The sequence below is a fragment of the Malania oleifera genome, chromosome 5 (assembly GCF_029873635.1).
Source record: "Malania oleifera isolate guangnan ecotype guangnan chromosome 5, ASM2987363v1, whole genome shotgun sequence".
In the NCBI taxonomy this organism is placed as follows: domain Eukaryota; kingdom Viridiplantae; phylum Streptophyta; class Magnoliopsida; order Santalales; family Ximeniaceae; genus Malania; species Malania oleifera.
This window is the reverse complement of record NC_080421.1, coordinates 24,699,381-24,801,497: the sequence shown is the minus strand read 5'-3', so window position 1 is coordinate 24,801,497 and position 102,117 is coordinate 24,699,381. Positions and strand designations below refer to the sequence as shown.

General features: G+C 36.5%; 3 protein-coding genes across 5 annotated transcripts; 2 read left to right on the top strand and 1 right to left on the bottom strand.

Annotated features, from left to right (window-relative positions):
• Nucleotides 1–12,442: 12,442 nt before the first annotated feature.
• On the top strand, nt 12,443–43,640 carry LOC131154947 (uncharacterized). 2 transcript variants are annotated; one of them, XM_058107790.1, is made up of 4 exons: nt 12,443–12,636; nt 19,878–20,163; nt 35,526–35,586; nt 42,745–43,640. In XM_058107790.1, exons 1-4 carry the CDS (start codon nt 12,569–12,571, stop codon nt 43,368–43,370), a joined length of 1,041 nt encoding a protein of 346 aa, XP_057963773.1. In that variant the 5' UTR covers nt 12,443–12,568; the 3' UTR covers nt 43,371–43,640. The 2 variants fall into 2 exon arrangements, with proteins under 2 accessions (XP_057963773.1, XP_057963772.1); XM_058107789.1 differs by having other exon boundaries at nt 35,523–35,586.
• LOC131154946 (uncharacterized) lies at nt 20,409–26,559 on the top strand. The gene is made up of 4 exons (XM_058107788.1): nt 20,409–24,420; nt 24,510–25,319; nt 25,411–25,529; nt 25,632–26,559. The coding sequence occupies exons 1-4, from the start codon at nt 23,448–23,450 to the stop codon at nt 26,133–26,135; spliced, it is 2,406 nt and encodes an 801-aa protein (XP_057963771.1). The 5' UTR covers nt 20,409–23,447; the 3' UTR covers nt 26,136–26,559.
• A 1,602-nt stretch (nt 43,641–45,242) lies between the features above and the next one.
• LOC131154945 (uncharacterized) lies at nt 45,243–83,567 on the bottom strand. 2 transcript variants are annotated; one of them, XM_058107786.1, is made up of 8 exons: nt 83,389–83,567; nt 83,127–83,289; nt 78,453–78,563; nt 77,314–77,448; nt 68,067–68,171; nt 47,317–47,486; nt 46,548–46,647; nt 45,243–45,854 (listed from the first exon to the last, which is right to left on the bottom strand). In XM_058107786.1, exons 1-8 carry the CDS (start codon nt 83,478–83,480, stop codon nt 45,612–45,614), a joined length of 1,119 nt encoding a protein of 372 aa, XP_057963769.1. In that variant the 5' UTR covers nt 83,481–83,567; the 3' UTR covers nt 45,243–45,611. The 2 variants fall into 2 exon arrangements, with proteins under 2 accessions (XP_057963769.1, XP_057963770.1); XM_058107787.1 differs by lacking the exon at nt 78,453–78,563.
• Nucleotides 83,568–102,117: the final 18,550 nt, after the last annotated feature.

The following is a 102,117-nucleotide window of genomic DNA, read 5'->3' as shown; positions in this document are numbered from 1 at the left end:
TTGAATAAGATACACGCGTATGTATGAACCAATAGCTTAATCATTTTACATACACGCGTTTAATATTGAATGGGATATGATACGTGGTGAATCGGCGAATTGTTTAAATTAGCCAAAAAGGTTTTAAAACCCAATTCACCCCCCCTCTTGGGATCACACAAATTCCAACAAATAGGCCGAAATTTATCAAAGCTAGAAGGATTATCCACCTTCGAAATTAAAACAATAAATGAAGAGAAAAAAAACTTGGAAAGAGTAGTGCCTTGAAAAAAATTCATTACCGCATCCAAGAGATCTTTTTTTATAATGTCCCAGCAAGATTTATAAAATTCATATCCAAATCCATCCGGTCTCGAACTGCTTTCTTTGGAAATAGAGAACGCTGCTCTTTTAACTTCTTCTTCTTCTGTCAGATCAGCGCAGAGTCAATTATTATCAACATCTAAAATTTGCTTTTGAATTAACTCGGAGAGATCGCATGGTTCAACCGCTGAAGACTCTAAAATAAAATTCTGAAAAAAAACAGTTGCCTCATTATGAATTGCTTCCGCTCCCTCCAATATCCTCCCATCGTTTAGAACCATACGATCTATACGACTCTTATTCCGCTTTTGATTGATAACTGAATGAAAGAATTTAGAGTTTTGATCCCCCTCAGTCAACCATTTTTTTTTCGCAATTTTTCCTAAGTGAGATACTTCCCTCCTCTCCCACACCTGAATCTCCACCTTAGTAGTCAAGTAATCAGCTTCGACGTCCTCAGAAAAACCTGCTTGTAGTTGATTTTCTAGATTCCATCCTTTTTTCTAGAGCTTTTAAATTTTTTTCCACTCTCCCAAAGACATTTTTATTCCATGCACGTAATGCAACTTTAATTCTCTTAAGGCGAATAGAAAGTTTTAGAAGACCCGAGGCTAAGTCATTCCTGATCCAGACATCTTTAACGTACAAAAAAAACATATCATGCGAGCTCCACATATTTAAGAACCGAAATAGGGTAGGGTCATACCATGAGAAAGACGTATTTGTATACACCACCATAGGGCTATAATCTGATGATTTCCGACTTAGATATTTGAATTGAGCGGAACCATATAGGTTGGAAAAACCATTATTAATAAGAACATGATCAAGCTTAGCCCAAGTACGAGCCACCCTTTCATGGCCATTGCACCACGACATTTATGAGCCTGTGTTTGATAAATCAAAGAGACCATAATGATGTAAGCAGTCATTAAACTCCATCATAGGTAATAGTGGCCTTGGATTTCCACCAATTGTTACAGTATCCATTCGAATCACATTAAAATCACCCATGACTAACCAAGGAAAATCTGATTGGCACTCCTCCAATTGCCGCCATAACTCTCTTCTTTCAACATAAGAACATTTGGCATAGACAAAACTCACCAAAATTCTTTATCCATCCTTAAAAAACCACCCAAAAATCTTCTGAATCATGATTGAAATCACCTCAAAGGCATCTATATCCTTCCAAAATAGCCACAATTTACCGCCCTGATTTTCATTAGATATAAAATGGTGGTAATTCAAAAAATTACCCAGCATTACCATCCGCTCCTCAGCCGCAAACTGTTCTGAAATAGCAAACAACCCAACATTAAACTTTTTAGTTAGCATCTTTAACCTGCCTCTAGACCTGCCCAACCCCCTAATATTCCAAAAAAGAATCGTATTCCTCATAAATTTAATTTATGTGGTCGGATGAGAACCCTCTGAGATTTTCTCACCGAATTTTTTACGAAAATCCATCCTTGCCCTGTATCAGACTCATACATTTTTTCTTTACCCTTTAAAACTGATATTTCACCTTCCTCCCTCTCAGACGAATAACCCCGAGCCAATTCCTCCTGTTGCAAACTTTGATCTCGACCTTCAGTCAATTTAGAACTATCCACGTGATCCATTTCCTCTTGAGATAGATGTTCATCGTTTGAAACTCGAGGATCATCATCACATCTGACTTCTTCACACTCTCCTTCATTCCTCTCTATTGAATCTTCATTCCCATTATTTTCTAATGCTCTATGCGGTATATTAGAGTTTTGCCTTACATGATCCCCATTTTCTTGAACTATAGGAGTTTCCATTATTTCAGGGCCCCTATCATTAATCTGCTTCGTCATATGCACATTACTAGGTCCTACTTCTTGCACAACCTTCTTTGCTCCATTATCCACGTCGGAATTGGTTTCTATTACACCATCATTGGTCTTTGGTTTCCATATTTTTTTTCTTTATATTTTTCCTCCTCCCTTCGCTTCTCTCCCACCCTGCAAACAATTGAGGCATGTCCTTACTTGCAACATTTAGAGCAGAAAAAACTCATCTTTTCATATTTGGCCTCTTACTAAATACATTATTTCGAAGATAAAACAAGAGGAAATCTCTTTATTAGCTCCATTGTTAGGTCAACTTCCACGCAAATATGTGCCCCCGATGCTCTCGTATGATTAATTGTTGCATTATCAGTTCCAAGATAACGACCAAAACGAGTCGCTATTATTTGGAGAAAATCCGTTCGGTAAAGATGCATTGGTAACCTCGGTAATAAAATCCATTGAGGAGCCAATGCAAATTCTTTTTTGGTATCAAAATCCTTCATCCACTTGAACATCCGAAAAGAATTGTCTTCCATAATTCTACCTTCCCTTGCCCAACCATGCAAAAAGTCACGTTCATTTTTCATGTGAATTAACACGTGATAATCATCCATAACACTGATCTTGGAATTTCCGTCAAACCCCACGTTTTCACAATCAAAGGCCGAATTTTATCAATAGATGGTTGATTCCTCAAAAATTTCATTACTAATGCAAAACAAAATTCTTCCTCAGCCTTAACCATCTCTGCTTCTAAAAAAATAAATCCCAATTCCCCATTGATATTAATGGGCAATCTCATTGGAATTTTGAACGCAGGCATCTCCACTTTTTTACTCACAATTTGCGCATATGACTGCACCTTGGGACTAGTCTGGACGGCATTCCCCGCCGACGGTGCGGCCATCGGCGAGGGACGACAATGTATTGCAAAATATTGAGATTATAGCTAAACTTTTCTAAATGGAAAAGAGACTAACCTGCATTGTTTGGTGACTCCCTGAACAACGACGGTGTGCAGTTTTCGTGATCCGTCCTCGATGGCGACGGCTCGCTGTTTTGTCACAAATCGTTGTTCTGTGCTACCCCTCATCGGTTCCAAGTTCCTGCAAATCTTAAAAGATCTAATCAAAGAAGCAAGCTCCTCCAATGGCGGAAAATCGGTGATCCTCCTCTTCCACAGCTTGGGAGGCCTTTTTGCCCTCCACCTCCTCAACCGAAACCCCCTTCCTGGCGCCGAAAAAATTTGTCAAACCCTTTGTCGCGCTCTTAGTGCCGTGGGTCGACACCATCACCGAAATGCTCACCTTCACTTCTGGCAACTCCCTCAGCGTTCCCATGGTGAATTGGTTTCTGGTCAGAGAATAACAGAAGAGCTCCAAGAGCAATATCTAGCTCTTTCCTTCTCCGGCCCTATTTGGACCCAAAAAACGCTCCTAAACCTATGAATCTTATATTTTTGCCTTTGGTGGAGCGATTGGGGGAGCTGGGCATGCCTGTGTCCTGCGTGATGGGTTCAAGACACCAGCAACTCTATTCTACGTGACAAGATGGTTCGACGATTAGCCAGAGGTTGTGTAAGGGGACAGACCCGAGGATGGATGAATGAGAAACCCTAACAGTCGTGTGAGTGTGCAAACTAAAGAAAAACAAGGATCTTCCTCCTCCTCTAGTCGTTGTCGCCCCGGTGAAGCAGGGGAAAACCTGGGATCTGTGAGGTCTAGCAGTGCAAGGCAGCGGCTGGCGCTACTTCTTTAAAGACATTTGGTATTGTTTTTCTCATTTGTACTTTACAGCTGCTGTCCATAATGTAAGATTTATTCAATTTCTAAACATAGTTTGATAGTTTCTTTACTATATATATCAAGATTTGATCAAATTGTATAGGTTTATATTGTATATATGGGAGAGAAGACCGATGAGAGTGCCCAACTTGTCCAAGACATGCACCATGAGATGCTCACATATCTTCTTGTAAGGTTTCTTCTTTGAATTCCTTATGTGTGCATGTTTATATAGCTTTAGATATGTACATAAATTTTACACACGCATCTTTTTTTTATCAGGCAAAAGTAAAGTTCAAAATATTGAAGGAACCGAATCAAACTAAACTTTATCATGTTTAAGCTTGTTCGTTAATTTTTTTAATCGATCTTAAATTCAAGTAAAGTTCAAATCAAATTTGGATATGCTTGCTCAAATTATTCATTTAACATGAAGGATCTAAGTGAGGTTCGATAAAGCCGAGCTAACAAGTTGCTCATCAACTATTTGACATTTTTGGAACCTCTCACTATAGAGGCAAGAGGATCTTCTGATCTCATTAGGAAAAAAAATTTAAAAATGGGGTGGGGGTGGAATATGCCTTAGTGTTTCATCCTGGAGCTCTTATAATACTACCCGTTGGAGTGTCAAGCCTGTTGAAGAATCCAGGCAGTCCATTTCTAAGGAAATCTAACAGCTACTGTTTCACTCATTATTAGCTAGGGGCATAAACCCAACTACCCCCTCGTGTGTGCATAGGGGGAGGGTATGGTGTGTGCGCAAGGGGAGGTGGTTCGGTCAATCTCACACCTACCCCCTCCTCCTCCTTTCTTTCCCCCCATTGTCTCTTTCATTCATTTTTATTTATTTTAATATCGAGGAGAGAGAGAGAGAGAGAGAGAGAGAGAGAGAGAGAGAGAGAGAGAGAGAGAGAGAGAGAGAGGGAGGGTATTTTGGGCATGAGGAATGATCTTGTGGACTCTATCCCATGGTAGCCGAATATCCTCTAGAAGTGAAAGACTTGTTCATGTGTGTGAATGGGTTTGCTTGATTTAGTCTTGCTGCTGTAAGTTTTTTACTCAAGTTTAATAAAAAAAAAAAATGAAGTTGCACCAAAAATCAAATCAAATCAAATCAAGATATTATGGTTTAATTCATTTTGGTTTGTTGTTTTGGTAGAAACATTCATTATATATTTTACATATAATAAAAATATACAATCTACTTTATATAAACATCAATTTTTAATAAGATGTGATTAGTTAGAATGATGAAATTGAACTAAATCAAATTGGTGCCTCAACTTTAACAAGTCAAAACTTTAAGTATTGTTTGAATTGGTTTTTGGTTGAATCATAATAACTCGATCATAACCTTTATTTGCATTATATTTCTACTTTGACAAGTTAGCACCTAAGCTTCACTTACAAAAAAGAGACAAGGTATTTGTAAATGTATATGAAAAAAAAAAAAAAACTATACACATGAGCACACACGAAAGATCAACACAAAGATTTACATGGTTCAACAAAGCCTACATCCACGGAAGCAATGACACACAAATTTCACTACGAAAATCAAAATGTATACAATACACTTCTCTATTGATCACTCACACTCTCAAAATATGTCCAGATGACATATATAGAGGTTTCTCGGAGGTTTCCCACCGTTTGTCCAACCACTCAATGTTCAAAAATTTAAAATTCAAAAAAACTGCTACAGCCCAAACGCCTCTCGCCGACGAACATAAGGCTTCATCGACAAGTTCAAAAACAAATTTCGTCAACGAATACAGGGCTCTCATCGACAATACCAGAAGTTTGAAATTTCCTACTCTCGGTAATTATTCGTCAATGAGTTTCAAAGCCTTTGTCAATGAACCTCTACTATTACATCGTCGAAAAAAATAGGGCTCCCGTTGACGAGTCCTGCTATGCTGCCCCTTCATGTTTTTCCTCCTTCCTTCTTTGCTTATCAAAACAAAAGTATAAGAGCCACAAATAACAAACTATATCCGTTACAATCTAAAGTGCGCAAGGAAATTATATTCTTTCTTAGATCCGGTACATGCCTTACATCACACAAGGTTCTCACAACACCATCATACATTTTGATTTTGACATTTTTTTATACCAATTATTTTGCATTAAATATCATTTCTCGTCAAAACACAACTAGTATTAATTGGACTGAAGGTGTTGAACCATTTTATATTTGTTGTCATGTGATTAGAGCATTAGGTATCTAGGATCCAAGAATTCGTGAGGCACTCCAAACTCGATGAAACACATAACATATCACCATCATTGCTCCTTGAGTCTCCTTCCACTATATTTGCAGATTTTGATGGACCCTACTGATTTTCAGCATTCCCTTTCTTTCGCTCCTAACATTCCGATCTTGTATGCCCAATTTTATCGTACCTAAAATACTTTATGTCCTTCCTCTTCCTGGACTACAATCGAGATCTGCTCCGGGACTTACGTCCTCCACGTTCTTGATTACTCTTCACCACAAGCCCTTTACCAAGTGAAACTTCATTGCTGGTCATTTTTCTTTGATGAATATTGAGCAATGCCCTTGTCACCTCTTCCAAATTCAGGCTTTCTTTGCCCCATGTCAAAGTTGTAACCAAGTTCTCATATTTGTGAGATACGGGTAGGGAATTTAATAACATCAGAGTCTTGTCTTCCTCCTCAAACTTTACATCAACATGCATCAAATCACTCACAATCTAATTGAATGCGTTGATATGTTGGTTCAAATTCGAACCCTCCACTATCTTAAGCCAATATAGCCTTTGCTTAGGAAATAATTTGTTCAATAAAGACTTAGACATATACTAGCTTTCCAGTTTACTCCAAACTACTGTCAGAGAATCCTCATTCATGACGTGATACAACACGTCATCAACTAAACACAGTTCGATAGTCGATACTGCCTTTGCCTCCAATTCATTCCAACTTGCTTCATCCATGCTTTCCGGTTAAATTCTGTATAAGGCCTTCACCATATCTTGCTGCACTAAAAGATCATTCACTCTTCTCTGCCACAAACCAAAATTCCCGATTCCATTAAACTTGACAACGTCAAACTTCACAAATGAAGATTTAGAGGCCATTACAGCAATGTTTTGATACCAATTTGTTGTGAAAAACGAATTGCACAGTGAAATATTTATATGTAAAAGATCAAACACACAATGTAGCACTTCGTGATGAATATACAAAACAATTCACAACCACAACAAATATATGAAAGCAATAACAACAAATAACACAAGGAATTATGTGGTTCTGCAATGCCTACATTTATAGGAGGCAAACGACAAAATTCACTATCTTCTTGTCCAAAGGACACGAACAATATACAATTTACAACCATCTCTTTACAAATACATCTAAGATGACATATAAATAGAGTTCCTATAGGTTTTTCCTCCAAACCCCAACCATATTAACGTCATCCTTTCAAAATTCAAAAATTTGCGCTGGATTGTTGAGCCAAACCATTGATGGTTTAAGACAAAATGCATATTGTTTGAAATTGGTTGCCAAATCGTCGACGATTATAGCCAATCCATCGACGGTTTCCCTGCTGCTCCACCAACACTTTGATTTTCTACTATGTTCTCTCCTTGTACATGCATCCCATCCAGTATATGAGCCACATATCACAACATATATGTACCCATTTGGTGGATTCTATTGAGCGGTGAACAAAGCTACTAGTTTTGTATTTGTGTTATTTATTAGTTCCTCATTTCCATCGACTTGATGATAGAGTTTAAGGAAAAACAAATTAAAAGAGTTAAGAGTGTGGGCGGGGACTAATGGTTAAGTGAACATTCTTGTCTCTCGATCACATTAGGAATTTTAATAAAATAGAAAGTAATTAATACAATTATTATAGATATTTTGTAACATTAAAGGATGCAAAAGAAATTTAAATTAAAATAAAAAAGTAATCAAAAGAGGAGTTTTTCCCCAATTTATCCTTTTTTAAAAAAAATATATTAAATAATACATTTTTTGGAAAAATAATTCTTGGAATGACCCTGTCATAATCTTGTTACTTGAAGTAGCAAGATTTGCTACGTGTTATTGCGGGAATTATTTTCCTAAAAAAATATTATTTAATATATCTATTTTTTAAAAGATAAATCGGGAAATAAATTATTCTGCGTAATAAATAGGGAAATAAATTCTTTAATGGTACCAAGATTTGCCACGTGTCATTTTGGAAATTATTTCCCAAAAAAGATATTATTTTATATATATTTTTAAAAATAATAAATTGGGAAATAAATTCTTCTACGTAATAAATCATGAAATAAATTCTTTTATGACAGCGATGAATCTGACAAGAGTAATAAATAGATAATAAATTCTTTTGCGCAATATTTTTTTTTATTTATTCGTTTGCTTTTGTTTTCAACATTAAAAAGTTATTTATTAGATCATGTAATGAAGAACAAACTTTTATTTAAAGCCTAGATCAAATCATACAAATACAAATTTGTTAATCATAATCAAATTATAATTAATTTATACATTAAATGATTTAGAATATATATATATATATATATATATATATATATATATATATATATTCTGCGTAATAAATGGAGCGGACTTCGGTTTTGTCTTTCAGCAAGTAAACCCAACAAAGTAGCAAGATTTGGTTCGTTACATTTATTGATGACCATACTCTCCTTTGTTGGGTTTACTTGCTGAAAGACAAAATTGAAGTCCGTTCCATTTTCATCAATTTTCATTCCATAATTCATGCACAGTTCCAGACTACTATCCAAATTTTTCGTACTGATAATGGTACGGAATACTTTAATACTATTCTAGGAACCTATCTTCAAGAAAATGGGATTGTTCATCAGAGTTCTTGTGTGGATACCCCTTAACAAAATGGGGTGGCTAAACGGAAAAATAGACATATAGTTGAAGTAGCCCGGGCGTTAATGTTCACTACCAACATGAAAAACTATTTTTGGGGTGATGCCATCTTAATAGCCACACATCTCATTAATCGAATGCCAAGTGAGTACTTTCCTTTGTCACTCCTCTTCAGAAATTCTAGGAACACTTTCCTGCCTCTCGTCTTCCATCCAGTCTTCCGCTAAAAATCTTTGGTTGTACTACGTTTGTTCATGTTCATGCACACAACCGGGACAAATTGGATCCACATGCTGTTAAATGTGTCTTCCTTGGTTATTCCCCTACTCAGAAAGGCTACAAATGCTATGATCCAGTCTCCAAAAGGCTGTTTGTTAGTCTTGACGTTACTTTCTTTGAAACCACTCATTATTTCCCAAAGCCCTCTCTTTAGGGGGAGACATGAAGTGAAGATCGGTTCTTTTATTTCTATACTATTGATTATGTGTCATCTGAACCCGTACCATCTATTGAGCCTTCTGTTGCTTCATTCCTTGACCTATTTATCGAGTCTTCCATTGCATCAATTCTTGACCTGCCAAACACAACAGAACACTTAACCTCAGGGGGAGATACAGGAAAGCAAAACAACGCAGACTTACTTGTTTACTCAAAAAAGCCGAACACAAAGAACAGGGAGCATCTCATACATGAGGCACCAAGAACGTCGGAACCGGTGATGGCTCCAAATAACCATGAGTCAATGTCCAATCGTGATCTGGTAATTGAGCTTTCTTCTGATAATCCAGTACTTGATGATATCAACCTACCTATTGCAATAAGAAAACAAACCAGGTCGTGTACTCAATACCCCTAATCTAAATACATGTCTTATAACAGCTTGTCTACAGGATATCGTGCTTTTGTCTCTAACCTTGATAGGGTGAAAGTACCAAAGAACATTCAGGAAGCTCATTCAAGAAGCTCTAGAAATACCTAAATAGAGAGAGGCAGTCATGGAGGAAATGCGAGCTCTAGAAAAAAATGGAACTTGGGAGTTGATAAATTTGTCGAAAGGGAAGAAGCTAGTGGGCTATAAATGGGTCTTCACAGTGAAATATAAATCTGATGTGACAGTTGAAAGATATAAAGTCAGGCTTGTTGCAAAAGGATTCACACAGACTTACGGCATTAACTATACAGAGACATTTGCACCAGTGGCAAACTTAAATACAATACGGGCTCTCTTATCCTTGGTAGCCAATTTAGATTGGCCATTACAACAACTTGGTATTAAAAATGTTTTTTTGAATGGTGAGTTAGAAGAAGAAGTATACATGACCACACCACCTGGATTCAGTGGGAACGGTGAAGAAAACAGAGTGTGTAAACTCAAGAAGTCCTTGTATGGGCTCAAACAATCTCCTAGAGCATGGTTTGACAGATTTGCAAAAGTAATAAAGAATCAAGGTTATCAACAAGGGCAATCAGATCATACCTTATTCTTCCAGCAGACTGAAAGAGGTAAGAAAACAATTCTAATAGTGTATGTTGATGACATAATCCTTACTGGTGATGATACAGTAGAGATGGAGAGATTGAAGAAAGTTCTGGTTGCTGAATTTGAAGTTAAAGACTTAGGACAAATGCGGTATTTTTTGGGCATGGAAGTGGCAAGAACGAGAAAGGGAATTAGTGTCTCTCAACGAAAGTATGTTATTGATCTCCTAATTAAAATTGGTATGCTTGGATGCAAACCTAGAGAAACACCGATTGAAGTGGTAAGGAGGGTTGAAGACTGTGGAATACTAGTTGAAAAGGAAAGGTATCAAAGGTTGGTTGGCAAGCTAATCTACCTATCATATACTAGACCAGATATTGCATTTGCAGTCAGTGTTGTAAGCCAACACATGCATTCACCAAAAGAGGCCCACTTAGATGTCGTATACAAGATCCTTCGATATCTCAAGGGATCCCCGGGAAGAGGACTTTTCTTTAAGAAATGTGAAAGTAAGGAAGTAGAGATCTTTACAGATGTAGATTGGGCAGGATCAGTGGAAGATAGAAGATCCACCACAGGTTATTGCACATTCGTCTGGGGAAATCTGGTAACTTGGAAAAGCAAAAAACAGAATGTGGTGGCTCATAGTAGTGTTGAAGTGGAATTCAGGGCAGTTGCTCAAGGGATATGTGAAGGACTGTGGTTACGAAAACTCTTGGAAGAATTACAGGTCCCGGTGAAATTTCCTATCAAACTCTATTGTGACAATAAGGCAGTTATTAACCTCTCTCTCAATTCTGTTCAACATGACAGAACTAAACATGTGGAAGTAGACAGACACTTTATCCAAGACAAAATCGAAGAAGGAATTATCTGTATGATTTATGTACCTATCAAGGAACAAACTGCAGATGTTTTCACTAAAGGGTTGGGACGACAGAGTTTTGATCATCTCATTAGCAAGTTGGAGATGATTAATATTTATGATCCAACTTGAGGGGGAGTGTTAAAATCCCAAGTATTATTGTAAATAATTAATTAGGAAAGTGGGTAAATGTGGGGGATTTGATATTATTCGGGAAGAAGATTATTTCCTTGTTTAGAATAGGGAATTGTATTATATAAAGATTGTGATGTACATATGAAGAATTAATTTCAATAGAATTCATGAACTTCCGCTTACAAAAAGTAATTCCATTGTATAACTGTTTGCACGCTTCATTGCAGCACACAAAAAGCAACGACCTTAAGATTACAGGAGAGTCTCTCTTTAGTCACTGCTTCCATGCATAAAGATAGGAGCAATGGAGATTCACCAATTGTGGAAAATTGCGATGTTGTTGGAGAACAGATATGCAAATCAAAATGGTAGGAAAAAAAATATAAAGCGAAATTGGAAGGTGCGGATCAGATCGAAACAGGAGTCATTTCAAAAATTTTAAAAAAATTAATATTATTCAAAACTATTAACTATTACTCATTAGTCATTACTATAATTAATTTTGTTCCTTAGGAGTAGTCAGGTTGTAGGATGGCCGCCTATAAGGGTGTCGCCGTCTTCAGCGTCGAGTCCATTGATGACTTCTGACTGCATAGGCCATTGGAACAAGACAAAGAAAATAAAAGCAAACGAATAAATAAAAAAAATTGCGCAGAAGAATTTATTATCTATTTATTACTTTTGTCAGATCATCGCTGCCATAAATAATTTATTTTTCGATTTATTATGCAGAAAAATTTATTACGCAGAAGAATTTATTTTCCGATTTATCATTTTTTTAAAAAAATATTAAAAAATATTTTTTTTGGGAAAATAATTCTTAGAATGACATGTGGCAAATCTTAATATCATAAAAGAATTTATTTCCTAATTTATTATGCAAAAGAATTTATTTTCCCGATTTTTTATTTTTTTTAAAAATATATTAAACAATATTTTTTTTGAAAAAATAATTCTCGGAATGACACGTGGCAAATCTCAAGTAGCGAAATTACGTTAGAATTATTTCGAGAATTATTTTCCTAAAAAAATAAATATTATTTAATATATTTTAAAGAAAAAAGATAAATTGGGAAAAAACTCATCAAAGGAGGGTTTGAAAATTTTAAAAGACATCTAAAAATCTTTGTTTTTAAAGGTAGTATGATAGAGGCATGGATATAAATATAAACTATTTTATTTGCTCTAATCACAATTTAACTAAAGCCGCCCAAGCTGCAGCCCTAGACTCAACAGGCATTTTGTTCTTCAGGCCAAGGAGTAGAAGAAGACGAAGAAGAAAGAGCTAATGTCTCGACGAGAGGGTCGTGAATCCGACTCAAAACGCCATCGTTCCAGGTTCGACAGAGAACCGAGGTATCCCTCTCTCTCCCTCTCTCTCTCTGGGCGTCCTCTTTTCCTTTCAAGATTATCGATAGCTCATGTTATAAAAGGGTGTATCATGCATCAAGATTAGTGGTAACTGGTTTTGTATGGGTGATTTATGTAATAGGTTTCTAATCTATGTGTACGGAAAGTAAGACTAGGACATGTGAATGTTCTGTTAAATGTCAGCGTGCAATTGCATGGATGATGAACGAATATGTATGTTAAGTTTTCGGATCAAAATGAGTTCTCCTGTTGGTTGTATTTTTGGGGTTTGATTATGAGAGACGACGTCTCCTAGCTAGTCTGCATGCAGTAAAATTGATTACTTTTGTGATTGAAGAAATTTTTGGAAAAGATAGTATTTGTTTGGATTATAATTTAAGGGTGCTTGACAGAGAGTTGTGAACGATGAAGCACTTGAAGCTAGGGAGCTTAGATTATACACTCCTTTTAAGGGTTGTTTATTACTGTTTAAATAATTTTTTCTTCACCAGTAAGTTGGAATGGGCGGAGACTTGTTTTTTCATGTGATCATATGTTGCACTGGCGTGGGACACACAGCTTCTGGGGAAAAGATATGTAAATGCCAAGAGGAGCGTCCTGTTAAGACTTGATTTGCATATTTTTGAAGTTCATACTATGAAACACACACATTCGGCTACTTGTTTGCTGCTGCTATATTTCAATGCAGACAAACAATCAATAAACATTTCTGATCCGGACACACAACTGAGCATGGTAACTTCTGAAAATTGCAGATGCATAGATGCAGCCATATAATTATTGTTGAGTTTATCATACTAATCTTATATTTTATGCATTTGCGTTTGTAACTGTGTGAGGAAGAACCATAAAACGTAGAATAATGTAGAATGAAATAAATTTTCATATGGCAAAAAGGCATAATAAAATTATTTAACAAATATATTTTAAAGTGAGGAAAGGTGGACTGCAAGGTTCTGTGAGGCACTAGAGGATGCTGTGTCACTTTAACAAACTTCCATGCCCTTCATTGATAGAGAAATGTCCTATTCAGTGTAACTAAAAGTATGTGTCCCTGCCATCCAGTCAAGTCTTGCAGAAGTTATGTCTGAAAGATTTTTTAAAGTTCCTTTCCTTGTTCTCTTCTTCTTTTACAAAATTTTTAAGAAGTTGTGTTTGATGACTATGTGTCTTGTAAGTCTTGCCTAGTTATTTTAGATTCATTAACACAGAAATCAGTTGAAGATATTGTGAGATTCAAACTTGCTATTTGATTTTGTTGGAAGCAAATTTTATACTCTTATTTTCACTATGCATGTATGGTTCATGAATGGATGAATGTTTCAGATGCTTGGAGCAATATCCTTGTATGTATGTATTAATCCCTTTCTTTAATTTTTTTTTTTATCAAGAAAGAAACATTATAAGAAAGAATGTAAAGAGCAGGAGAATAAGGAATGCTCCTAAGAAAAATAGGAAAAAAAAAAAAAAAAACCAAAAAAGGAAAAAACAGAATACAAAACAGAGAACCAACATTGCTGAACATCCTTAAATAACGCAGTCACTTGAAACAACATGCTGCAACAACCCATAAAAAGCAAAATATTGAAATCTCAAACCAAAAACCAAGAAACCTTTCTTTCCTTTAAAAATGTAAGTGTTCCTTTCCATCCAAATAACCGAAAGCACAGCATATAATCCATATCTCCTTAAGGCTTACCAGTCTTTGCTCCTGCTGAAACATGAAAATGAAATGGCCAACGTATCCTCCACCAACTTTGGACAAACCCAATTTTCTCCAATAATGCCAAAAAACTTGTTCCATATCCTCCAAGAGAAAGGACAATGCACAAACAAATGAGTGGCAAGCTCAAAACTATTGAAGAATCCTTTCTTTAATTTTTAAAAGTGATTTTCTTTACAATCTCACTTAATAGAGAGATGAGGCACAGTTAGGTTTAGTTCTCACCATGGTTTTAAATCGTAGTAGCGGGTAGCGTAACGTAACGGTAACGGGTGTAACGGGAAGCGGGAGTAGCGGATGTTACATAACGAGAAGCGGGTGTAACGGCCATGAATTTTTTTGAAGCACGGACAACCTTGTGCATATTAGCGTACTTGCATGTTTTAAAATTTTAGCCTTTCTTAGAAAGAGTTTTAGTGTATTTTGGATACTTTAGTTCGAGTAACTAAGTTATTTGGTAAGGGCAACAAGTTTACATTTGTTTTAAACCACCATTGATAGAAAATTATATGTGTATGCGTATTTGTACTTCTCATTGTTCTTATCTATGATAAATTCTTATGTTGTTAATCTATTAGACACATAAGACATACGAATAATATAAATATAAAATAGCTAGAAAATAAAGAAGGTTGAAGTTGAAAAATATAGAACATTAATATCACATTATTAATATTATAAAAAAAAAAAAAATTATCTTGACAAGTTAGCAGTTTGAAATTGTTAATTAATGCATCTATTGTGAGGATTTAAAAAAATAGTAAATTTTGTATCATTGTCATCCTCATTATAATCTTTCCCCCCTTGCCACTTGGTATATTGAGAATGATATATAAAAGAGAGAGAAAAAGTGAGAAGAAAAAGTAAAAAATAAAATATTTTTTTAGTGTAACAGTCCTGTAGCGGTTATGTAACGGCCGCAGTCCATGAGGGCTGCTATGGCCATGTTTTTTTTTCCCACTGATTTCGCGGTGTGTAACTGTAACGCTATTACGTAATGGTTGCAGCCTTTATTTAAAACCATGGTTCTCACTCATCAAGGTTCCCTTGTGTTGTTTGTGGTGTGGCTCTTATACTTTATGGAAGTTTATAAACAAAGAGAGAAAAACATATGGATGTGTTCTGCACTCGTCGACGAGGAGATACCAAGAGCCAGAAAATCTCAGAGTTCACAGACTCATCAACGAGTGTATTTACTAGTCGATGAGTGGCCTTCTCTGGCTCGTCAACGAGTGCCATGTTCTTGTTGACGAGTGGTCACTGGGTTGTGAGAAAATATTTGAATTTTGAATGTAAATAGTGTGACGGTTGGGGATTCGGAGGGAAGTCATCGAGGGCTTGTTATATATATTCTTTTGGGCATATTTTGACATTTAAGAGAGTAAGAGAAGGGTGAGAGAAGGAGAGAAGATCATTGAGCGTGTATCTTTGATTTTCATAGTGAAATCTCTTGCCGATTGCTCCCGTGGATTTAGGCTTTGCTGAACCACGTAATTCCTGGTGTCATTACCTTTATTATATTGCTATGGTTGTGGATATATTCTATATTCACCATTTACATTGTTGCAAGTATGTATGTGTGATTCCTTTTATAATGTTTGTTCCACTATGCATTGTTGGAAGATGCGCTTATTTTCACAACAATTGGTATCAGAGCGTGTTGTATGACTTCTGAATTGAAGGATCTCTTAATGTAACAAGGTTTGGTGAAAAATTTATACTGAATTTCAATCGGATAGCATGGATGCAACGACTTGGAATGAATTGGGAGCAATCATTTGTTTTTGTTTGGCTAAGGACGTGTTGTATCATGTCATGGATGAGAATTCTTTGGCATTAGTTTGGTGAAAAACAGGAATGCCGATACATGTCTAAGGGTTTGTCAAAATATGCAAGTGTATTGGAGGAAGATGTAGTGTTAGAGATATGCTACATGTTTCATCAGGTTCAGAGTGCCTCATGGGTGATTCTTGGATCTTAGATACTGGATGCTTTTATTCTAAAATTGTTTGACATCTACAGGTCATTTTATACTGGTTGTATTTTGATGAAAAATGATATTTCATGCAAATTATTTGTTATTGGAAATGTCAAAATCAAAATGTATGGTGATGTTGTAAGAACCATATGTGATGTAAAGCTCGAATCGGGTCTAAGGAAGAATGGTATTTCATTAGGAACTTTAGACTGTAATGGATATTGTTACGAGTTTGAATGTGGAGAAATGAAAGTGTGTGAAGGTAACTTGATAGTGATGAAAAGGATAAAAGTAGCGGAAAATATTTATGCACTGTAGGGTGTTACGGTTGTAGGTGGAGTTGCAACTGTTGAATCTGAGTCAGGTATCCTGTGGCATATGCGGTTAAAGCATATGGGTGACTACATGTATTCAAATGTTTGGAAATCAATGATGATAGCATGAGGGGATAGACATATGTATTTTGTGTGTTTATCACGAAGGGTCTTGGTGTACTTCATGCAGTGACTGAGGTGGAGAACCAGATTGGGAGAGAGATTCTCAAGTCAAACATTGGGGCTGAGTATGCTAGTTTCGTTCAAGAAGTTTGTGAGCAGGGCAGATCATATGCAGGGCTTGCAGGGTACTTCTTGGTGAAGTTAGTGAGTATGATGTGTTTCTCGTGTGACCGATCGCCAAAGGTATCGCTAGATGCAAAAGTTGCAGGTGAATTGTGGGCAGGTTTTGCGGTAGATTACTCGGTTGCGAGTGGATGTCCATTGGTGCAATATTCTAGTGATGGAGGATCTAGGCTTGGTGTTATGTCTAGACAATACACTTTTCTGGGGTATAAAAAAGGTGGGTGCAAGTTGGGTGATCCTATGACAAACAAAGGGGTGATCGAGGACATGACTTTTGGTGATAGAGTCATGGGGCAGCGTACTCAGGTAAAGGGAGAGAAACAAATGCCAGAAAACTGCAGTAGTAGCAATATTCGGGTGGAGTTAGGGACTTAGGGTAGAAATGCAGGGAGTTCTATCAGTATCACGGTATGAATGGGCATGTGATGCAGGTGGGGCAATAGACTCGGGGCAGAAATGACATAGTTCATATTGCAGGGAGTTTTTCAGTTCAAGAGACCAGCAGGATCACAATGGACTCATGTGTACTATCAGACCACTACTTAGGTGTGTGAGTTGGTGAGGCTTCTATTTTGGAAGAGGGTGATAGGATGCCGTGGAATGATGTATCTGTTGTGTGTGAATAACATATTATTGGCTGGAAAGACTTTTATTGAGGCTAATCAGTTGGAAACTCTATTGAAAGGTTTTGACATGAATGTGTTCGGTACGACTAAGATGGGTCTTGGTTTGCTGATTCATATGGACAAAACTGCAAGGAGATTGGTATTATCTTAGGGTGGTTTTGTGGATAGGGCTATAGGGAGATTGGTGTTATCTCAGGGTGGCTTTATGGATGGAACCACAGGGAGACTTTGTTTGTTATCTCAAGGGGGTTCTGTGAAGAATCAATATGGAATGTCTACTGCTCGGTACCCAAGGACGGATTGTGATGTCTGAGATATGTCAAAGGTCCTCCATGATTGTGCAATGGGGTGTTTCAGCAGGCAATAGAGTGAATCGTCAGTTGTTAGTTTTGTTAAAGATTATGCAGTGGGCTTTGGTGATAGAAGGTTTGCAGCAGTGTTTGTGTTTACCATTGTGGAAAGGCCTTGTTGGAAGTCTAGGGCGAAGTCTTCGAGTGTTACATTTACAACTATAACGAGATTGATGGTAGAAGTTGAAGCTGCCATCGGCAAGTTCAAGTGGCATTGCTTGGATTTGGTGCATGTCTCGAAGTGCTAGAAGAGAGACGGTCCCAACCGAGCGTTCTAAGTTTAAGGTGGAGCAGTCAGATATATTTTTCGGGTTCTCTAAGGGGCGTATAATCGTCAAGGTGGAGATTGTTGTTTATGGTGTGGTACTTATACTTTGTGAGAGTTTATAAACAAAGAGAGGAAAACATATGGATGTGTTCTTGGTGTAGGGCAGTAGCAAAGACTCGTTGACGAGTGCGGACCGAGAGCCAGAAAATCTCATAGTTCATAGACTCGTTGACGAGTGGCCTTAGTGGTCGCTGGGCTGCGAGAAAATATTTGAATTTTGAATGTTAACTGCGTGACGGTTGGGTATTCGGAGGGAAGCCTCCGAGGGCTTGTCATATATGTTCTTATGGGCATATTTTGACATGTTAGAGAGTAAGAGAAGGGTGAGAGAAGGAGAAAAGATCATTGAGTATGTATTTTTGATATACATAGTGAAATCTCTTGCCGATTGCTCTCGTGGATGTAGACTTTGCTGAACCACGTAATTCCTGGTATCGTTGCCTTTACTATTACTCTCTTTATATTGCTATGGTTGTGGATATATTCTGTATTCACCATGTACATTGTTGCAAGTGCATGTGTGATCCTTTACAACAATATTGTCATTCCGCTGCACATTGTTGGAAGAGGCCCTATTTTCACAACACCCTGCAGTTGATCCCATGGCTTTGGTTGAATGGCCTTGTTTCCCAAGAATACACCAGCAAAGGGAAGGCTCTACTCTAAAATGTGCCTTGGGCTGGTCGTGTGGTTAAAGTTGACTGGTTTTGACTTTCCCTATTTTGATGCAAAGCATGGCTAAGTTATTTGAGAGTGTTGACATAGCGTGCATACATTTCATACTGTGAACAGAGATCTTCTGTTGATGACATTGAGCTGCATATGCATTTTTTGTGGAGAACATTTGCATGGTATTATTTATTGTTGGAGTGGGTGGGTGCTGCTGGTGTGTTTGACCATAAAAATGAAAAAGAGGGAGAAGTGAATGCTATGGATCATTTTGTTTCAAAACCCAAATTTTATGGGGTGAGAACTGTCATTTAGTTCATAAAAAGTGAATGTGTGATTCATCAATCTGTCAGCAACAAAATTTTTATTTATTTACGAATTTTTCTAGCAGAAGTTCTTATTTTCTGTTTGTAATTCCAGAAATTCAGTTGCTGTGAGAATTCATCTATAGTATTTTTTATATGAAAAAAGGACTATTACTACAGTCTGAATTTCCAAGTAGTTGTTTGTAATGAGCTTGAAATCTGGTCTTCAGTTATCAATGTTAAATTGTTAGTAACTGAAGGCTATACAAAGCTCAAATAGCATTTGCCTGCTCTTGTTAATCCTGTTAGTGCCATCGTGGTTTTCCTGGGATTACTTCCATCACACCTTTCCCTGAAAAAACCCCATCTCTTTTGGAGGACATTGATTTTCAAAAGAAAAGAAATAAAATGACTAAATGAGTATGTGACTTTTCTTGGCAAACAAATCATTGCTTGATGGATGCTGTATTAGTTTCTTGAACCTTACAAAACCTAATTTTTAATGACATCCTTTTAGTATGCTCTTTTTTTCCACGCAATGATTGTTTCCAAATTTCTCAATCGAAGTATAAATATGGTATTTAATAAGTTATAACACGGCTATTTTTTATTTTTGGCTTGTTTTAGTCCTAAGAGATCTAGGAGGGATGGAAAACCAGAAACAGAGAGAAAACCTAGCAACTTTGACATGGATGTTGGAGGCCATACAGATCGAGACCAAAAGCACCGTCGTCGTTTGCAAGATGCACTACCTCTTGAGGCCGCATTGGCACCTGGTTCTAAAGAAGAAAATGGGGCTGTGAACAAAGTGTCTGACAAGAAAACTGAAGATAAGAAAACTGAAGGACGCAGTGAAGGAACCAAACATTCATCAGATCCAACTGAAGTACCCCGATCTCGATCATATTTTCAGGTTTTGTGTCAATTTATGAAAATGTGTTACTCTTGATTTCTCTTAACATAATTCTTCCAGTTGACTATTTCAACTTGTTGGCACACTACCATACCAACCATACCAATATCTGGGTTTCGTATTTTTATTTATATCTTGTGTATGCATTTAGATGTTCTTTTTCTCCTGCAATAATGTGACACTTAACATATTTTCCATATGAGTGTTACAAAATTGTGTTGCAACATTGTTGTTAGAAGAGAATATGTTAGGTGTTGTGAGTGGGGGTATTTTTGTCTTTATGTACGCAAAACTGCTGACTGGGCTTTCTTTTCTTCTTCTCCTCCCCATCTCTAACCCCAATTGCTGTATTTTCTTCATCTTCATTTTTATTTCAGGTTACAACATGGTGTCAGAGCAGTTTGTCTGAACCTGATTAATCTGACAGCTATAGTCCTTCTCTTCTTCCCATTTTCTGCCTCTTGACAACTCTTAAAGTAGCAATTTTCCTCCCCGGTTTTAGAGTTGTTATTTATTTATTTATTTTTAAATTTTATCCTTATCTCAGCTGTGAACCACCTTTGTGGGTGTTGGTGGCTTGTGGTAGTTTGCTAATGTAAACTCATGAATAGACAGTACCCTAATGAGTCTCGCAGATTGCTGCTGTTGTTCTGATGTTTCCTATGAGTGACGATTCTGTTATGATTTTGTGACTGATGTTGTCATGGCTGTCTATGCTGCCGCCAGGCTAGTTATTGAGTGCCTGCTATAATGTTTAAGTGTTTTTGGTGCATTGTTATGGTCCGCCCTGTTCTGTGTGGTCAAAGTGTGGTTTTCTCTTATTTGTGTGGCCATAGCCAACTTTGACCAGATGAATGAGATACTATTTATACCTTTGATCCTCCTAGGATACTGTAACTTTGATTCCATGATTGTAGCTTCTTGTTGAAGTTCTGGACCTTTGAAGATCTTGAGTGCTATTGTGTGCTGCTTGATTCGGCTTTGTTGTCATATGATGTTCATTCCTGAAACTGGTGTGTGCTGATTGTAGTGTCTTGAGGATGGTTTTTCGTTTGCAAAATGAGTTTCACTTGATACTATTAAGGTAGCCTATAGCCATCAAATTGATTGGATCTTCCAACTACTTCCTCATTAGTGCATGTCTATATTAACAAAAAAGAGAAGTCCAAGTATATGTTGCATTCTCTGCATCTCAAGAGTTTAAGGATTATGAAAATTGGATCTAAGAGTGACATATTGCTTGCGTGGCTGTATAATAAAATGGAGCCACGAACTGCTGCAAACAAATTTCAACCATGTTTAGCTTCCTGAAATCTGTGATAGAAGTGTTGGGGGGGGGACAAGGATGGATTTGCAATGGCAGTCGTGTGACAAGGAGCTCGTCATGGAAATTCTCACATTTGCACACATTATGGCAAGGAGCCAAGGACAATCATATTGATCACTGTTGGGATCTCCACGGAAACCTGTCTTTAAGAGGGTGATTCTACACTTGACACTTCAAGTGCACCTAGCCACTCCATTCGGAGTTGAGTATCGCTTGCAATGCTTGGCTAGACGAGAAGTATAAGTGTATGACAATCTTGTTCACTCAACAACTCTAAATTCAGTCTTCTACATCTAGTACCACTGTGGCCTTCTTACGAACAGCTAGTCTTCTTTCTTCTTCATCCTCCTTATTAGTTTCGGTGCCTCCTCCCATATGAGGTACTCCTATTTTATTTCAGCCTTTGAAATCCACTGCTTTACACCCTTAAGGTTACTCTTAATGATGGTTAGATTGCACTAGTTTCTAGTTGCAGCAACATTCTTTCGTTTCCTTCTATTCCTCTTTCTTTTGTGTTATATTTGCCTATAATTCCCTTGAATTTGTTATCGGCTAGTCATTTAATTAATATCATAACTGTCAATATCTTTCTTTCCTTCTCATTGTCTTAGAAGAAGAGGATTGGTGCAGGGCTTGAGAAAGGATGGCCTTTCCTATTTTGATGGTGGTGGTGGTAGATCCTGTTTTTGCCAAACGACTTCATCAATTTCTACTAATAATGTTTCTTAGTGGCATATTGGTTTAGTGTCATCCATCCCTTCAAAAATTGCAATAAGTTATAAGCATAGTAGTTAAAAGCGCACCTCCTAGGCGCAAGGCGCAGTGAGGCGATGAGTCCGCCGCCTCATACCAGGTGGGGCGAGGCGACCTGCAAGAGGTGACCCCAGGCGAGACGAGGCGCAGTGAAGCGCGAGGCGCAGTGAGGCGCGCCTTGTGTATTTTTAAGCCATTTAAAGGAGACAAATAGCCCAAGCCAGACTCGTATCCCTTATTTGACTCAAACGAACAGAGCCGTAGCCCCTTTCGACCCTTCGAAGCCCTTCGTGAGTTCGTTTGCGAGCCTTTGAACCAGCCGGAAGCCTTCGCGACTTCGTCTTCGAGCTTCGACCAGGATCGTGAGTTCATCTTCGACATTTTGAAGAAGCACGACCTGCGCAACTTCGTTTCGAACCAGCCGGAGCCCTCGCGAGTTCATCTGACTGCCTTCGAGCACGACGTGAGTTCGTCACGTTGCCTTCAACACTTCGAACCTTTGTAAGTCTTCTTCTTCTTCTTCTTCTGCTGCTGCTGCTGCTGCTTGCGTCCCGCTGCCTGCTGCTTCTCTTCTCTTCTTCTTCTTCTGCTGCTGCTTCTTCTTCTTCTTCTTCTTCTTCTTCTTCTTCTTCTTCCTGCTGCATGCTTGCTGCGTGCTGCTGACTGCTGACTGCTGCCTGCTTTTTTTCTTCTTCTTCTTCTTCTTTATATGTAAGCTTACTGTTTTTTAATTTATAATATTTAGTTTAATTAATGTAAGCTTATAAATTATAACTAATAACATAATATTTATTTTTTTCACAGAAATTTAGCTACTGTTTTTTAATTTATAATATTAAGTTCAATTAATGTAAGCTTACAATTTATAACTAATACATAATATGTATATTTTTTTACAGAAATTTAGCTACTGTTTTTTAATTTATAATATTAAGTTTAATTAATGTAAGCTTACAAATTATAACTAATACATAATATTTATTTTTTTTACAGAAATTTAGCTACTGTTTTTTAATTTATAATATTTAGTTTAATTAATGTAAGTTTATAAATTATAACTAATACATAATATTTATTCTTTTTATTGAAATTTAGGTACTGTTTTTTAATTTGTTTGGAAATGCATTATGTAAGTCTTAAATTATAAATATATGATGCATTGTTTTTTCAGTTAGGATACGGGATACCAAGTTTAAAATCTTAAATGAATTCTAGTTCTGGATGTGAGGCCTCGTCAAAGAAAGATCCTGCATGGAAGTATGCACATTTGGAGGATAAAAAAAATAGAAATAATTTGACTTGCAATTTTTGTGCTAAAGTCACAAGGGGAGGAATATTTCGAGCAAAACAACACATTGTCGGAGGATTTCGAAATGTGAAAGAATGCTCTAAGTGCCCTACTCATATACGTGAGGAGATTAAAGAGTATATGTTGAAGAAAGATATGGAAAAGGAGGAAAATGAGTTATTGCCCGACTTTGATGATATAGATCATTACGGTGAAGATGAAGAAGATGAAGTTCAAGAAATTGACATTCGTGGCAAGAGAGTGTTTACTAGTGATGGAAGTAAAAGATCATACCAATCCAACTTGAAGAAACCAAAACAGAAGGGGCCTATAGACTTGTTTTTTACTCCCGATCCAAAGAAAGCGATTCAAGCTAGGAAAGAAGGGAAGATGAAGCAAACATCAATAAATGAAGCGTGCAAAAAAGAACTTAGAAAAAAGGCAATGGGAGATTTTGCTAGGTGGATGTATGATGCTGGGATACCATTTAATGCTGTACGTTTGAGCAGCTTTGCAGTGGCACTTGAATCGATTGGACAATATGGTCCTGGAATAAAGCCACTTAGCTATCATGAAGTGAGAGTTCCTTACCTAAAGGAGGAAGTCAGTCGAATGAAAGAGTTGTTGAAGGTCCATAAGGAGGAATGGACAAAATATGGCTGCTCAATTATGTCTGATGGTTGGAGAGATTTAGTTGCTAATAAGGACATAATCAACTTTTTAGTAAACTCTCCAAGGGGATCAGTATTCATCAAGTCTATTGATGCTTCTAATATTGTCAAGAATGCAGATAGAATGTATAGATTACTTGATGAGATGGTCGAAGAAATTGGAGAATCAAATGTGATTCAAGTGGTAACTGACAATGCGTCAAACTATGTTGCAGCAGGTAAGAACTTATTTTTAGAACTACTTTCTATAGTGTATATATTGTTTATTTTAATATTTTAATGGCTTCATTCCTTGATTTTTCAACAGGGAGATTGTTGGAAGCAAAGAGGCCACATTTATATTGGACACCGTGTGCTGCTCATTGCATTGATTTAATTTTGGAGGATATTGGGAAGATGCCTTCAATTCATGCAACTTTGAAAAGGGCAATTTTTTTGAATGGCAATATCTATAATCGTGTTGGCGTTGTCAACTTGATGAGACAATTCACTGGAGGAAAGGAGTTGCTAAGACCTGCAGTTACAAGATTTGCAACTGCCTTCATCACTCTTCGTTCAATCCATCTTCAAAAGAATAACTTGAGGAAGATGTTTACTTCTGAAGATTGGAATACTACTAAATGGGCAAAGGAGGCGGCTGGCAAAAGAGCAGCTACTATTGTTTTGATGCCTACTTTTTGGAGTACCATCGTCTATGCTCTTAAGTTAACAGGTCCACTTGTTCGTGTACTCCATTTGGTTGATAGGGAAAAGAAGCCTGCAATGGGATATATTTATGAAGCAATGGATAGGGCTAAGGAAGCCATAGCTAAGGCTTTTGGTGAGAGAGAGGATAAATTCAAGGAGGCATTTGAAATTATTGATACGAGGTGGGGATGCCAACTCCATCAACCGTTGCATGCAGCTGCACACTACTTGAATCCAGAATTTTTCTATTCAAACCCCAACATTTTGCAAGATGAAGAAATTATGACGGGTTTGTACAAATGTGTTGGAAGGTTAGTGCCAACTATTGAAATGCAAGATAAAGTTTCAAATGAGTTGGAAAAATACAATGCCGCTAGTGGCGTCTTTGGAATTAGTTTGGCAGTGAGACAAAGGAAGACAAAAGCACCAGGTAAAGTGGCATTTGTACTACCTCTTCATTTTTGAAAATTATTTTTGCTATTTACCTAGTAGTTATTCATTTAAAATTTATTTTATAACAGCGCAATGGTGGATGGCATATGGATCAACAACTCCAAACTTGCAAAAGTTTGCTGTGAAAATTCTTAGCCTCACGTGTAGTGCTACCGGCTGCGAAAGAAATTGGAGCATATTCCAACATGTAAGTCATTAGTATATCATGGATTAATTATTAAAGAACAAGAACTACCAATCTATTGCTTTTTAGAATCATTATTAACCATATTACTTAAACTTTTTGCAGCTTCATAGCAAAAGGAGAAATAGGCTATCCCAGCAACGCTTGAATGATTTGGTATTTGTGAAATATAATCGAACTTTGAGGCGTCGATACGACAAACGTGACACCATTGATCCCATCCTCCTGAAGGACATTGATGATAGTAATGAGTGGTTGATTGGTAGGATGGATGGTGATTCTGATGAGGATGATGAACTTGTGTTTGAAGATGATAATTTGACTTGGGATTCTGTTGCTAGAGCCGCTGGACTAAATAACCCCCCGCATCACACTAGATCAAGAATAAGTACAAATATGCCATCATCGTCTAAAGGAAGAGAAAGGGCTTCATCTAGTAGTGCAACCACTGCTAGGGGTCGGACCACAATGTTGGAACTTGTAGATGAGGATGAAATCCAAGTGGATAGTGTAGAGGAGACGGAAGAGGAAAAAGATGTTGGAGAAAACAGTTCTAATGATGAAGAGGAAGATGATGATATCTTCACCGACCTAGTTGATGATGAGTGATGAGTGATGATTGAGGAGGATTTTTAGATTTTATATTTTGAAATCTTTTATTGTACTCTTTTCTTTTGATGTTGAACTATGTTGAATTGTTGAGGCTTTTGGGCTTTGTCTTGGCAATTTTATTAAATTTCCAATTTTTTTATTGAATGTTTTGACATTTTAAATTCTAATATGACTAGATATTCATATGTTCATATATAAATTACCCCAAATAGATATTTTACACCATTTTAATAATTGTGCGCCTCACCTTCGTGAGGCGCGCGCCTTCGCCTCGCGCCTCGCGCCTCGGCTTCAAAGACCCTTTGCGCCTCGGCTCGCCTCGCGCCTCTGACTACTATGGTTATAAGTTCTTCCCATGTTCAAGTCTATTTCCTGTTTTGTTATTTTACATGTCTATTAATAAAGCATATTGAGACTTCTTTTTCTAGAGTCGAGTCGAGTCGAGTAATAAAACATTGTTTTCTCGTATTCATTCAAATATTTGGAGTCTGCATAGAATCAGGAGGTCATCAATATTTTGTGTCTGTTTTGGATGATTTTTTGTGTATTGCCTGCACCCATTTGTTAAAAAACAACTTTGACTTCTTAATGTATTTACTCAATTTTATTAGGAAATAGAAACTCATTTTAGCATTGATATTCAAATTTTTTGATTTGATAATGCACTTATAATTGTTCAAAAGGAGTTTCAGTCTTTTTGCTTGGCCAAAGGGATTATTCATCAAACATCGTGTGTACATACCCGTAATGGACTAGTTGAAACTTGAGAGAAAGAATAGACACTTACTTGTCATAGCATGGTTTGTTTTTTTCCTCGTTCCGCATATTGATTTGGGCAAGTTCTCTTTTTGTGTTGTTCAGGTACTGGTAAACTTAGAAAGGATATAGATATTATGATCCCACACTTTTGGGAAATAGTTAGTGCCAATCTCTCCTTTTTTGAGGGGACATCTTATTTCTCTACTCTTGAATCACCCTTGATGAATTTATTTTGAGTCTATCAATGATTTATGCTCCCTCCCCCTGTGTTTTTCCTTCTTCCTACCCTTATCGTTGTTGAGAAAATTTCCCCTCTTCCAAACCCATCGGTTACTTATGAACGACGCAATGTAGGAACAAGCATCGCTACCATCTTGTAGTCCCCTCTTTGCCAGTCACTATTTCAACTTCTGGTTCTAGAGATTCAATGGTGACTTGGATTTGCCCATTGCTCACTAGAAAGGTTCTTAAACATGTGCCCAATATTCTTTAATTGTTTTATCTTATTGCTCAATATTTTTAATTATCTACCTTCCTAGTCCTGTGCATTCTTTTTCCTTGTCTATTTCCTTTGTTTCTATATCTTCTTCACGTGTTGACCACTTGAGGGACATGGGCTTGGTGGATCTTCCTCCTATTAAGCAGTTGGTTAGGTGTCATTGGGTCTACACCATCAAATATTCTATTGAACGACTTATTATGGTACACATACTCTAACTGTACCATAATAACTTCGGAATGTTCAAAAATCAATCTAACAATGACTTTGGTTCTTTATTTTTTAGTTTCGGTTACCTTAAATATTTGTCCACCCTATGACCATCTGGTAACCCAGCCAAGTGTATAGGGCTTGCCTCACCTCTAGAATCCTGAGAGGTCATTATCACGTCACTTTCGGTTTTTGTCTTCGAATTGATTGAGTTAGGGTTTCTTCAGAGTTCATAAAGTTCGTTAATGTAAATATGAATTCAAAGAAAACCTCAAGTGATATTATGTGTCAAGATAGAACTCAAAGCTCACTCAACCAACATATCAGTCCATAATGTCAATATAAACTAGATGAGCATGCTTGCAAAGATGGTGGCGGAATATAACATAGACAAGGATAGGTTTTAAAAGAACATATTCGGTTTGGCTTATGGAGGATTGAGCTAGTGCACATGTAAGCAAACCAACCTCTAGGAACAAAGCATACTCAAGCACAAGCCAAACATTCACTTAATTGATCAATAAATTGGTAAAGTGGTCCTAAATTTTCTGAAATTAGAAAGCAAAGTGAGGTCAAGATTTTATGTAAATTGGAAACTCATTCCCTCATTTCTATTTTAGATTTTTGAGTTTTTTGGGACTTTTTATAGTGTTGTTGATGTAAACAAAGTAGGGGATAAAATTATAAAAATCAAGATGGTATTAGGCCAAGAGGTAATAAATATCATTAGTGCTTATGCTCCTCAAGTAGGCTTAGAAGAAAATCTTAAGAGACAATTTTGGAAAGATATGGATAGTATTGTACAAGGCATATCAGGGACTGAGATAATATTTATAGGAGGAGATCTGAATGGACACGGATAATAAAAGTTATGAGAGGATACATAAAGGATATGGATATGGAGACAAAAATGAGCGCAGGGAGATAATCGTAGACTTCGCTATTTCATGTGATTTTAGTATAATGAATACTTGTTTTAAGAAGAGAGAAGAACACTTAATAACCTTTAAAAGTGGACAAAATAGAAGTCAAATAGACTTTTTTTTTTTTAACTAGGAGGGTAGATTGTTTAACATGCAAAGATTGTAAAGTTATTCCAGGTGAAAGCCTAACCACATAATATAGAGTCTTAGTGTTAGATATATGTATTAAAAAATGGAAGAAAAAGGATAAAATAAATTAGTGTAAGAGAACTAGGGGGTGGAACCTAAAGGGAGAAAATATAATAAAATTTATAGATAAAATGATCAAATATAGGGATTGGACTATAGAAGATGGGATAGATACAAATACTCTTTGGAGTAGATTAGCTAGCTCTATTAAAAAGATAGCAAAATAGATTTTAGGTGAATCAAAGGGAAGATTCTCGAATAGCAAAGAAAGTTGATGGTGGGATAAAGATGTCCAAAAGACCGTAAAGACGAAGAATTTGGTATAAAACGTGACAAAAATGTAGAAACATGGATAACTTTGAAAAGTATAAGGAGGCGAGAAAAGATGCAAAAAAGGCCGTTAGTGAAGCTAAACACTGATCATTTAATAGTTTGTATGATAGATTAGATACAAAAGAAGAGGAAAAAGATATATTTAAACCTGTTAAAGCTAGAGAAAGGAAGAGTAAGGACTTTGGAAATATAAAATGTATAAAAAAGTGAGGATGATATTGTCTTGGTTAAGGACGAAGACGTTAAAGAAAGATGGCAAAGTTACTTTAGAAGTTGTTTAATGAAAACCAAATAGAAGGCTTAAACTTAGATTTGACAAATGAGGAAAAGTCTAAAAATATGAGATTTATTCGCAAAATTAGAGTTAACAAAGTTAAATTTGCACTAAAAAGGATAAGAAATGGGAAAGCTATAGGATCAGATAACATCCCAATTAAAGTTTGGAAATGCTTAGGTGATAACGGAATTATATGGTTAGCTAATTTATTTGATATAATTATAAAAACTAAGAAAATGTCAGATGAATGGAGGAAAAGTACTTTAATACCTATATACAAAAATAAAGGAGATATTTAAAATTGTAATAACTTTTATGGAATTAAACTTATGAGTCATATGATGAAATTATGGGAAAAGGGTAGTTGAACAAAGATTAATGTTAGAAACGAAGGTCTCAGAAAATCAATTTGGTTTTATGCCCGGGAGATCTACCACATAAGCTATATATATTTTAAGAAAATTAATGGAAAACTTTAGGGAAAAGAAGAGAAACTTGCATATGATATTTATTGACCTAGAGAAAGCATATGATAGAATACCTAGGGAAGTTCTATGGTGGGTTTTAGGAAAGAAAGGGTCTATGTAGTAGGTATACTGATGTCGTTAAGAATATGCACGATGGAGTAATGACTAGTGTAAGGACTATAGATGGAGAAATTAGAGAATTTTCAATCACCATAGGTGTACATCAAGGATATGCTTTGAGCCCTTATCTTTTTGCTTTAGTAATGGACCAACTGACTAAAAGTATTCAAAATGAGGTTTCATGGTCTATGTTGTTTGCAGATGATATTGTATTAATTGATGAAACTAGGGGCGGGGTAGAGGCTGAGTTAGAATTATGGAAAGAAACTTTGGAATCTAGAGGCTTTAGGATGAGTAGAAATAAGACAAAATATATGAAATGTAATTTTAGTAATAGTAGGAGGAATATTGGAGACAAAGTTAAATTTGATGATGAAGAAATAAATAGCACTTGTAGATTTCGATACCTTGGATCTATTATGCAAGATAAAGGAGAAATTGAAGATGATGTAATACATAGAGTTAAAGCAGGTTGGGTAAAATGGAGAAATGTTTCAAGTGTACTTTGTAATTGTAGAATATCCTTAAAATTAAAAGGGAAGTTTTATATGGCAGCTATAAGACCGGCTATGCTATAAGGATCAAAATGTTGGGCGACAAAGAAACAGAATATCCAAAAGGTAAAAGTTGTCGAGATGAGAATGCTTAGATAGATGAGTGGTATAACACTGAAAGATAAATTAAAAAATGAACATATTTGCGGCAAGTTAGGTGTAGCTCCTATAGAAGATAAGGGAGGGACGACTCAGATGGTATGGACACTTGCAACGTAGGTCACATAGTGCGTCAATGAGGAAGATTGAGTTAGTTAGTGTGGGGGGCAGTAGAAGGGGTAGGGATAAACCTAAAATAACTTGAAAGGAGATAGTGAGGATTTAATAGCCTTGAATCTGTTAAAAGAAATGGTCAATGATTGCATAAATTAGCGGAAAAGGATTCATATAGCCGACCCCACCTAGTGGGACTTAAGGCTTGGTTTTGTTGTTGTAGTTTTTTGGGACTTTTTGACATACCAAGATCTTAATTTTTTAAGAAAACACCTCAAAAGAGAAATCTAATGACCCTAAAGACCTTAAAAAGAACCCTGAAATTTCAGAAATATTTTTACTTTTTTTTAATTTCAATAATTTTTTGCCAAAAAATTAAAAATAATAAAATGAAAGAAAGCCCCACAACTAATAATTCTTAATTAAGATTCCAAATGAATTAAAGTGAGTTAAAAGCTCCTGTCTTTTTCATTTTATTTAGAGAAAAATATCCATAATGATAATAGTAATATTAATAATATGACAACTACCCAAAAGAATTGTCAAAACAAAGCTAGAAATTTTTTTCCTGTTTTTTGTATAATTTTTTGAGATTTTTATGCATTTAAAATTATTTTTAACTTTTTTAAAAAATAAAAAATAAAAAAATGAAAGAAAAACAAAAGATAACTGAGCCAGCCCAGGTGAACCTGGTGGCCGCTCCTAATCAGAAGAAGCATTTGGCGGGCATGTGCACTCCCCCTGAATGTCATTGTCTTCCTTGCGAAACCCTAGGTCACGCTAGAGTTGCACAGCTGCAGGCCGCTGCCTGCTGCTCTACCCTGATGCCAGCAGCTCTTCCTGCTCTGTTTGGCGACCACCAACGCTATCCCTGCCTCTGCTGATTGCCAGAAAAGGCCCTGCTGTGACTGCCTTCATGTCTATATACAAGAGAACTGTCAGCTATGGTTGTCGGCCTCCCTGCTGCACTGCTCGCTGATGGAGGCAGCCCTTTACATCATTGGAAACCACTAGGATTGACTCTCTCTTTCTCTCCTCGATGACTTATCCTTTCTTTCTCTAGTTCCTTTCTCTCACTGCAGACCATGGCAATCATGGTGCCTCTCTTCATTGCCCCAGCAGCAGGCTCTCTTTCATCCGGATATTTGTGCTCGCTCTTTGCCATCCTGTGCAAACTCCGACCATTTCCCACATCTCCTCTTTTCTTCTCTTTTTTCTCATCTTACTCTTCAGTCAGAATTTTGACCTCGAACATAGCAGCATAGAACAGAAAGAAAAGGAACAGATAGGAAAAAGAAACAGAAGAAAAGGCTGAAACTCAATACATAGAATTTAATCATGCTGAACTTTAAGCAGATTTATGGAATGATCATCGAACAACCAAACGCCCAAGGACACGTATTTAAAATCGAAGTTCATACTAACTATTCATGCTACCATGCAAGAAGACCTAAAAACATCAAATAAAGATTAAAAAAACATACCTTGCCTTCTTCCTCCAAGAACAAGAAGACCAAGAAAAACCCAATAAAGCTAAGAAAAAGCCAGAAATAATATGCTAGATCTCACCCCCCTTACTCCTCTCAACGAGTGCTTCTAGTCTTCTACCCCTTTTTCCAATGTCTGTCTCCTCCAATGTATCTCAACCTTTCTGTCTTGGAAGCCCTAACTTCCTTTTTATGGAATTTTGGGGCTAGGGTGTTGCCCTGATAACTACTTTCCAGCAATGCCCTTAAAGTCTAAAGGATTTCCTTTCTTTGCCCTTCTCATCCCATTTTTAATGAAGGAGGTATCTTGATAATAAGTGTACAAGGGCTTCAAAATGCAAAATTGAAGCTTGAATCTCTCCCAAACTCCCAAATATTCTTCTTAAACCCAATAAGAGACAAGGATCCTTCATTTAAGTGCTCTAGGGTCAAGTTTCGTTCTTCAATTGCTGAATTACACAAGAATTAGCCAAAATTTGCAATCAAATTGACATTGGACAAAATAGGGTGTCAACGCATATCCATCATTCTGCGAAATCTGTAAGCACTCACTGATCCCTGAACTGAGATTTCTCGTCCAAAACAACATAACTCTTTCCATCTGCAGAGATCAGAGGAGACTCTCACCCACATCTGACTATTGAAAATTTTAAAACCTGAGGAAAGGTGGAACTGAAAGAGAGGATGAAGTCTAGAATGAGAGTAGAGAGCATTACAGAGCTAAACCAGAGAGCTAGAGAGTAAAATTCTGTGAGTTAACTGAGTGATCAGTTAGCTAAATATCAATACTACCAGGAGCAGGAGGAGAGAAATTGAAAGGGTAGAGAGGAAGCTGGGAATAGAATCAGATGCAATTGTGAAATAATAGTACAACTATTGTTAAAGCAAGCAAGGCATAGTGGTTGGGTATATTGCTTTTTGAACAAGTTGGTAGGTTTTCGAGCCGTTGTAGATTCAATTTGTAATTCTGATACAATAAATTGACAAGTTGTCAACTGGTGGCATAATTGTCTGTTGATGAGCAAAATGGAGAACTTGTCTACCTTTAAATGTTATATTTATGTATTATATTGGGCATTAGGTTAGATTGGATATTAAATAGATTTATTTTTGATAGAAAAAGAGAATATTTCAATAATGGGTTGAATTGATATTGATATATATATTTTAGGAAAAAAAGAAAAGGAATATCAGTAAAGAGAAAAGAATGTACATAAAAAAGGAATGTAAGAAATCTTTCTAGGAAAAAGAATAAAAAAGAAAAAAATTACAATTAAAATAATGCAGCTTTCCAATCACACTGTAAATCTGAAAAACACACCCCCTTAAAATGCTCATCTGCAGACGCCTAAAGCAAAACCAAATACTAAATCCTATCCCAAAGCAGATGAAGGCATATCCCCCCCCCCCCCACCCCCTGGGTAAAGATTTGAGCATTCCTCGCCAGATTTCCCACCAAAACAGAAAAATCTCACCCTTCCACAACTCCAAACCACCTCCATTCCTACCAAACTCCATAAAGGAAGTAGCCAACACCAAATTAGGACACACCCAACTGTCTCCAAACATACCAAAAAGCTTATTCCAACCAACCCCCCCCCCCCCCACCCCCCCCAAAAAAAAACAAAAAAAAGAAGAAACAAAACGGTGCAAAAAGATACGAGAAACTAAGTTTAAACTATCAAATCAAAGATAGTGCACATCAAGAGATATAGCCTTAGAAGGCCTCGTACTCTAGCAAATTATTGGTGTTAATTTTACTAAAAACAAATTGGTTTTGTCAACTTTAACCTTTGTAAGAACTTTGACCTTCTAAATACAACCATAAAGCTCAAATGACATATTTGCGTGAATTAAATGATCAAAAAAAGATTTACCAGAAAACAATGCACACAACAAGGCCGAGAGTTCATCCACCTCTCCATCATTAAAATACCTACTAAAATGGAAATTCTAAGAAAGGTTATCCCCTAATAATCTAAAAAGATGAGATAACCTCATTGTGCAATGAGGATAGGCGATAGAGACGAGGAAAAGAAATGAACAGAGCAGAATCACCCACCCAAATGTCTTCTGAAAACGAATATGAGATCCACTACCAAGAAAAAATTTAGTAAACAGGATAAAAATACAGTAAAGTCATGAAATACACCTCCAAGGACATATTTGCATCCCACCGATTCCTGTGCATGCCAAATTTGCTTTTAATAATTTTGTGTCAAAGGCAGTTCTCCTATAAGGGGAACTTCCATAACCATTTTCCCAAAAAGGGGTGTTTTAGACACCAAATTATAAAGACCCAAACTATCTTCCTCCTTTGACCTGCACACCATCTTCCAACTTGCCAAATGATCCTGCTTCTCCCAACCCCAGGCCAAAGGATATCTCATGACAATTGCCACTAACTTGGATTGAATTTGAAAAAAAAAATAAAAATAGTCAAGCATTCCTGGTGTGGCCGCAGATATTTAACAGTTCCAGTCAACTTTAAGGGAAAAAAAGGAAAAAAAGGAGGAAAAGGAGAAGAAGTAGTTGATATACACCCTGACTTGTCAAAAATTTGGTGGGATATCAGCAGTAGAGATGAACCCTGTTGCATGAATAAATTTTAATTTTTATGAGCTTTTCTGGGCACAAACGACTGGGTTTCATAAAGTTATCAAAGATACATTTGGTGATTCACCATAATGTGGTTCTTAAAATTCTTGCATGGAAAGGTATGCTACTTATTATACTTTCTATATTGTTTTGTAATCGATTGATGTTTTGAATTTATCTCACACTACTATGTTTTTAAAAGAAGTATGTAGCAGCTATAAAAAATTTGATTGTTTGTATGATAGAAATGGGGTTACTTTGTTTATCATGTGGTTTGGTGACTTACGCCGTGATAAGACCTGGTGAAGAAGAAAAAGTAATTTTGAAGAACTTGTGAGATCCTATAATCAGCAGTATTGAATTCTTATAAAATCAATTTTACTAGACAAATTGAGAGCTAATCCATGCTGCATGAACTTTGCTAAATGATTGAAGCATCTGACTGGCAAGTCTTCTTGACATTACAAAAGAGGACAGTGCAGACATGAGACTGTAAATGTCCTTGTGCGTCTCTATTCATATAGAATTTTTTTGAGTCTATTCCGGAATTACATTGACAATCTATTGTCACATTTCCACATTGATCATTTGCTAGACTACCAACCAGGATTTTTTGTTGAGTTCAATTACCTGGTTGTTACTCAGCATATGCAAACATTTTATCTACTCTAATGCAGTGATTGTTGTTCAGCCCTGTGCCTTCAAGTGCCACCATGTATATAACAATCTTAGGCTTGCCTGTGCATGTCTTTTAGCAGCACGATGAACGTGGTAGTTCTGGGCAAGGTGGTCGAAGTTTTGGTCGCAGAGCAACTGTTGGTAAGTGCCTCATTTTACTCTAATTAATTATATTTCTCTTCTTTGTAAATCTGGGTTTGTTGGTTGTCTTTTTGGTATTTTTTCCCCCAAGCCTAATTTAATTGCAATTTATTTTGATTCTGCATGCAATAGGCCTATGTATTGAATACAAATCCTTACATCTGATAATGTGTGGTGGAGCTTTTTTTTTTTTTTTAGGGAAAAAGAGAGGGGGGGGGGGGGGAAGGGATGGAGCCAACTTATTATTTTATTTTTTATGAGATTTTATTATCTAGTAGTGTTAAAATATGTTACAAGGGTGTTTCTGTGTTGCATGCATTTTGGTTAGTTGATTTTAGCCATTAACCTGTTTTACATGTTTCACAAAGTTTTACAATAAAGTGCGCACACATAATATATTATGTACATTCATAGACATAACTTATTATTAATTTAGGAGTATTTTCTTCAGTTATGAATTATCCTCTGTAAAATTCGAAATAAGTTTACTTATGCTGAAACACCGACACCACCCCTCCCCTGGTGGTTTTTTTCATCATTTCTTTCTTTTCTTTTCTTATGCAGAAGTTATGTCTTCGAATAGATAATCTCATTACGTCTTCCTAGTCTGGTCTATTCCTCCAATTTTTTCATATTTCAGTTATTTTAGTGAAGGGCACCTGGGGGATGTGAGCCTATACAAAGGAGCTAAAAGCAAGAGCCGAACACCATATATCAGGGGAAAAAAAATTAGTCAACTAAAGAGATCTGGTGAAGAAAATTCTACAACTCTCTAAGAAAAGTGTGTGGGGCAGCTGTTCTTGATATTCTGTTCAGAAGATTGATTACTCTGATTACTCTCAAAAGCTCTGACATGTATTCCCCTCTAATTGCATCAAATCATACACTGAAGTGCTGAGCTCCAGACCGATCTTCAGCAGTTGTTGCAATAATGATCTTTGTAGCAGAAAAGCAAGGAAGCTTGATTATTCAACATAAGCCGAGAAACATTTAAACCGTTTCCAAATTAGGCTCCACAGCTTTCTGGTTCCAGCACAGTGAAGCAACTTATGGTTCAGGCTCTTCCTTGACTCTCGCACATATTGCACTTATGAACTAGGATCAAAACCATTCTCCTTAAATTATCTCCTGTAAGAATTACCTCATGTGATGCCTCCCAGGCAAAGAATGCAATCTTTTTGGGAACTTTAGGACCCATTAGTTGTGCAAAACATTTTCTATTTTTTAATTTTCCAAAGAATTATAAAATTTCCAGCTTATTATTTAGTTTTCCAAAATTCATATTAGAAGAAAATAGAGAGTTTGTTAAGTTGTTCAGAGCAATTTTTAATATTTATTTCTAGATTTTAAAATAATTACAAAAGCAACATCTTGTTTTCAATTTTCCAAAAATTATATAATGTAAAGCTAGGATCATAGATTATGGACTTGGATTTGGATTTATGTGGATTTGGAAGAAATTCAATTATTTTATATTGTATATTGTCATAATCCACACGAATTTGAATCCAAAATCCAAATTCCATGTTCCCAAACACATAATAAGGAATAAAAATTCTAGAAAACAATGAAAAGATGCTTTCCAACTTTATTATATAAATTTAGAAAAAAAATGGAAAATAGAAAGAATTTTTTGTGTAATTATTTGAAAATTTTGAAATGGAAAATAAAACTATTTCCACAAAGCAAATAGTGCAAAACTGTTTATTATTTTTAAAATTTTTGTACAAATGTTTTAAAACTGAAAAGTTAGCTAGTTTTTTTTTTTTTTTTTGCAATTCTTTGGAAAACTAAAATTCAAAACTGTTCTCCACAAGTAAACTGGCCTTTAACTTTCCCCATAGCCTTCTGATGAAAATTAATGTTTCTTGTTCCACTAATTTGGATGAAATTTTTTTTAACGATAAAAATGGATTTTCTATCCCTGCACCATCTGACAGTGTTCTCCATATTTGGATTGAGTCTGATTGTATATAATTATTTTATCAGTGCCTTAATATCTAATTCCCAATCTTTATTGTTTCTTTTAAAAGTCAGCTCTAAATGTACCCATTCTCTCCAACTGAAAACAAATTAGCCACCCATTCTTCCCTATCCCTGGCCAGAACAGCTTCTTTCAAAGCTGTGCACCTAGCCTCTGGTTCAATCGGTGAGCAATGGTATTCTAGGTGACTAGGTGAGATCCTTTCTTCTCCTAAGAACTGCCTCAAAAGAAAATCCCTTTGCAATGTTGTAAGTCTCCTAGTCGCACTAGATGAAATGGTGAGAAGGGGCACGAAATAAGTTGGTAGACTGGACAGCATACTCTTAGTCAGGGTGTGCCTTCCACCTTTTGATAGATTTTGCTTGATCCATGACGTGAACCTCTCAAATTAATCAACTAAGCTTCCCAAATTGCACTATCTGTAAAAGATGCCTCGAGGGGGACCCAAACACAGAATAGAGAGTTTACCCACTTTGTGCTCAGGGCATGTTGATAAGCTTTCCTAACTTCACTGGGTTCACCCCTAGGACTAACTGCACTATTTATAACATTAGTTCTATAGACAGCTGCCAGCCTAAGAAAACAGACCTTGAGTGACAAAGCTGGATCTCATCTGGCCCATAAAAAACAATAGTGCCATCCACAAAAGCTAGAGACTACATACCAATGTTGTTGGATAACCACTATAGACCCCCTTGGATAACCTCCTTTGGCTGCCTTCTTCAACAATGAAAAGGATCCTGCATGACAATTAATTTACAACAGTGTCTCCACATTGGATTATGTCTGATTGTATGTAATTTTTTTTATCAGGGCCTTGATCTCTGGTTCCCAATCTTTGGGTGCCTTGTCTTAAATCCCTGGGGTTTGAAAAGAAACATTTTGGGGTTCTATTGATTATACTGGAAAAATCAGCTAACACACTAAATCTTATCCACATGTTGCTGAAACCCCATTCTATTCGGAATATAAGTTAGAAGATTCTGGAAAGCGTGGTTGTAAGCCTTCTACGCATCCATTTTGTGAAGCAGGCCAGCCCTTGTAACTTGAGATGACCCACTCATTGCCACAAGAGCCACGTCCAAGATTCATCTTCCTGCAATGAAATCATGTTGAGAGTTAGAGATGATCTTGCCAACAACCTTTCTCAGTTGCATATCTAGCACCTTGGCAATTGATTATTACAACTCCATCCACTAGATAGGTCATATCTCTTCCAAATCTTCTTTTCTTTCACCTCTTACAAAACCCTTCCCCCAATTTTTTTCCCCTTTGGGCCACTTCATTTGAAAGGTGAAGGCACCTTTTAAGATTTTAACTTTCATGTGGACTGTGACTCTCAATAGGTTTGACACACTCTGTATCTTACAGATTAGAAGGCCCTGTAAGTCTAGATGTCTACCTGATGGGCCGTGACTCCAATGAAACGAACACTCCTCTTCCTTCATCATTGATTGGAGAACCCATGCTTCTCCGGAATGCTCTTTTCTCTTGTTTTGGTGAAAAAAGGCACCTTGGGTTGTGGGAGATTTCTTGCTATTGAGGTTTTGGGAGAGTTTTATTGCGTTGCATGCTTTTATCTGTATTTGGATCAGTAGAATGTAATAATTTGAGGATTGTTGAACCTCTCCTAGCTTGTTATGGGATAGAGTAGTGTTCTTGGCTTCTTTATGGGCCCTTTCCTTTGGATTCTTTTGGGTTTTGCCATGGTCCAACCTTCAAAGGGATTGGAGGGCAGCTATAGTGTATAATACTGACTGCCAAATATAGTTCAACATAACTACGCGAGAATACAAAGAAAATGGAAGCTGTGAAGCATAGCTGAGTATCAAAAGAAGACAAACACATTAAACTACAAGGGTTCAGTAGAAGATTCTAAATTCTAAATCTTATAGTTCTCATATCAAGTAAAAGTATCATTTTATGCTCTCCCTTCATCAAATTTTGGCCTCTTGTATGGCAGTATCTTCTTCCCCATCTCCAATCTCATCTGCAGTAGTATCATGAGCCAAGCTTGTTAGGGCATTTACGTTTACCTACAACCACTTTCTTGTGCACATTGGGTGGACTTATTATTTAGACAGAGAACCAAATGCTCAACTCATGATAGCTAAGTGACTTCATTTTAGGACCATATTGGCCAGCTGATTCAATTGCTGCAGCAAAACTCTTGAAAAATATAGCATTAAATAGTATTGTAGCATCATATATCTACCTAGCTAAATCTCAACAAGCCCTCTCTCTTTGTTCTTGCCCATCTCATTAATGAATTATTGTTCCATCTTGTCTTCTGTCCTACTTTAAACTTTGAACAACTTTCCTTGGATCAGGAGTAAAAAAAGGAGTGAAGCTAGGTTAATGTCAAACAAGGATGATTAACCTGATCTGCCCTGTTGTGAGAAGCTAGGGTTTTTATTGTTCCTGCCTCTGAACAAGAGAGGAGCCTGACATAAAATAAAAACAGCTCTAACAAAGTATTGCTCACTATAATTGTACATGCAAACGGGCGTCCCCAGGCTGTAATGCTCCCCGCTTTGCGAGGTTAAGGAGAGGGTCGTCACAGTGTACATAGCCTTATCCCTACTTTTATGCAGAGGCTGTTTCTTTAGACTCAGACCCATGACCAACCGGTTGCAAAGGCGCCTGCCCTCATATAATTGTATATACTGTCAGAAGAAAATGGATGGGGCACTTCTCAATGAGCCACATACCAGGGGGTCAAGGCATGCCACGCCCCTGCCCGATCATCTTGTGTTGACTTACATGAGGCTTAGAGGTCATTGCCTCACTGTTCTGCAAGCCTAGGGTGGGCCTATGTCACTGGCTTGTACAGAAAACTTGTTTGGGCTTTTGAAACCAATCTTATCCTGGCCCAAATTTTTATCAAATCCTGGTCTTTTTCTTTTTTGATTTGCGTGTCTTCTGGTCCAGATATATGCTTTTTCTTTTGAATTTGAAATTGAAATAAAACCCATCTTATCTGCATCTGTTTTCCATCCTCCATCTCCAATCACAACATGTATGGCTAGGAACAATTTTCTCCCTCATGTGCTTGGCCTCACCCTTCATGCCCTCTGTTGCTCTCATGAATGGTGAACCCTCTGCCCAGATTGGCACCTTCACAACCCAGATTCCAATATCCACTTTAACCAGCCTTGGCAGTCTAGAGCTAGGAAGCCTAACAAGTATTCTTGGCCATTTAAGATTAGTGTCTTCAACTTCCACTAGATAGCTTCCACAGAAATTGTTGATGGTCCTACGGACCACATTCCACAAGTGTGCCAACAATCCAATCACTCTAATCCAATGCGACATTGGGTTCCACTGTATGACATCCTGAAACAGCGGCCACCCAGCCAACAACAACACAGTTCTGACCATAATCTTCCCTGAACCAAGGCTTTTCCTGCAGCCTCTTTTGACAAAAACTGGAAGAGAAGTTAGTTCTCCAGAATATGGATTTGGATTCCAGAAGAAACACTAAAACACATTACTGCCCCATCTCTTAACCTTCTTTTTCTGTTGGTTAGATTTCCCACTAACATATCCATAACAAGAGCGCAGCCTAGAAACTGGATTCCTGATGTATGCATGCTTTATCCTGGTCATCCTTTCCCCTTAACTCCAATCCACCTCTAGCTCGTCTTCAACCTGGTTAGCTTGGTCATGACCTCATTGTACATCGTCCCTCTATCATACTTGGCGTAGCTTTTCCTTCTGCATTATCTCTGAAAATCTTCCCTAATTTTTCTCCACATCTTCCTAACCAAATCTCCCATGGGCTGCCTTTGCAATTATCCAACACTTGCAGATCCCATCCCTTGCATATTTTGACAAATGCCCCAAACATTTTTCTCCATTTCTGCAGAAATCCTTGAACCCTCCAAATACTAATTTCTCAGGAATTCCTCCAAGAATCACATTTGTACGAGTCTCTGGGATTACTTCTAACAGACACCTTTGTCATTGATGCAGTCAGAAGTCCGTTCATCAACCAAGCCACAACTCTGTCCCTCATCTCTAGATTAGTTATCATTGAACAGATCTTGTTTTTACCCTGGTCATCCTTTCCCCTTAGCTCCAATCCACCCCTACCTTGTCTTGGACCAGGTGGACTTGGTCATGCCTCATTGTACATTGCCCCTCTATCATACTCAGGGTAGCTTTTCCTCCTGCATAATCTCCGAAAATCTTCCCTAATATTTTTCCACATCTTCTTAGCTTCCTGTGGAGCTAACCAAATCTCCCATGGGCTACCTTTGCAATTATCCAACACTTGCAGAACTCATCCCTTTCATCTTTTAACAAATGCCCCATACATTTTTCTCCATTTCTGCAGAAATACTTGAACCCCCCCAAAATACTTCTATTTCAGGAATTTCTCCTAGAATCACATTTGTATGAATTCTCTGGGATTACTTCTAATGGACACCTTTGTCATCAATGCAGTCAAGGTCTGTTCATCAACCAAGCTGCAACTCTGTCCCTCATCTCTAGATTAGTTGTCATTGAATGATCCTTGTTTTATTTATTGCTTTATATACTTTTTTAGTTTGTTTACTTGTCATTGCCATTTGATTGATTCATTTATTTATTTTTACATGTCAAGATATACACACATTGCATGGGAAAATTTGAATGCATGAGAAAATTAAATGGCAAATTAAGGGAGTTCAAGTACATGTCCTGTATGGATAGACAGTTGAATTCCACAAATTTAGCAACGTATTGGGTGCATTTTCACATGATTTTATTTTGACTTGAATTGTTTTAGTTATTTAGATGTGGAATGAATAAATTTAATTATTGATTTTTTATATAATAAAATAATATTTTAATGACTTTGTAAGAAATCTAACGTGCTGTTGCAACAATATTAATCATCCTGAAGTGTCGTGTCTTTGGATGACTGCGAAATTCTTAAGAGGCTTGCACTGATGTTTTCCTTCCTCAGATTACTAAAATATTCTCTCTCTTTTTTCTCTCCCTTGTGTTAAGGATAAACTTTTTTTCCCCTTTCTGCTAAGGGATTAATTTTGAGTGCCCTCAAGTCACTGAAACATTCCAAATTAGTGCAAATGGTTTCTCTTATGCTTTTGCCAAAGTGAATTTTAATTATTGAACACACCAATGATTTCTGGTGTTGATCGTCTTTCACCTCTTGTGCTGTGAAGAGCGGGGATGGTGGAGAGACTCAAAAGATCAACATGGCACAAGGGTACCAAGCAAGACAGCTCATGAGACACAGCAGAAAAATGAGAAATCCCTAGCTTCATCTGATGACAACCGCGTTTGGCATCATGACGGTTTTTTTGAAATGGAAGCTGATCCACCACCTCCACCTGTGAGGAAGAGACCTGCATTTAGGGAGAAGAAGATTCCTGTAGAAGCTGAGAATGCAGACAAAGCATTGAATGAACTTGTCAAGGCAGGTCATGCCAACCCTGCCACATTGGGGGTTGAAAGGAGGGAAGAAAGAATGGGAAGTGAGAGGAGGGAAGAGAGAGGACGCAACCATCGCCATTTTGACAGATCTGAAAAGCCATTTGCAAGAGATAGGATTTACCCAAACAGGGGAGAACCTCAGGCGGGCTTTCTATCCAGAGAAAGGTATGGTGGTGGTGGTGGTGGTGGTGGTAGTGGTTACAGGGGAAGAGAGAGGCCCAGTGGAAGGCAGGGGTCTCGATTTGGTCGGGTTGAGAAGTGGAAGCATGACCTATTTGATGAGGCTAATAGGAGTCCAACTCCAAAGAATGAAGAGGATCAAATTGCAAAGGTGGAGGCACTCTTGGCCTCTTAGAACATTTCTGTTGTTTCAGGACTGGTTCCTCTTAAATTATTTTTATTTTTCATCATTTGCAATGCCTGCTGTGCACGTTTGATGTCTCAGAGGCGTCAACTCCTCCCCTTCTCTCTCTCTCTCTCTCTCTCTCTCTCTCTCTCTCTCTCTCTCTCTCTCTCTCTCTCTTTTGGTTTTTGTTTTTTTTTGGATATTTTTTGTTTCCTACAGTGTATACATAACCATTTTTTTTTACTTGCAAGCCTTCTCAGTTGTTTTTTGGATTTTTAATTTATTACTTGTGATTTGGATTTTCGCTACCAGTCTGCCCCTTGGGTCTAGATATAAACTGCCATTTTAGTATGTGTTGCTTTCACATGCTAAGATGACCTTAGTTTATTTCCTGGATTACGATGAAAAGTATTGGGACATTGTTATTTACAAGGGACAATATTATGGTATAATTCGATTCTTTCAGCTTATAAGATTGAGCAGCCAAATATTGCCAGCTGAGTCAGAATCAGAAGTAGGGCCAAGTACTTCTGGCTTCATGCCGTTAATGCCACTTTATAAAGAAGCAAGAATCTTGTGATTCTGTAGTTTCTTGTTGTCTTTTGAACATCTTGCTTTGATATAAATTGTTGGTCCACAACTTGAACAGCTAAAGCATTTTTAGATTAAGTGACCACTTAATAATTATATTCGGTATAAATGTGTGTCGTCAATTAATACTTATTCCCTTAGATTTGAACACTTAATGGCTGAAATATGACCAATAAATACCTTTGATATTGTACTTATATATATAATAGTTATCTGGATTTGTTTTTCCCTTTCTAATTTTTGAGAAAAAGTAAAAAGAGAGCTTAGGTGCAACGATAAAATTGTTGTCATGTGAAGGTCAAGGATTCGAGGCGTGAAAATAATTTGTAAAAATTTAAGGTAAAGTTGCATACTATACACTCATCATGGTCCACCCCTTCCTCAAACTCGCATATGTGGGAGCGGTGTACGGGTTGGTGTGTTTTTTCATTTTTTGAGAATTTTTTTTTTTTGCAGGATTAAGTAGGACGAGTAAGCTCAAGTGCCAGGGCTAAGAAAGCCACCTCACATCTTTCTCTGCTCAATATCATATTTTAGTTTTCATATTTTGACTGCGCTATTCTAAATAATTCAGCTATCACTTGGGAATTGCAAGAATAATAATTGACAAACATCCCATCCAAGATCAAAGAGGATCATGTGGTCAATGATTGCATCTCTCGGGGGACCTAGTCTAGCTCAAATGGAACTTGGATATACTTGTTCATCAAAGTATTTGACAAGTTCAAGTTAAGCACAATCTTATTATCAGGCTTTAGTTAATTTTAAGAAGGCTTATTCAATAAATTTATGCAACGAAAATAGATGAATGCAAAGATGATACGTCCATATTAATGTGTTGACAAACTTTTAAAGTTGAAAGAGTTCACTGCTCTTGCATCTTAATTCCCACCGTGGTGTGCAGCTGGGTATAAGTTTGTTAAATTAAAAATTCTAAAAATTGGAAAGAGTTAAAAAGACGAACAAAAAAGGGTAAAATTCAGTATGCATCAACCTCTTTATTGTCATTCTTATGTTTTGGCCTCTAAATGAACCCACCTACTTGTAAAAGAACCTAATCTGATCCTATAAACAATCATATAAATAGATCATTCATGAGTTTAAATGTATGAACCAAACTCGACAAAGCAACTCATTTCTTCAATTGAATAATTTTTTTTTAAAAATAGATTTAAAAGTTACCCATTTATGCAAATAGAGGCACACAAATGAGTCCTTACAAAACCCAACCAAAACTAAACTCTTTTCATTTGCAATCATACATGTAAAGGTTCAAAGAGCTGCCATCAATTGAGATCTGGAAAATAATTGACTTTCATTGCATAGCCATCCCTGCCTCAATTTAGCCTATGCTTCAGGCTATTGTATACTGCCAGGCATTTTAATTAAATTGACCAATTAAACTAGTATTTAGTTCGCAGGAACTTCCTAAAATTGAATCCACCATCTTGTTCAACGCAAATCCCCATTCTCCAACATCCTGATTATTGGTTGAATGATCCAAACTAACTAAACCAAGAATGGCACCATCCCATGAAAACAATATCATGTAGTGTTCGTTGAATCCTGAAGACCTCAATGAACAGAAATTCACCTCATCAGGGGAAAAAAATAAAATAAAAAAGCATAAAAACCAGGCAAGTTGTTAAACGTGTTGTGTCAAAGATGAAGATCTTCAATGTCCGTCAAGATACGAGTGCTCTCGTTCGAATTTTTATCAGGGAGGCTCACCACCAGCTGACCACATGCACCACTTATATCCTGACCCATCTGCTTACGAACTGTTGTTCGGATCTTGTAAGTACCCCTGAGAACCTTCTGGAATCTCAAAACTTTCTGCTCACTACTGGTTCTGAAATGACTCAAGGTTCCAATGGGATTGAATGGTATCAGGTTCACAACCTGCATCCAGAAATATCAAATGCCTAAGTGCAGACTTAAAAGGAGATAAACGTTTGGAATAGCTTGTGACACAACAAAGTCAGAAGTGCAAACCCACCTCTCGCCCAGCAAGAGAAAGAAAGTGTGAGCAACCACAAAAAATTATGAACGGAGCTTCATGTGAGACGAAGTGTGGACCAACCCATAAAAAATTATGAATGAAGCTTCATCAACTGATGACAGTTAAGTGCTCTTGAATGTTTTAACGGAAATTTCTAAAATCTTTTGTTCATTTACTTTTTTCACCAAGCCTTCAATGTCTCTAATATATAAGCATCACCAGGCTAATTATAGGCAAAATAGATCTACTGAACTCACTTCAAAATGAAAGAAAAAGCTAGCAGATCAGCAGATCAGTCTTAATCATGAAGTAGGAAATGATGTATCACTCTAAATTTATACATCCATGCCATGAGTCTGCAATTTGTGTTTGTGTGTGTGTGTGTGGAATACAACTATTAGTCTTACAGGCCATTTCATTCTCTTTTACAAGTAGCCTTCACCTACTGCAGATAAAATCAAAAGTGAGAATCTCAGTGGAGATATTTGCTGATTTCTATAAAGGTGGTTTCAGTTTAGGATCTGTGATGCGTACCACATGAACAACTAATCATATAACATATGAGACACATATATGTTCGAATTAGAGCTCACCACTTCAAATGCCTCTAGCAATTTGCCAAGCTGGTGTGCATGCTGCTCTTCATCATTAACCCCATCAAGCATTATGTACTCTATAAAGATTTTTTGCTGACTGCAAATTTAATACCAAAAGTAAGATGTTTTAGACTTGGAAATGAATGCTAAACAGAACCCTTCTAAAGCAAGTAATTTTAAAGATTTCTATACAGAAACATCATGGGTACAATTGCAAAACATTAGGGCATTCAGTTGCAAAAAACAACTTTCATTTTCATTTTGAGTTTCCGAAGAACTACAAAATATGTCACTTGCCCAGTTTTTCAACATTCATATACAAGCACTCGAAAACAAATTTGCAAAATGTTTTTTTCTACAGAAGATGTTTTCCAACATTTACATAAGATGTTCAACTTTTTTTAATACAAAATGTAGTAAAATTGGAAATAAGGTGATATTCATGTAAGTTTTTAGAAATTGAAAATAAAAATAAATTATTTTCCAAAACTAAATGAGCCCTTTATGTTGTGTGTTTTGGCTTCAATTTTTTTATCCCCAAAACAGAGATGTACCATACATATGTTTGGAGTTAGCTGTTTTCATTCTTTAGGGCCAAAACTTGAAAACACGGATAGACCTTACATTGCTCTTAAAATAGATAGCTTCTTTATTTTAAAAAATAAAAATAAAAAATAAAATAGATGTTTACACTGTCAGTCTTTGTTAAACAAATAAGAATACAGACAAGTGGTTCCAATGCAGCCCAAACAAAACAAATTCCTACCTCTTCTTTTGATACACTCGGAGTGTATCCATGAGTCTTTCCAGAGGAAAAGCTCGAGCTGCCGGCATTATCTGGCAACGGATATCTTGAACAGGAGCATGAAGTGAAACTGCTAAGTTCAAATTTGGTATATCGTTTTGGAGTTTGTTGATGGCATGAATAATCCCAACCTACAGAAAATTAAATGCAATTGGTATGCTTGTGAATGGTGCAACCAGAAACTGTAAAAAATGTCTTATACAACTTGGATTTATTCCCTTAAATGATTTGACAGAGCCTTGCTCAGCAAGTGAAATGAAACAGAAATTGGAGTGAATAATTTGGCGAAACAAGAAAAAAGGAAGGATACCTTGACTGCTTTGAAATAAGATACTCTAAATATGAATTCATCATATTTACACACTGAAAACTAAAAATTTCGTATCATGTATAGAAGTGTCAGATTTAAAGAAATTCTGCTGAAGTGAATCTCACACTTCAAAGGCTCTTAATCATGACTTTGCACGAACCAAAAGAAGAACAAGAACTCACCCCTTTCACCCATAAAATAAAGATAACAATTAGAATTATATTCAACCTAAGAGGACAAAGCAAATTACATGTCCTGTCAAGTAACATACAAATATAGAACTCACCTGCTTTTCATCCAGCTGAAAAGTTGTGGCAACTAGTTCAATAAAACACTGCCATCTCACTTTCTCTAACCTTAAATATCTCTCTTCACCCCAAAACTCAGGCATAGAAGGTTGCTTTCCAGAAGGAGTTGACAAAATTTGCAAGCCCACACATCAAGAATGATGTCTCTACTTTAGTCCTCATTGGTGATCTTTCTCCATGGCTTGATCTTTTGGCCATGGTGCCTCCTTCCAGCCAAACAAAAGTAAGGTTTAGCTTGAATCACTTCCCTCTAAATTTCATACCATTGAATTTGCATTTGATTGAATATGACGCTGGCATAAAACAAGATGAAATATTTTTAGATATCAAAAGAGATTCATTACAAGAGAGAGAGAGAACAACATAAAAGAGGAAAAAATACCCTCAAGACTAAAATGCAAAAATAAAAAGAAAGAAAATAAATGGGAAAAAAACTACTTAATCAAGACAAACCCCCCCTCCCCACCCCCGCCCAAAAAAAAAAAAAAAAAATCTGAAACCTTATCTACGCTCTGCAGGATCAGAGATCACCCAACAGGTCTTGGACTTCATTATTCTTATTAAATTCCTCCTTTAGTGACACAGGAACTAGTGAAATGCTTTCCCCTTTGAACCTGCCCACAGTTAGATACTTCCAAAAAGTTTTCTGTCTCCAAAGAAAGGTTCCCACTCAAAATACAAAAAATAAAAAATAGGAGTATCTAACATGTGAGAGAGAACATTTACAGAGGAAGATTCCGAATAACCACCATTTGGACATGTAATTCATCCAATAGTAATCTCCATTACAATCAAGAATTATCAAACTCACCCTCTCCATTTGATACATCTCCCCAATTCTTAATCTCCAGATGTCCACCCTCACAACCCTCAACCCCAAAATCACTTCCTCACTCAGTTTGACCGTCCGAAAAAATAGCAATCCCATCACTATTCCACTTCATATGTAATTCTGGGAGGAGTCTTCGCCTTCAAAAATTTTGCACAACTCAAAGTCTGATTGCATCACCCTCAGTTGGGGTAACTGCCTTAACAGAACCTGCCAAAGAAATCTGTTTATAAATGCCTTCACAGACATAAAAAACTTCCCACTGATCTACCTGAGTTGCTGCACTGCCTCAAAAATGTCCAGTATTTTGGTTTTTTGGCCTTTTTAGAGGAAAATCATGCATGTTGGGAATGGTAGCCACCCTGACCACTGACCACTGCCCACGTGGACAAAAACTTCAGAAAACTCCCAATAATTTCTGATCTTCTCAGCACCAGGCTACTCTTATCAAAATTCTAGCAGGGACAGGAACCTCCCTCACAAGCAGGAACACCTCCCTCTCTTTCATCCTTGTCAAACTCCAAGTTAAGCACCCCCAACTCATTGTCACCATCATTTGGGGTTGTGCAAACCACTGACTCTGAGCTCCCTTGTAAAACCCAAGAACAGTGTGGGTTGTTGGGGCTAAAATCCTGCTCAGGGCCAGGCATATTGGACCAATCTACCTGGGTTAGAACTATGCATATTGGGCTGAGCCTCTTTTCTTTGCCCCACAACAGAAGCTACACTTACTTTTAGAATCTGATGGGGTGTAAGGGAATTTAAAACATTGTTTAGGCTTTGAATAGCCACCCCAATTATGCCTCCCCATTGTAAACCACTTGTTAAAGCTTGATATACATAGTTGGCCCACAACTTAATAGCTTACGCTTTTAGGTGAAGTGGTAATCTAACATGGTATCAAAGTTGGTTAGCAGGGGGTCCTAGGTTCTAGTCTCGTTGCCCATGTTTAAATAAAAAAATATTGTAATCCCTGTAATCGGTGTTATCCATCTTGTGTTTATCTCTCCACATGCTATTGGGCTGCAAGTGTGGAGGAGTGTCAAAGTTTGATATACATTGTTGGCCCACAACCTAATAGCTTAAGCTTTTAGGTAAAGTGGTAATCTAAACGCACTAAAGCCTGAGAAAGTAATTGGCTCAAATCAGAAATAATATTAATCTTGAATCCATTCAATTCAACACATGGATCTGGGCAAAAGCTCACATGAACTATATCCTCCTTTTCACAATACAGAGAAAACCCCAGCCACTCAGCGCTAACTGCTCCTGAAGTTTTACTGACATACCACCGCCCAGCTTTGTGACATCTCCTCCACTCTTCTTCAGTTTCTCCAACAAATTGACCCACCACCTGACATCACAATAAAAAATGAAGCTTCATCACCAATCACAGCCTTAAGTAGATCCTAAAACATCCTCCCTAATCCCTATCCCAATCTCCTCAAACAAAAATTGCATGTCTTCAACCCCCTCCCTAATTCCGGGGCCACCCTTTCAGTTGGCTGAGTTTAAGCAAGCATTTGGCCTGTGCTGAAACTGGTCAAACTTCTTTTCCACTGATAACTATTTTAATCCCTCATGGTCAACTGATAACCAAGTATAAATCCATTTCCAAACACAGATTGAAGGATTTCCCTTCAATCTGAAAGGTTTTGAAAGGAATTATACCAAGTTAAGCAGCAATCCATGAGCAAAGGAGGAGAAGGGGAGAGAGAGAGAGAGAGAGAGAGAGAGAGAGAACATGAGAATGAGATAAAGCCATTTTTCATTCCTTTCCCCTCAATTTTGTTATTTGGACCTGATGAACTTTTCCCAAAAAGCACTAATTAAGCTCTAATAAAAATCCATAAGATGTCACAAAAAATGAGTAAATCGTAATTCTAAAGTATCATTACCAAATTTTGAACAATTGAATGAATGACTTATGGCTATGTTAAACAAGATGAAATACAGAACACCCTTTCCAATAATAGATTTTCGCTGCTGAATATTGAACAATATGAGTTCCATTGCTATCATGGACATGACACTACTCATACCATAGGTGCGCTCCAAGACCTCCATATAATTAAGAGCCCTAAAAAGATGCAAATCCCATGAGTGTTCCTCTCCCTTTGAATTAAAGAATGAAAAAATAGATTAATTATGCAAAGAGGACAGTGTAATACAGACAACCTAAAGAAGCACAAAAGCGAAGAACCTGTCGCTCAAATGTCTTAAAAAAACTGAATCCAGTACCCCATTATTCAAAATCAATTTAGAATAAGGAATAAAAAGAGCATATAAAAAATCATAATTCAATAACCGAGAAAATTCATGCAATGTACACGAACGGAGTAACACGCATGAATGATACTTGCACGTTGAGGATTGTTGCAAAACTGAAGTAAATTGAAGTTTCAATAAAGAAAATACAACACTTACCTTGTGTTTGGGAGCTTGGATTTAAAGCTTATATTTGGATTTATAGGGATTTGGACAAAATACATCACAAAAAAATATTATTTTGTCCAAATCCTTACAAACCCAAATCCAAAGTTCAAAATCAAAACTCTCAAACACAACCTTAGAGTTATAGAAGGAGAAGAGAAAAAAAAAAGAAAAAAGAAGGGATTAGAGGGAGGCTGTCCCCTGGGGCTTTTGTACTAGTAAGGTCTGCCGGCTTTATATATTAATGAGCATGCAGAACAAAAATACCCTCCATTCATCAGTCACCACCTAACTACTAAAATAATGTATTCTCTTCTAACATTCTCCCTATACAGGTATCACCTAACCCCAACTTGTCACAACAATTAGACAAGGGGTGTTCAAATAAAGCTTTCTTGAAATATCCTAATCCCTAACCGAACCACAAATTTCACATAGGAAGTCCTTAGACCTTCCACGCAGCATCCCTAAAAAATGAGGGTCAACCTCAATGTGATTTGTCCTCTCATGAAAGGATTGCTAGCAATGTAAATGGTAGCTTGATTATCACAAAACATATATATGGGCTTTGTTACCAAGAATACCACCTTTGAAATAAAAGACTTCAACCACAAAATCTCACTAACAATATGGGCCATAGCTCAGTATTCTGCTTTAACATTAGATTTTACTACAATAGTTTGTTTCTAGTTAAAACAGGTAAAGCAACTTGCTTCTGATCAAGAACAAAGATCTGTGTTAGTTGTAAAAGATGTGAATTTGCCCGTTCAATAGACTTCCTAAGTGTTCAAGTTTGTTTACGGCATGAAACAAGTTATAGCATGGGTCTAGCTTATTGATACATTCAAAAAAACTCTACTTGAATTAGTTTGAATTTTTACCAACAAAAACAAGGGTACGCCCACAAATGTACAATGTCCAGTAGAAGACCTTCAATCTTCCAAAAAGCCAACCCAAATCTCATGATCTCACGGTTTCTACTATATTTATATATCAAGCCTCTTCCGGGATAGCTCTTGAGATATCACAGCATCCTACAAACAACATCCCACTGTGGCAGCTTGACATTTTTGATAAATTGATTCACTCCCTCACAACAAATGATATGTCAAGTCTAGTGATGTCAAGTAGATCAATTTGCTAACCAATTACCTATATTGACATATATTTTCAGAGTATAGTCCAGCATCCCTAGACAACTTCATTTCTGGATGCATAGGAGTATCAACTGTTTAGTTCCTGACATACAAGTCTCACTTAGAAAGTCCAAGGTATATTTTGAGCGAGGTAGGTTCAACTGTTCCTTACACTGTCCAATCCCAATGCCAAGAAAGTTAACAGAGTACTCAAGTCCTTGATTTCAAATTTTTCTTGAAACCACTGCTTGACATTTGCAATCTCACTTTGATCATTGCTAGTGATGATGATATCCAAATGCATACCAGCATACCAAATTTCTCAAGCAAGGCTTTAAGAGATTACTTACAACCACAAGCAACCTACAAGTGTTATCACTCTTCTCTCCCCCCCCCCCCCGGGGGCTGCATGGTGCCCCATGTAGAGTTCTTCCTGCAAATCCTTATTCAAGAAGGTATTCTCCACATGTAAAGCCCAATCAAGATAACAAACCGACAAGATCGATACACGAACATGACTTAGTCACATAGAAACAGGAGAGAGGGTAAAAATAAGCATTACCACGAGTTTGGGTGTACCTTTTGGCAATCAATCGATCCTCAGGCAATTTGATGGAGCCAGAAGATAATTGGTGTTGTAGATAGAATTGATACCTAACCAACTCCTTACCAATAGAAGATCCATCCAGTCCCATGTCCCTAATGTGGTCAATGCATCCATTTCTACATCTATTGCCTGTTTTTCTCCATGGTTAGCAAGCGCTTCATCATGCAAGGAAGGGATAAAAATAAAGGAAATACACAAAACAAAAGAGCAGTAATACAAAGATGAAGAACTAGACATAAAGAGCAATAGGATAAGCAATTAAGGACTGTGCAATACAAGTTTGAGTAGCTTTCCTCTAAGCAATTGGTGAATGCCTAGTCACAAGCTAGAAGATGAGACAGCAAAGAGCAGATGAGACAGTGGTGATAGTAATGTCTTTGCATGATTTCCATCATTCATAAACCCTCAATCATTTCTCTAATTTAGTAACCAATGGATTGAGAAGAGGAGTGGAATTTTTCTCTGATTAATGCGAGAAAAGACCAAAGACTATAAATAAGGGGTAGAACTTGTCCCGACCAGTACATGAAACACGAACAAAACCCGTGCACCTAAAGACATGAGGCACAACAAAGAACATGTATCTTGCTGGGTACAAGAGAGGAGCATTTGTCCCGCTAGAATCTAGAGGTGATGCAGTACCATAGTCCAGCAGCTTAAATTCTAAATTCCAACCCCCTAACCTAATGCATAAGTGCCTTTTATAGGCCTACAATGCTTGGTGTGAAAGAAAACTAAATTAATACCTAACAAACTGAAAATAACATTTTCCTAAATAATGATATGCTAGGATCTTGCTACCTAAATAATAACATCCTGGAATATTGAAGATATGACCCTAATAACATTAAACTAAATAACGAAAATACAATAATAATAATAATAATAATAATAATAAGGAAATTAAAATAGATCTTGTTCACATGGTGCATCATTTTTCCCCAATTACAAAATTTCAACCTTGAATTTTAAAATTTTGAAAGATGAAAAATTCAGATTGCGGCTTTGCTTGAGGGAGGCCAATGTAATGTACCAACTTCAAATTGAAATGGCATTTTAAGAGTGAGGAGGCTTAGAAGTACACCTGGGAAATTTATTTGGGATGATGATAGCAGCTAGTTGAGGATTGGACTCCAATTTTGAGGCATCCATTATTTCTTCCAATGACCCTCCAATCTTAATAGTAGCTACCTTAACTATCTAAACAAGTTGATGCTCAGGCTGCCGATCCAATGGTTCTACAATCCCAATAGGAGCATTCTCAACTACCTCTTCTTTTTGGACCAAGTCTCCCTAAATGGGCTGAAATGAAGTCGTCTCTTTTAATTTGCAAGGGTTAGGATCAAATGCACTAAGGATGTGAAGTATAGAATCAAACCCTGTTAAAGATGAATTCACTCAAAGTTGGGTATAGAAGAAAACTTCCACAATTTTATGAAAGACAAATTCCTCAAGTTAGTGCAAATAGAAAGAATAACTATTAGTCTACACTTGGAAAAGGTGTGGGTAGGAGGTTTTGTTCAATTGGAGGAGAAATCTCAATTACGCAACCAATGGATAAGGATTACCTTATCAGCCGCAAGATGGGTTGGTGAATGTTTGCCATTGCTATTATCAAAGTACGACAAGGTCACGTGCTACTAGAAATTTGGAAAAATTCAAACTGCATCTGCGTGGCAATTAAATCAAATAATGATGGTTCTTTTCTAGGGTTGGGTCTATGATCAAATGGCAAGGGTCAATCGATCTTCATTATTGACAGTATTTTAAGAGAAAAATGGCGTAGATTTCTGAGTTACAAGAGCTTGTAGGGTAGGAGGAGATGAGAAAAATCGGTGCTCAATCTTAGGGGAATCAAGGTCACTAGAGTTGGAGAGAGGTTCTTTCTTGTACATTAGAAACAACAAAGAGCTTTGGATGGTGTAGTGGAAGTTACCGGCAAGTTTTGGAACGGCCTCAGTCGATGGCTCAGAAGGGTCATGGGAAGCTGAGTTTGCACAAGGAATGGGACGAATGTCTGCTAAGCAAAAAGAGGGGTGGGCCTCGAATGGGTTGGGCCAGGGATCATCAACGTCACAACTAGTTAGGCCAAAGGGCTTGCTAGGGGAATGTAGCCTACTTGCAAAATGATTTTAGAAATATAGACCAAATTGTCGAAGGGCTTTCTAGGGAATTCTTATGGGCCTATAGGCTTTCTAACACACTAGGGGATTGTTTGAGCTGCAATGGGCAGCCTCTTCTTCTCAAGCCCATGGCCATCCAACTTTGGGGACTCACAGTACTTTGGAAGAGGACATACAACTGAACCCTCCTAAAACACAATTCTTCCTTCAGAAAATTGGAAGCATGGAATAGGATTGTACAATGGTGGGTGCTGAAATGATTCATCACAGCAGAATCAGTGATGCTCAAAGTGAACAAGGATTGAGAAACAGCATTGCAGAACCCCTTCTTCGACTCGGGTGGTCAATGGCAAATAGTTACATGAGCGTGTCTCCAGAAGTCGAGAGACAGGGGAAGGAAGCACTGAATAGTGTTGAGCTTACCGCAAAGGATTCTAACAATGATGGCTGTCAAGAGGCCCACACAGTAGATAATGGAATGGTTTTTCACAATTGGGAACCAAGACGGGACGAGTCATCCTCCATTTGCTGAAAAATCAACAAAGTCGAAGGTTTACACACATTGGAGGCATAAAAGTAAGGATAAAGGGGTTGGTACCACTGAGGGGAGTTCTAGGGCTGTTAAGAGGCCAATTAAATTCCTGAAATGCAGTGATGGCAGCTTTTACATTGAGGACTTAGATGGGGCAAAAATAGATCTAAAAAAGAAGGTTAGTGAGGAAACCTCTATTGAGAAGAAGAAATGGGGAGATACATCATGCGAGTAGGGTGATTTGGATAGTGATTGAGTATGATGGTGGGCTACTAATAGATGAGGTTTATGAACAAAGAGACTTTGGATCAAATTATTCAAATTTTATGGGTGTGCCCTTCCTTGCCATCTTCATAGCTAGAGGATGACTTAAGAGGGCGATCTTGGTTTGGAAATGATAAAGAAAATAGGTGGAAAGACAAGATTGAGCATGATGAAATTGGTTTTTATCCCTCTTTTATGTCTCATTTTCAATGCGTGATGGATAAGAAGGGTATGCAGTTTGTTTATTTGGAGGGAAAGGAAGTCCATTTGGATGACAGCAATCTCAGGGTAGGAAGGGACAACAGGAACTGGCTAATTTATGCTGCTTTATCAACTGCAATAGGAAAGGTTTTAATAGAGGTTTTCTTAGTTAGCATTTTGATTGAGGGGCGAGCAACTATGGTGTTGTTTTTGTTTGCATTTTTTTTAGGGGTGGGTGTTTTGGGTTGTCTTTTCTTTGCTTTAATTTTATTTTTTATCCTCTCATGCTTGTACTATTTTTTCTCTTAATATATCTTCTTTTATTACCAAAAAAAAAAAAATACTGTCCACTGCAGAGGTAGGTAGCCTCCATTTATTTTTCTCGTTTTGTCAGTTCGAGCCAATTTCGGTGAGAGAGATTGTTTTGATACAAAAACCAATTTAGTTTTATTTAGTCAGACCGAGTTGAACTCATTCGATACTAATACAATATCAAAATGAAAATTACGGCTGCTTCTTCAATGGTTGACCTAGGCTGGCTCCGTCTCCACTCCTACTGGTGATGCTCTATCATGATGCTTGAAGAAACCATATATAGATGTGAGGTTACAACAGGTGGTGGTGAGCGAAGTTGGCTCCATAAGCAAGATCTGTTGCGACAAATTTCTCATGATGGTGGTAGCTTTGATGAAGGAGATCAAGCAGATCAAGATGTCAGCAATACTACATTGGATGAACACGAGAACCTGCATTCCAGCAACAGCAATGATGGTGTGGCTCGTATTCAAAAGGCAGGATGTTCCAAATATGGAAGATTTGAAGATTTATAATGCTGTCAGTGAGAAACTCAATGACAACGACAACAAACTTGAGGCGACAAAGACATCAGGGATCACACTGACATTTGGGAAGCAGCTGTAGCTACACGGCAAGGAAGAGGATGAAGCCATTTTATGGCAATTTGAAGTGATCAGACAGAGGCTGCAATATATATATTGGCATCCCCAGGCCACAAGGCTTCCTGCCTTTTGAGAATAGGGGGAGGGTTGTCACAGTATATGCAGCCTTACCCCTACTTTTCTGAAGGGAGGCTATTTTCTTGGACTCGAATCCACGACCAACCAGTCACAAAGGAGCATGGTCTTAAATTTCCACGAAACTGTCGAAATTTCCGATTTCCGTCACCTTCGAAATCGAAATGGCAGTCGATTTCCGTCTTGCATAATTTCTGTCGAAATCTTAACGAATCATCCAAAATTTATCAAAACCTCAAAATTTTAGCGAAATTTGTCGAAATTTATCGAAACCTTGAGAGTGAAGTGAAATTTCTCTTTTAATTTATTTTATTGAAACAAAAGGTTATCACAAGTGCTTTTGAAATTATATGAAAAAAAAAAAACTTATAGTAATATTTTATTTTACCATTCATGTCTAAATTATCAATATTTAAATGATTTATGAATTTCATTTGCATTAACTGAATATGTTTAATGTACATTATCTTACAAACATGTTTGATACACATACTATTTGACAACTTTTTCACCTCATACAAAACATAGATGTATTTAATTTGTAATATATTAGCCTTAAAACTTATATTTTTATGTTTGTTAACCATTTCTAAAGTTTCACAAAGAATTCCATGCTTTACTACTAGTTTCCGTTATTTTTTCAAATCGAAATCGACATCGAAATCGAAATTTCCGTCAAAATTTCCATACTTTTGGAACTTCGAAATTTGAGTCGAAATCGAAATTTAAGACCTTGCAAAGGAGCAACTTTACCATTGATCCAAGGTCCGCCCTCATATATATATATATGTATCTATGTCTGCAGACAGAAGTGGTGGATGGATTGTGGTAGTTGATGTTGAATGGTGGAGGTGATTTAAGTTGAAATCGCAAACCTTGCAAGTTCTGAGTTAAAACTCAGACAGCCCTGCAAAAGCGGTGGTGATTTAAGTAAAAATCACAAACCCTGTCTAATAACACCAACAACTAAGTCAAACTGGAGTCTACTTTGCTACCACTTGATGCAAGATCAATGTCCAGCAACTTAAATTCAAAATTTCAATGCCCCAAAAAACCTAACACATTAGGGCCTTTTATAAGGTTAGATTAGAATGCTTGGAGGGAAAGGGAAACTAAGTTAAAAATTAACTAAACAAAAAATTCCAGTTGCCTAAGTAATAGTACACCCTGGAAATGGAATATTGCAACTAAGATCATAATATCATAGAATCTTGAAGACAAAACAAACAAAAATATGATGAAAATTAGGAAATTAAAACAGATATTGTTTGCATGTTGCATCAAGAAGAGAGCATCAGTCCAAAAAGTTCTAAGAACATGCACATGAAAGTGCAGAGACCATCAAGTAAATGTCTATTTTTCCATTCAAATACTCCATTCTGTTGAGGGAAAAGTTCACATAATGATAAATGATCCATTTAGTAAAGCTCATTTTGAACAAATTAAAGTGCATTATCACATTGAAAATTTTGAAATCAATGCCAAACTAAATTTTTATTTCCCAGTGGAATCAACAAGCTCAAGCATGAACAGTTACTTGGTGAGCTAGCAGCATTTTTTGTGAGTCACTCTGCGCATGGGCCACATATGTACATCAGCTGGATGTGTGTAGTGCTTGAGTGAATAAATTAAGAAATTCAGACCTGTCTTTTGGGAAAAATCATTCACAGAGGATATGAAATATTGGTAATTATCCAAATTCTTGCCTCTTTAAGGACCCCAAATATCTGAGTTAACAAGGGAAAGCAATAAATTACTATGATACTTGAGTCTGGATAGAAAAAGAAAAGATTGTTCTACTCTTCATGAGATGCAGTAGAAGATGTACTTAAAACTCCCAACTGGGCACACTCAGAAGTGCCAAAAGTAGAATCACTGTCAGCAAACAACTCATTAGCCCAAGTCAATTTTCTATGGAGATTCCAAACAGTGATCAACGATATAATTTTCCTTGTCAAAATGTGTGCAAATGCAAGAATTGCACAATGAACTCCTTGTCCAACTCCTAATACACTACATCTGCCTCAACTGCAATCCCAACCTCGGCCTTGTTCAGTTGTTCTCCAACACATCTCTAAGCACAGCTAGACACAATGCAACCATGGCAGAATAACAAGAAAAAGCTTGAGAGGAGAACTAAGCATCATCTTTGATGATTTGTTGGCTTTTACCATATGCTTATTCATGGATAATATGGATTCACAGACAAGAATCTGATCATGGAAGGGTTGAAGCTCAGGACTCAACCCAGACCCAGAGAAAAACTTGACAACCTAGAACTTTGGTCATTGCCTCTTAATCATCTCAACATCAGAACTAAGTGATCGGTAGATAATGAGTTCCTCCACTCCAGCATAACCTTAAGAGTGCTATTACACTCACTCATTGACCTTGGTGACATTTGAAAAACTTCTCACAAAGGTAAAAAACATTTATCTTATAAGAAGCTTTCACAAAGATGATCCTACCCGGCTTTTGTTGTTCAAAGAAGCATCATGTTCGTAGCAATTCATAGCCCCATGCTATTACACAGCCACGCAAGCAATATGTTATTCTCTTCCATTCAATCTTCATAATCCCTAGAATCTGGAGATGGAGGAGAATGTGGCAGATAGATGGACTTCCATTTTGTGTTAATGTGCACTCGCAAAAGACTACAACAAGTAGTTGGAGGATCCAACCAATTTGATGGTTGTGATTTGCAGGTTATCAGTATCAGCAGAAGCTTTATTTGTCAAGGTCATTAGCACCACCACCTCCAATGCACCACAATCAGCACACACCAACACGAGGAATGAACAACACAGCAACAATACACAGTCGGGCAGCACACACTAGCACAAAACAAATTTTAGAACTTCAGAGGTCCAAAACTTCAAGAGGCAGCTACGACCACATAACAAAAGTTATAGTGTCCTGGGAGGAATCATAAACCCAATATTTGGTATGCTAGAAAGGTATGGTATTGAAGACGGATGGAATGAAAAATTTATGGTATGCAAAATTATAAAGATCAATTTCACTCCATTCTTACATACCAAACAAATTTTTGATCAAGTATACTCATTAAACAACCTGGCAACAGCTAAAATTATATATAGGCATGACCAGGAGTAATGTACAATCACAACATCATAACAGTATCATCACTCTGCAAACCAATCTGAGGAAGCATCAAAATGGAAACAGCACTCTGTAAAAAAAAGAGTACATGACTTCCTTTACATCAGCAAACTACCATGTGCCACACAACACCCACAAGAGTTGCTCATGGTTGAGAAGAGAAGGAAACGAAACTGTAAACAACCCTCAAACCAGAAAAGATGTCACCATTTTAAGAGTTGACAAGGGAGCAAATTGAAGAAAGGAAGAGAAGTTGCTGCAACTAAGTTTGATTAATCTATGTTAGAGAAGTTTAGCACTTTGATACCATATTGCAAATCTGAAATAAATTGAAATTTCAATGAAGAAAACAGAGCTCTTAGGATTAGAGAGGGGGAGTATTTTTTATCAGCAAAGAAAGATTATTTAAGGACATCATGGGGATGTCACCCTAATACAATAAAAGTACAACAATGTAAGTACAATGGAGATCCCCTCACTGTAGGGTGTCAAGCAAATCAAGGATTAAACTAATATCTCTTGCAACCAACCTACCATGCCAATCAGCTACCATAGTTGCCCAACTATCCAACAATCCTTGACAACATGCAGGGGTGAAAGCAAGGGAGATGAGGGAAAGAGCCTTCTTTCCTTACCAGAAATGATACCTTTCCAAGCCCATAGCTCACCCTTCACAATACCGGCAGTGACCCACTTCTGCTTGATCAGGGAAAAGGCCCAAGTTCGAAAAACTTCTAGTCCAGGAGCAGTGCAAAAGAATGTGCTCAACTGATTCAGCCTAATTTAGACATAAGTAGAACCTTTTAATGAGAGGCAATCCCTTTTTTTCGAAGGTTGTCAATGCCTACAAAATTTCCCTCAGAGTAGCCTCGTATGTGAAGAAAGCAACCTTTGTGGAGGCTGCAGTTTTCCAAATGAGTTTCTAAGGGAATTTGCTGTTGTTTCCTGTTGGAGAGTTGAGGATGGTAGGATCTCACCATAAATTTCTCATTTTATCCTAGGTCCCCTTAGACTCATTGATTGTGTTCAGCACAAGGTTTTAGAAAGGCTGCTAAGGAATTCTGTCAAATTATCAAATTCCCAAGGCATTCCTAATCAGGGGAATATCCCATAACATCCCATGATCAGTTAGCTCAAAGTGCTACCAAATAAAGGCATCTTTGTCACAGGTCAGCCTGAAGATAGAAGGGTATTTTTGGCTAAATAGGAACTTGCAACTCTAGATATCATGCCAAAAGAAAACATTATCCCTGTTCACCACTTGAAAATAAATAAGAAGAATTTATCCCATGCTCCAATGAATTTCCAAAACACCAACACCAAGAGCTCCACTCATCTCTTTAGAGGCCCAACCATTATGATGAAGACCATATTTAGTGGCAATGACTTTCCTCCAGAGATGGATCCTATCCCTTGCAAATCTCCCGAGCCACTTTCTCAAGAGGGCCTTGTTGAAAGTGAAAAGAGATTTTAAACCTAACCCTCCTTTCTCACATAGGTTGCTTAACCACCCCCATTTGACAAGATGATATGTAAAATCCTCACCTGTGTAACTGTGTTCCCCCATAGAAATCACTTTTGAATACCTTCCAACCTCCTAGCTACTAAAATAGGGATGAGGAAAAGAAACGTAAAATAAACCAGGAGGTTGGATAAAATGCTTTTAATCAATATGAGTATTCCTCCTTTGGACAGGCAGTTCCTTTTCCAATGAAGAAGTTTTCTTTCAAATCTTTCAACCATGGGGTCCCAAACCCCCTTATCTTTAAATGGCTCCCAGAGAAACATCGAGATAGGTAATAGGAAAAGCCCCCAGCTTACACGTTAACAGGCCTGCAAGTAGAGGCCTACATTCGCAAGTCCCTGCTCACTCTAGTCCAAGTTCACTTTCAGGCCTGAAACTGCTTCGAACCTTAGGAGAACACACATGAGATTGAGGATTTGCTCAGGATCATCCTCACAAAAACAATTATAGTGTCATCTGCAAAAGAGAGATGGGAGACAACCAGATTTGTACTGTTCTTCCAAATATAAAGCCCCTTTCGTAGGTGTCCTACGTTGGCTTTATTTATCTTAAGGCTCAGCACTTCCATAACCATGAGCAATAAGGGTTTGAGGGGATCCCCTTGCCTCAAACCTCGGGATGAACGAAAAAAGTTCATAGGGCAGCCATTGATGAACACTAAGAGTGAGAGGGTAGAAATACATTGATAGATCCAGCTGCACGAGAGTTCCTCAAAACGCATTCTTCTCACAATATACAACAAAAATGTCAATTCACATGGACAATTGCCTTCTCCATGGTTTTCTTTTCCTTAATATAGGCATCCACAACTTCATTCACAATCAGGGCAGCATCCATGATCTGCCTGCCTGCTACAAAGGCATGCTTGTGCGTCCCAATAACTTCCCAAATATCATTCTTAAGCCTCGGTGCGAAGACTTCGGAAAGGAGCTTATAAAAGCTACCAACCAGGCAAATTGGGCGCAAATCTTTGATGTTGCAAGCCCCCATTTTCTTGGGAATCAAGGAGACGAAGGTTGAGTTGACACCAGTCACAAATTTGCTTTTTCTGTGAAAATTTCCTAAAACACAGATTATATCCTGCTTAAGAAGACTCCAGTTCCTATTGGGAAAAAAAAAATGGTACCAGAGTGAAGCCTTGGGAACCAGGAGCTTTATCTATATTGCAGCCCTTGAGAGCTTGAACAATTTCCTCTTCCTCGAAGGCCCTTTTGAGCTAGAGCACTTCAATTCTTGTCAACAACTAGAATCTCCCTCTCCACTTCAATTCTTGTCAACATGTTGAACATTCAGTTAGCATTAGCAGTTCAGTGGAAAAAACTACTATTCTTCTCCCCTCCTTCAACCAAAGAGCCCTAGCTTTTTGCCTCCAAGCAATTTCTTCCATGTTGATGACTTTAGCAAGTTCTTTAAGTGTAAGTCTTCTAGACCTACACTCGACATTAAGGCCTCTAAGCTCTTCTTCGTCCAGCTCCTTTATGCCATTGAGGATCGCATTCATTTTTTGAGCTAATGTTGTTGAAACTATTCTCATTCCAGCCAGTTTCTCTATTAGATCCTTCAATTTCAAGGCAACCACAAAGCTTTCCTTCCCTTTAAAATGTATATCAATCCACCATTGCTTGACCCATTCATCAAATGTAGACTTGGCAAAGCGGAACGGGTCGGATAATCCATAGCAAATTAGGCAAATTATCAGGTAAGGATATTACAATCCGTATCCAACTCATTTAAAGTTACGGATTTATAGCGGTTTGCATCGGATAATCCGAGACAGATGGCAGATAAACCATCATACTCATCCCTAATATAATTTTACCATATGATGAACAATTGATTTTGTAACATAGTAACTTAAGATATTTTTAAAATTATAATTTGGTAATTGTTAAACAATTAATAACTAATCACAAAATTATAAATTTTTATTTTTCAAAACAAGAATTTGGAGGCTTTTATTTTGATCGCGAGAAAATTGAGTATCTAGGCTTGAGTTTGAATGTGGGAATGGGACAGACCCAAAGATGCATACCATACAAGAGTTGGGAGTGCGGGACTCCTTAGCCAATAGAGCTTATACTAATTGAATTGATGCCCAATAAGTATAGGTATGTGGTATTATCAAAGAATTTAAACATAAATTGTTAGCGGATAAGCGGATATCCATCAGATAAAATCCTAAATCCACCAACTAACTCATTTAGAGGCAGATAAAAAAATTTTAAACCATAATCAACTCATTTAAGGTGTGGATCAGTTATTAGTCAATTTAAGCAAGTTGGATTTAGTTCGGATTAATGGACTTTTATCCATTTTGTCAAATCCGTCATCTTAAGCTGCATATTTCAAAATAGAATAGAGCTAGCCGCCCACTTAAAAGGATGGGAAGTGATCCAAAATGGGTCGCGGAAGCAATACTGGGAAACTTTATGGAAATGTACTTCCTTGTCGGTGAAAATTAAGAATTTGTCAACCCTTGAGAATGAAGAAGCCTCTCTAGAGCTTGACCACATAAAAGGGCCTCCAATGAGGGGAATGTTAATAAAGGGACAACCATTGATGAAGTCATGGGACTCCTCCACCCTGTTTGTCTTTGAGGTTCTCCTGCTCCTTTCACGTGGATATAAAAAAACCAAGTTGGTATCTCCCCCAATGACCCAAGGGGCATCCCATTTGCCTCTTAAGGAAAAACCTTGATCCTACAACTCAAGGAAAACATTTTCAGTAGGTTCCTTGCCCTAACAGAGATCAACAGTGTAAGATGAAGGTTTGCAGCCTTCTAGAAAGGTTCGACTTGAAGGGCTCGAGTCTTAAGAGAAAAATCACTAGCATTATAGCTGAGCTGGGAATAAAAGTGATCCCTAAACAGAAATCATACTACAAAACTTTGTCAAAGATGAAGGAGCCCTCAATTCACTCATGCTAGTTAAAAAACCAAGTCACTCCCTATCTCAAAGTAATAGTAGTACTGATGACTCCTTCAGAGATTGAGTGCCCCTATCCTTATTGCGGTTGTATCAACCTCATTCTCAAGAAGTTGCAAAAGATGGGGCTGGGGAAGGTGAGTGAAGACATGTGATCCTTCGTGTGTGTCATTCAGCAAGAACGCAAGCATATGAAGGCACCAAATGATCTTGTTTTTGAATCTTTTGGACCAGGCCCTTTTAGGCCCAAGTTATTTGCTCGTGTTAAGGAAATAGGGGCAAGCCTTTGTTTGGGGCCCTCCAACTTCAGCACTAGTAACTTTCTATTTGGACTCCCTCCTTCTCAGCCCTTTCCCCCCATCCTCCGATGCAACTCAATTCTTTCCTTTTTCTTCTTCTGAAGGCCCAACCTGTGTCAAGGAAACTTTAATCTTCTATGGAATTCCTAGGTCACAAAAGACTCATCTCGAGCAAGCTGATGACGTTGGTGGGCAATCGAACGAGGTGTCATTGAAGTCCTTGGGTGATAAGGAGTGCTCAGAGGGAAAGCCCAAGTCAGCAGTGCCCTAGAGTTTTCATACAGCTCAAGGTATGCCCTCTTTATACATTAATACTAATAGAACATAGGAAACAAAAGTAAACCCCCCCCCCCCCCCCCAACTTGGGCCACCTAATTACTAAAATGGCATTCTCTTCTAATATGGGTAAACAATACACTAGTCATATCCTCATTAATCTGAGCAATAACAAGAAACTATTTGAAAGTATTAGCAATTCAATATGAAAGGGAAGACTGTTAATAACAAGATACAAGAATCTTATCCACATAAGGAGGCACGCAATGGCATACCAAGAGATAGTAACGAGATTAGATTTGGTAAAAAAATTATGTCTTTCATGTTGTAGACCTTTTTTCATATATTATTTGCAATTTGATGAGCCATTGAGTTATTATTTTGGGATGAGACATAAAATTTTTGTACTAAAAATTACAAGTCTTAAATTCTATTTATTAAAATATAATTATGATCATATATACTAAATAGTCTTCAATATAATTACAACATTAATTTTTATATTTGTGTGCTAACAACAACAACAAACCAAGCTATAAGTTCCACCAGGTGGGGTCGCCTACATGAATCATTTTCAACCAATTTACATAATCATGGGCAATTTCCTCCAAAGCATTCAAAGCTACTAAATCCTTACTATCTCATTCCAAGTTATTTTAGGTCTACCCTACCTGTTTTATTGGTCATCACAATAACTAGCTCACTCCTCCTCACTAGTGCACTATTTGATCTACATTGCAAGTGCCCAAACCACGTGAGTTGTCCCTTCCTATCTTATCTTCTTCAGGAGCTACACCTAACTTATTGCAACTATGTTTGTTCATTCCTTAATTTAGCTGTTAACATTATATCACTCATCCATCTTAGCATTTTCATCTCAACACTTTTACTTTTTGAATATGCTGTGTCTAGTCATCCAACATTTTGATCCATACAGCATAGTTGGTCTTACAGCCGTCCTATGGAACTTCCCTTTTAATTTTAAGAGTATTCTACAATCACACAGCATGCTTGAAACACTTCTCCACTTTACCCAAACTAATTTAACACTATGCATTACATCTTCTTCAATTTCTCCTTCAACTTGCATAATAGATCCAAGGCATCAAAAACTACTAGTGTTATTGATTTCTTGACCATCAGGTTTAACTTTTTCTCCAATATTCTTCCTATTATGACTAAAATTCCATTTCATATATTCTATTTTAATTCTTCTTATCCTAAAAATCTTTAGATTCTAAAGTTTCTCTACATAATTCTAACTCAAATTCTACACCACCCCTAGTTTCATCAATCAATACAATGACACATGCAAACAACATACACCATGGATACTCCTAGTAAGTTCATTCATCATAGAGCAAAAAGATAAGGCTCAAAGTAAATTCTTGATGTACACCTATTATAATCGAAAATTCCTCAGCCTCTCCACTTGTAGTCCTAACGCTAATCATTATTCCATTATACATATCCTTAATGACATCAGTATACCTATTACATATGCCCTTTTTTTTTTCTATAATCTGTCATAGAACTTCCCTAAGTACCCTATCATACACATTCTCTAAGTGAATAAACACCATATGCAAGCCCCTCTTCTTTTCCCTGAATTTTTCCATTAATCTTCTTAAAAGATATATAGCTTCTATAATAAGTCTCCTAGGCATAAAACCAAATTTATTTTCTAAGACACTCTATCCTAGTCAACTTATTGATTAAACACCAAAAAATATATATAATAAAAGTTATTGTATCCGAAAAAAGAAACAAATATATTACTATATACACACAAATGTATACATACATATATAAATGCATGCATACATACATACACATACATAAAAACATACACACACACACATACACATGGTTAAAAATAAAATAAAAGTATAAAACAAATACATTAAATGAGAAATTAGAAAAAAATTATAGAACAAACATACCATAAAAATTCAAAATATAACTTAATCAATGTTTCTAAAACCTAATCTTTGAAGAGAAAGTAGAAAGATAAACAATTTATTAAAATTTGCCTTTTAAATGTTGACTTTTCATTTGCATCCTTGTAATTTAAAATTATGGCAATGTCATTATAGTTCGTTTCAAAAGAATTTATTACAGTATTACTGTATTAATGATTAAGTAAACAATAAATTAAAGAAAATCAAAATTTTTAGTATTAAACATAAGAGAAAAGAGGAAAGACTATTTTAAAAATTTTTTGTAAGATGTCTTACTAAAATTCTTAACCTTAGTTCATACTTCATAGAAGATAAAAGGATTTAGAGGAACACAGTTACACCATCCAAGGTGATCGCAAAAGGCTTTAAATTCAAAATTTAGAAAGGATGTAGAGGGATTTTTGAAGGATGATAAGCTCCTCCTATTATGTTTCCTATTCTCAATAAGCATTTAAAGGAACCAAAAAAGAGGGAGCACTAATATAATATTAATAAAAATATTGAAAATTACAACCATAATTTAAAAAAATAAAAATTTGGGGTTATGGCTCCCTATTCCACTTCCCCACACGTGAGCAGATGGGAGAGGTGGTAGAGGATCTACCACTAGTGGGATAAACGAGAGACAGGAATCTTATCACATAAGAAGGCATTGTACAGGATACGATTCCAAATCAATTTAATAGGCAAAATTTGGCAATTAAAAAACCAAAAAAAAAAAAAAGGAATGTCAAGCCTGAGAAAACAGGAAATTATGAACTTGATGTATGCTCATGTGCAAAAAGCAACAAAGAAGTATAGACATAACATCAGTTTGAATACATACAGTTGACACAGTGATTCTCTTCAGTGACAGCTGAAATGGAGATCCTGTCATTATACGGATAGCTTCTACTAAAGCAGTATAATTATTCAGAGGCTCCCCCATTCCCTGCTCACAGATTTAATAGTCAGAAAGTAAACATAATTTTAGTTCCTTTAAAACTATAACACTTGACCGATATAGTATCATGAAAATCACAACACAAACTGCAAATTGAGAGTAGAAGCATAGAACCACAGACAAATCCACATAACCCCTCCCCTCCCCTCCCCCAGGGGAAAAAAACAAAAGAAAATATAAATATATACATGTAGAAATTTAAAACACAAACAACATCTATTTTTGCTTGAAAACATGGTTTGTGGTCATGCAAATAAATAATAATTGTACAAAGTTTTTTGAGGACCAAGGACTGTTGTGGCACTCTTCCAAGTTGAACATAGTTAGCATGAATAATAATATACTCCAGCCAAACTTATTGAGGAGCCAGAAAACTCTTGATAGGTTTCAAGCATTTGTGTTATTTTTTAGATAAAAGAAATTCAATAATGAAAGAGACGTAGTAGTCAAAGGCATGCTGAGGCACAACGGCACAAGGTGCAGCAAGGCAATGGCTTTTGTGCCTCATAGAGGTAAACTCAACCTGACATGCATGGGGTGCGAAGCGCCTTAAAAGCATGCCTCATTTATTTCTCACTTATGCTTGTTTTTCCTCTTTTAACCTACACCTTCTAAATGTCTATGACTGGAAAAAAAGAAAAAAAAAATAGAGGGAAAGAAAGAAAGAAAAAAACACTCACACAAAAGTGCTAGATTACATTTTGTATTATTTTGCAAATACATCTCTGGACTCTCAAGAATTCTCAATGAGTCACAATCGATTGAAGGCTAACCCAATATTTCTTCTTTTTCTCTTCTTCTATCGATTCACAATCAATTGAAAGCCAACCTAGCTCTCTTCTTCTTCTTCTTCTTCTTCTTCTTCCGAGAAGTCATTGAAAGTCAACCAGCTTTCACTTCTCTTAATCAGAGCAGTTGTGACCCCTTTTTGTATGTTGTTTTTAAATTTTTCTGCCTTTTTTTTTTGGGATTTCAGCTGCATTTTTTATCCTTGATCAGTCAGAAACATCTAGCCTCTTTTCTCCTTTTTTCACTTCGTCTCTTCCTCTTCTTCTTATCTGTTCTTCTAACCTGCACAACAAGCCTTTGACTGCCGTGAAAGAGAAGAAAAAAATACAAGTGTTGGACACATCCTATAGAAAAACTAAAAGACAATTACAGCGGGGTAGCCCTCCAATCGCCTTGCAAACCAAACAAAGAAATCCCCTAAAACACCCAAAAGCAGCTCTATCCCTTAACACACAGGAAGATGTCCCTTTTGTTTTGAAAATTCTCACATTCTTCCCCATCCACAATGTCCAAAAAAACAGCATGCAGAGCACAACTCCGCAAAATTCTACCTTTCTTGCTTTTCCTTAAACCTCAAAACTTTACAAACATGAAGTCATCTACAACTTGTGCAGCCACTCATGCCTCACAAAACAAGTAAAAGAGTGCTATCCAAAGGTGTCCAGCCACGTGCCAATGTGGACAAATATACTCATTCACCTCACAAGACTCCAAATGCATCATGCAAATATCTGGAGTGATCATCTTATTGGGTCTCCTCACCAGCTATGAGTCATCAATATTAGTCCTGTTAAAAAATGAAGTACAAGTAAATGGATTGATCTTTAGAAGGGATCTTAGCCTTCCAATTACATTTTCTCCAGAGGGAAAAATAAGAAGTCAAGACTTCGATACATGGATGGAAATCGATAAAATCGATAGAGAAGAGAAGAAACCAAAGTTATCCCCTAACCAAATATGTAAATCACACATTGAGTGGAGGGCAGAAGAATCCAAAACTCTCTACAACTTAGCTAGCTCATGGACCTCTCTTCTATTAAACAACAAGAAGTCCCACTAGGCGAGCAATTTCCTGCAACAAATTAAGGGCCTATTAAATCCTTACTTGCCAATTCCTTCCAAGTTACTTAAGGTCTACGGTCTTACCCTACCCTTCCACTGCCACTACTAGCACCTAGCTCATTTCTTTTCACTGGTGCATCATTTGGCCTAAGTTGCATATGCACAAATGACACCCCTCCCTTATCTTCTAGGTGCTATGCCTAACTTAACAAAAATATATTCATTCCTTAATTTATCTTTTAACATTATACCACTCATTCCACTTTAACATTCTCATTTCAACTATGAACCTCACGGAAATAGGATGTAGAGCTTAAACCCCACATACACAACCTTAGTCTTCCTTCCTAGGGTAGAGCCTCATATGTGACCCCATGACGAAAGAAATTACCTGGTTCGGGCCAGGAGCTTTATCCTTCACTACTGACCCCATCTATTTAACCTTATAGTGGGATTATTTGTTTTGATTATCTATTTGTTACACATCAGGGATTAGAGAGCAGTATTAATCCTGGAAGTACCACCAATGACTCCAGTTAAATAGGGCCTGTTAGCATTAATAAAACCCTTTAACCCATGTATTTGTTGCATAATTAATTAAACTTGCATTCATTCTAGGCATCTACACGACTTTAACAAGGTTTTATCAGTGTCCTAGAAAGTCCTATGGCCGGTATAATAATGATTCACACAAAATGTGAACACAAAGTCCAAGAGTATGTAGAAGGCCAGCAGCGCGTACACACAGAAACAGCTTAATCAAAGGAATGGACGTGGTACTACCAGCCCATATCAAAGTTGAACCAAGGGCAAACATGAAGAGAGTTGAGGTCTATCTAGTCAGGCTAGTCGGTGAAAAGGCACCTCGAGTTCTCTAAGCAATATGGACACATGGGTTTTCTTCTGCTCATTACAATGGCCTTGAATGTGATAAAAAGTTTTGGTGCAGTTTTGGAACCCAGATTATAGTTGTTTCACCTTCAGTGGGACAAATATGGCATGAACTTTAGAGGAGTACACTACTCTCCTACACTTGAGACTTGTCACACCCTTCAAAAAAGGGGATGGGGGGAGGAGGGGGGGGGGGGGGGGGGGAGCCCGGTGCACAAAGAAAAAGAATGTACAGGGCAATAGGAATCAAAGCTAGCAAGATAGATCACCATATCCCAGGAGAGGAAGATGTTAAGAGTCATCAGTTGAGAAAACTTGAAGGCCCTTGTGGAGGAGGAGGACAAAGAAGAAGCCATCATAAAGACCATGGCTTTATCTATCTATGGGCTTGTGATTTTCCAAAAAGCCCCCTTAGATACATTGATCGAGATGTGGTACATTATTCTGTTCAGGTACAAGCTGAGGGCAATCTAGTCCGAGGTATCTTGGCTAAAACCTTCTGAACCCTGAACCATTGCAGAACTATGGGAGAGAAAAGATTGAAGTGTTGTGCACCACTGCTCTATATGGTTCATGAGTCACCTACCATGACAAGACGAACACTTTCATGCTCCATAGTCCAAGATTCGTATTCCCTTGACAAAGTTTTTCAATGCCCAATGGGGGGAGCTTCCTGTCAAACCAAAGTGGGTCCACAAAATGCAGAATCTCACCACTAAAGGGATAGTGTGGAAGGCATCTTGGATAGGCTATTCACAGCTTTATCAATGTGGTAATTTCCTCCTGGTACCAGTTTTAGACCCTTGGGGTGGAATAGCCTATGCTCCACTCATGTTTAGAAGGCAGGTGGGGTTTGCACATTTCATACCCATGACTCATGGCCTAGCATATTAGAGTTTGCCTATGATCAAGTCAAAGCCCAGATCAACATTGACACAATTATTGATGCAAGGAAAGTCATTCACTTAGTAGATACTAGCGCTTGCTTTGGCAAGACAATAGGGGATACACTGACTGGCATTCTAGCAGGTTAACCCATGCATTGAGTACCCTCAGCCACCACCTCCGCAATTGACCAACACTAATCAGGCGGGACCACCAGTCATTAGAAGATCTCTAGAAGACTAGTTCAGTGGGGAATTGAGGAAGCAGAGATCTGAATGGTTGCAGGAAAATGTCAGTCTACAAGAGAGGCTCTAGTTTGCTGAAAAAAGAGCCACTGGGGCTAAGTTGAGCTAGTGCCAAAATAAGAAGGAAAAAGGAATGATTCGTAAGTGCCAATGAATGGCCAGGCAGAAGAGGGAAATATGTTTGCAGGCTAAAGAAGAAATGATTGCTTTGAGAAGGGAAGGAGTGCTTCAAGTTGAGGTAGAACATAATGAAGAACTCCTAAAGATCTCTGAGAAAGAAAAAGAAGAAAGAGCTTAGGCCCTGCAGACCCTCATGGATAGATTTCAAGTTTGGCAAGATGTTCTTCTATACATACAGAGGGCACAATACTCAGAGCCATTTTCCAGTGCTTGATTGACAGGAACACGAGTTCGTCCAATAGGGTAGGGGAGTTGCTAACATAGCTAAAGTTATGGCAGAAGAAAGCATACCTAGGCAAGTTTTATCCAGAGGCTGCCAGAATCATCAGCAAGGAGGTAGGGTGCAGTTGGAACGATTCTGCTGGCTGTGTGGAGGGCAAAACTTTTGTATTCATTGATGAGATAAAATGTTGTCATTCATGCACATTTCATAAGCATTTAGGATTGCACTAACATCCTATAACACAAGTGCAGAATGAGAAAGCAAGCATAATAGAGCAGAACCATAGAGAAGCCAATTGGTGATGGGGCTAGCTTGAGTAAGGATTGCAAGACATAGGGGGATGTTTCGGAGGATTATAGTGTGGGCAGTAGTGATTTGAATGTGACCAGAGTTTACTTTTCGATCAAATTCGAGAGTGTTGAGATTTTGATTAAATGAATGACCTAACTTGAAGATAGGTCTCTCCCTCTATATATAATACAAATCAAATACAATCTAATTACAATAATACCCTTACTAACCCTCACTAATTAACATACTAACACACTTAATAATAATAATACTAAAAGACATAAATAACCTCTAACACTCCCCCTCAAGCTGGAGCATAAATGTCATATGTTCCTAACTTGTTACAAATAAATTCAACACGAGCACCCCCCCCCCCCAAAAAGCTTTGGTAAACAAATCGTCAAGCTGCATATCAGACTTCACATAAGCGGTAATATTGAGCTTCTACACAAGTTTCTCCCGATCAAAGTGGCAATCAACTTCAATGTGCTTCGTCTGCTTATGAAAGACCGGGTTGGAAGCAATATGAAGAGCGACCTGATAATCAGGAACAAGGCGTTTTAACTTTTCCAGTGAAAAATAACCAAGACAATGAATTTGGATAGCTGATTCCCTTGATTACAATGGTGAATCCATCAACAAGAGTAACACAAGGTAAATTTGTGGGATATCGAAAAGTGGAGAAGAAATTAGGTATACCCATGATATAATCAGTGGCAGCGAAATCTATGACCCAACGACCAGGATGCGAAGTACTGGATGACAAGCACACTGTGGGATTACCTGTTTAAGCTAGAGATGCAATGGGAAGAGAAGCTTATTGTGACAATTGACACTGTTGGAACTTAGAATACTCTTCCTCTGACATGGATATGGTACGTAGCCCCCACCCCCCAACTCAGCCCCAAAGGTGTGGAGTCAATGGTGGCTACATTGGCAGCCCCCAAAAGTGTGAAGTTGGTGGTGGCTGCATTGGCCATTCATGAAGGTCTACCGTGGAGATCCCAACACTGCTCAATAGTATGATTACTTCAACCACAATGAGTGCACTTGCAAGGAGTGCCTCTACCTCAATTATCTCTACCACCATGACCACTCAAACCACCTTGATAACTTCTGCAGTTGTTTGGTAGAGAACTAGAATCAACCTGTGTAGCAAAGGTTGTCCTTTCAGAATCAAATGCAAAATCAGGAGATTAGCAAATGATGGCAACTCTGCACTACTAAGTATCTAGGACCATACTACCTCAAACTCGGGTCTCAAGTCCGCTAGACTAGAAGAAGTGTCATCTACTCCCTCTACTTCTACATCACACGGTCATCGGCAGTTATAGGTTGCACGACGTTAAGCTCCTCATGAATACGCTTCATCTCTCCAAAATAATCTACAATGCTCCTACCTCCTGGTTGTAACTAAAAGTACTCCTAGGATAAATCACATGTAATGTTACTAGAGTGTAGAAGCTTGGCATAATCTCAAATCTCCTTGCACGTATCTAGATGCATATACATACATGCAATTTGTGGCTCCATCGAATTCCACAAGAGGGAAACAATCAAGGCATCTTCTTGAATCCACACTTATTTTCTCTTCTAATGGTCAATTTTTCCTAATCCTACTGAATAAACCCGAACAACTTTATACCTTTGAACATAATTATTTCCATCCAAATTAGAGTCGTTATCTATGGCAGCAATGAAGGAAACATATTTTTGGGATTCATAGACTCCGTCCCAAGAGTCACAAACTTGCAGCCACACCAATGTCAAACAAGATGAACAATCAAGACTAATTGGGGCAATCACAAACTACGTGAAGCACTGACACAACCACATACAAGTTGAACGACTTACCAACTGAGATAGCACTGCCACAACCTCACAATCCTAATTTTCGAACACTGCCACCACTCTAAGACACTCACAAAGAATCCTTCACAAGCACCGAACAAAAAATAACGGATTATGACGAGTACATGGTTGAAAGGTTGGATCTTTAGACAAAAAACATGTCCAACAACTTGATAATATTGTCTAGAGAAGGAATCAGAACATGTCAGAGGAAAAAAAAAAAAGTGGCCAGAAACTCTCTCACGCAATGGCGCATGGGGGCGTGTGGGGTTGTTTTTGGCGATGGGGTTTTGTGAGGGTAGGCTTTGGAGGGTTCTGTTTTTGGCTATATTGTTGGTTTTCTGAAATTATGAAGGGTAAGGTGGATCTAAGTATGGCAGCAATGGGAATGTGTTTTTCCAACGACAGCTGAGTATGATAGGGTTAGGTTGGATCATGCTCCGAAACCATGTTGAGATTTTGATTAAATAAATTACCTAACTTGAAGGTAGGTCTTCCTTCCATTTATAATACAAAGCAAATATATTCTAATGACGGTAATATCCTTACTAACTCTCACTAATTAACATACTAACACAATAATAATAATAATAATAATAATAATAATAATAATAATAATAATAATAATAATAATAAAAGACATAAATAACCTCTAACAAGGAGCAGCAAATATATTATCCAACTACTCTTCTGAGGGGATTTATCTTATGTGTTGCCTCCCCCTCTAGAAGGTCTAGATGGAATTAATATATTTGAGGATGATGTTTCTAAAGAAGATCTAAAGGTAAAAGGCGGAATTTTGTCCACTCCAGTTCAAGAAATTTCTGAGAAAGACATTCAAACTCAAGAGTTTGTTGAATAACTTGGGCCTCATGTTGCCTGATCATGGAGGAAATGAAGTTAAGCTTGATGGTGGTTAATTTTAGGCGAAGAAGGGTCAAAGGGAATTAACAAATTTGAATTATCTGGTGAACTATGATGAGAAGGGATTAAAGAGGGGTTTTCTTGGATGATTTTTATTATTTTTCTTTTTTCTTTTTTCTTTTTGAAGATTTAGTATCCTCACTCTGATTGTACATTCCCTTTCTTAGTATATCTTCTTTTTTAATCAAAAAATATTGTTTCTATTTTTTTTTTGTTTTTTTTTTTCCATTTTGTTCATTTTCTTGTACTTCTAGCTGGATATCTTATCCTCTCTACTTCCTTCTTCTTTTTATTGTACTCTTCTTCTCCTTCTCTAACAAATTTCTTTGTTTATCCCAAAAAAAAAAAAGGAAAAAACAAAACAAAAAAAAAAAAGCACTAGTAAGAGTAATTTGAACCCCTTGGGACATAAAATCCCTTGCCCATTCCTTTAATATCCTACCCACTCTCTTAGTCACCAAACAACAAAAAGTGAGAGATCTTGGATTGCCCCCTGAAGTAAGACCCAAATAAGGCAAAGGAAAAGGCAAAATAATTTGCCCAAGCCAAACACACACTCCTCTAATCATACTAATCCCAGTATCCAACTCTTAGAGATGTTGATCTTCAATTCTGAAATATTCTCATGGAATTTTAACAAAAAAGAACTTTATGGAATTTATCAACAATATCCCCCAAGAGGAAAAAGGTATCATCTGCAAACTGAAAATGGTGCATCAACCCCATCCCTGCCTATCCTAAGCCTTATAATCAGCCCTAGTCCCTGACCATGAGAAATCATTCCGCTCAACACATCAACCACCAAAGTACATAGGAAAAGAAAAAGAGGGTCCCTTTATCTCAACCCCCCCGAAAGTCACTAAACCAACCCTAAGCTGCCTGTTAACAATACAATGTTGCGCAACCACATCATGTTGAGATACATGGCATTCCTCTAACTTCAGCTGTCATCACCACTAGAAGTCTAAAACCATCACCAGCACCACTATAACTATTAGAACACATTCCCCACTACAACCATTATCTCTGCCTTTGACATCCAATAATCATATTGTCATGATACCATGGGTGATGAAACATTGCAACACCATCAGTAAACCACCACCCTGGTCACCATGATGTTGCCTCTAGACACATGTTACACATCTACCAACGCCATCAACAGCACAATCACATGCTTTTCAACAGATTTCAATGCACTTTAAGCAAATTTTGACAACAGGTCTTTTCCCAATAATGCATTAACAAGAATGCCCTTTGCTTCACCAGCAAAGTGATAGTCATCCTGAAATATGCAAATATATTTAGAAAACTCAACAAAAAAAGCATTTTTCTTATTTCTTGGGTTCAGTAATATTCAAAGAAGTGCAAGAAATTGGACATCTGAATTCATACAATAAATGTGCAATTTTGTAAGAAAATTCTTAAGACTCTAAGTTCTCCTCTTCTTTAGTCAAAAAAATTATTTTGAACTTCAACTATTTTAAATATTAAGATGCTATGATTCTAAAAATTTGCATCTTCATCTGCCGCAAAAGTCACATTTCAAACTTGTTTCCTTGATCTTTGGAAGATGTCCTGTTCTCCACTGGTTGTAATCCTTCCCCCCTTTTTTTTTTTCTAATGAACTTCTTTTCCTATAAAAAATATAATTCCCAGAACGCTTCAGTTTAAACCAGTTCACACTCAACAACAGGCTACACTTCATGTTTTTTTGCAAACAATATCGAGACTTTCTCAGAAGAAAAAAAAACAGGCAACACAAAAAAAAAAAAATTATAAAATTTACCATAAAAACAGCATTTCGTATATTTGTTAAGCGAGAGGCATGCACCAATTGTTCCACAATCTCTCCTGATGATAGATTGTTTTTGAATCCCATGCTCCCAGTTGCACAAAACTTGCAGCCCATTTTACAGCCCACCTACATTAGACAGGAAAACTTAAAAAACAGCAATAAAAATGAAAAAAAATATAGATATAACTATATAAGTAGCATAAAAATAAAACTCCCACAGCAAACATCATGTAGATCCTGAATAATAAGTATGCAGAACATCCCAAATTGTTCCTTGTAAAAAAATTAAAAAAAAAACACAAAGAACGAATGCAGAGAAGAAACAGTTTGTGGATTCCAAAGCCCTGACCCAAGAGATTGACCAGGTCATAAAATCTCACATTCAAAGACAATCAAAGGCAAATAAATATGTTAAGGCTTGATATACATCATTGGCCCACAACTTAAAAGCTTAAGCTTGTAGGTGAAGGAGCAACCTAACACCAAAGCCATGGCAGCCAGGGTTCTTGATCCTATTCTTTTTGCTTGTGTTTCTGATATTTTTAATAAAAATTATCTCAAGCGTTTCTCATGGCAGTGTTTCTCACTCCATGAGCAGTCAGCCTGCACATTTAGGAATTATCAACTGCCAAGGCTTGATATAATTGTTGGTCTACAAGCTAACAACTTAAGCTTTTAGACAAAGTGGTAATCTAACAAAGACAGCCGGCGTCTCTTCTACATCTCCCATTTAAATATTTTCTGGCTCTATTTGGTCTGTGGCAGTTTGAAGGAAAGCCTTGTGAACTAATCCTAGTAACCTTTCCACAAAAATTTGTCAGATAAGGTGCTGGAAAGGAGGACTCAGTTTTTTGTATTAATGCATTGTTGTTGTTGTTACCACTTCCACAGGGAACTCTTAACATAAAATATAGTCATATTACAAGAAAGCTTTTGCTGATAGCTTCTATATTTTCTTTGTCACTACATGTCACATTAACCAGAAGCAGCCATTAGGTTTCAATCAGGGAAAGTATAAAAAATTTTCCAAATCAGTGAATCCACTACTTGTCTTAACAGCCACAACTCAGACAACATAGAACCCCAAACCTGAAAGTTCTCTGACAAGCCTACAGAGGAAAATACAATACCTGAGATGAAATACACAAGGTTGACCTAGGACCACCAGGCCGAGGTTTTCCACCATATTTTCCAAGACGTGTGTCATATCTCATTATAACAGCCTCCACAAAAGCTCCATTCTGGTATAGATAATAAGAACCACAAAAGGTGAATCACTCACATTAGTGACTATGCTAGCACACAGTTCTCCACTAACATTCATGTTAACCCAATTCCACACATTAATGCTTATACCTAAAAAAAAAATAAAAAAAATAATAAAAAATAAAAAAGAACACGAAGTTCCAAATTATTGCAAATCTAGAAAGAACTAAAATAGGGGCAAAATATTAGTACTTGAAGATACAAAATTGATTAAATGGAACTCAACAACCTTGCATAATTAAACATAATAAATTTATATAGTTTAAGGAATATTGATCACTATTACCTTCACTAATAGTTGTTAAATCGAGATTCGAATTGGAAATCAAAATTCTAATTTTGGGAATCAAGGATCAAGAATTGAATCAAATCGTAAGATTCGGTACAACTTCCAAAATAAATTCCAAATGACATGCATATATTGATATCAGAATAAGAAGTAAATCAGTGCAATGCATTCGAACTTTTGCCAATAAAAAAATCATTTTTCATGCGTATACTTTTCCTAAGCAAATGAGAAGTAAGGGAGTGAGTCAAGAAAAATTAAAAAAAAAAATCAACCTGTGCAGTTTAAGGGAAACAAATCAAGAAAAAATAATAAAAGACTGAATTTTTTTGTGTTTATCAACAATTAAAAGAAATATTTCATGCATATTGTTTCTTGAATTAAAAATAAAAAAATAATTATCTTAAAAAATGACAATAAATGAACAAACTACTTCAAAAACCATCTTTTGAATTTTAACAGCAAAATAAAACATGAGTTCCGCCTTTGTGGAGTGTTCTGCCACATCTTCTCAATGACAGAAAACTATACTCCTCTAGGAGTGAAGAATGGTTTCATCAATAAGACCTAAAGTTCTATTTTCTCCTCCTTTTTAGCACAAAAAACACATAGATAAGGAAAGGAAGGTAATCGTCTAAAAATAAAATTGACAAAAAAAAAGTTTCGAAACAATCAGATCTATTAGAAATTAAGAATACAATAGGTATAGAATTGTTTGAATCGTTAGATTCAAATCAATTCATTAGATTCGCGAGGTGGATCGATAGATTCCGCAATGATTTAGTTGTTTTTAGATTCGCTAGTAAGATTTGAATCAATTTGGTGTAGGGTTGATATGAATCTTATGAATTGAATCGTAAATCGTAAGATTCTAACAACTATGCCTTCACTCTAGTTACACTACATCGTTCAACACAGTTAACGTGATTACATAATAACATCATATAAATAAACATTGCACTTTCTCAATCCTGAGCAAGCACAGAAAAATTGCATACAATAACCTTCCATAGGGAACTAAAATGCTTGGAGTGTAGGTAATTTGACAATATTTCATAACATAGCTGATAGCGCTTAAAGCAGGTTTTAATAGCCACCTGCTAAATAACAATTAATCATCATGTCATTCTTCAATCCCCATAAAAATTTTTATCATCAACTGCCCAACAATTTAATGGTGCCACTATTGAACCTTAATAAATCAAACATGTGAAAGAAACTTAAAGCTCGAATACAAATTAAAAATATTAAAATAAAAAAAATAAGTATTACTCAGAAAGTATTTTACTTAATAATTGCATTTTCAAACAAATTCTTTAATACTCCAAGAACAATCTATTGTATATGAAGGTTAGATTGCTTAAGCATGTAAATTCTTTGGCATGTGTAAATTCATTTATTTTGTCATCTAGTTGAGCCCTTAATTATTTTGCCTACTTACAAGTTAAATTAGTTGCTATTACTCTAAACACTAGTTAAGGCAGAGTTTGATATCATCGTCACAGGTTCATTTGACACATTTCAAAGCGGGGTTTGGGGATAGAATTCGTTTTCAGAAAGATATTTGGGTTGGTGAGTCATTGTTGGAGCTGTTTGTGCTGCATTTGTTTAGACTTTCATGAGTTCTTGAGGCTCCAATTTCAGCATTTTACTTCTTTTGCTTCTTTTTGTGCATATTCTTTTTCGATATTTGGGTCTAAGAGTGTACGATATCCAAAGAGATTGGAAGGCAGCTTTGATGTAATTTTCCTTTTTGTTTGTAGTTTGGCTTGTTTCTCTATTTCTTTCTGGGAAGATTTCTTATCCTCCTTCCTTTGTAATTTTTATTCTATTTAATAGATTGGTTTTGTTATCAATAATTATTAAAAAACAGAAAGAAACTAAACATTAAAAATAGCAACCTATTTTGTTATATTCCCAAATCCAAAAAAATTTAAAACCTGATGAACAAATGTACATTTTTTTCTTCAACAAAATACCAATTAATTATCATATCATCTTTCAATCACCATAAAACTTTTCTTCACCAACTACCTAGCAATTTAATGCTTTCACTATTATACCTCAATAAATCAAAAATGAGAAATAAACTTAAGCCCAGATCAATTAATTATCATTAGAATAATGAAAACTCAAAAGAATACAAATCAAAAGATTTTATAATAAAAATATGAATTATTTAGAGATATTTATCTAATTATTATGTTTTAAAACAAACTCTTTAATGCTTAAAAATAACTGTACTGTATATGAAGGTTGAAAATGACAAAGATAGTTGTTGAATGATTTTTTATGTTTTTACAAAGTATCAAAATTCCTCTTTTTTCTTTTTACATTTTTAGCAATTCTAAGGCTTTGATTTTATTTTAAATTCATAAGATAATTATTTTGATTTTTCTTCATTTAATTATGTGTACAATAATTTAATCCACAAAAATGAATATTGAAGTGCCAACAAGTTCCCATGAGTAAAAACTATATATATTTATGTGTATGATTTTCTCCTATGTATTCAATAAAAGAAACCAAAAACTAGAATGCAGACAAACATATTGTTGACCCTTATTTTTCACTTTACTGCAATGAAAACAAAAAATAGGAAACAATAATGGAAAAAAATGATGCTAAATAGCTCCCAGCAAAACCAAACATAAAGCTAATGCTCTGAACATAAAGTTTACCATAATGTTTCAAGTCATTGATCCCCAAAGATAATTGCAAAAACACCATATAAACCAAGAAGACACACATTGTGATGCCAATTATAATAATCCTAAGATGTTACAAGTCTTTGAAGCGTGGATACAAGCACGGTTGTACAACACAACGTGTCTAACACGTTGATATACCAAAACTTAACAACTCAAGACACAACAGGGCAAGTTGGCAAAGACATGGAGATGGAAAACATAAAAACAGCATTCAAGCATCATTGAATTTGCATCTAATGTTCATAATGTGGTCCATTTGATATTTTGACTCTTCATTGGTCAAAGCATTTTTTTGGGGTAACTTGATTGATGCAAGCAAGCTCGCTTAATTTAAATAATATATCTCATTGAAAAACATAACAAATCTCTCAAATTTTGACAACGTTACAACTTGGTCCCTAAGACTTTTTGCCTTCTAATGATACCGATTTTGTTATGTAAGCATTGGACATTTCAGATTTTCCATTCTAACATTAGTCCATAAAAAAAAAAAAAAGAAGTCCAGCACGGCCAGGGAGTGTTCGATACATGTTGGGGTGTTAGGGAATCTGAGGCATATCAGTGTACAGTACGTGTCGGACATCAACAATTCCCCTCGTTGGAGGGTCAGTGCTTTAGAGCTACAGGTAGATGTGCAAAACAGAACCAAAGTTCCAGTTTGTTTAGTATAACAATTTCAAGAATAAAAATAATAATAATAAGATTAACAAATTACTTTCACAGGTTAACATGGCAAAGCTCAAAGAAGACACATGTAATGTGTTGGAAATAAAAATAAGTTTATGACTTCTTATGTTCCCCTCTTTCTTGCCAATGTTTTTGCCATTATTTAGAAGGTGTATATCCCTAGTTGGTGTCTGTCTAGGCATTCTAGGGCTATCCACTTATATGAAATGGTGTCTATATTTTATTTAAAGGAGGCAGGAGCGCACATTAACAACAACAACAACAGTACTTCTAAAACCCAATGCTGTCAGTTTTCTCCTTTTCCTTCTCTATTCACTCTTTGTTTTCCCTCTTTCTAGCTAATTCGATGGACTTACATTATTATTTATTATTATCACTATAAGTAATATTGAGGCAACAATCTGGACTATTTGACCCCTGTTTATTGACATGCTGCTGTGAACAAACTTATCTTTCATCTTGGAGATGTATTTCACAGGCACCCTCTAAGCACCGATACCATTGTTAGAAGAGTGGTAACCTGCAACTCAAGCTAACTGCATTACGTTTTTTCATTAATTTTCTGCTTATGTACTTATATTGTTCATTGATTTTTCTGCCATAGTGCACAAACAGATGTAACCTACACTAAAGTTTCCCAATATAATCTGTCTTTAGATTCTTTAATTAAGCAATGACTATCTGCATTTAAAGTACGTCCATTGCTTCCAAAAGAAAAAATTGCATTGATTCTGGCTGTTGACAGCAAGAAAAAAACTCTCAAAATGCCAACCAAACATTAACAACAATTAAATTTTAGCAATTTTATATTTAGATGACGAACGTCTAGAGAGAGAGAACGAGAGAGAGAGTACCTGCAGCTTTACAAGGAGCTTGGTGGTGACCTGGTCCGAGGAATCGATGATAGAGTGGAGAGTGGAAGTGCAGGGTTTGAACTTCGATCGAAGCAGAGGGTATGCAGCTGAGGGCAGTGAAGGCACTTGATCCAATTCACAGTTAGGGTTTTGAATAACGTACCTGAAACATTTATATATATATTCCATAAGAAATAAAACAACGAATGGGATTACAGCAACAGAGAGAGAGAGAGAGAGAGAGAGAGAGAGAGGGGATTACTTCCAGATTAATGGGATGAAGCTATAATTGATTTGGGCCTTCTCAAACTCTGCTCTGAGCTCACCGGCGTCGAATACTGAACGAAATCTCATTGTATTCTACTTTGGAATTATGCGGCGCGACTGTGAATTGAGTTTTAGATTATGGCTGAGGATGGGGAGAGAAGTAGAGTTTTCTATGGAAATATAATAGAAGTTAAAATATTTATTAATAGAATTAATATAAAATAAAAATGTAAATACTTATATGTTAGTGTATACAGTCACTCATGATCTCTCAATTGGCTTGATTTTGTGGACATTTAGATAAAAAGATGATGTATTATTTTGTTACCTAATAAAACATAAATCTTAAAAAAAGTAGAAGATTAAATTATTTCAAAAAAGAAAAAAATTTTATTACTTCCAACATCATAAACTAATATATTAAATTTAATGTATATTTAATTAAAATAAAAATCAATGACTGTTATATAATATTTATTAAATATATTTTTTAAAATTTGAAACACCCAATATTAATATTGTAATACCCACAATCCCCCAAAAAAATAAAAGAAAATAAAAACTAATGCTAAGTAACTACGAGATATAATACATTGGGTGATAATACCTTTCGATTTAAATTGTACTTAAAAAAAAAATATGTTTTGACTTGCAAGAACTTGGTGAATATTAAATTCTCGAACCAAATTCTTTTAGTATAACACTATTAACATATCACTCACATAACATCTCTAGATACAAGACTCCTACGAGTTGGTACAAATAGGTATACAACATACTTAGATACTCATGAGTGTTTTAGAAAGTTTTAGTCTAATAGACTTTCATAGGAAGCAATCCCACGTCCACACTCATAGCCACACTCATGTAGCTACAACTATGTAGCTACATGAACTTTCATAGGAAGCGATCCTAACTACTTTTACATAATGAACCCAACAAGTATGTAACTACAACTAAACACACTACCTAACGAAGGTTATGAATTCATTAAGAAATAAACTCATCCTCGCAATCATTGTAGTTGCACTATTCCAACACTATAGGGATGAGTGAAAAAAAAAAAAAAAAAAGTGCTACTTAATGACTTATTACCCAATGAACCTAATTCGCGGGATCTCCAATCACATAGGTTATAAAGCTACAACTAAACACACTGCCTAACAAAGGTTATGAATTCATTAAGAAATAAACTCATCCTCAAGTTAAATTTTATATTTTAAATTTTTAACTAACATCAAAGTGGTCAGTACACTACAAAAAATATGGTTTATTAGTTACGATTTCAAATTGTCACTAATATTTATTAGTGGCAGTTTAGTCATTATTAGTGACAGTTTCAAATTAGTCATTAAAATGGCGGTAACAACTACTTATTAGTGATGAATTTTAAAACCATCACTAATAATAGAGTATTAGTAGTTATTTTATTCCATCACTAAAAGCCTAAAATCATCACTATAAATTTTACATTTTCTCGATTGAAAATCGTCACTAAAGACCAAATATTAGTGATGATTTGAAAATCGTCGCTAATACTTTGTTGTAGTACTATTAGTGACGATTTTACAAGTTGTAATAATTTGTGTGAGTGTGTGTGTGTGTGTGTGTGTGTGTGTGTGAGAGAGAGAGAGAGAGAGAGAGAGAGAGAGAGAGAGAGAGAGAGATCATGTCGTAAACTGTCATGTCTAAGTGAAAGCAACAAAGCATGTGCGTCGTGCTTGCTCATGGCATGTTATCATAGCATAATAGTATTATTTTTTTATTTTTTTGTTGATCTTTATTTTTGTTATTATAATAATTTATTATTACAAAACATAATACTACTAATGTGCATCAATTAATATTATATTATAGGGGTACTAATGTCTAATCATCCAAAATAATGAAGACAATTTTGTTCAAAAAATAAGATTCTTATGGAGATGTGATTCCCATGTTTTTCATTCCTAAGAAATGTGAAGTTTTTGACATTTTGAATTACAACCTTTAAATAAATATACAAATCTCATTCCAAGAGTCAAGAGTTGAGAAGGGCCTTATCAGTCAAACCAAGTTGTTGATAATAAGGTCTGCAATCTTTGTATTCATTTTAATCCTCAACTTAATAGGAAGATGAGATTAAAGGAGTTATGCAATGGAGAATGAAGAAGATAATTAATCATACAAGAAGAAGGTTTCTTTACCATTACAAATCTTAACGTCAAGGCAAGGGTAAGCCAAACGTCTAACATTACAAATTTTCCTCCAAGTCCAAGTGTTGTTTAGAAAAGTTTGCCCAACCCATATACATTTATCTCTTAATTTGTAAGAATGGAACCAAATGATGCATAAAAAGTTTCTTGAAGGACATATGTATCAGATAGTGTCGAATCCAGGATTTGCAGTTGGTGGGGATTGAACATCTCATGCATAATGCATTGATAAATTTTTATTTTATTTTAGAAAAGTAAATTTTTACATTTATCAATAATTATAAACTATTATAGTATCAACTTAGACATAACAATAGAGTGGGGCACATTGGGAAAAATTAAAAGACTTTAGCTCAACTTGCTAAACTTACAATTATAGGATAGTTCTCCATGAGAGGCAACATGTGTTAAAAAGACTTATGAGGATCTCCATCATCATAAAAAAGATGTAGGGAGAAGTAGAGTCCCCTTGCTTAATGCCCTTTTCACTTATGAAAATCTTTCAACAAAGCCATTTATCACAATGGAGAACCAAGGAGAAGTAAACTTTTTAAGTCACCCTGAAAACATGACTCAAGAGTCAATAGAATCTAAAACAAAATAAGCAAAGTTCTAATGTACAAAATCATATGTCTTCTCGAGGTCCACTTTCAAAGCAAACTTAGAAGGGTTTGTATTCAAATGATGCAAATATAGTAGTTCTCAAGCAAATATATTATCTTGGGAGACTTCTGTTAATGTTTTATATAGTATTTCAAAACCTTGTTTTGGCTTATTCCATATTGATTTTTAATAGAAGTGTGGAACTTCTTTTTATGTGGGAGCTCTTCTTTGAGCTAGTGATCAAGTAAGCACCTAAACTCTTTACATGTCTACGAGATGAGGCTTTGTCCATTCATTTTTGAGAGAGTCTAATCTCAAAACGTTTAATCGGGCGCTACACAAGCATATATCACACATAGAGGCATCCCTGTGTAGGCCCTGTTTTAGCTCACATCACTGTTTCATCATGTCTTTTGGTTTTTTTTTTTTTTTTTTTCTATTGGTATTTTTAATACACATTTTATCTTCATTATTTCTTACTTATTAAATGTTTAATCTTTGTTGACATAAAAACACCACTTGCTCGCATTTTTATTTGTTGGCTCATTATTCATTCAAATATAATACTTTCTAGAATAGTACACCATATTGTTGTTCCTAATTGTTTGATTTGATCATAATTTTTCTATTGCCAATTGTTCGATTTGATCATATCGTTCTATCACTATTTTTATAATTAGTGTTCTATGATTCTCACTCCAGCCTCATGCTTAGTCATGCTCAGTGCTACCGTGAAAACTTGCTGTTGAAGCTGCGACCAAACAACCCCGAGAACCTACTAATCCTCCTCCTGCTGGTTATGTTGAAACCTGAGACAACCAGCCACCATGAACAACCATCCACGGCTGTTGTGACGACCTGCTTAATTTCCACATTTTTTTTTTCATAAATACAATATCAAAATCCATATCACATATTCCAGCTCAGCAGATCATAATCCACCTAGACCCGTGGGTACCAGGGATACATCAGAACACAAAACGGAAGCCTATGCAGTAGGAAATATAAATCACAAACATCTCATTACCACTAAAACCAGAGTCACTATATCCATTGTATCTCAGTATATATATATATCCCAAAAATAAGATCTAAGGACATTTCCTACAAAATCTAACAGTCCCTACAAAAACTTACCCTTCAAAAAGGGTAGATAAACAGCACTAGATCAGTGGGGCTTTTCCCGCTCTCCTATCTGGGGCTCGTGAAAAGTTTATAAAATTTAGGGGTGTGACACCTCTCTCAGTAAGGGAAATAAACTAATACCAGTATGTGACAACATAAGTATTTCGTGTTATACATATACCATACAGAACATATTTGGTAACTGTTATATCAAATATGAGAAAACATATATATCATCAAAACATGACAGAACATACTGCATTTTCATAAATATATCTCATCTCATATAATAATAATAACACAAAAACATTCTTGGTAGGTTAGCTGGCTGTTGTCATGTATTACCCCCACATGACTGGGTTGTGTGGCCCAAATGCAGGATCTGACAATGGTTGGCTGACCACTGCCAAGTCAAAAGTACAGTCTGTAAGTCTGATGGGTCTGCCTGACCTAGTCCATACACCAAGAGTGATCACACACACTTCTTAAAAACCACATCGACCATCCAATCTCATATCACTCCGTATAGCGGCATTAACATAGATATCATGATCACAAAGACCATGGACACATAGCAACAGTACCGTGCAAGTGTTAGCCTAGACCAAGTCAACCATGTTCTGATATCATATAACATATACTAAAAATGTGATACGTGGATATCTCATATCATTAATTATCATATCAATCATATCATTCTGCATATATATACGTGTATCATGAAAATCATTGGCCCGTATGCCGGTATTACATATTTTATCATAGTTCGGCCCGTACGCCGGCAAATCATAGCACATCCTATACGCTGGCAAATCACATCCATAGCTCGGCCCGTATGCCGGTTTTCCCATTATAAAAATCCATATCATATTCACATTTTCAGAAAAACAGTATTTCATAACATTTTATACTCATGCCACACTAACAGATTTTTCACATATTCAACATATCATCACTTTCAACAGCATTTTCCAAATATATAAATCATATATAAATATATTATTTGCTGAAATTGAATGCTATATATACATATACATTTTCTTAAAAAGAAATAACTTAGTTTATCCCCTTACCTGATCCCTGAAAAACCCCTAAGAAAATTTGCCCCGCACCCATAGGGCTCCCAACTCAACACCCTAAAAACAACATTCTTCATAACTAAAGTTCAATATTTCTAAGCGTATAACACTTTTTATAACTATCAAAAATCTAAATATTGAGTAGAAAGTCTTACCCTGGATTTGGGATGGTTTCCAACTCAGCCCCACTGATGATCCACTCCGACAGACTTGCAGTGAACTATCCTAGGAGCGTTGTGGCGGCTTCAGATTGTCAATCCGGCGTAAATCTAGCCCGAAATCAACAAAAGAGAGAGAGAAAATCGAAGGGGAGAGAGAGAAAATGAAATAGCTTAATTGTGAAGTAAAATCCGGATTTTTCTATATTTATAGAACTAGATTCGTCGACAAGCCATGTCATTCGTTGACGAATCCTTTAATAATTTCATCAACAAAATTCAGTCATTATCAATGAAATTCAGTAGGCTCAAAACTTCTCTCGGTATTTCTTTATCGACAAAATTGAATCTTCGTCGACGAATTCTCTTAACCCCTCGTTGACGAATCCCCTGTATTCGTCGATGAATTCTCTTAAACCCTCGTCAACGAATCCCCTATATTCGTCGACGAAGCCCTGATGATTCCCCTCAGTTATTTCTTCCAAAGTGCAATGTCGTTGAGCGTTCGTCGATGAAGTCGACTTCCTCCTTCTGTTACTGTCTCTATTTCCATTCCTCTTTATTATTTAAATCCCATTATTATTCGGATCGTTACAACTGCTGCTTTAAGTTCTCCACCACACAACCAACTCTTCCCTTCTTTCTCTATTTCTCTTTCTTTTCCTCTTCTTTCCTTTCTTTTCTTTTAATTGTTTTGTTTGTTATTGCTATTAAAGAACTACATCATTGTTATTTCTCTTGGACAAAATTTTATTTAAAGTTCTAATTTTTAAAGCTTGTTTTGGGTGTTATTATTGATGTTATTTAATTTCTTATCCTTTAATTTATATTAGTATTAGATTTACTTTTTGCTTGAATTAATTTCTGCTTGATTTTAATTGGTTTGATTTCTTAAAAAAAAAAAGAATAAAATAACAAAGAAAAAAAATACCTTTCTATTTATTTAAGTTGGTTGTTTTTCTTTAGAAGTTAAAATTTTGTTGGGTTTGATTTAAGTTAAATTTGATTAATTTAAGTTCAGAGTTTTATCGTGTTTCCGTTTAGTGTTATTGTTAAAGTTTTAATTTTTGGTTAGTTCTTAATTGCTTAAAATCTTTGGTTCTTGAGTTTGCATTTGATTGAGATTTATAGAACTTGCATGTTTTAGTTGCGTGTTAAGTTATCATCTTTAGTTTTTATTCCAAAGTTCAACGCGTGTTTAAATTCTTACTTGATTAGACGTAGGATTTTCTTGTTTCGTTATTGAATTCAGTGCGTGTTTCGTGTAATATTTAGCCCAAAGGTTAGATCGTCTCCTCAGGAAATGCGGTTTGATCTCAAATTTTTTGTTTCTCCAATTGAAAATAAAAAGTCACTGAACTCAGTTCAAATTTAGGTTTTCTGGATTTGTGAGATTTCTTTTGACAAATTAAATGAGCATGCAATTTAAATTCTAATCCTAACACGCATTGAATTCAATAACGAAACACGAAAATCCTATGTTTAATCAAGCAAGAATTTAAACACGCATTGAACTTTGGAATAAGAACTAAAGACGACAACTTTAACACATAATTAAAACACACAAGTTCTAGAAATCTCAATTGAATGCAAACTCAAGAACCAAAGATTTTACACAATTAAGAACTAACCAAACATTAAAACTTTAACAATAACACTAACCGGAAACATGATAAAACTCTGAACTTAAATTAAAAACATAACTTAAATCAAACCCAACAAAATTTTAACTTCTAAAGAAAAACAATCAACTTAAATCAATAGAAAGGTATTTTTTTTTATTTGATATTTTATTCTTTTTTTTTAAGAAATCAAACTGATTAAAATCAAGTAGAAATTAATTCAAGCAAAAAGTAAATCTAATACTAATATAAATCAAAGGAGAAGAAATTAAATAACATCTATAATAACACCCAAAACAAGCTTTAAAAATTAGAACTTTAAATAAAATTTTGTCCAAGAGAAATAACAATTATGTAGTTCTTTAACAACAATAACAAACAAAACAATTAAAAGGAAAGAAAGGAAAGAAGAGGGAAAGAAAGAGAAATATAGAAAGAAGGGAAGAGTTGGTCGTGTGGTGGAGAACTTGAAGCAGTGGTCGTGGATGGTTGTTCGTGGTGGCTGGTTGTCTCTGGTTTTAACAGAACTAGCAGGAGGAGGAGCAGTAGGTTCTCGGGGTTGTTTGGCCACAGCTTCAATAGCAGGCTTTCATGGCAGCACTGAGCACAGCTGAGCACAGCTGAGCACAAGGTCGGCTTCTCAGGTGGTTGGAGCTAAGGCAGCAAGAACAGTAGCAGTAGGTAACTAGGAAGAGTTGAGAAGAGAGCTGGAGGCTTGGGTTGGTAGCACAAGGAGGCTGGTAGTGGCTATGGGTTTCAGGAGCATAGGGAGCAGCTCAGGAGATCTTCGGGTCCCGGGAGCAGCAATGGTGGCTTGCAGGAACCGTGGCTGTCCACAGATAGCCAGGGAGGAAGGAGCAAGGGGGTAGCAACAACTGGGGAAGGAAAGAGTAAGGGAGAGAAAGAGGAGGAGAAGAGAGTTGAAAGGGTGAAGCTTGATTAACAGTAGGAAGGGAAGGAGAAAGGGAAGAGAAGGGAAAGGAAAATAAAGAGAGTCGAGAATGAGAGAAGAGGAATGAAGGAGAAGGAAAAGGAGAAGAGGAAGATGGGGCTGGTGCGGCCTCCTAAATGAGAGAATAGAAAGAATTTTATAAGGGGAGAGGCCACTACCCTACGCAGCGAGACCCATGGACAAAAGGACCCGACCCGACTATATAGCCGGGTCACATCAAGGTAAGATTTTCATTTTTTTTCTTTCTTTTCCTTCTTTTTGTTTCCCAAAGAACAAGGGTGATTTTATCCCTTCTAGAGCTCGTTACCCTTGAAGCTCAAAACACGGAAGTTGTAGATAATCTTCTCATCTTTCTCCAGAATTTTGAATCATCTAGATCAAAGCTCGGACAGAAAAATTATGCATGAATTACGAACAAGTGCCGGTTTTAGCTTTTGATAATTTTCATGCGATAAAAAAATGCCAAAATTCATAAATTGCTCAATAAAACTCAAATATTATAAATAAGATGCCGTGTTAAAATATTGAGAGTAATTAGGTATTTAATTAAAAATATAAACCCCAGTGCACGAATTAAAACGTCTAATTACGCAGTTTAAGCACGTAATCACACCCCCCAACTAACGTTTTGCTAGTCTCTAGCAAATAACGTGAATGAATTTCAGGGTGGTATCCACAATTACTAACTCCACCAAACATGAAATCAATGCCATGCAATACAATCGTACCGTTTCACATACAGGAATAAACTGAATTTCACACAAGCTCGTTCATATTCAATGCACACAACTCCGAAGCACATCACTCATGCAAGTTTCATCATTATATAGCATTTAAGAACAATATACTCTCATGAAGTTAACCAGAGGTACAATTCAGAGTTTATGCGGTCATATAAGTTCGAGTATAAATAGGTGAAATCTCGAGGAATGTGTGATGTGTGTGACTCATTACACCTATGATACCAATGGACACCTACAGAACGGTTATTTTGACTCGACCTAACTGGTATGCCCTTAAAAACACTCCAAAAGAATGGGTTCGCTCGTCATATGTGAGGAGGAGTGTCGCGATCAAACATCTCATATATTGCAAGGAACAAATGCTAAGTGTATGGAGTGGACTAGTCTAAAAAGGATCCAGCCTATTTGTGAGGTGTTGGGTCCTTCACCCTACCATTTTCTCACCTACTCGTCATATCCAACCGAGACCACCCTAGATCAACTTATTCACAAACTTGGTGTGAATACATCTGAGGTATTAAACGGTTGAAGAATCTTCATACATGGAGAACATATGTCGTGTCCATGACTTTTTGCGGTATTTGTGCAGAGTAGGCATTGGCATTTCATTTCATGTGTATTTCTATTTTTCTTATTCTTTCTTCTGCTCATTCTTCAATTTCTGTCTTTTCTTGGTCAATTCAGACAATCATTACACTTCTTTTATTTTCTTCATACCATCAATGGGAATTAAGCTCGAACCATAGTCCATGAACTAAGTTTATTTCTAGGGGTGGCTCAGCCTTCACATCTTGAGTAGGCTACAAGACCTAGGTTTCTATCTCCCCACTAGAAGTCACCTCTAGGCTAACAAATAAAAAATAGAGACTAGTGTACAAAGAATTGTCTAGAGGAAAAGAGAACTGAGTTTTGTGAATTCTGAATTGATGTTAACACTTAAAAGGGCGATAAATAGCTCAAGGATATCTCACAAGGTGTCATAGTCGTCACGGGTGTTCTCTCAATGCTCATAAGGAACCCTAAGTGCAATGAATCACGTGAATGTGTCTATTCAGCCTCATAAAATTTCGTGTAAATACAAGAGATTATATAGTCAGATTCACACGAGTGTACTACCAATCAATTCTTCATAGAGTTACAAAGTCATATAAAGAGAAACTACACATAAATGACTCAAGTGTGTAATTCTTAGGTTATATGTAAGTATATGAAGGGTATATGTCAGTGTTAATCATGGCATAATCGTGTAATTCCTCAATACGCTTTCTTTTCTTTTCTTTTTTTTTAATTTTTTTTGTTAATATAAAACTCAGCAAGTATACGTGCACAGTGTCATATGCAAGTGCTCACTAAACATAGTGTGTATACTCATTTCTCATTTCTCATAACATAAATCAATACTGGAAAACAATTACATCATTACATAAATATACAGATATGCATAAAAGATACACCCTGGAACTACTCGCCATGTATAAACCTCCGTTGTCAAGGTTGTGCAGCCCGAAGGCTAGACAAAAACCCGAGGTGATCAACCCAAGCCAAGTCAACTCCCTGCACACTCCACTAGCAGGCTTCCACAAGCCCGCTTATGGGTCCAATTGGCTTACCACTTCTGAGAAGGGTACTACATCTACCGAGGTCAATCAGCTAGGACCACCCAACACCACACACTCATAGATGTGGGCACACGCAGTCAAATGGTGAAACTTTCTCTTTAGCAACGGTACCGTGCTCGCAACACTAGGTTTATAGGTTTCCTAAAGCATATTGTGTAATTTAAGTAAATTAAACTGTACTTTAAAACTCATTTCATAAAGTCTGACCACTCGTTGTTTAACACCACTTGGGCCTCTGCCCTCTCATAAAGTACAAATTTTGGGCCTCTGCCATTTAATACAAACTCCAGACTCAAAATAAACTCTGTTATTTATAAAACTCGGGCTCGATCATTTAATACAAACTCGACCTCAACCCTCTCATAAGTTCCTACATTTCTTAGAATAATTTCAGTATTTTCGCAAATAGTTCTATATTACACAAACATATCCATGCTGGTATTTCCATCACTCTAAAACTCATATTCACATGCCACACAAATTTCCATATTTAAAACATAGCCTATAGGCAACCACAAAAAACACTAAATAAATGGTTTGTAGAATCAAACCGAACTTTCCACCGTTCTTTTCTATTCAAAATATCATATTGTATATCCTAAGTTTAGAAATAAGCTTTTTGAATGATTATTTTTTAGAAGAACAACTGAAAACATAAACATACTCACACCATAAACATTTCCACCAATCAAAAACAATAAAACACTACATTAAACATAATCCCCTTACCTTATTTCGAAACAGAAACCGAAACGCTCGAAAATCAAATCCCAACCTTTATCACCAAAATGAAAATCTAATTCGCTAGAACTGTAGATCCTAGCTCCCTGATTGTCGCAGTAACTTTCAATTGTCAAAATGGGTGATGAATGATGAAGAATTGTAGAGAGAGAGAGAGAGAGAGAGAGAGATTTTGGGATTTCTTAGCCCTTAAGTAACGAAAAATCCTATTTATAGGACTTTTGAACTAGTCAAATTCGTCAACGAATTGGTCCCTCGTTGCCAAACCTCCTCCCTCATCAACGAACCCAAACCTGATATTTTCCCTGTCAGTTAGGATCTCTTCGTCGATGAGACTCTAAATTTTGGTGATGAAGCATTGAACTGCCTTTGTCAATGAGAACATTTGCCTTGTTGATGAAGCTTGCAAAATCCCATTTTTATCCTTTTCTTATTTTTACGAGTTCGGGTCTCTACATTCAAAAACTTGGTTTTTTTAAGATTTTGACTTTGAAAACTTTTTCCATTTGAGACCTTTATAATTTATAACTTTAGAAAACATATTTCAAGGTCTTTAAAAAATGGTTTCTTAGATTTTGATTTGTCCTAAAGAGCTTCAACCATTTTATATCGAGTCTTACTTGAAGTACTTACATCAAGACTCTCTTAATGACTCTAAATCTTTCAACTCCTGGAGTCTTCATACTTTTCTTTTGCTTTGAGTACTTTCTTTGAGCTTTAAACAAACTTTGAGCTTCAATCCTTCAAGCTCTCATAAAATATGTCAATCTTTGAGTTTTAACATCCATTTAGCTTGAGCCACTTGTTTGCATATTTCTATTGAGCTATCTAAGTTTTGATTCTTGAAACATATCAACTTGAAAGCATATCAAATTATCTTGATTTGTTGTCATCAAAATAAGAGTCGTAAGCCTTGTTAGGCCAACAATATCCCCCTTTTTTATGATGACAAACATGGAGCAAAAAGAGAGGATACCTTAAAAAGGCTCCCCCTTACAATAAGCACATATGTAATAAAGTTTTAGTATTCAAACATAGAATTGCTAGTTCATTCAAATTGTCAAACAAGGTAATCTAATCAAACCATCAATAATATTCATGTTAACAATTTATAACAAGGTAGTCTAATCAAACCATCAATAATATTCATGGTAACAATTTATTTACTTTTTATTTGTTTCCTTATATCTCATAACCGTATATTCTTTTGCTTTCTTAGCATTATATCTCTTTTGCTCTCTTTTTCTCTTACAACCATTCTCCCCCTTTTGACATCAATCAAAAAGAAAAAATGAACTAGTATAGTCAATAACAGAGAATTTAATATAAAGTAGCATAGCCATCCAGAGCATGACATGCATAATTGAAATGCTGTAGATACACGCCAAGAAGAAAAAGTACCAATTAACAATACAAAAAAAAAAAAAAAGAAGCAAACATAGCACCAAGTGTTTAATACATCCAAAAACTAAGATAAAAACATCTTAGAACAACAACAAATCAAAATATCAGTCATCATCTTTATCTGTAGCATCATCAACAGCGTGTTCAAATTCTTCTTTAGATGCTTCTTCATCATCTTCTTGTTCCTCAGAATCTTCTTCAGATGCAGCGTCATTGGAAGGAGCGGAGCTGATATCCATAGGTGATGCACCTTTTGAGGAGCTGGCCAAGTTCTTCTCAATTGTGTCTAAACGCTGAGTAATGGAAAAACATTGGGAATCCACAGTGTTGACCTTCCCCTAAAGAGTATCCAGCCTAGTTTGCATTCTTTCACTAAAATTGAGATAATGAATATAGAACGGCAGGAACTAGGAAGGAGTATCGACATCCTGTGGAACAGAGAGAGTTTGCTCAGGGAGCTGAGGAGGAGGCTCAGGTGTCGGGTACCTATGACCTGTATGAAACCAACCTTGAGTGTACTGTTTATAACCCATCAACTTGAGAGTAGTGGCTGAAAAAATGTCATAATGGGTCTTTTTAACAAAGTTGAAGGATGGTGTAAGGATGTGATGAGGAGCAAAGACCAGATTTAACATCCCAGCATAAGGAAGAATGATGTGGGGAGCTTCTTCCTTCATGATCATCCATTTTATGATAAGGCTTGGTAGGTCCAGTTTCTTACCTTTAAAAATATACCACATGAAAAAACAATCAAGGAAAGAAGCATGATCATGTGAGCCGGTGCAGGGTAGGATGTTGTAAGTGATGAGTTTGTGCAAAATCAATGCTTGGAGGTTCAACTGTTTGTAAATCGGGGGATTTCCAAAGTAAATAGCTGTGTCAGTCATTACAAGTGGTAGGAAGTCTTGTGGAGTAAACCCCTACTTCATAATTGAGTGTGCGCTTAAACTATGAAATTAGTCATTTTAATCCGGGCATTAGAGCTTATATTTTTAATTAAATGCCTAATTACTCTCAATATTTTAACAAGGTGTTATATTTATAATATTTGGGCTTTGTTGAGTAATTTATAAATTTTTGGCATTATTTTATCGCAGGAAAATTCTCAGGAGCCAAAACCAGTACCAGTTTGTAATTCGCGCATAACTTTCCCGTCTAAGCTTCGATCGAGACGATTCAAAATTTGGAGAAAGATGAGAAGATTATCTACATCTTCCATGTTTTTAGTTTCAAGAGAAACGAACTCCAAGAGGGTCAAAATGGGCCGTGTTCGCGTAGAGAAAAATGAAAAAAAGAAGAAGAAAAAATATATATTAAAACATCATGATGTGACCCGGCCATGAAGGCCGGGTTAGGTCAAGTTGCTGGGTCCTCCATCTGGGTCTAGGGCTTTCTTCCTCCATCCTTATTTATTCCTCTCCTCTCTTCTTTCCTGGGTGTGCCCCCGCGCACCATCTTCTTCCTTACTCCTTCTTTTATTCTCTCCCTGGCTCCCTCACCCTAATCTCGTCTCTACCTATCTGTTTATCTCCCTCTCTCTCAGCCTTCTTCTCTTTTCCCCTTTGCTCCCCTTCCTTTGTCTTCCTCTCTCTCACTCACTCACTCACTCACTCTATCTCTCTCTCTCTCTCTCTCTCTCTCTCTCTCTCTCTCTCTCTCTATTCTTACTCTCTCCCTATCTCTCGGCTCTTTATCTTTCTCAACCCCTTGCTCTGTTTCCTAGCTGAGGTCACTACTGCACCTAAGCATCTCAACTTCAGCAGCAACCTGCTACCAATTGGAAACACAGCCTCCCTCAGGTTCCTCTGCAATCGTGAGCACCATTGAAGGAGCTGCTACATCTGCCCCAACCACTAGTAGTCCTTGTCAACTCCTCTGGCCAGCTATGACAGCCACGACCCCGGCTTCTACCTAGAACAGAGCACAACTCCATGCTCCTTGCTGCATGCAACCCGAGCACACAAATCGAAGCCACCAGCTCCTCTACAGCAACTCGAAGAAACCACCACCTCTAATTCTCTCTCTCTCTCTCTCTCTCTCTCTCTCTCTCTCTCTCATCTTTTATCTTGTTTATTATTGTTAACGGTTGTTTTAATACATTGTTTGACTAGTTTTAATGTTGGATTGAATATTTTCCTTTTCTTTATTATTTGAGAGGTTTATTAGGTTAATTTAATTTCTTATTTTTTAGTTTGTTATTTTAAATGCTTCAAGATTGAAATAATTAGTCATTTTAATTTGTTGTCTTTCATTTTATTAATGCAATGAGCCCCCGTGGAATTAATTTGACCCAAAAATTGTGGATTGCAAGCATGAGTGGCAAAGTTCGGTAACTCGAGTTGTGGGTCAATGTCATTTGCATTCTATGATTTGTTAGTTCTCCTATGATATTATTGATAAACTTTTATTTGGCTAAAACCAAAAATTGAAGACACCATTGATAAATCGCTGGCTCTTATTTCTTGTTCTGTTGTTGACGTTGGGCACATTAAAACCTTGATTTAATCTAGGATTTTCATCAACTAATTTTTACATTTAATTCTGTTGATGCTTTAATGACATTTTTTATTTTCTTCCGTTCGGATGTGGCAAATTTACTCGAGCTTTAGTAATAAAATTTCATCTTATTAATGCCTTGATTGGATTAACAAGAAGAGGAGTAAAGCCTAGGGAATTGGTAAATGGTAGAAGCAAACAGACGTTGAACCCGTAACCCAAGTGTTTGGTAAATTGTTTCAGTTAATCTGTTTAATTTGGTTATGTTAGTAGGTTTATATTTTTGGAAATTCGATAAAAGTTTAGTCACATTTTAGCAGTTTTCTCAAATACCTCCCATTTTGTTTATCTTTTTCAAAATCATAAAAGACCAAAAAGAATTTCAAACCACATTTTACAGCAACAGGATTTCACTAAACTTTCATAAATACTTTGATACTCAATGGTTCCTGTGGAATACGATCCTAGACTCATCCTTGATACAACTTGACACTTCTACACTTGGAAGCACAACTGAGAACGAGTCAAGTTTTTGGCGCCGTTGTCGGGGACCAATTGGTGTCATCGAAATATGTGTTTCTCATATTTTAGAGAGGGTGTTTATAGAGCTGTGAATGTCTTCACAGCCTGGGTGATATCTACTTCCTGTCCTTTGACCTGTTTGCTTTTATTTTTATTTTATTGCGTTTATATTGAGTTTGTATGTTTGGTTGGGTTAAAGATAACACATTTAGACTGGTTAGGACAAACTCATCTATCTCATCATCTGGTAAACCTATTTCATTTGAATCACTTGAATCACCATCTGACACACATAACATCATGGCTGAGAATGAACATCGTGATAGGGAGAACCTTAATAGGACCCTTAGAGAATATTTGCAACTTGTTAGGACCAGCACCCCATCCTGCATTATTCCACCTTTGAATGCAAATGCTTTTAATTTTAAACCTGGGATGATTCTATTGTTACCTCATTTTCATGGCATTGAATCTGAAAACCCATATTTGCATATCAAAGAGTTTGAAGAAGTGTGTTCCACATCCATGGATAGTGACTCACTCGAAAAATGAGCAGCATGGAAGCTATCCCAAGTATAGGAGTTCTGTCGTGTAATATTAAGCCCAAGGGCTAGATCGTCTCCTCAGGGAATGTGTTTTAATCTCAGATTTAACGTTCTTCCAATCAAAATTAAATTGCACTGAACTTGGTTCAGATTCGGGATTTCAAGGGTGGTTAATTCTACTTTTAACAAATTAAATAACATGTAATTTAAAATTCTAAACTAGCATGCACTAAATAAAAGAAACAAGAATAGAAACCCTACGTCTACGTAAGGAAACATCGAAACACACGTAAATTAAAGATGGTAACTTTGGACACGGAATTAAAAACACACTATAGAAACTCAATCAAATTCAAACACACACAAAAACACAAACGAAATCCTAACAATCAGTGGTAATGAACACAATAAAAATATGAACTTTGATAATTAAAAATGCAATGAAACTAAATTAATTTAACAATCCTCAAAACTCAATTCTTTTCAACACTCTCCTATAGTAACAATCATTGTTTATGACTAAGGCAATAACATGAAAAAGAAGAAAGGGAAAGCATAACCTTTAACAAAAAAAATAAAAAATAAAATATCCAATTGTAATTTAAAAATAAAGAGAAAGAAAAGAGAAGAAAAGAAAAAATAAAAGAAGAGAGAGAGAGAGAGAGAGAGAGAGAGAGAGAGAGAGAGAGAAAAAAAGGCCATGGGAGGCTCTATTTGCTGTTGCAGTTGGTGCTGTGGTGGACCAAGGGGCTGCTGGCTGGAACAGGGGGTTGTCACGGCTGCTATGCTTCGGGAGAGAGGGTCAAGGGTCTGCTGGAGATAAGGGTTGGAGCTAGCATGGCCTGCTGGTATGGGATTGCAGTGATATTTGAGGTTGTAGCTGAAAAAGAGCCTCGGCTGCACAATAGGATGGTTGGAGGTCTGGCCAAGGAGCTGTGGAGGTCTTCGGGCTGGTTGCAGAACAAAAGAATAAAGAGGGGAAGAAAGGAGAGCTAAATAGAGGGCTGAGAAAAGAGAAGAACAGAGTGAGAAGAGAAGAAAAGAGAATTGGGAAAGGAAGATAGGGAAGAGGATGAAAGAAAACAAGAGAGAGAGCAAGGAAGAAAAACAAAGTAATAGAGAAAGAGAAGGGAAGAGGGAGAGTTTGAGGGAGAGAGAAGGGTGCCGGAGGCACACCCTGCACAGGATAAGACGGGAGCTTAAATAGGAGGGCTGCCGTAGACCCGGATGGAGAGGATTGACCTGGATGGAGACCCGACCTGACTCGGATTGTTATATTTTTTCACTTTTTTTATTCTCTATTCATCGCAATTCTGACTCTTCTGGAGCCCGTTTCTCACAAAACTCAAAAATTTGAAAGTTGTAGATAATTCTTTCCTCTTTCTCCAAAAATTTGAATCGTCTCGATCGGTTCTCAGACGGAAAAGTTATGCATAAAATACAAAGAGGTGTTGGTTTTGGTTTCCAAGATTTTTCCTGCAACAAAAAATTACCAAAACTTCATAAATAGTGCAATAAAGTTCAAGAATGATAATTTTGGCACTTTATTAAAATATTGGAAAATTTTAGATATTTAATTAAAAATATAAACCTTAAAGTCCGGGTTAAGATGCCCAATTACGCAGTTTGGCGCATAATCAGATAGAACATGCATTGAAGAAGTAATAAGACTGAAATTGTTTCCATTTTATTTAAAAGACAAGGTAAAAACCTGGTTGAATTCCTTAAAACCAAGATCCATTGTGTAAAGACCCGTAAATTTAAAAGGATTAAAATAATTTGAAATAAATAAATAAATAAAATAACAGATAAATAAATAAAAGAAATGGCGTGGGAAAAAGAAAAGAAAAATTAAAAATAAAGAAATTAAATTAAATTAAGATAAATTAAATAATTAGTTATTAAATTAAATATTTTTACATTGGATTTAAAAAAAAAGAAAAACTAACTAGGATGATATATATAAGTAAGTTATTATAATATATATAAAGTAAAGTAAAGGAAGAGATAAGAAGAGAAGAAATAAGGAAGAAGAAGAAGTCTGAAGAAGTCATACACGCCCCCCCTTCCTGCAACATTCTGCGAGCTCCAGCCACTCCATCTCTCTCTCTCTCTCTCTCTCTCTCTCTCTCTCTCTCTCTCTCTCTCTCTCTCTCTCTCTCTCTCTCAATTATTTGGTGAGTTTGCGACGGATCGGGAAACGGAAGGTGCCGTTGGAATCCTGGTTCCGTTGCCGACATTTCTACTAGAGCAGATTTGTCGTGGGAACGGCTTAGGCACTGCTCCTACAGAAAGGTATTTTTTCCCCATTTTCTCAATTTTGCTGTTAATATGTGGTTAAATCGACGAACGGATACCACCACGGGGTCCTAGTCGTCATCGTCATTTTGACATAGGTAATTTTCCAATTATGGTTTTCTAAGCCCTACTCCAAAGCGAGAGTGGGATTTGGGAAATTTGGCAATTTGACTAAATTTAAGGGTATTATTATTTATTTAGGAATTATGGCCCTAGGAAATATTTAAATAATATTTTATTCATGAATAATTTATTGGAACTAGGAATTTAATTTCAGGGTCTAGGTGAGCGCCGCAGGTATTTTTCAGAGTTCCTATTGGCGTAGTTCAAGAAACTAGGTAAGGGGAAAAATATATATTAAATCATAAGTTTTATGAATTAAATGAAAAATAAATTGTGTTATATGTACTTGTAATTTTTCAGTATGGGTAAAATGCTAGCCATTTTAATTATATTTTTTTTTTTCGAATTTAGGGTTTTTTAGACATGTATATGTGAAAATGAACTGATGAAAGTGGAAACATATTTTTAGAGTATTTATGTAAGAAATAAAAGGTATTTTTAGTATATAAATATTAAATGTTGGTTGGCTTATTTTACAGGCAGTGTATGAGTTTTATTG

Excerpts from the sequence above, each read along its gene's own strand:
- LOC131154947 (XM_058107789.1), top strand. The coding sequence starts at position 12,569 with ATGTCTCGACGAGAGGGTCGTGAATCCGACTCAAAACGCCATCGTTCC. Across the intron at positions 20,164-35,522 it reads GATCTCGATCATATTTTCAG|CAGCACGATGAACGTGGTAG; the intron begins GTTTTGTGTCAA and ends CATGTCTTTTAG. Across the intron at positions 35,587-42,744 it reads TGGTCGCAGAGCAACTGTTG|AGCGGGGATGGTGGAGAGAC; the intron begins GTAAGTGCCTCA and ends TGTGCTGTGAAG.
- LOC131154946 (XM_058107788.1), top strand. The coding sequence starts at position 23,448 with ATGAATTCTAGTTCTGGATGTGAGGCCTCGTCAAAGAAAGATCCTGCA. Across the intron at positions 24,421-24,509 it reads GTCAAACTATGTTGCAGCAG|GGAGATTGTTGGAAGCAAAG; the intron begins GTAAGAACTTAT and ends ATTTTTCAACAG. Across the intron at positions 25,530-25,631 it reads ATTGGAGCATATTCCAACAT|CTTCATAGCAAAAGGAGAAA; the intron begins GTAAGTCATTAG and ends AACTTTTTGCAG.
- LOC131154945 (XM_058107786.1), bottom strand. The coding sequence starts at position 83,480 with ATGAGATTTCGTTCAGTATTCGACGCCGGTGAGCTCAGAGCAGAGTTT. Across the intron at positions 77,449-78,452 it reads CCTTGTGTATTTCATCTCAG|GTGGGCTGTAAAATGGGCTG; the intron begins GTATTGTATTTT and ends TGTCTAATGTAG. Across the intron at positions 68,172-77,313 it reads TACGAAATGCTGTTTTTATG|GGAATGGGGGAGCCTCTGAA; the intron begins GTAAATTTTATA and ends ATCTGTGAGCAG.